Source organism: Sorex fumeus, unplaced genomic scaffold (genome assembly GCF_029834395.1).
Source record: "Sorex fumeus unplaced genomic scaffold, SorFum_2.1 ptg000122l, whole genome shotgun sequence".
Classification (NCBI taxonomy): domain Eukaryota; kingdom Metazoa; phylum Chordata; class Mammalia; order Eulipotyphla; family Soricidae; genus Sorex; species Sorex fumeus.
Genome location: NW_026606179.1, coordinates 5,193,284 through 5,337,462, shown reverse-complemented (window position 1 = coordinate 5,337,462; position 144,179 = coordinate 5,193,284). Strand labels below are relative to the sequence as shown.

At 44.9% G+C, this 144,179-nt stretch overlaps 3 protein-coding genes across 4 annotated transcripts; 1 reads left to right on the top strand and 2 right to left on the bottom strand.

Moving 5' to 3' along the window:
* Window positions 1–36,205: 36,205 nt before the first annotated feature.
* On the bottom strand, window positions 36,206–93,800 carry LOC130044432 (multidrug and toxin extrusion protein 2-like). Its single transcript, XM_056137161.1, has 17 exons — window positions 93,651–93,800; window positions 93,277–93,378; window positions 83,674–83,742; window positions 78,480–78,628; window positions 76,708–76,750; window positions 76,051–76,095; window positions 75,318–75,415; window positions 73,262–73,359; window positions 65,620–65,733; window positions 63,989–64,056; window positions 48,761–48,869; window positions 46,638–46,713; window positions 43,162–43,231; window positions 40,567–40,699; window positions 39,762–39,856; window positions 36,828–36,882; window positions 36,206–36,550 (listed from the first exon to the last, which is right to left on the bottom strand). The coding sequence occupies exons 1-17, from the start codon at window positions 93,798–93,800 to the stop codon at window positions 36,312–36,314; spliced, it is 1,713 nt and encodes a 570-aa protein (XP_055993136.1). The 3' UTR covers window positions 36,206–36,311.
* LOC130044226 (60S ribosomal protein L17-like) lies at window positions 66,524–67,093 on the top strand. Its single transcript, XM_056136883.1, has one exon. It carries the CDS (start codon window positions 66,524–66,526, stop codon window positions 67,076–67,078), a length of 555 nt encoding a protein of 184 aa, XP_055992858.1. The 3' UTR covers window positions 67,079–67,093.
* A 6,394-nt stretch (window positions 93,801–100,194) lies between the features above and the next one.
* Window positions 100,195–140,863, bottom strand: LOC130044221 (multidrug and toxin extrusion protein 1-like). Of its 2 annotated transcripts, XM_056136876.1 has the most exons (17): window positions 140,680–140,862; window positions 129,915–130,016; window positions 128,158–128,226; window positions 126,241–126,389; window positions 125,344–125,386; window positions 124,196–124,240; window positions 120,533–120,630; window positions 120,150–120,247; window positions 119,937–120,050; window positions 119,799–119,866; window positions 116,296–116,404; window positions 116,134–116,209; window positions 114,388–114,457; window positions 114,006–114,138; window positions 104,333–104,427; window positions 102,600–102,675; window positions 100,195–100,696 (listed from the first exon to the last, which is right to left on the bottom strand). In XM_056136876.1, exons 1-17 carry the CDS (start codon window positions 140,812–140,814, stop codon window positions 100,476–100,478), a joined length of 1,701 nt encoding a protein of 566 aa, XP_055992851.1. In that variant the 5' UTR covers window positions 140,815–140,862; the 3' UTR covers window positions 100,195–100,475. The 2 variants fall into 2 exon arrangements, with proteins under 2 accessions (XP_055992851.1, XP_055992852.1); XM_056136877.1 differs by lacking the exon at window positions 124,196–124,240 and having other exon boundaries at window positions 140,680–140,863.
* Between the last annotated feature and the right edge of the window lie 3,316 nt (window positions 140,864–144,179).

Genomic DNA, 144,179 nt, shown 5'->3' with positions numbered 1-144,179 from the left:
GCTTGGACGTTAGCTTGCGGTTGCCTGAGGCATGCGCCAAACCACGCTGGCGAATTAGCTCAAGAGTTTTCGAAGATAGGCGACTTTTTGTGGCTATCTCTCTCTTGGCGTTCCTCGCACATTCATGGAGGTGCTGAACCAGTCGATCGTATTCCTCGTCAATGTTGTCAACAATGGCATCTTCCCATGTTGCCGCAATAGTACCAAAGAGTTCCCAGTTGGTGGTCATTTTGGGAGATCTCTTTTTGAACTTTGCAGCCCTTTCTCCCCGCTCTGTGAAGTAGAATTTTGCACGAAGGAGACGGTGGTCCGATCCCGTTCGAAATTTTGGGACAACAGCGACATCAGTCAGGCAAAACCGTCGATTGAATATGATGTGGTCTATTTCGTTGTGGAATCGTCCACCGGGAGACTCCCTTGTCCATCGTTTAGATTCTGCCTTCTGGAACTGTGAGTTACCATGAATGGTCTTGGTCGACATGATGAACTCAGACAGTCTCTCACCCTGTTCGTTCCATTCTAGGCCATGGGTCCCGATGTGAAGTTCTTCAGCTGATCTTCTCGGTCCTATCTTGGCATTAAAATCACCCACAATGATCTTGTAGAAGGTGTGGTCTTCTTTATAGAACTTCTCTAGCTCCATGTAGAACTTCTCGATTTCTCTTTCATCATAATGAGATGTTGGTGCGTAGACAACGAAGATAGAAACTGCAGGCAGTGAGCCACATCTATTCAAATGTAAACGTCCGATTCGGGTTGTTAGGCATTCGAATGAATCAATGCTCTTGGCCAAGTTTGTGTTGACAAGGACACCGACGCCTCCGACACCTCTTTTATCGCATGTTCCGAGGAACAATTCTTCTCCAGTGTCAAAAACCGGCATGGTGAGATTCGTGCCTTCTTGTCTCGGTCAGACCAATGATGTTGTACTTGATCATTCGCGCTTGTACCATCAGGTCCTCGATGGATGCATCTGATGCTAGAGTACGTGCATTGAAAGTACAGATGATCATTTTTGTCTTCCTTCGTTGTGGCAGCCTAGGTCGGCCTTGAGATTTTGTCGGCCTCTCCTTTCTCATCCTTCTCAGTGCTGCCATGTCGGTGAAGCCTCCAGGGTCAGGTGAATGAGACCAGTTGTAGTTACTGGTTTTGGCATATCGAATACACAGCGGATAGCTTGCCAGGCTCTTCCGTGCGGGTGGAATACTCTCGGTAGCTTGCCAGTCTTTCCGAGAGGTATAGAGGCTTTTGGGGTGACCTCTAATCCCCCTTGTAGGTGTTACCATATTTGAACCCTATCAAATATGGTACGACAATTCCAGAAGATGGGTATTTAGTGTCTTATGATGTGTCGTGCGGCCGCTTGCGGCCGCGCGGGTCCGGAAAGCGTCCTGGAGTGTGGCGACGGCTGGGTAGTGGAAGTAGTGTCCATACCTTTGTATGGATACAATAAGAAATATCTTAAACTTATAGAATTGCTCTCCTAGGGCCATCTCGATCTCAGACTACAGTGCTCAGGCCAGATAGTCTTTCCCACCCCTAGCAGGATCCTAGTCCCGTCGTTACCTTTGGATCATGACAGCATTTGTCTATGATCAAACTCTTAACTTATAGTTAAGAATTGTGGCACCTTGGCCTGGCCCATTTCGCTGCCAGGGTAGCTCACCACTTGCCCTGGGTCCATTCAGTCCCTCGTCGGGACCCTGCTTTTGGGGTGTTAGGAACTAAAGGCAACTGAGGCTTAAGTTGAGAAAGCAGATGTCCGGGAGTGAATAATATTCAAAGCCAATCAAATCCTAAGTTACAAAGCATAATGTTAACGGTCTTTCTGTATCTATACAAAAAGGGGCATTGCTTTAAAGTAAACTGTTCATAAGGCATAAGGAGAGGAGAAAGGCAATATTTCACTCATACATATAAAATCATAGATTTCTGGGAAACTGATCTTACAAATTAACAGAGTCTGATTAAGGGGAAATCTGATTAACTGGGTGGGGAAGAGAGCATAGGGAAGACTGTTTACAGATAAACACAGTGGAGTGGAAGTGCCTCAGGAGCACTGTGATGGGTGTAACTAGATTGATGGGTGTAACCAGATAAACCTAAGCTTCTTGTGGAAGAAGGACAAAGCAATGTCACCCTACAATAAAGTGAATTTTTTATTTTCCTGTTTAGACCCTTAACAGTTTTAAGTAGTATAAGACTGATCATTTTTATAAATATTTTGCAAGCTTTCCTCTGCAAGCTACTGGGACCTATATTTTGGAAAGATTTATCCTTGTAGCTTTCACAAATTCTTCTCTGAAAATCAGTATGCTTAGATTTTCTTTTGTTGTTTCAATGTGGGAAAATTATATATTCTAAAGAAAATTATCACAATTCTAAACATATATAACTGTAAAGATAATGTATTTTGTGCCTTTTGAATAAGTAGTTGATATATACTTTGTATATAGATCCACATCTGAATTTTCTGTAGATTTCTTTGTATATGACTAAAGTATAGGGGGCTGGAGTAATAGCACAGCAGGTAGTGCGTTTGCCTTGCATGCGGCCAACCCAGGTTTGATTCCCAGCATCCCATAGAGTCCCCCAAGCACCGCCAGGAGTAATTCCTGATTACTAAAGCCAGGAACAAGCCTGGCTTTAGTGCAAAGCCAGGAATAACCCCTGTGCATTGCCGAGTGTAATTCCCCCCCAAAAAGGATAAATTATATTTTCTTTAGGAAAAAATTAATAGTCTGATTGTAGGCCTGATTGAATTCTTTATTATGTATTGAATAGCTTCTTTTTTTTTCATAGACACTGTATGCAACCAGTGTCTTCTTTACTACATGCAATTGTTTTGTGCAATTTTCTTTGTGAAAATTTTGTAGCTATCATAGATCTTTCTTGTGTCCACACAAACAGAGGCACATAATTTCTAATCTTGTCTTTTTGAAAATATTGTCATTTGGGTAACGTATTGGGTAACATGCATTAATGTTAACTCTCTTTCATATACCTGTGTAGGTTGGGGGCTTTTGAGGTGTTTGATTAGCTTTTAGGTAAACGTTGTCATTCTCTATTTGGGACACAGAACTGCTAAGTATTTATTAATTTTTTATCTCTACCAAGCTTGTGCCAAATACTGGGGGGAAATACCATTTATTGTTTTTGTTTTGGGGTCACACCCAGCAATGCATAGGGATTGCTCCTGGCTCTGCACTCAGGAATTACTCCTGGCGATGCTCAGGGGACCATATGTGATGCTGGGGATTGAACCTGGGTTGGCCACGTGCAAGGCAAATGCCCTACCCACTGTACTATTGCTCCATCCCTGGGGAAATACCATTTAATCAAAGATCAAGAGCCACTGCTCTTAATGAGCTACTGAGTTTTACAATTCATATTTACTTAAAGAGAACTCTCCATTGGGGCTCCCGCCGGCTTCTCCAGGATCGCTAGAGCGATAGCATAGCAGCAGGGCGTTTGCCTTGCACGCAGCCAACATTGGTGACCCGAGTTCGATTCCTCCGCCCCTCTCGGAGAGCCCGGCAAGCTACCGAGAGTATCTCGCCCGCACGGCAGAGCCTGGCAAGCTCCCCGTGACGTATTTGATATGCCAAACACAGTAACAACAAAGTCTCCAATGGAGACGTTACTGGGCCCGCTCGAGCAGATCGATGAACAATGGCAGGACAGTGACAGTGACAATTTACTTAAAAGAAACAAATACAAATACATGATAGAGCTCAAGTGGTAGAATACATGACTTGCATGTTCAAGGCCTTGGGACTGATCCCTGGCACCTCATGGCCCCATCACTGCTCAGCATCCCTGAGCACCACTTGGAGTGGTCCTGCCTCCTCAACACTGTGAGCTCTTTCTTTTATTTTGTTTTCAAAAAAGCAAACACAGGCCAGAGAAGATAGCTCAAAAGGCTGAGCACAGACTGGAACCCTAGTTCTGATTCTGGCATTTCTTGGTTCCCTGAAAAATGAAATGATTTGTTGTGATTGAAAGTGACCCCAGGGACTGGAGAGATAGCACAGCGGGTAGGTGTTTACCTTGCACGTGGCCAACCCGGGTTCGATTCCCAGCATCCCATATGGTCCCCTGAGCACCGCAAGGAGTAACTCCTGAGTGCAGAACCAGGAGTAACCCCTGTGCATCGCCCAAAAAGCAAAAAAAAAAAAAGTGACCCCAAGTATCTACTCCCCCTGGAAGTAGACCATGCATGATTGACACTCAGTATGGGTCTAAATATGAAACAAAACCAAATAAAGCAAACACATAAAACAACTCCCCTGTTAAACTCTAAGTTCCTTTAAAATAAGTAACATGGGTATTGGGAGACGGTTGACTCACATGTTCCTGACACAGGTTCAGTCCAGATGGGTACCACATGGTCCCCACAGCAAGTAGAGCCCTGGAGGTCTCCAAGCATCACTTGGGTAGTAAGGGTAATCCTGGGCACCACAAAGCCAGGAGCAACACGTCATCCTCAGGATTTTGCTTTGAACTATAGGTAGGCCAAGCTGACCGAGAATTGCTGGTGGGCCCCCTGGGCCTTGTGAGCATCATTTTGGAGGCACCCCAAAGAGAAGCAAAAACAAAACAAATGAGTGAGTTCTTTCAAACTTTTAAAGCTTACTGCCAATCCTTTTCAGGCTCTTTCAGAAAGTCAAAAGAAACAGAACCCCTCACTCCCACCTCAACAGTTTCTATGAGGCAAACATTGCCATGACACCAAAAGAAGACAAAGACTAAAAAAGAAAAGAACCAATAGACTTATATTTCTGATAAACGTAGATACAAAGATCCTCAACAAAATATTAGCAAGTAGAATATAACAGCACATCAAAAAGATCACATACTAATCACCAAGTAGGATTCATCCTTGGGATACAAGAATGGTTTAAAATACATAAGTCAATCAACATAATAAACTATATCAATGCAAGAAAAATAAAAACAATATGGTCTTATCAATAGATGCAGAGAAAGCATTTGACAAGATCCATCATCCATTCATGATAAAAAAAAAAAACTCTTAATAAAATGGGAGTTGAAGGAACATAGCTAAAGTCACCTAGTCACTACAGCCACAGCAAATATTGTACTCAGTGGTGAAAAATTGAGAGCTTTCCTTCTAAGATCAGGCACAAAGCAAAGTTATCCACTCTTACCCTACAATTCAATATGTATTGGAAGTCTTTGCCATAGCAATTAGAAAGAGAGACGAAGGACATCCAGTTAGGAAAAGAAATCAAATTCTCATATTTTACAGTGGCATGATAACTACATTTAAAAAAACCCTAAAGACTCTACACACACACACACACACATACACACACACACACACACACACACCTTCTAGAAACAATAGGCTTGTACAGTAAAGCGGCAGGTGACAAAAATCAACATTCAGAAATCCATAGCTTTGTAATAATCATACAATGAAGGAGAAGAGAGAAATTTAGATTATCAATGCCATTCACATTACACACAATGCACCCCAGAACATCAAGTACCTAGGAATAAGTTAACAAAAGAGGTGAAACTCTATACAAAGAAACCTATAAAACTCTACTAAGAGAAATAAAAGAGGACCGTGATGAGGAAATGGAAACACATCTGTCCATGGATTGGGAGGATTAACATTGTCAAACTGGAAATATTGTCCAAAGCATTATATAGATTCAGTATGATTTCTATAAAATAACTATTATATCTTTCAAATAAACACATCAAATGCTGTTGAAATTTCTTTTTCTTTTTGGGTCACACCCGGCAATGCTCAGGGGTTACTCCTGGCTCTGCACTCAGGAATTACTCCTGGCGGTGCTTGGGGGACCATAAGAGATGCTGGGGGTTGAACCCAGGTTGGCCGTGTGGAAGGCAAACGCCCTACCCACTGTATTATCTCTCCAATCCCAAATGCTGTTGAAATTTGTATGGAGTAATAACACATCCAACCCCTACCCCATCTACATATAGCCAAAGCAATCCCAGGAAAAAAGATGGGAGACTTCACTTTCCCCAACTTCAAACTTTACTATAAAGCTGTAGTAATTAAAACAGTGTGGTACTGGAACAAGGAGAGACTCTCAGATCAATGGAATAGATGAATATAAACTTCCTCAAAAATTATATAAATATGGCCAAGAGGTATATGAAAAAAAATGCTCTGAATCACAAATCATCAGTGATTAGCAAATCAAAGTAAGAAGATATCACCTCACATCAGTGAGTTACTGGCACACATCACAAAGACTGATAACAATCAGCGTTGGTTATGGATGTAAGAAAAAGGAACTCCCATCCACTGCTGGTGGGATTGTTGACTGGTTCAACCTTTTTGGGGAAAATATGAACTTTTTTAAAAAAAAAAGAAAGAATTGAACTTCAATATGACCCAGAAATCCTACACCCACCCTTTAGGCCCTTATGCCCACAACCCAAATGTTCTATTCTGTAAAGACATTTTCACTTTTATGTTCTTTGGGGTGAATATAGCCAAATCTGGAAAAAACCATGTGTCCAACAACATATGACTGAATAAAAAATCATGATATATATACACAATTGATACTACTCAGCTACAAGAAATGTGCAGTTTACCACTACAAGGATGGAATTGGAGGATATCATGCTGAGTGAAGTTAGTTGTAAAGAGAGACAAAGACTAAATGACTCCTTTTGTAGGTGTGATACAAAGAATCACAGTGACTTGCTCCTCAAGCCCAAGTTTCCCCTTGAAAAAGTATCTCACTTGCTTGTCTGTATATTTCTTTGCTGGATTGCTTACTTGCTCTTTCAAGCTCATGTTCTCTTGTGAACACAAATTCCTTTCCCTGCCCCCATCTTTCTAAATAAGCTTCATTGAATAAAAATCATACTGTTTCACTTGGAAAACAAAAGAATCATGAAATACAAATGGTCAAAAGGCACATGAAAAAAAATGCTCCACATCGCTAGTCATCAGGGAGATGCAAATCAAAATAACAATGAGATATCATTTCACACCACAGAGACTGGCACACATTCAAAAGAACAAAAGCAACTGTACTGGCATGGATGTGGAGAAAAAGGGACGCTCTTTCACTGTTGGTGGGAATGCTGCCTGGTCCAGCCTTTTTGAAAAACAATATGGACAGTTCTTCAAAAACTAAAAATTGAAGTTCCATATGACCATGCCATACCACTTCTGGGAATATATCCTGAGGCTGCAAAAAAGCACAGTAGAAATGACATCTGCACCTATATGTTCATTGCAGCACTGTTCACAATAGCCAGAATCTGGGAACAACCCAAGTGCCCAAGAACAAATGACTCGTTAAAAAACCTTTGGTACATCTACACAATGGAATACTATGCAGCTGTTAGGAGAGATGAAGTCATGAAATTTGCTTATAAGTGGATAGACATGGAGAATATCATGCTAAGTGAAATGAGTCAGAAAGAGAGGGACAGATATAGAAGGACTACACTCATTAGTGGAGTATAAAATAACATAACACAAGACTAACACCCAAGGACAGTAGATACAAGGGCCAGGAAGATTGCTCCATAGCTGGAAGCCTGCCGTGTGAGCAGGGTGGGGTGAGCGGGTGAGGGGGGCAGAAGGCAGATGGAATAGAGAAAGGATAACTAAGAAAATGATAGTTGGAGGAATCATGATAACCTCTCAGTATCTGCATTGCAAACTATATGCCCAAAAGTAGAGAGAAGAGTATGGACAATATTGTTTTTCATGCAGGCAGGGGGAGGGTGGGAAGGTGGGGGGATACTGGTGGTGGGGAATACACTGGTGAGGGATGGGCATTTGATCATTGTGTGATTGTAACTCAAACATGAAAGCTTGAAACTATATCTCACAGTGATTCAATTAAAAAAAGAAAGAATCATAGGGAACATAAAATGGTCAAATAGGCAAAAGCAATAGAATCTAAGACTTGCTCTGTGGAATGGAGTTCACCAGGACAGTGAGATGTGGAGACATGCCGGACTGTTGAGGCAGAGGAATGTGATGGGGAGGACTCTGAGACAATGATGGAGGGAAACGGACACTCTGGTGGAAAGTGTGGTGGTGGAATGTTGTAGGCAGGAAGCACATCAACAGTATTGGAAAACTGTACAACTGTAACACTTCACTGAAAAACTGTAAATCATAGTGATTAAAATAAATTGTTTAAAAATTTTAAAGGGTGAGCAAAGAGGAGAAGGCAGCTGGAATAGAGAAGGGATCACTAAGAAAAAGATGGCTGGAGGAATCAGTCGGGATGGGAGATGTGTGCAGAAAGTAGATAAGGGACCAAGCACTCAGGGTCTGTTTTGCAAACCATAATGCCCAAAAGTAGAGAGAGAGATTATGGGGAATCATGTCTGCCATGGAGGCAGAGGGAGGGTGAGGAAGGGGGGGATACTGGGGATATTGGTGGTGGGGAATGTGGTGGTGGAGGGATGGGTGTTTGATCATTGTGTGATTGTAACCAAAACATGGGGCTGGAGCGATAGCACAGCAGATAGGGCATTTGCCTTGCAAGCGGCCAACATGGCCGACCGGAGTTCGATTCCTCCGCCCCTCTCGGAGAGCCCGACAAGCTACCAAGAGTATCTCGCCCGCACGGCAAAGCCTGGCAAGCTCCCCGTGGTGTAATCGATATGCCAAACACAGTAACAAGTGTCACACTGGAGACGTTACTGGACCCACTCGAGCAAATCGATGAACCAAAACAGGAAAGCTTGAAACTGTCTCTCAGTGATTCAATGCTGGAGCGATAGCACAGCGGGTAGGGCGTTCGCCTTACAAGCGGCCAACATGGCCGACCCGAGTTCGATTCCTCCGCCCCTCTCGGAGAGCCCGGCAAGCTACCGAGAGTATTCGATATGCCAGACACAGTAACAACAAAGTCTCCAATGGAGACGTTACTGGGCCCGCTCGAGCAAATCGACGATCAACGGGAGGGCCTTTACCTTTACCTTTAAAAATTTTAAAGGAAAGAATTGGGCTGGAATGATGGTATAATTGGTAGGGCACTTGCCCTGCAGGCAGCTGACTCAGGTGTGATACCTAGCACCCCATATGATTTCCTGAGCCCCACCAGTAGTTCTCCTTATGTTCAGAGCCTGGAATAAGCCCCAAGGACCTCCAGGTGCTTCACACCCAGAAAAAAGGAAAAAAAGGAAAAGGAAAGGACTTTCTCTTCCTGGCTGACTGAAAAACATCTGCTAATCCATCCTATCTGTGAACAACTTTACTCTAAACAATAGCTTTGTGTAACAATAATAATGCTAACTCTGAGGGAATGTCAAGTGTTGACTGTTTATAGTTTAATAAATAGATGTATGTCTCGGTAATAATTACAAGACACGATTTCATTCTTAGAATAGGTTTACCATCAATCAGAGGCCTATCACAGTGTTCTCAAGAGAAAAAATAGAGTCATTGCAGTGTCACTGGAGACATTATTCCAGTTTTCCTTAGTTGTCAGGTGTCTGTGTGTAAGATAATCCTCAGTGTGGGGCCCAGGCATGTATCAATAATCAGGGAATTTATTCCAATTTATACTCACTCCAACTTTAGTTTAAGCAGCTTGCTTTGTAGTGACAAGTGGATATTTTATAACAATTATTGGTAGATCATTAACACGAAAGTGGTTTACATAATTCCTCCCATAAGTACACAGGCATTGTTAAATATATATTTTATGGGAAATTTTGTATTCTCAATAATCTTTCCAGGGACCAAGAGATAGTAAGGTGCTTGCCTTGCATGCGGCTGACCTGGGTTCCATTCCTGGCACCCCATATGATCCCCAGTATACCACAAGGAGTGGTCCTTGAGCACAGAGCCAGGAGTAATCCATGAGCACTGGCAAGTATGATCTCCAAACCAAAATCATCATCATCATCATCATCATCATCATCATCATCATCTTTCCACACAACAGGCAGAAATGATCTTCTGTGTGGGCTTTTGGAAGGATCAAGCACGCACCAACACATCACTGAAAACCCTTCCGTGGATTCCCTCCCACCTAAAATCAGTCCAGATCCTTCAGAATTTCCTGTCCAGCTCCTGTGTTCTTCACCCTGACCTTCTCAGCCTTTGCTGTCTGCCTTTCAGCTGCTGTGACTTGCAGGCAGGTTCCTCTGTGTTTGTTTGTCCCCTGCCTGCAGAGTCTCTGTAGGAGCTGCTCACAGCTGGAGCTCCTCACTGTTCTTCACTTTCTGACCTGGGTATTGTACAAGACTCTGCCCTTGTCTCTCATGGCTCCAACACTCTTACATAATGGTGTTGTTGCTTCCTTATTGTTTGTCTCTCCCTAGAAGAATATAAGCCCTGTGAGGGAAATGACCTTGGTCTGTCAAACTTTGGAGTATTTTTTCTATTTTCAGAGCCACGTCCAACAGTGCTTGGGGACCTACTCCCAGATCTGTGCTTGTGAGTCACTCTCAGTGGGGTCCAGGGGCCAGTGTTGTGAGGGGCACAGAATCTGGGGCTCTTGTATGCAACACACATGCTTAGCCCTTGAGCTAACTCTGGGCCCAATACTGTGTTCTGACACTTAGAGCCATACATGGAACAAATGGGGGAAATAAGGCAGTAAATATTTGTTAAGCCTTTATGAAAAAAAAGCAAACATGTTGGATATGCTTGCACTGGTTACTTAATGAATTGATGACAAACATAAATAAATCTCTAATACATATTTATCAAAAATGTTAGGGTTTTAATTTATTGAAGTTTATTCTATAGCTACTATAGTTGTGGAAACACTTTAATTAGGATAGGAACAGAACTGAGAAAAGTCTGAATTATAATATCCATTTCACACCCAAGTCTCTGATCTGGACTGATAGCTGTGTCTTCCTTTAAGACCTTTTCTATTTGATCTACAACTGCAGCATAAGCTGGATTGAAGGTACCAACCAGGTAACAAATATGATAACAATAATTATCTTACAAATATAATTAGTATTTAATGTATTTAATAATACTATTTACTGTTTTTGGCATATTGAATATGCCACGGATAGCTTGCCAGGCTCTGCCATGCTGGCAGGATACTCTTGGTAGCTTGCCAGGCTCTCCGAGAGGGATAGAGGCTTTTAGGGCGGCCTCTATTCACCCTTGCAGGTGTTCCCATGATTCAACCCATCAAATATGGTGTGGTAATAATAAAAAATGGGTATTAAGTGTCTTATGATGTGTCCTGGAGTGGCCTGGAAAGCGGCCTGGAGTGTGGCGGCGGCTGAGTAGTGGAGGTAGTGGAGGTCGGCTGATGAGGTATTTATCTGGCTCGAACAGGGTAAGTCTTATGGGTGTGATCCCTGGGTCACTGGAGATTGGTGAAAGCAGGCAGAGGATCTTTGTTTCCAGGTCCTGTTGAGTCTGGAGTCCAAGGTCACAAAGTTCTGCTTTACCTGGTTCTGTGGGGATTCATTCATTCACTCTCAATGGAACAAACATCTCCGAATGCAGCAGTTACGTGTACCTAGGTCGGGAACTCAACATGACAAATGACCTGGCACCTGAGTTGTGCAGGAGGAAGAGAGCAGCATGGAACACCTTCAAGAATGTCAAAGAAATAGCTGAGAGAATGAAGAACCTCAGGCTCTGGGCACATCTCTTTGACTCCACCATTCTTCCTGCATTAACATGTGCCTCAGAAACCTGGGCCCTACGAAAACAGGATGAGAACACTATTTGGGTCTCCCAAAAAGGAATCGAAAGAGCTATGCTTGGAGTATCACGCTTCACTCAAGTGAGAGAAGGAATCCGGAGTTCCCACCTCTGTCGATGATCTCAATGATTGAGAATCAGGGACACTGCCCCGTTTGCCAAGGCGTCAAAAATCAGATGGGTCAGACATGTAATGCGAATTGGAGATGACTGCTGGACTAGAGTCATTACCAACTGAATTCCATGGGATATCAAAAGAATGCCTGGCCGCCCACCTATGAGATGGTCGGACTTCTTCATCAAGACCCTGAATGAACGGTTTGATGCTCTTCATGTTCCTGGAACAAGCAGATGCCATTGGGCTACACTAGCATGCAACAGGGATGAATGGAGATGTTACTGGCACCCGCTTGAGCAAATTGATGAGCAATGGATGACAAGTTATACAAGTGATCACAGCCATTTTTTTTTTTTTTTGGTGAAGTTTCTCCTCTCCTGTAGGGATTCATTTATCTCTGGTGCCTCAGTTCCTGTGTCATGACTTTTTGGACTATTTTAGAGCAAGTGACAAATAACTTGTTTGGATCACATCTTGGTTTTGTTGTTTCCTAAGACCTCATTGCCAGGGATTCTCTATATACCTGCTTGCCTCAGAGGGTCGTCAAAACTAATCTCCCAGTTGGTGGTCATTCTGGGAGTTCTCTTCGTAAACTTTGCAGCCCTTTCTCCCTACTCCGTGAAGTAGAATTTCGCACAAAGGAGATGATGGTTTGATCCTATTTGAAATTTTGGGACAACAGCGACATGGGTTAGGCAAAACTGTCGATTGAATATGATGTGGTCAATTTCGTTATGGAGCTGTCCACCAGGAGACTCCCATATTTATTTTTTCTTTTTTGTGTCATACCCGGCATTGCACAGGGGTTACTCCTGGCTCATGCACTCAGGAATTACTTCTGGTGGTGCTTGGGAGACTATATGGGATGCTAAGAATCGAACCTGGGTCAGCTGCGTGCAAGACAAACACCCTACCTGCTGTGCTATTGCTCTAGCCTACCCATGTCCAACATTTACATTTGGCCTTCTGGAACTGCGAATTGCCATGGACGGTCTTGGTTGACATGATGAACTCAAGACAGTCTCTCATCCTGTTCGTTCTGTTCTAGGCCATGGATCCTGATGTGCAGTTCTTCAGGTGGCTTTCTCAGTCCTATCTTGGCATTAAAATCACCAACAATGACATTGTAGAAGGTGTGGTCTTCTTTACAGAACTTTTCCAGCTCCATGTAGAACTTCTCAATTTCTTCTTCGTCGTAGTTGGATGTTGGTGCGTAGATGACGAAGATAGAAACTGCCAGCAATGAGCCCATCTTTTCAAACATAAGCGTCCGATTCGGGTTGTTAGGCATTCAAACAAATCAATGCTCATGGCCAAGTTCACGCTGATGAGGACACTGACACCACCAATGCCTTTACTGTTGCATGTTCTGAGGAATAGTTCTTCTCCAGTGTCGAAAATGCCGTAATGTGATGGATGCCTTTTCCTCTCGATCAGCCCAGTGACATCATACTTGATCTTCCACGCTTGCATCATCAGATCCTCGATGGATGCTTCCGATGCCAGTGTACGTGTATTGAAAGTACAGACAGTCATTTTAGTCCTTCTTCAATTTGGCAGCCTAGTTTGGCCCTGAGATTTTATCAACCTCTCCTTGCTCATACTTCCTAATGCTGCCATACTGGGGGCTCTTTCAGGGTCAGGGAAATGAGGCCCTTTATTGTTACTGTTTTTGGTATATCGGGTAGCTTGCCAGGCTCTGCCGTGTGGGCGGGATACCTTTGGTAGCTTGCCGGGCTCTCCTAGAGGGACAGAGGGAGGCTTGGGCTGCCCTAAAAGCCTACATCCTTCCCTAAATGGTTCATTACCTCATCATGGAGAGGGATGGCAATGGTGCCAACTGGTCAAGAGTGAACCAACTGGTACTGCCCAGAAACAGAGGTAGGTGCGTGTTTGTCAGCGTGCAGATGGTTACAACATGCCAGTCGACCAAAAGCTTGCATTTGGTAGACTGGGAATGGCTGTGATGAGAATGAAAATTCAAAGCTCTTCCTCCAAGACAATACCCCGTTTAACTCTTATGTCTTCAGAAAATTGCAGGCCAAGATAATTTTGAGACTATCCACAAATAACTCAGTTAAAAAATTAAAAAAAAAAAACACCATTCAGGACTCTCTCTCCTCCAAAGAATTCTTTCTTGAATGTGTTACTCTCTTTCTTTCGCTCTTTATAATATCTATAGCAAATTGTTCTGCTTCACTGTTGTTTCCTCCTGAAATTCTTTTCTGTGAGGGAAGGCAAAAGACTGGAAAGAACCTGGGTTGAGATTAGGGCTGATTTTCCTTTTCATGTAAATAGCAATTTGTGGCCCCAGCCAGTGTTCCATAGCTCCCTGAGAAGTCGGGTAGTGGGATTAATTCCCATGCTTTGCAGATCAGTGAAACTTAGGTGCATTCTAACATCATCTGCCTAATGGAACTAGCAAGAGGCAAGTGTCCATGCCATGTCAGTGCTTGTGACAGATTATCAGTCCTGGTCCTCCTGAGCCCTTCTCTGGGTAACTGAGGTGAATAAAGAGGAAGGCTCTAAACTCCCCCTCTCAAGGCTACTCTCTCGCATCTCCCCACTTACACAAGTCACTTACAGTACCTCTAGGTTTCAAATCCCATTTGATTTTCCTAATTGTAATCTATACATGTTATATATGTTTATATATTACACATATGTAATACTTTTCTATATTCAGTTTGATTTATTGGGGGAATAAAATGTACAATTAAGTTGGACCTTACACTACTGATTAGATGATGACACCATTTATCTTTAGACTTTATTCCCTCTATCAGTGCTTTGGAACACTAAAATGCACAAGTGCAAAATAGATGTTAAATTTGAAAATGTAGCAACAAGAAGTTTTCTGCTGTGGAATGACTTTCTGTTGCTACATAATCATAAATTTGATTAAGAGTTTTTCAAAGAGCTTAACTAAAATAAGACCTTAACCACTTTACTGGGACCAGAAGGATAGCACAGCAGGGAAGACATTCTTCTTGCATGTGGTCAGCCTAGGTTTGATCCTTGGCACCCCATATGGTACCCTGAGCCCTGCAAGGAGTGATTCTGAACTCAAAGCCAGGACTAATCCCTGATCACCATCAGGTATGTCCTCTCCCCAAAATTACCACTTACCCAATTGTAAATGTTAATGATATGCCTTAGGAAGCATGGCAATGAGCTGATGATGGTGTCCTCTGAACTGTGGCTAGATTGATTATCAGATTACCAATAATGATCGATTTTTGTAGAGAATCTGCACAACCCTAGTGGAGGTCAAGAAAAGAGCTACAGTTTTAGGGAAACCTTTCTCCTAATTGATAGCTCTATCATAGACTTTAAACTTAATTTCCCCTTTTGTAAGTAAGTTTTCCTTCTTACAGTGAACAAATTTTTCATTCCTCAATGCAGTTGATTTTCTTATGAAAATATTAATTGCTGATCTTGTTCTGTTTGTGTTTTCTGCTAATTAATGTATTTCAGCCTATTGAAGTGCTGTTTAAGCCCTATCTCAGGTAATGCCTCAACTTTTCACTTAAAAATTTGTTGTTTAAATATTTTTTAAAAATTTTAATTTTATTTAAACACCATGGTTTACAAAGTAGTTTGTGATACAACTGTTTCAGGTTTTTAATGTTGTAACACCAACCCCACCACCATTGTAATAGTGCGATCTTTCATCTACCAGTGTCCCCAGTTTCCCTCCTATTCCTCAAACCTGCCCCCTTAGCAGGCACAAAATAATTTACTTTATATTGCTTGTTACAATAAAATGTCAAATGAAATTATCAAAAATAGTGCTGTCACTGTCACTGTCCTCCGTTGTTCATCGATTTGCTCAAGCGAGCCCAGTAACGTCTCCATTGAGACACTTGTTACTGTGTTTGGCATATCGAATACGTCACGGGTAGTTTGCCAGGTTTTGTTGTGTGGGCGAGATACTCTCGGTAGCTTGCCAGGCTCTCCGAGAGGGGCGGAGGAATCGAACCTGGGTCAGTCGGGTAGGCCGAATGAATGTAAGGCAAATGCCCTAACCGCTATGCATAAAAGAAAATTTGTGAAAATTGTTGTATCTAACAATGGGGTTATTAAAGCATTGTCTGCGGATTTATTCAGCTGTTCTATGCCAGTTGAGCCTTCTGTGTTATTGTTTTTGCTTATTGAATTTAGTGGGCTTCTATGCAACTAACTTTCCCATCTAATTTACTGTGCTCCTGCTGAGCTATCAGTATTGTGAAATTTGAAGGTGTTCATACTACAGGGGTTATAGAACTAGGATGATTCAGCAACACCATATCAGACAGACAACTGCAGCTGTGAATGCTGGGCCAGAGGCCAGCCAGCTAGTAGCTAGTTCTTAGTACTAAAGCAGCTACAGGGAATGGGTAGTAAAACTCCCTTTGCCAACCAGGTGCACATAAATCAGATTGATCTTGTAAACATTTAAGAAAGCCCAAAAGGCATTTGCAGCTGCCAGAAAACAGTAGGATCAGTAGCCTGATACTGCAAACGGAATTGCTACTCAGAACACCTGAAATTCAGAATTCCACCCTTAGTTTCTAGGAAGCACAAATTAAAAATAAAGGATAAAGAAGAAGGAGGTAGCTTATTAATAGGTGGGGACAGAAGCCAGAGAAATCCTCAAATACTCCAGAACTTTGAATGCTAATTGAGGATGACAATGCAATACTGTGTTCGATGTTCAGGAAATCATTGGAGAGAGATTCAAGAAACTTGAAGAAAAACAGAAAAAATTAAGGAATCCATTTGAAATAGAAATAGAACTGAAGGAGCTAAAAAATATAGTAGCAGCGCTCAGCAGCAGAGTCAAATAAGCTGAGCATTGAACTTAGTGATCTTGGAACAAAGTTCAGAACATCATTAATAAAGAGGTAGAGAACGGACCAGAAAAGAATGGAGAAAATGTAAAAAAATTAATGGATAGGGGCTGGAGAAATAGCACAGCGGGTAGGGTGTTTGCCTTGCACGCAGCCGACCCAGGTTCGATTCCCAGTATCCCATATGGTCCCCTGAGCACCGCCAGGAGTAACTCCTGAGTGTAGAGAGAGCCAGGAGTAACCCCTGTGCATCGCCAGGTGTGACCCAGAAAGAAAAAAAAATTAATGGATAATAGTAAGAGGATCTGTTTCTGAATCATAAGAATTCATGAAGGAGAGGAAACAGAAAAGGAGGAAGAATGATTGGTGGAAGAGATAACAACTGAAAACTTCCCATCTGAGTAGGAAGACATTTGTGTAGTGGTCCAGGAAACCCGAAGAGTGCTAAGCAAAGCACGCCCAAACCGAACAACACTAAGACACTTATAACAAAATGGCAAGAAACAGAAAGACTACTTAAAGAGGCAAGAGAGAAAAAAGGGGAAATTGAAGCAGTAGTTTAAAATCTCCCAGGAATGAGGGGCTGGAGCGACAGTACAGTGGGTAGGACATTTGCCTTGCACGTGGCCAACCTGGGTTCGATTCCCAGCATCCCATATGGTCCCCTGAGCACTGCCAGGACTAATTCCTGTGCATTGCCGGATGTGACCCAAAAAAGTAAATAAATAAATAAATAAAATCTCCCACGAATGAAAGCCCTGGTCCAGATGAATTCCTGGAGCATTCTACCAAACCTCCAAAGAAGACTTAATAACCATCTTCCTCAAGCTGTTTAAAAATGTTGAATAACTAAGACTCCTTCCTGATAGCCATGAAGGCAACATTACCCCAATCCCAAAAGCAGACAGAGATAAAACTTCCAAAAGCAGACCTCAACATCAGACCAGAATCCATAAGGTACACTGAAGAATAGGTCAGCAAAACTCTCCACGACGTTGAAGCTAAAGGTATCTTCAAAGACAAAACACCACTGTGGAAACAAATGGGACTATCTTAAACTAAGAAGCTCCTGCACCTCAAAAGAAACAGGGCCAGAATACAAAGACAGTCTACAGAATGGGAAAGGATATTCACCCAATACCCTTCTGATAACGGGTTAATATCAAAGATATACAAGGCACTGTTGAATTCTACAAAAAGAAAACATCACTGGTTGAATTCTACAAGAAGAAAACACCCCATCAGAAAATGGGGTGATGAAATGAACAGAAACTTTCTCAAAGAAGAAATCCGGGGGCTGGAACAATAGCACAGCGGGTAGGGCGTTTGCTTTGCACACAGTCGATCTAGGCTCGATTCCCAGCATCCCATATGGTCGCCCGAGCACTGCCAGGAGTAATTCCTGAGTGCATGAACAGGAGTAACTCCTGTGCATCGCTGGGTGTGACCCAAAAAGAAAAAAAAAAAGAAATCCGAATGGCCAAAAGGTACATGAAAAAATGCTCTTCATCACTAATCATCAGGAAGATGCAGATCAAAACAACAATGAGATATCATTTCACACCACAGAGACTGGCACAATCCAAAAGAACAAAAGCAACCAGTGCTGGTGTGGATGTGGGGAGAAAGGGACTCTCCTTCACGGCTAGTGGGAATGCCGACTGGCTCAGCCTTTTTGGAAAACAATGTGGACGTTTCTCAAAAAACTAGAAACTGAGCTCCCATTTGACGCAGCAATACCATTTCTGGGAATATATCCAGGAGATGCAAGAAAAAAAATACAATAGACGTGACATCTGCACTTGTATGTTTACTGCAGCACTATTTACAATAGCCAGAATTTGGAAAAAACCCGAGTACCTGAAAACAGATGACTGGTTAAAGAAACTTTGGGGGGGGGGGGGGTATGGTGCCACCAGCAGGTCAATCTGTACCTGTGATGCAAGTGCATCAGCAGTCTGATGGCGCCTTCAGACTTCCAGATACCCCCAAATTGCTGCTGTGCCTTTGGCCAGACCCAAAAAACTTGGGGCAAAGCTTCCAAGAAAGTAAACGGCCATAAGTTAGGTATGTGGGAGACACACCCACAAACCACCTTTGGCTTAGCTATATAATTGGAGGCATGGCCTCTCTGGTTCCTGATTGAACTGCTTAATGGCCATGATCCCAGAGACTCAGAAACAAATCTTGAAACCCAAAGACTTTTGGTAGAAATGCGTCTGATCCCTGCAGTAGGTTACTGGTGCTGGGCCACCCCAGATGGGAATAGGTTTTGTGCCTTGGCCTGTTACCCCAGTGGCCCAGTGGCCACTATCCTCCAGAGGCCACTGAACAGTCAGTTTTGGGCCCACAGTGACGAGACACATGGGGCCTCATGGGATGGGGGTGGAGCCGGCCTTTTTCTCCCCACCCCTATGAGACCCTGGGTTGCTGCCCACTAATGGCCTCTATAGCTCATGATCAAGTCTTTTAATGCCCACGATCCCAGAGGTTCAGAAACAAATTGCGGAACCCAGCGGCTTTTGGCAGAAATGAGTCCTGACCCCTCAGTACTGTCGCCGGGCCATCCCAGGGGGTAAAGGGTGCTGTCCCTCCGCCTGTTCCCCCTTGGTGGCTTGGTGGCCGCTACCTTCCAGAGGCCATTGGACAGTCAGGTTTGGGCCTTCAGTGATGAGACAAGCAGGGCCTCACAGGATGGGGGTGGAGCCGGCCCTTTCCTCCTCACCCCAACGAGACCCAGAGTCACAGCCCACGAACGGCCTTTCTGGCTCCTGTTCAAGCTGCTTAATGACCATGATCCAAGGGACTCAGGAACAAATCTCAGAACCCAGCAGGTTTTAGCAGAAATCCCTCCAGATTTAAGTGTTAAAATTTCAGAATTTCAAAATTGCACAGCCACTGCTGCAGCCACATGACATCATATGTTATTAATAACCAGCAATAGAAAACAAATTGTCTATTATTGCCTTTTCAGCAGATCTGAGTGTTGGGGTAAAATCCCAAATAATAATGGTGGATCTGGTGTCAAAATATTGAATGTAATCAAATTAGAGAGAGAGTAATGTGGAAATCATCTGCCCCACAGGTATGGGGAGGGTGTGAGTTGAGGGTATACTGGGGTTTTGGGGGATGGAGAATGGGCACTGGTGAAGGTATGGGTGTTTCATTGTATGACCAAGACTTAAAACCTAAAGCTTTGTAACTGCTCTCATGGTGATTCAATTAATAAATTATAAAAAATGAAAAAAATAAAAAGTAAGGTGGAGTTCATGCCCAATTCAATAAGCTAATCAGTGGCTGAATAAATAGCAATACTCCTACATTAAAAAGATATTTGGTACATATACACAATGGAATATTATGCAGCAATTAGAAAAGATGAAATTTGCGTAGAAGTGAATCAACATGGAGAGTATCATGCTAAGTGAAATAAGTCAGAGAGTGAGGGACAGATGCAGAATGACTCACTCATTTATGGAATATAAAGTAACAGAATTGGAGACTAACACCCAAGGATAACAGAGATAAGGGCCAAGGAGATCGCTCCATGGCTTGGAATTCGACCTCACATGCTGGGGACAAAAGGCAGCTGGAATAGAGAAGAGACCACTAAATGAATAATGCTTGGAGGGCTCACTCGGAATGAGAGATGCGTGCTGAAAGTAAATTATAGACCAAACATGATGGCCACTTACTATCTGTATTGCAAACCATAACACCCAGAAGGAGAGAGAGAGTAAAAGGGAATGTGCCTGCCACAGAGGCGAGAGTGGGCGGGGGGAAGCGATGGGGTGGGGATGGTGGCAGGGATACTGGGAACACTGATGGTGGAGAATGGGCACTGGTGGAGGGACGGGTACTCGATCATTGTATGACTGAAATGTAGACACGAAACCTTGTAAGTCTGTAACTGTATCTTATGGTGATTCATTCATATAAATGTATATGTATATATATATATATATATATATATATATATATATATATATATATCTCAGAGAGCCTGGCGAGCTACCGTGAGTATCCCAGCTGCACGGCAGAGCCTGGCAAGCTCCCCGTGGCATATTTGATATGCCAAAAACAGTAACAACAAGTCTCACAATGGAGATGTTACTGGTGTCTGCTCGAGCAAATTGATGAACAATGGGAGAACAGTGCTGCAGTGCTATATATATATATATATATATATATATATAGAGAGAGAGAGAGAGAGAGAGAGACAATATATATAGACAGAGATAAAACAAAAATTACAGAGAGATATCCATAAGAAACACTGATGAAAAGGCTCTCAACAAAATCTTAGCAAACTGAACCAACAATATAGAAAAAAGGATTATAGACCATAACCAAGTGTTTTATTTATTTATTTATAATAAATAAGTATTTATTTATTTATTCCAACACTGTAAGGGTTTTGTAACATAGACAAAACAATGTAACACAAAATATCAATAAGAGGATAAAAATCATATAATCATATCAAGATGCAGAGAAATATTTTGAGAAGATTCAATATTCGTTCATGATATTGAAGTATTAAGAATTCCAACAAAATAGGAACAGAGAGAATCTTCCTCAAGAAAAGTATGGTCATTTACAGTAACCCACAGCCAACATCATACTAAATGGTAAAAAGCTGAAAGTTTTCCCACTGAAATCAGGCACAAAGGCAAGGATATCCACTCTGTCCACTATTACTCAATAAAGTATTGGAAATTCTCAATTTCTCCTCAACTATAGTATTCAGGTAAATACCCTTCCCACTGTACTATCACTCTAGTCCATGTAAAACCTTTTAAATTTGATGTAGTCCCATTTTCGTTCTGTTAATATTTGCCAATGGAATCAATCACTGAAAACACCTTTGAGATCCATATTCTGGAGATTTATGCCTGCATTTCATCAATGTATATTATAGATTTTGGTCTTACACAAGTATGACTATCCCTGCTCTTTTTAATTTACCATTAGTTTGTATGACTGTTTTCTATCCTTTCACTCTAAGACTGTTTATCCTGTGGCTTCAGGTATGTATCTTATAAGCAGCCAAGTTTGGATTTTGTTTTTTTTGTCCATTCAACCAGGTTTTTGATAGGAAATTTCAGTTCACTGACACTTGTTGGCATTTTTTAATATGAGGATTTAGGTCATTTTTTTCTGCTCAACATTTTTTTTTTTGTTTTCTAGGAGACCATTCAGTGTTTCTTGTAGAGTTGGTTTTGATGCAACAAATATCTTCAGATACTGCTTATCTGAGACTTTTCTTGTCATTCCCTCAAATCTAAACAACAACCTTGCGGAGTAGTGAATTTCATTCAGTACTTTTTTAATCATAATACATTTTATTTTTTTATCAGTATAGCAGATTTTTAATTATTTTTTTCTCTTTTAAAAAAAAATTTTTTTATTAGTGAAACACCATGAGGTACAGTTGTAGACTTTCATTCAGTACTTTGACTATATCACCTTATTCTCTTCTTGCTTGCAGAGTTTCAATTGTGAGATCTGAGGTAGTTTTTATCTTGTTTCCCTTATATTTAAGGTTTTGTTTCTCCCTTGCCACTTTAAGAAGTCTGTCTCTCTCTTTGGTTCTTGCCATTTTGATTACAATATGCCTCGTTGTTTTTATGTTTGGATTTATTTTGCTTTGCACTCTTTGGGTCTCCTGGATCAATGCACTAGTTTTTCTCCTAAGATGAAACATTCTCAGCTATTATCTCTTCCACCAGCCATTAACCCTTTTATATTTTCCCTGTATTGAAATTTCTGTAATTTGGAGACTGTTAAATATTTTAAATTTTCTTCATTTCTTTAAAACTCTCTTTTCTATTACCTCTTCTTTTATGATGATGTCTGCTGCTTTATCCTCAAAACCACCAATCTGATTTTCAGCTCATCCCATTTGATTGCTGAGTCATGCTACTGAGTTCTTTTGAATTCTTTAATTTTTTTCATCAACTTTTCTTTGATTTTCTTTGTTATCATCTAACAGTATCAAACAGCATCAAAAGTTTTGATATACCTAAGATTTCCCTGAACTTCCATCCCTTTTGTTGAAATGGCTGAATTCCTTTTTCTTCCTATTTTTTTCTTGGTGTTTTGTGGGTGCTGAAGGTGAAGCTTGCACCTTCCAGGTGGTCAGCAGTTATCCGGGCTCTTGTTCATAGCATGAGGCTAGTACTTATATCTCTGCTGGTCTCTGGCAGTCACTGCTGCCTTGAGAGGATTTCTTGGCAGGACTGTTGGGGGTAGAGATAGGACCCAAACTCTGCTTGCACAGGAGTGGAACTGGCATGGCCACGGCAAGAATTTGCAAGTAAAAGGAGTGAGGAGTAAAGCAGGCATGGGAAAGCAAGGAAATCGACGAAGAATGTTCTGGTGGTTCCCGGGGATGAGGCAGGGCATGGGGAGGCCTAGTTACAGGGTTTACAGAGATGATCTCCATTAGTTTAGGAAGTTACCTCTATTTTTAATTTCCTGGGTTTTAAAAAATAGCAGTAAAATCTGTATAATATATTCCCACGTTTTCAGTGTTCTTGTTGATGTATTTTTTGTTTGTTTTTGTTTTGGAGCTACACCTGGTAGTGCTCAGAGCTTAGTTCTGGTGCTGCACTCAGGAATCACTCCTATCAAGGCTTGGGGGGCCATATGGGGTGCTGGAGATCAAACCCAGGTTAGCCGTTTTCAAGGCAAATGCCCTACCAGATTGTACTATTGCTCTAGTCCCTGATTCTATTATGAATAAATCTCTTTGATCAATTTTATTTTGATATGTTTGTATGTATATTTTTTAATCACTTACTAAGGTGTAAGGAGGAGGACTGAGGAGTTAGTCTGTTTTGTCTTGTTCTGTGACTACAGGGATTGAAGACAGACTGCATTCTGAGCTACATCACTGATGTCTCCTTGTCCGTTTTTGGGGAGATGGAGGTTGGGCCATACCTAGTAGCGCTTGGGGTCTAATCCTGCACTATGCTCAGGGAACACTTCTGGAAGCGATTGGGGGAATAGATGGTGCTGGGGATTGAATCAAGGATGGCCACAAGTAAGCAAGAAACGTATACCTGTACTATATAGACCTTCCTTTGCCCATTTTGAAATTGAACTGTTCGAATTTATATTAAGCAGTAAAAGTCTTCATACTTTCTGGACACTATTAATTTCTTATCACTTATAAGTGATTTACAATATTTTATCCCACTCCATAGTTTGTGTTTTCACATTCTTGATATTATTCATCGATGAACAAAAACTGTTATTTTTTTTTTATGTAGGAGTACTGCTATTTATTCAGCCACTGATTAGCTGATTGAATTGGGCATGAACTCCACCTTACTTTTTTTTCATTTTTTATAATTTTATTTATTGAATCACCATGAGAGCAATTACAAAGCTTTCGGGTTTAAGTCTCGGTCATACAATGAAACACCCGTACCTTCACCAGTGCCCATTCTCCACCCTCCATAACCCCAGTATATCCCCATTCCACACCCTCTCCCTACCTGTGGGGCAGATGATTTCCACATTACTCTCTCTCTACTTTGATTACATTCAATATTTTGACACCAGACCTGCCATTATTATTTGGGATTTTACCCCAACACTCAGATCTGCTGGAAAGGCAATAGTAGACAATTTGTTTTCTATTACTGGTTATGAATAACATATGATATCACGTGACTGCAGTAGTGGCCACGTATTTTGAAATTCTGAAATTTTAACAATTAAATCTGGAGATTTCTGCCAAAATCTGCTGGGTTCTGAGATTTGTTCCTGAGTCTCTGAGATCATGGCTGTTAAGCAGCTTGATCTTAAAGGCTGTTCATGGGTGGCGACTCAGGGTCTCGTTGGGATGAGGAGGAAAGAACCGGCTCCACCCCCATCCCCTGAGGCCCCGCATGTCTCGTCACTGTGAGCCCAAACCTGACTGTCCAGTGACCTCTGGAGGATGGCAGCCTTCGAGCTACCTAGGGGGAGCAGGCGGAGGGACAGCACCCTTTCCCACCTGAGGTGGCCCCGGTGACAGTAACCTACTGTGGATTCAGATGCACTTCTGCCAAAAGTCACTGGGTTCCGAGATTTGTTTCTGAGTCTCTTGGATCATGGCCGTTAAGCAGCTTGATCATGAGCTATAGAGGCTGTTTGTGGGCAGCGACTTGTGGGGTCCTGTTGGGGTGGGAGGAAAGGGCCGGCTCCCCCCCCCCCCCCATCCCATGAGGCTCCGCGTGTCTCGTCACTGTGAGCCCAAACCTGACTGTCCAATGGCCTCTGGAGGATGGCATCCACTGAGTCGCCAAGTTGGAGCAGGCAGAGGGACAACACCCTTTCCCCCTTGGGGTGGCCTGGCGACAGTAACCTACTATGGAGTCTGGATGCATTTCTGCCAAAAGCCATTGAATTTCTAGATTTGTTTCTGAGTCTCTGGGATCATGGCCATTAAGCAGCTTGATCAGGAGCCAGAGAGGCTGTTTGTGGGTGGCAACTCAGGGTCTCGTTGGGGTGGAAAGGAAAGGGCCGGCTCCACCCCCATCCCGTGAGGTCCCGTATGTCTCATGCTGAGGGCCCAAACCTGATTATCCAGTGTCCTCTGAGGATAGCGGCCACCGGTCTGCTAGTGGAAACAGGTCAAGGCACAAAACCTATTCCCACCTGGGTTGGCCCAGCGCTGGTAACTTACTGCAGGAACCGGATGCATTTCTGCCAAAAGCCATTGGGTTTCGAGATTTGTTTCTGAATCTCTAGGATCATGGCTGTTAAGCAGTTCAATCAGGAACCAGAGAGGCTATGCCTCCAATTATATAGCTAAGCCGAAGGTGGTTTGTGGGTGTGTCTCCCACATACATAACTTTTTCTTTTCCTTAAATTTTTATTAGTGAAACACCATGAGGTACAGTTGTAGACTTACAAATTTTTGTGCTTGGGTTTCAGTTATACAATGATTGAATACCCATCCCTCCACCAGTGCCCATTCTCCACTACCACCAGTCCCAGTATCCCTCCCACCCCCCATCCCACCCTACCTCTGTGACAGGGCATTCCCTTTTGTTATCTCTCCTTTTGAATGCTGTGGTTTGCAAAAGAGACATTGAGTGACAATCTTGTTCGGTCTATAGTCTACTCTCATCATGCATTTCCCATCCTGAGAGGAACCTCCCAACACCCTTTATTTGGTGCTCCCTTCTCTGAGCTGCCTTTTCCTCTAGCATGTGTGGCTGTCTTCAAAGACAGAGTAATCCTCCTGGTACTTACCTCAGCTATTCTTGGGTGTTAGTCTCCTATTTTGTTACTTTATGTTCCCCAGATGAATGCAATCTTTCTATGTCCATCCCTTTCTTTCTGACTCATTTCGCTTAGCATGATACTTTCCCACATGCCTAACTTTTGGCCATTTACTTTCTTGGTAAGCTTTCCCCCAAGTCTTTGGGGTCTGGTCAAAGGTACAGCAGCAATTTTGGGGTATCTGAAAGTCTGAAGGCGCCATCAGCTTCTGATGTATTCGCCTCACAGGTATAGATTGACCTGCTGGCAGCACCATACCCCCCAAACTGTTAATTTTTGAAGTACAATTTATTTTTTCTTTGTGCTGCTTCCTCATTTGATATAATTTCCAAGAATTTGCAAAATTCTTGCCAAATCAATCACTTTTATCACTTGTCATCCCATTGCTCATCGATTTGCTCAAGCGGGTGCCAGTAAGGTCTCCATTTGTCCCTGTTGTGTGCTAGTGTAGCCCACTGGCATCTGCTTGCTCCAGAAACTCGAAGAGCATCAAATCGTTTGTTCAGGGTCTTGACAAAGAAGTCTGACCATCTCAAAGATTCTTTTGACATTCGTGGAATCCAGTCAGTAATAGCTCTAGTCCAGCGGTCATCTCCAAATCACATTATGTGTGTGGCCCATCTGATTTTCGATGCCCTGGCAAACAAGGCAGCGTTCCTGATCCTCGATTGTCAATGGAGGTTGGAACTCCAGATTCCTTCTCTCACTTGAGTGAAGCATGATACTCTAAGCATAGGTCTTTCGATTTTTCTTTGGGAGACCAGAATATAAGTTCTCATCCTGTTTTTGTAGGGCCCAGGTCACTGAGGTGTGTTAGTGCAGGAAGAATGGTGGAGTCGAAGAGATGTGCCCAGAGCCGGAGGTTCTTCGTCCTTTTAGTCCTTTTAACCATTTCTTCGATGCTCTTGAAGGCATTACATGCTGCTCTCTTCCTCTGCGCAGCTCAGGTGCCAGGTCGTTTGTCATGTTCTCAACCTAGGTACACATAACTGCTGCATTCAGAGCTGTTCGTTTCGTTGAGAGCAAATAGAATGTTAGGACTAGTCCTTTTCTCATGAACATTGTCTTTGTGAGATTCAGCTGCAGCCTGACCTTTCCATACTCACGGTTGAAGTCAGCCAGCATTCATGCCGCTTGGCTAATGTTTGGTGTTACTAGAACGATGTCATCAGCAAAGCGGAGGTGGTGTAGTTGCTGACCATCTATCTTCACTCCCATTCCTTCTCATTCCAGGTGTCACATGACGTTCTCGAGTGTGGCATTAAAGAGTTTCAGTGAAATGGTATCACCCTGCCAAATCCCTCTCTTTACATCGATGATCACTTCCTTGTAGAATGGTGAGATCCTGGTGGTGAATCTGTAATACAGCTCATGGAGCATCCTGATGTACTGAGTTTGAACGCTCTGTTTGGCTAGGGCTTTGATGACCACTTCAGTCTCAACAGAATTAAAGGTCTTCTTTAAATCAATGAACGTTAGACAGAGTGGCATCTTGAACTCTTACAAAACCTCAATGAGCTTGATCACCGTGTGGATATGGTCGATGGTGCTGAATTCTTTTCAGAACCTGGCTTGCTCGCATGGTTGTCTTTCGTCTAGTACTCTGCCAATCCTATTCAGGATGACTCGACTGAACAACTTGTAGATGACGGACAACAGGCAGATTGGGCGATAGTTGCTGATGTCGTGAATGTCTCCCTTCATGTACAACAGAATCGTCCTGCTGGTTTTCCATTGGGATGGAACCTTGCATTATGACAGGTAGCATGTGAAGAGCTGAGCCAGTGTATTGAGAAGTCTGGCAGCAGATTCTTTTTTGTTGTTGTTGTTGTTGTTCTTAACATTTTTATTATTATTGAAGACAAGCAGCCAAAGTCTGAGCACCCCCAGAAGAAGATCCACAAAAAGCAAGCCCCCGAGTCCCCATGCCGTGTGTCCCTGCCATGCCGTAGCTCCGTATTGGCTCCGTATATTGGCTGGAGCGATAGCACAGTAGTAGGGCATTTGCATTGTGTGCAGCTAACCTGGCCGAGCCAGGTTCAATTCCTCCACCCCTCTCGGAGAGCATAGAAAGCTACCGAGAGTATCTCACCTGCATGGCAAAGCCTTGCAAGTTACCTGTGACATTCAATATGCCAAACACAGTAACAAGTGCCAAAATGGAGACATTACTGGGCCCACTAGAGCAAATCAGTGAACAATGGGAGGACTGTGATTGTGATTATTATTATTTAAAAAATTTTTTCTTAGTGAAACACCATGAGGTATAGTTGTAGACTTAGAAATTTTTGTGCTTGGGTTTCAGTTATACAATGATTGAGCACCCATTCCTCCACCAGTGCCCATTCTCCACCACCACTGATCCCAGTATCCCTCCCACTCCCCCATTCCCCTCCATCCCACCCCGCCTCTGTGGCAGGGCATTCCCTTTTGTTCTCTCCTTTTGGGTGCTGTGGTTTGCAAAAGAGGCATTGAGTGGCAATCATGTTCCATCTATAGTCTACTTTCAGCATGCATCTCCCATCCTGGGAGAATCCTCCCAACACCTTTTTTTTGGTGCTTCCTTCTCTATCTGAGCTCTGGCAGCAGATTCTTCAGGTGTTCGGGTCTGACCTTGTCTGACCAGGTGCTTTATGCTTCTTTACCAACGAAATGGTGTGCCAGATTCTGAAAGGGAAAACGCTGGGAATATCATATCCATCCTGCAGAATTTGGTATGTGTGGAGGTGAAAATGGCTATCGAAGAAATCTGAGTAGAAGTCACGGATAACCTCCACTGCCCTTCTGGGAGATGTGATAGATCCATCAGGATGTTGGAGGGAAGTCATCTTGGTGTTATAGTTAGCTAAAGACAGCAGGCGTTGCAAATACTTTTCCCAGCTTCTGCCACATTGACCAACACTGCTCCTCTTCTCTCTTTGAGGTCTTCCTTTATCACTTCTCTGCATAGCTTTGCAAGCTCAGACATTAGCTTGGGATTGCCTAAGGCTCGCACCAAATGACGTTGACAAATGAGGTTGAGAGTTTTCTCACTCTCTGCATTCCTTGCAGTCACAGAGGGGCTGAACCAGTCGATTGTATTCCTCGTTGGTGTTGTCAATGATAGCATCTTCCCATGTTGCCGCAATCATGCCAAAGAGCTCCCAGTTGGTGGTCATTCTGGGAGTTCTCTTCTTAAACTTTGCAGCCCTTTCTCCCTGGTCTGTGAAATAGAATTACCCATGAAGAAGACAGTAGTCTGATCCCGTTTGGAATTTTGGGACAACAGCAACATGGGTCAGGCAAAACCGTCGATTGAATATTATGTAGTCAATTTCATTGTGGAACTGTCCACTGGGAGACTCCCATGTCCAACATTTAGATTTGGTCTTCTGGAACTGAGAGTTACCATGGATAATCTTGGTTGACATGATGAACTCATACAGTCTCTCATTCTGTTCGTTCCATTCTAGGCCATGGGTCCCGATGTGGAGTTCTTTGGACGATCTTCTCAGTCCAATCTTGGCATTAAAATCACTGACAATGACCTCATACAAGGCCAAAAAAATCAATACCATGAAGATTTCCCCCTTTTCTGAAAACTTTTAGTTTTTAGTCATTTTGCGTTAATATGTGTACCTGGTGCCATGTAACTTCATTATAATATATATGTGTGTGTGTGTATATATATATATATATATATATATATATATATATATATGAGACCCATCATTGTTACTGCTATTTGGCATACTGGGTACGCCACGGGGAGTTTGCCAGACTCTGCCGTGGGGGCAGGTTACATTCGGTAGCCTGCCAGGTTGTCCAAAGTAGAATGAGATAATAATAGATAATAAGAAAAAGCAAAAGGTGTCTATTGCTTTGGCCCTCCTGAATCTCAAGGAAAAGGGGGAAAGCACTGTTTTTGTATTTAACTTAGATTTCTATTTGTTTCATGCCATAAGTTTACACCCAGGCAGCACTGGGAATAGCCCAGATGGCCAGGCCCACCCTCCCCATCCCCCTCCAACAAGAATAACAACAACAAAACTTTTTTTTGTGGTTAGGAATATAGGTCCATGGTAGAGCACTTGAATGGGTGAGGCCATGATTAATCCAGCCTGAGCACTGTAGTCTTAGTCTGTGTTGAGATGTCGCCAGGAGAGCCACCCTATAAGCTCAATGTATCTCTTACAGTGTCTATACAAAAAGGACATTGCTCTGAAATTAACTATGCAAAGGATTTAAGGAGAAGAGAAACGAAGTATTTATAATTTAACAGAGCACAAAGAAAGAGGTTACAAATAAGCAGAGGAATGGGAGCACTGTGATGCACCAATAAACCTAAACTCCCTGTGGCAAGGCAGAAAGGACAGACCAATGTTATCCTACATGTGATGGAGAATGGAGCTCTCAATCCAGGAGGCTAGAACAACCTGACCCCATGCTTTCTCTTATGTCTGTCTTGTTTTCTTTGCTTTCCTTTTCTTTTCTTCGCTTTTCTTATCTTTTTGGGCCATCTGGCGATGCTCAGGGGTTACTCCTGGCATTGCTTGAGGGACCATATGAGGTCCAGGGATCCAACCCTGGTCGGCCTCATGCAAGGCAAATACCCTACTATTGTTCCGGCTCCTTCCTGTGCTGTTTTCTTAATCCTTGTGGCACCCCTGTTCTATTGATCCACTGACGTGGGGCTGGTTCCTGGCAAGTTTGAAATGCAAGACCTGAGCTTTTTGGAGATGGAGAAACTGAGGCACCACCTAGATGCAGAAATCCAATTCCATGGTGATTCATTAAAAAAATAATAATAATAAATTTCAAGCCCAGTAGCTAGAGCTATAGTACAGTGTGCAGTAGCCAGAGCTATAGTACAGTGTGTAGGGCACCCTGCTTGTGACAGTCCAAGCCTGATTCAATTCCTGGCAGGCATATGGGTCTCCTAAGTCTCTCAGGAGTGATCCCAGAGAACAGAACTGGACACTGGACACTGCTGGGTGTGGGGTTCAAGCCACACCCTTAATCAAAGTCTGATTTTTTGAGGGTGAGGGGTTTTTTTTTGATCACACCCAGCGATGCTCAGGGGTTACTCCTGGCAGTGCTGGGGGGACATATGGGATGACAGGGATCAATCCAAGGTTGGTGGCGCACAAAGCAAGTGCTTTCCCAGCTGTACTATAGCTCTGGCCCCCAAAGCCTGATTTTTATTTTTTTTTTAACTTTTAGAGTTCAGTCTGCAACTGCCCTCACTTCAAAAGGCTTGCTAAATCCCATGTTCCAGGGTACTGTACTTGTGCAAAACTTAGTGGAGTTCCTATGAGGGCTTCCTCAGGTTAATTTACTCTGATAACAGAAAACTTAGATTTACTGAATATAAATATACAACTGAAGAGCTGAATAAGACAAATTTATGTCGTGGAGTACAGGGGCAAAGTGACTGCTTCCATGCCCTCTGGAGACTGGCCCAGAATTCCAATCACTTCAATATGTCATCAACTCCGAATTTCCTCATTTAAGTTTATAGTAAACCACAGCGGGTAGGGCGTTTGCCTTGCACGCAGCCAACATGGCCGACCTGAATTCGATTCCTCCGCCCCTCTTGGAGAGCCCAGCAAGCTACCGAGAGAATCTCACCCACACGGCAAAGCCTGGCGAGCTCCCCGTGACGTATTCAATATGCCAAACACAGTAACAACCAAGTCTCACAACGGAGACGTTACTGGGCCCGCTTGAGAAAAATCGATGAACAACGGGAGGACAGTGACAGTGATATGTGTGTGTGTATATATCTATATATATATATGATAATAAGCTTGGATACAGTAAAGACTTAGAGAAGAAATAAGGCAAAAACAATTTTGGCTGGGGTGGGGGGTGGGTAGGACTTTAGCAGTTCTTGGGGACGAGATGCAGTGCCAGGGAATAAACTGGGTTCTTTTTTTTCTTTTTGAGTCATACCCGGAGATGCTCAGGGGTTACTCCTGGCTCATGCACTCAGGAGTTACTCCTGGTGGTGCTCTGGGAACCATAATGGATGCTGGGAATCGAACCAGGGTCGGCCATGCTGGCTGCGTGCAAGGCAAATGCCCTACCCGCTGTGCTATCGCTCCAGCCCCTAAACTGGGGTTTTTATAAGTAAAAACAAATTTGTGTGTGCAATATTTCAAAAAAAAAGGATTAAACTGCAATTTCTGCCCTGCTCTTCATGAATTTCAATTAATAAATGCTTCATCTTGGTGCATTGTTTTAGTATTGGCAAAATTAAAAACATAAGCAGGAGTATAAACAAGTTGCTAAGCAGGTAACTAAGAGGTAGGACCTCTGAGTGACCCATTCTGGGGATTAGGCAAAGATTAATGGGCTACAAATCATGCTATGATTCAAAACAGAACAAGCAGGAAGGGACAATGGGCTACTAAGACAATTAGTAATTAAAATATCCAAATGGAACTTACAACACAATGCGCTAAACACAAAAATTCCTAGCAATAGGGCCTCATTGCTCTATCTTCTAGGTACCCTTCCTGCAAAGGGAAATTGTGGTCAAGTGACCAATTGTATGCCCTTCTTGTCTCACCATTTTCCATGAGATAGAATAGCTTCTATAAAAGGGGGAAGGTACTTGTCTTGCAAGCTAACGGCCCTGGTTTGATCCCTGGCGCCATATAAGTTCTCTTGGATCCTGCCAGAAGTGATCCCTGAGCACAGTCAGGAGTAAGTCCTGAACACTGCTGGGTGTGGCCCCCAACTCCACAAAGTATTCTGAAACCCTGTTCATGGCGCAATTTTAGGTGTTTGCTTAGCTGTGGTCTGTCTTGACATTAAAGATGGTTTTGGTGTGATTGATTAAGCAAATTCTGATACAGCATTTTAATTCTGTTGGTTGAAAGGGGGTCAGAAATAGTACATGGGTTAGGGTACTTGCCTAGCATGTGACTAACCCAATTCCAATCCCCTCGTACCATGCATGGTGCTCTGAGCACTGCCAGGAGTCACTTGGGAGCAGAGAACTAGGAATCAGCCACAGTAATTCGAGAAGGTGGCTTCTCACAGGGGAAGGTCCCACGCCCTCTAGGCTACAGGGTTCAGGTCAGTCTATCTTAACTTTCCTTGCTAAGTTTTTGGTGGGAGAAGAGGAGCAAAGTTGTAAGGAACTTTAATTATTTGATAACAAAAACATGTGCCCCCACCACTCCAGCCTTTTCCTCACTTGAATGTTTCATTTCAAAACTTGTCCCTGTTATTTCTCCAACAATAAACTGACAAATAGTGTGTGATTTTATTCTGGTAATGGCTCCAGCTGCTTCTGCTCTGGTAAGCTCTATCTGCCTACTTAACTCTACAGTTGGGGAGGCAGGATTTATCTTTAAAAAAAAAAAGAATCACAGTGATAAACACATTTACAAAATTGTTAGTTCATGATTGTATTTCAGTCATATAATGTTCCAACACCTGTCCCTTCATCAGTGTACTTTTCACCAATGGTCCCCATTTGCCTCCTACCCTCTGGCCCCTGTCTGCCACTGTATAAGGCCTCTCTCTCTCTCTCTCTCTCTCTCTCTCTCCCTTCCTTCCCCCTTCCCCCTTTTGAGCCTTACGGTTTGCAATATAGATAATGATTATGAGGCATATCCCTTTACCTACTTTCAACATTCAGTAGCAGGAATTATCCTTATGACCTCAGTTCTTTAGTAGATTTAATAATGATTATTTGTATTTCATTTGTTCATATTTTCTTTGTGATACTATGATAGGCACAGTCACAATTCCTGACAGAAAACCTTCTAATCCCTTGACTTCTACTGAATTGCATATTACCTAATATAACATCACTTAATATTCTATCTGATTTCTTTCCCTTGTCATGATGTTTTTGATCCATCCATGCATCAAGATTTAATTCCTTCACATTGCTTCCTGGTTTGCTCTACCATGGTTCCAAGGCACTCATCAGCTGATGGACATTGGCACTGTCTCTCCTCCGGCTACTGGGAGTAGGGCTACTATGAACATTCATGGATAAGTTTTTGTTTGAATAGCTATCAGAACTGCTGGAGCATATAATAAATCTGTTTTCTTTTTTTTTTTTTTAGTTTGTTGTTTTAATTTGGGATGTGTTTGATGCTGGTGGTGCTCCCCTGGCTTGGTGTTGGAGGTGAGGTCACTCCAGAAAAGCTTAAGAGGATACCATGTGATACTGGGAAGAAAACATGATTCTGTGCATGCAAAGCCTGTGCATGAGCCCTTTGATCCCAGGTTCAAAAGCTCTTTATGTTTGTTTTTGAAGAACTGCTACACATTTCTTTTGGCTATACCATTTTACATTATAGTGTATAGGATATTTCCAATTTCTCGACCACATTGCCAACAAAGAATAAGAAACTTAGCAGAAGAAGAAAACACTCTCAAGGGAATTGTATTAAATCATACAAACCTCTGGCAGCCGAAAACTTCCAGAACCCATCCGCAGCCATACTCAAGGCCACTCTCCATGACTGGATGAGCCTCATGCTCATTGAAGGTGGAAGGAACCGGCAGAGGAACTCAGGTATGTGGGACCAGTGGCTGAGATCTCTAAGCCTGCTCTGATCGGGACTGGGTCTCCTCCATCCAGATCCCCAGTTTTCCAGTAGGTTGGGAGTCACACCCACAAATTGCCCCTAGTGCCATGTAATCTCATCAATGGCCAAGAACCAGAAACTATAAAATAAAACTCCAGCAGAGAGCAATTCAGTATTTCCTGGTGGCATTTGTGGCCGCACGACATCTTATACTCTAGCCCACTGACGTGCCTAAAGTAGCACATATTTGTTTGTTTTTAACATACTTGCTTGGATTCTCTTATATAAGGGCTTAATTTGCTCCAGAATGAAATACAACAACCTTCATACACTTCCCTCTTATTGTGGTGGGAAGATGCTAGCTGGTTGGGTTGGTGTTTAAATATTATCTGTAATGAACTATTGTGAACTACTTTATAAAAATAAAATTGAAAAAAAATCTTACAAACCTGACACAGATGGGGTGCTATAGAATAAAGCCTTTATATTGTTTTTATTACATCATCTTAGTACATGCAAAGCATTCTCATTATGGGTTTCATCTGCATTTCTCATGTAAGTGACTGATACTATCAATATATTAATTTCCTTAAGTTTATTGGCAAAATTTTTTTTGGGGGGGGGAAAATATCTATTCAAGTCCTTTGCCTATTTTTTTAAAAAAAGATGTGATGCCCAGGAATGTTCCTATTTCAGAGCAGGAGATGATAGCTAAAGGAAACAACTGGCTGCTGACTAGCTTTTTTTTTTTTTTTTTTTTTGCTTTTTGGGTCACACCCAGCGATGCACAGGAGTCACTCCTGGTTCATGCACTCGGGAATTACTCCTGGCAGTGCTTTACGGTGCTCGGAATTTTTCGGTGCTCGGGGAACATATGTGATGCTGGAAATCGAACCCAGGTCGGCCTCGTGCCAAGGCAAACGCCCTACCCGCAGTGCTATTGCTCCAGCCCCTGCTGACTGGCTTTGAACCAGAAACCACCTTACTCATTTGACGAGCTTTGTTTTGAAGACTCCCGAGTATTACTAATTTTAATTTTAGAAAAGTTGGAACTGGTAAAATTCCCTCTAAAGGGTTCTAAAAGTCTTGCTGGATGAGGTAAGCCACCCTGCCATCATTCTGGAAGATGAGCAGCAGAATAGAACACAGATTTATTTTCTGCTTAGTATACAAGTTGTTACTAAATGTTTTAAAAAAGGGTGAACACCTAAAAGCACCCATATGGACTGGTTTTAGACCCACAAAGATTATCAGCATACATGTTAAGTGTTAAGATGTTTAATTTATAAAAGTGTATACAGCAATACTTGGGGTAGGACTTGAAACGATATTTAATTTCTACTTACTGACAAGATTAAGTATATTAACCGAGAAATACAAACAAAACTACATCAGAAACTGCTTTTGTTTGCTTTGGGGCCATACTGCAGAGCTCAGGGCTTATCCCGGCTCTATGCGCAGAGATCACTTCTGCATCGTGAGGACCACAAGGTGCTGGGGACAGAACTTGGGTCAACCCCAGCAACAGTTTTTGTAGAACACTGAACCTCTTTTCAGGCCTAAAAAAAGTATTAAATATACAAAAGAGTAAAGAACTGCTGAGATACTCAAAATTATGGCTGGATTTTGTTTTTACAAGTTTTAAAACCATGATATAGTTAAGCTTTGTACGGAAGTTTACTTGAAATGATAACTCCTCCTTTTTTAATCCTGAACATGATGGTGCAGGGTCTCAGGATGGCCAAGAAGATATCACTGAGGCTTCCTCTCACTGCTGAGAGCAAAACCGCTCTCAGTGGTTTCACTGACTAGCCACTTCCCATACTTCATATATTTCTAGCTTGTGGGCTGGTGAGAATTCTTCTCATTTAGCCACGGTCATTTAAAACTCTTATTAAAATACCTGCTAAGAGAATACCAACAGCAGCAGTGAAAGCTAGCCCGCGGTAGAAGATGAGCTGACGCACGGTCAGAACATTCCCGATGGTGGACAAGTCAGACTGGCTGCTTTCCTCTGCCAACACCAGCTGGACGTTTTGGCTCTCTGGCTGAATGACGTCAGGTAAAATCACTCCATCAATTACTTCTTTGTCCATCATAGGGAGATCTAGTTGTAGAGACCAGATTTACTTATGTGTGGGTTGCAGAGTACATTGCAAGGTTACAGAATACATTGCTAACGATTACTATCATTCATTGGCTTATGAGGACACCTACTGAAAACCTTCCAGGGAGGAACCCAGGGCTACCCTCCCAAACATCTGGACAAAGACAGGCTTATCAAGTGAAATCAGAGTCTCATACATGAAGCAACTTTAGCTATGCTATATGTTACAACGCTAAAGTCTTAGGTTAAAAAGTAAACAGAGAAAGTAATCTATTACCTGTTGGGGTAGGCATTGTCTCTTTCATCCTTTTCAGCCCAGCTCGGACCTGCGCCTAAAAGTATGTATCACATAAGCAGAGACTGTAATTCAAGTTGGGACAATATTTTTTTAGCTTCACTTAAGCTACTGCTGAAATGATTGCTGAAATTACAGAAGGAGAGTTTTTTTCTTTTTCATCAGTCTCAATGATAATTAAACACTTGAATATCACAACTTTTCTCAACTTGCAACAATACAAAAGACTTAAAAATTTTTTTTGCTTTAACTGCAAATTTCAATATTTTGCATTTGTGTCTTTAAGTATTCCTACACACAGGAATAAAGTATGAAGAAAAATGGTGTTCCTTTTCCAGCTTAATGTCCCCTATACTTAGTTTCCTCAGCAGGTCCAAGAGAAGACAGGAAAAAAACATATTACACTTTAGAAAATAAACTGGGAATTGAAACCTAAAGGGTGGTCAAGATTAGGTGACAAGATTATATAACTAAACTCACACTCATGTCTCCTATCAATACTGTCTCAAGATAACTTCTCCTCTTTCATTATTTGTAAAGCTTCAGCACAATAAAAAGGGTTCATAATTCAGCTAAAGGCATCTTTAAGGATGAAACGCCACTGACCAAGCAAGTGGAAACAAGCATAAACAAATGGGACTACATTAAACTAAGAAGCTTCTGCACCTCAAAAGAAACAGTGACCAAACTACAGAGAGAGCCCATGAAATGGGAAAGAATATTTACCCAATACCTACCTATAAGGGGCGAATATCCAGGATATACAAGACATTAATAGACCTGTACAAGATAAAATCTCCAACCCAATCAAAAAATGGAGAGAAAAAAAGAATAAACTTCCTCAAAAAAGAAATACAAATGGCCAAAAGGCACAAATGAAAAAATGAATTACACAAATACAAATGAAAAAAATGCTCTACATCACTAATCATCAGGGAGATGCAAATCTAAACAAAGAGAGGGATACTTGGGATGTTGGTGGTGGAAAATGTGCACTGGTAAAGGGATGGGTGTTCAATCATTGTATTACTGAAACTCAAACATGAAAGCTTTGGAACAGTATCTCACAGTGAATCAATTAAGAAAAAAAGGGCTCATAATTCAAGAGAGATCCATATGGTCAGGTTTCTGACCCTCTCTCCAGGGTTCTGTTTCCACATCATAGTGCTTTTAAGAAACTGAGGCTTCAGCATTTTTTTCAAAAAGAGGCCTGAAAACTGATAACAAGTTAGGATAAGCAGAAGACAAGCTATTGTTTTTCTAAGACTATTACACCAAAATATTTTCTAAGCTAATATTATTTTTCAGGCTGAGTGGATACTAAATTTACCTGATATTCATTTATTATTAATTTCTAGATAAGTTTTTTAAATTTTGGTTTGAGGGCCTTATCTGTCAATAGTTAGAGACAACTCCTGGCACAGTGCCCAAGAGTTCCTTCTGGCAGACCTTGGTAGATCATTTGGTGCTGGGATCAAACCCTGGCATTCTTCATGCAAAGAATGCACTCAACCCTCTGAGGTATATTGTAGGATAACAGTTGGTTTGTCCTTTTCCCCTTGCTACAGGGAGCTTAGGTTTATTGGGTTACAACCATCACAGTGTTCCCGAATCATTCCCATTCCTCTGTGCTTATCTGTAACTTCTCCATAAAGATATGCTTTCTTCCCCAACCAGTTAATCAGCTTTTCCCCCTAATCAGAATCTGTTAATTTGTAAGGTCAGATCCTTCTAGGACAATGAACTTATATTGTAAGTTAATATTGCCTTTCTCCTCTCCTTAGTCTTATGAATAGTTTACTTTAAAACAATGTCCTTTTTGTGTAGACACAGGAAGACAGTTAATATTACGCTTTTGTAACTTGTGATTTAGTTGGCTCCGAATATTACTCACTCCTGGGCATCTGCTTTCTCGACTTAAGTCTCAGTTGCCCTTAGTTCCTAGCACCCCCAAAGCAGGGTCCCAACGAAAGACTGAATGGACCCAGGGAAAACTGTAAGTTACCCTGGCATCGAAATGGGCCAGGTCAAAGTGCCACAATTCTTATAACTATAAGAGCTTGATCATGGACAAATGCTATCATGATCCAAAAGTAACGACAATGAGACTAGGACCCTGCTAGGGATAGGAAAGACTAAACTCTCCTGACCACTGTAGTGTGAGATCGAGATGACCCCAGGAAAACAGTTCTATAAGCTTAATGTATATCTTACCGTGTCCATACAAAATGATTAATATTATAAATACTTATATGTTTGTTGGACAAGGAGAGGAGAAACACACCCATGGGATTCCACCCTTGGTGGGTAATCCTGCTGAAAGAGTATCTGTCCTAGAAACAAAACATCCCCTGAGGGAAAGAATTTTACCCCTATTGATTGTGACCACACCTATGTGTAAACCCCAACCCCTCATGCTTTGGGATTTAACTAGGCACAAGAGTGGGCTGGGGGTTCCAACTTCCAGAGCCAGAAGGAGAAAGGGGATTCCAGAGTGAGGAGAATGAAGGGGGATCGAGAAGGAGAATGAGGTAGCATGGGGGAGGAAGAAGCAGGAGAGTCAGAGGAGAACGGAGATGGGAATGAAATAAACTGCAGCTGACACCAACCAGCCTGGCCCTCATTTCCTTCCTTCGCCTGCCCATCACTATTGACCTCCCTGAGGTGGGGGAAGCGACCGGAGACTACTGAAGGCTATGGGAGAGATAGAGCGCGCTGCCCTCCTTCTGTGATTACACAGTATATCCCTAACCCCTCAGGGGATATGTGCTGAACTGGGATTCTTTCTGCCCCTACATCCCATGTTAAATGCATAACATGGTTCTGAGTGAGTCAAGCTTCAAATGTGTTTTCTTATGGTGACCTGTTACCATGTCCTGGGATAACTTAGCAACATCTCCAACAGACACTTGTTACCTTCTCTGCAGCTTCAATCCAGTTTATCCTGCAGATGTAGACCAAATAGAAAAGGGCTTGAAGGAAGACACAAACTATCAGTCCAGACCAGAGACCTGGGTGTGAAACAGATATCACAGTTCAGACTTTCCTCAGTTTTCTTTTTTTTTGGGGGGGGGGGTCTCACCCAGAGGTGCTCAGAGCTTGCTCCTGGCTCTGTGCTTAGGGATCACCCTGGTGGGCTCAGTGGACCATATGGGTGCTGGGGATCAACCCTGGGCCAGCCAAATGCAACGCAAATGCTGTACCTGCTGTACTATTGCTCCGTCCCAAGACTTCCCTCTGTTCCCATCCTCATTAAAATTCTACCCTAATTACTGTAGTTAAAAAGTAAACTTCAACTAAACTTACACCCCTAACATTTTAAATAAATAGGACTGGGGATTTACTCAGATTTGCCATGGATTAATCAATTACTCCTAGCAGAAGAGGGGGAACCGTATGGGATGCCAGGGATTGAACTTGGGTCAGTTGCATGCAAGACAAGCTCCCTTCCCACTGTACTATCACTCCAGCCCCATGATTTGTTTTTGTTTTTGTGTCATACCTGGCTGTATTCATAAATCACTCTTGGCAAGGCTCAAGGGACCATATGGGGTACTGGGGATCAGCCCCTGATAGTCCACATGCTAGGCAAGTGCTTTCCCTGCTCTTCTCTCTCTCTCTCTCTCTCTCTCTCTCTCTCTCTCTCTCCACACCCCCTCAAGCAATTTGATATAAAGGGGAGCTAAGGTGAGTCCCAGTGCAGGAGGGATCAGACACATACCTATTATACCAAGTTTGGCAGCAAACATCAGTGATACTCCAATGGGAAAGCCAAAAGCGTAGTAGCCAATGGCATTCAACACAGCCCCAATCTTCTGTTTTCCTACGCCTCTCAGGACTCCACCGCAGGTGCCCTAAAAATCCCAGACCAGGTCAATTAGTGAGCAAGGCCAGAATGCAAGTCTGGATGGAGTCCAACAGCTCTGCCTCAAACAAGCCTTGAACTTTAGGGAGGAGATAAAAGGAATCATTTTGTTTCAAAGGTTATGTTGACAACAACAATAAAAGCAATAAGCCACAGTAATTTTCATCAGAAAACCCCCAGGGATTCCATATATCTCTATTTACAACATACTTTGTAAGAGTATTAAAAAAAACAGAGCAGTTCCAGGAACAGAAACCTCAGTCACGACTCAGAAACAAATCTCGGAACCCAGTGCATTTTGGCAGAAATGCGTCCGGACCCGCAATAGGTTACTGTTGCCAGGCCATCCCAGGGGGTAAAGGTTGCTGTCCCTCTGCCTGCTCCCCCTAGGCGGCTCGGTGACTGCCATCCTCCAGAGGCCATTGGACAGTCAGGTTTGGACCCTCAATGAAGAGACACGAAGGGCCTCACAGGATGGGGGTGGAGCAGGCCCTTTCCTCCTTATCCCAATGAGACCCCAAGTCGCTGCCCATGAATGGCCTTTCTGGCTCTTGATCAAACTGCTCAACAGCCATGATCCCAGAGACTCAGGAACAAATGTTGGTTCTCAGCAGGTTTGGGCAGAAATCCCTCCAGATTTAAGTGTTAAAATTTCGGAATTTCAAAACCGCGTGGCCACTACTGCAGCCACGCAACATCATATGTTATTCATAACCAGCAAAAGAAAACAAATTGTCTACTGTTGCCTTTTCAGCAGATCTGAGTGTTGGGGTAAAATCCCAAATAATAATGGTGGGTCTGGTGTAAAAATATTGAATGTAATCAAAGTAGGGGCTGGAGCGATAGCACAGTGGGTAGGTCGTCTGCCTTGCACGCAGCCAACATGACTGACCCAAGTTCGATTCCTCCGCCCCTCTCGGACAGCCTGGCAAGCTACTGAGAGTATCTTGCCAGCACGGCAAAGCCTGGCAAGCTCCCTGTGATGTATTCGATATGCCAAACACAGTAACAAGTCTCACAATGTTACTGGGCCCACTTGAGCAAATCGATGAACAACTTGACAGTGACAGTGACAGTGAATCAAAAGAGAGAGAGAGTAATGTGGAAATCATCTGTCCCACTGGTAGGGGGAGGGCGGGGTATAGGGGTATACTGGGGTTTTTGGTGGTGGAGAATGGGCACTGGTGAAGGTATGGGTGTTGCATTGTATGACCGAAACTTAAACCCAAAAGCTTTGTAACTGCTCTCACGGTGATTCAATAAATAAAATTATAAAAAAAAAAAAAAGAAACCTCAGTCACAGCTGACTTCCAATCATGGCTAGAAAGTAAACTCTAGGCTCTGAACACTCAGGTGCAAAGCAGTAGCAAGTGTCATGCTATCTTCCGTTTTCTTTTTTCAGACATGGGGACCCAAGCGTGCAAGGTATGCATCCTACCACTTTGAGCTATCTCCCTGACCCTTTCAGTCTACACGTTTTTGAAGGGGCAGGGGTTGGGGCCACACCTGGCTATGCTGAGGGGTTATTCTTGGTTCTGCATTCAGGAATTAGTCCTGGTGGTGCTTGGGGGACCATATGGGATGTGGGATGCTGGGGATGGAACCCAATTTGGCAACATGCAAGACAGATGCTCTCTACCCACTATACCATCGCCCACTATACCAGCTTTCACACTATTCTTATCATGGCCAGTATTTAGTGATGGGTTCCACATCTTCAGAGTAACTATAATAAAGTAGAAGACATTCCACCCCCAACCCCCGTGTGTGTGTGTGTGTGTGTGTGTGTGTGTGTGTGTGTGTGTGTTTAGGGGAGCTGGTGGGGCAGGGAATTAAGATGGCAAATAAACCTAGCAATCTTGTCATGAGAATTGCTGGAACTGGGACTATGCCTCAAGGAACAATTTCAGGATCAGCAGGAGCCTGCAGCAGGCCAGTCTAGCTGGAGAGATAACGGAAAGGCGAGAGCACAGACTGGCTCGTGGGAGACCCACATTGACTCTTGATGCTTCCGTAGTATTATCTAGTATCATCTCCCAAGCACTAGCAAGAGTGACTTTCAAGAACCAAGCAGGGGATAGCTCCTAAGCACTGCTGCTGTGGTCCCCTGTCTCAATGTCCCCACAAAAGAAGAGCTGACAAGTGTACAGACAGTACACTCAGAGAAGGGCTTTTTTTTTTTTTTTTGGCCAGAATAAACTCAAAAATTCTGCTTGGAGGATTCAAGTCAAGATGCCTTCATCACCTGGCTGACTGTCATGATGGGCACTCGAGCTCCAGAGGCTGGAGAAGGGGGGTCTCTCTTACCCTGGAAGGCTATACGATTGGCTCACATTGCTCTTGAGTGCTCTCTTTTCAAAGATGAAATCACAGACATTTAGTTCAAAAGCTGGAAACAACACATTTTGCTTTGTATACTAGACAGAGGGAAAAATCCCTCAAAATACTCACAGCAAGTGCATCAAATAGGTGAAAGGGAACATAGATTGGCATCACAAGGCTCACGAGGGAAATGATGTCTCTGTTGGAGAAACAGACAATCATCAGTGGTCCAAACCCCACATGGAGAACTGCTGACCAGCTGATCTAATGGTCCGGTCCACTGGCAGTTCCACCAGAATAAACACTCTTCCTGGCCAAAGGGAGGGCATGCTAAAGCTGACTTACATTTTACTGGTTAAAGGTGATGAGATTTGGTCAGTTATTTTGGGACCTAGGAATAGTGTTGCCATGAATTCATATGAAATGCTTTCTCGCATTCTCATTCCCAACCCCCCAAATAACCTGCCAAACCATACCAAGTGGGAACATACTACTTTGAGGTAGGAGGTGACACCTCTATTGAACCAGTAAGAAATGCCAGTCAACTTTTTCAGAATGTGGGGGTCAGGCTGAACCTGCAGCCACAGGAAAGCTGCATGATGGAGAGACTGATGATAGCCGAGGATTCTGCTAATTCCTGGAGCTGTTTCACACATTTCCCATCCCCCAGACCTGCGGCAGGACGCTTCAGGGACACTGCTGCCAGCATTCCTGAGGTGACCCACGGGCAACCAGCTAAACAGTTAGGAATACCACCTGCTTCTCCCCACATCAGGGCTGTGTATTTACTTTGTTTTGCTTGTTTTGTTTTGGGGCCACACCTGGCTGTTCTCAGGCTTACTCCTGGTCCTGCACTCAGGGGTCACTCCTGGTGGGCTCAGAAACATATGGGGTGGGCCGCATGCAAGGCAAATATCTTAGGTGCTATACTTCCGCTAGGACTTTGTGACTGACCTGGCATTCACTAAGGGACTGGCTTAGAGGCTGCCCTCAATTCCAGTGGGAGCCTGAGAGGCCTCCCACCTAAGGCCTAGCAGAGAAGAGCAGGAGTAGAGGCTTTTCAGGAACCAAAACAAAACTCATTTCTTATTGAATCAAGTCACAGAAGGAAATCAGTCTGTCAGGATTAGCTGTCTGTGGAGACCATAGACCTCCCGCCTGAGAAGGAAGGCAGTCTTGGTGAAAACTGGCTTGGAAAGTCATTAGATGAGGGGGACTCAAGGGCCAGGTGAGCCACACCCAAGGGGGACTCTGGTTCCTGGAGGTGCCATTAGTGAGGTTTGGTTCTCTACAGAGTGATCCAGCATACAGAGAATCAGGGAAGATTAGTGCATTCACATTTTCTTTTTTTAAAGGGGGATGCCATCAAAAGTTGGTGTCAGAAGTTAGGGGCCAGAGTTACAGAGGTCAGGTCAGAGTGATAGTACACGGCTGATCCAGTTCAACCCCCAGCATCCCATATGGTCCTCCAAGTCTACAGAAGTGAAATCTGAGCACAGAGCCAGGAGTGAGTCCTGAACAACACTAAGTGTGCACCCCCGCTTAAAAAAAGAAGTCGACAAATATCAAAATCTCTTTTTTAAAAAAAATTCTGGCAGTTAAGGCTAAGAGAAGTAACTAAATCTTGGTAGTGAAAGGCTTGGAGTGTTTTAACTAACCCTGTATGAGCATCCCCTTTCTTTCTCAGCAGCAATCTTTATTTTTATAAATGAATTAATGTGTTTATTTAGTGGCACCAGGACTTGAATTCAGCACTCAGCTACATTGTCAGGGCTCTGGGCTCAGGGATCACGCTGCAGGCCCAAGCCACCCGCAGCCTCAGGTTCTCACACTGAGCTGCCAAGTCTGGCTGGCCAAGGACAGCTGGCGTGCCTCACCCCGCAGGTCTCCTGAGCACTGCTTGGGATGGCCCCCTCCAAAAATGAGTAACAACCCACAGTCCAAGACTAGAAAAGGAAGAATAGGTTGAACTTGAAGCTTCATTCATAGAGAAAAGTTATTATCAGGGCCCAGAGGAATAGTTCAGTAGCTTACAGCCAGGTATTCTTACTATAGTTAAAAAACTGAATTTATGCATGGCCCAAACCTAGTTGGGAAAAAGCAATCAACAAGATTTTTTTTTTTGAGTGGGACTAGGGAGATGGTTCAAAGGACTGGTGCACATCAGGCATGAGGGTCCTAACTTGACCCCCAGATGTGCCTACAGAGGGGGGTCCATATTCTCTGCTTACAGCGGAGGCATTGGTGAGTGTGCTCAGGCCAAACAGTGGGGCTGGAGGCCCAAGGAATGTGGAGTTATTGCACCAACTTAAAAATGGAACTTTAGGATTTAGAGATAGATTCTCTGGTCATTGACTAAACGCAGGTCATATTCTCTGGTCATTGAACAATGGCCCCAAGACGTGCCCTAGAACTTACATAGCTCATGCTCAGATTAAGGCCTACTTGAGCACTCCCTGCCACATGAAACTGACTCTTACTGAAAACGAGCAGAAAGTTCCTAAGCTGGAAAAAGATGTTCAGGAGTAGAATAGGATAACTCAAAAGAAAGTGGAAAAAAAATTTGTTTTTAAATGTATACAAACAAAACAAACATGGTCCTCCCGATTTTGCTCAAGCGGGCCCAGTAACGTCTCCATTTTGAGACTTGTTGTTACTGTGTTAGGTTGTTTGGTATAACAAATACGTCACGGGGAGCTTGCCAGGCTTTGCTGTGCGGGCGAGATACTCTCGGTAGCTTGCCGGGCTCCGAGAGGGGTGGAGGCTCGGCCGGGCTGGCTGCATGCAAGGCAAACACCCTATTGTTTTGTCATCTTTTTTATTTCTGAGTAAATGTCAACTGGTGTTACTTCGATGACTTAAGTTTCTTGATTCTTTGTATACCTGGAAAAATTGTAAGTGCATGCAAATTGTTAGTTTTACTTCTTTGGCTTTGCTAATTCTTGTAATATTTTAAGTACTCTCAGCTATTAAATTCTATGATGCAGCTAAGCTTGGAGACAATTTGATCCTCTTGAGGTTTATTAAGCTTTATTTGGTGGGATCAGAGGAGCATTCATTCTAGGGATAAATTTTCTTTCAGTAATAAGGCAGAATTTTTTTGAGAACTCTGAGACCAGCAAGCTACCAAGAGTATATCGTCTACATGGCAAAGCCTGGCAAGCTACCCATGACGTATTTGATATGCCAAACACAGTAACAACAAGTCTCGTAATGGAGACATTACTGGGCCCGCTTGAGCAAATCGATGAACAACAGGAGGACAGTGACAGTGACAGTGACTAGCATATGAAGCGTGATTCATCCCAGCCAGTGCAGCCCTGCAGATTCCTAAATCCCACTGGGGTAAGCCCAGGTAACACTGGCACTGCAGAACCCTCACAGCACTTCATCCTTGGGCCTTCACTTAAAGCTCTAGCTGGGAATGCCAGGAGAGCACACCATTCCCTGCCTCTGCCCCAACCCTCTCAAAAGGCAAAATGTTACGTGCCTTTCGGGATCAGAAAAGTATAGTGAAGAATAGAGAGCATGACTCATGTACTTTGATCTTTGTCACAGAAAAAGAGCAAAACAAACAAAAACACCTTTTTCTCTATGATACATACTTGTCACTGGTGAATATATAGCCAACCACATCCTTCAGTATTGCAAACAAAACACCCACTACAAGTCCACACAAAGCTGGAAAAGATAAAGAAACAACCAGAAGTGAAATTTCTTCAATGTGATTAATCTTAGTATTGACTTCCCATAATACATTTGTGCCAATGATTTAAGAAACATAATTGGGGCCAGAAAGATAGTATAGTAGTTAGTGTGCTTGTCTTGCATGCAGCAGACCCTTCTTCCATCTCCAGCACCCCCTTTGGTCCCTGGAACCCTACTAGGTATGATCCCTGAGTACAGAGCAAGGAGTAAATCTTGAGCACTGCTCAAGGTATGGCCCAAAGATATGAAAAAAAAATCTAATAAAAAAGAAATTAATTTTAATAGTCTTTCTTCCTTTTGCCTATGAAAAAAAGGATGACTAAGACCCGATGATTCTGACTCCTTTAGAAAAGATGCTCATTGAGTCAACACAATCAGGAACCAACAAGAGTCCAGCAGCTTGCACTGAAGAACATGAAAACTGGACACACAAACGAATCTCAGAACTGAGTGGCTCTTGACAGAAATGCCTCCGGACTTTGCATTAGGCCACCTTCACTGGGCCACTCCAGATGGGAGCGGGTGCTGCCCCTCCACCTGTTCCCTTCCAAAACTCATTGGAAAATCCAGGTACAGGGCCAGCAGTGACAATACACGCCAGGCCTCATGGGGTAGGGGAGGAGTCGGTCCTTCTCCTCCCCCACCTTGATGGGACCCTGAGATGCTGCCCATGAATGGTCCCTGGTTACATATTAAGCTCCTTAATGGTCACAATCCCAGAGACACACAAACGAATCTTGGAACCGAGTGGCTCTTGTAGAAATCTCTCCAGACCTAATTATTAAAATTTTAGAATTCCAAGATCGCACGGCTGCGTGTAGCCATGTAACATTATATGCTATTCATAACCAGCAATACAAAACAAATTGTCTAATGTTGCCTCTTCAGCAGGTCTGAGTGTTGGGGGAAAATCCAAATAATAATGTTGGGACTGGTGTTGAAATATTGAATGCAATCAAAGTAGAGAGAGAGTAATGTGGAAATTATTTGTCACACAGGCGGGGGAGGGGTGAGATGGGGTACACTAGGGTTGTTGGTGGTGGAAAATGTGCACCGGCGAAGGGATGGGTGTTCGATCATTGTATGACTGAGACTCAAACATGAAAACTTTGTAACTATTCTCATGCTGATTCAATAAATTAAAAAAAAAAAAGAAAAAAGAACATGAAAACTGCCAAACCGAGCTATGGTCCAGGAACACAGGAACATGGGGAACCAGTCAAAAGTCTTTGGTCAGGAGCTGAGGCAACAGTACAGTGGGTAGGGTGTTTGGCTTGCATGAGACCTGGGTTCAATCCCCAGCACCCCATATGGCCTGAGCAACACCAGGAGTAATTCCTGAGCACAGAGCCATGAATAAGCCCTGAGCACCATCGGGTGTGTCCATTCCTCACCCCCTTTTCCCCAAAGAAGTCTTTGGTCAAAAAAGTAAGGCAGTAATGACTAGAAGGATAGTACAGTTGGTAGGGAGCTTGCCTTGCATGTGGTCAACCTGAGTTCGACTCCCATATGGTCCCCTGAGCACTGCCAGGAATAATTCCTAAGTGCAAAGTCAGGAATAACTTCTGAACATTGCTGGTTGTGACCCAAAAACCAAAACCAAAACCAAACCAAACAAAAACAAAAAGTAAGAAAGCATATGAAGACAAATGGCTTTGGAATGATTTCAACAGTCCCAAGTGAAATATGATGCATTGCTTTATATTACTAAATAGACTGGGGAATAAAAGAAGCCTAAAAAATAAGCATTTCAGTTGAGTTTATATATGTCAGTTGCTAAGAAATTCTGATATGTACATTTTTAGTTTTCTTGTTCGTTTTTTGGGAAGGTCTCACCCTCTGGTGTTTGCAGGTTACTCCTGGCTTGGTGCTTGGGGACCATGTGGAAACCCAGGATGCTCACATGCAAAGCATGTGCCACAGTCCCTTGGGCCATCTCCTGACCCTAAAAGCATAAAGTATTAGATGGTACTAAACAAGACAGCATCAGCATCAGCATCAGCTGAAGTGTTTCACTCACCAGCACACAGCAGGACAGTGACGCAGGAGTGACGGGCCTGCTCAGCATCTCCTGCCCCCAGGGCATTGCCCACTCGGACACTGGCTGCCACACCAAGGCCAAAAGGCACCTAAGAAGAAACAATCACAAATCCCAAGAAATAAGAATGACCATGCCCGAGGGTGCCTGAGAGTCAGATATGAGGGTTCTAGATGTGGGTCTATCACACACGAGCTGTGTGACAGAGTAAACTGCTCAGCTTTGCTGGCGTGAAATGCAACTTCTTTACTACTAAGAAATATAAACGGCTTCCAAAATTACTACCTGTACCATGGGTCAGAACAGAACTTCTTAATGATGATTTGAGGGCAAGGCATCTCTTTAACTGGCTAAACATACATAATCAAGACTCAGTTCAACCTAACTACATTTGACACATTAACACTGTGACGGTATGTAATTTGAAAAACTTAAGTGAACTGTGAAGAAGCACTTAGAACAAAGCCTGGCACGACATAGAAACTCAATAAACATGAATGGAATTCAACATTCCATATATAAAATTACCCAATACACTAAAATATATTCCTTTAACTGCCAAACCAAACATTCTAACCATCAATTACAAAACCTTAATAAACATTGATGAAATTCCAACATCCCACATATTTAATTACCGATATTTTGACATATATCTCTTCAAATGCCAATTTGAACATTTTAACCATCAGATATAGAAGTCAGAAACTATAATCATCAATAGATCATTATTCAAACCCTGGGCCATCCTTATAACCCTTTATTATTCTGTGAGACAGTGTTGGCCTCAGGGATTATTTGGGTAACATAAATTGTATAAAACTGTGGTTTTTCGCTCTCATATCTCATATCTTTTGAGGGGGATGTCTCCTAAAAATGCTCAGGAGCCTCTGAGGCATCTCCTGGCAATTCGTGGCTAAATAGGCATGTATTCAATGCAAGGATACAAGAACGTGGTGCCTTCTGGGCACTGCAGGTCACCCCAACATTGTTCAAAGGCTCCAGGCTACCCTCACCGATATTCCAGAGACCATATGGTGAGGAGGAGCCAACCAGGGCAGGCCTCATGCAAGGTAAGTGCCTTACCCCGGTACTGTATCTGCGACTCTCCTCATATATGCATTAAATAACTCTCACGTCTCCTTTAGCTTCTCATTCTCATTCCCACTCTAAGCAATAAGAGCCTTCTGGTTTCTTGTTGTTTTCAGAACTACACTAAGTTGAGTTAGCAAAACAATGTATGCCTTGCACCTGGTCAATTCCAGTTTGATCCCAGCACTGCATTATGATTCTCCGAACACTGCCAGGAGTGTTCTCTGAGCACAGAGCCAGGAGTTAAGCCTAAGCACAGTTGGGAGTGACCTGAACCCCCTCATTTCAAACATGTGTACATATTTGACAATGACTTGACAATATAAAAAAAGGTAAGTCTTGTGTGCCCAAATGCATAGAATTCAGGGTTCAGTTCAACCTGTCTCAGATACTGAACACCCTTCCCTGTCCAAATGCCTGTCAAGTTCCAATCCTGATGATAACAGAGAAGCAACTGTGAGCACTGGCAGTAAGAGAGAGACTGGCTCCAGAGAGAGGAGCAAGAGTCCTGGCCGGAGGCTGAGCCACCAGGAGGCGCAGTCCAGACCAGCTCTGATCCACGAGACCCCAGCAGCCCGGAGAGGCCAGAGGCCCCAGTGACTCAGTGAGCAGAACTGGGAGGCCCACTGTAGAGCCATAAGCAGCATGGTCTCAGCCCAGTCCTGGAAAATTCCTCTTGCATTGCTGAACACAGAAAGACGGGGCTACATTACAGAAGTAAAGTGAGAGACCCTTGCAGGGTGAGCACCTCAGGATGACCACTTCTTATATCTTGGGGGAGTGAGTGGGACACAGGAGGTGAGTACTGGCTGACAGGTCACAGGGATTGATTGCAAAGCAGGTAGTTTTTGCCACTGAGCAATCACCAGAATGTGGGTCTCTGCAGCCAGGTGTGTGTGACCCAGTCACTGAGACAGCAACAAAGAGAGGGAAGAGGGAGAAACCAGCACGCTCCTTCACAGGTCGCACCTTTGCACTCAGTCCCTGCTGCTCCTTCCCCTTTGAGGGGATGAAGTCTGCTGGGGAAATAAAAATCTCTCATTATAAAGAAAGGAAAGCCATGCCAGAAACTCATGTGGGAAACCAGCGTGCTCATTCCTGAGTGCAAATGGGCTGCTATGGACCACCTGATTTGGAGGGAACATCAAAGAGCTCATCCCCACAAATGATCAAGAAAAACAAATCAAAAATAACCACCAATCTCAGAGGAAACAGATGCTCTGAGGAAGAGGGGGGGAGGGGGAATTATTTGAATGTTCAACTTAGTATCTTCAGAGCTATTTAAAAGGTAATCCAAGGGCTGGATCGTTAGCACAGCAGGTAGGGCATTTGCCTTGCACGCGGCCAACCTGGGTTCAATCCCTGGCATCCCATATGGCCCCCCCTGAGAACCACCAGGAGTAACCCCTGTGTATCGCCAAGTGTGACCCAAAAAGATAAATAAATAAATAAATGGTAATCCAGTATAAATCCAGATTCCTATAAAGAGGTAGGCACCTGCCTTGGCTGTGGCTAACCCAGGTTCGTTCCTGACACCCATATGGTCCCCCAAGCCCAGGTATGATCTGAGTGCAGAGCCTGGAGTAAGCCCTGTGAATAATCAACTGTAACCGCCTCCCCCGCCAAACACACAACCAAGAAACCAAGACCAATCAGGGAGATGAGCACATGCTTAGCACATGTGAGGCTTTGTTACCACACATGTGCCCAGCACTGCTGGGTGGAGCGCTGATGGCCCCCTGAGCACTGCTGGAGTGACTCCCATAGGAAAGCCCAAAAACAAAACTAATAAGATTTAATAACAAAAAAACACGTTGATTTGAGAGTTCATTTTGGAGTCACACTTCGAGGTGTTCCCAGCAACTCCCAGCCTGGAGCTTGAGGGTGACTGCCAGAAGTGCTCAGGGGACCATGTGGTGCTGAGGACTGAACCTGGGTCTCCAGTAAGCAACATCTGTGCTTATGGCTTTGAGCTATGCCCCTGTGCCCACAAACAGGTGTTTTTAATTTTAATGAAAAGAGGTTAAAAAGCAAGATCAATCTAGGAGGACAGCTTCTACTTACAGGAAATTTAGTATACAGGGGAAAAAAGTATATAGGGTACCCCCCACCCCTGAGTTGGGAAAAATAAAACTCTTAGAGTAAATCAAATGCTAGTCATAGGAGTAAAACAGCACCCCAGAAATACACACCCTTGTGAAATTTTATGAAAAAATAAATCTTTGTCATTTCACTGTTACTGGGTAATTTTTTTTAACAATGCCAAAAGTCAATTCCAGGAGATCTGAGCTCTGCTACTGAGCCATATATCCCAGGCAGAGAAAGAAGAGAGAGCGAGAGAGAGAGAGAGAGAGCGAGAGAGAGAGAGAGAGAGAGAGAGAGAGAGAGAGAGAGAGAGAGAGAGAAAGAGAGAAACAGGTTTCTATAAAGGGAAAAGAACCAGATTAAGATCAGAGTCACACTGGGCCAGAGATGTAATACAGCGGATAAGTCATTACTTTGCTTGCACATACTTGGCACCCCATATGGTCCCCCAAGCCCTGCCAGAAGTGAGCCCTGAAATGTAGTCCCGAACAAAATAAAACAAAACAGATTATATGGAAGTAAACCATGAGGTATGCACATTCAAAAGTCTCTATTTTTCCCTTGCCTATTTTTAATTTGGCTGACTATAGAAATCTAGGCTCAAAGCAATTATTTTATATATGTACAAATAAATTTTTTATTGAACGACTGTGAGATCCAGTTATAAAGCTTTCATGTTTCAGTCATACAAAGATTGAACACCCATCCCTTCACCAGTGCACATTTTCCATCACCAATGTCCCCTGTATCCCTACAAGCCCCCTTCCCCCACCATCACAACCCACTCCCTGCCTCAATTTCCCCTATACTTTCTCTCTACTTTTGGCCATTATGGTTTGCAATATTTAGATACTGAGAGGCTATCATGTTTGGTCCTTTATCTACCCAAAGCAATTATTTTTGAAGGTGTTGCTTAATGCTCTCCTGGCATTCAGAATGACTAATGTGAGCCTAATCTTGTTTTATTTGCTTTCTGGGTCACATCTGGCAGTTGCTCAAGGATGACTTCTGGCTCTGTGCTCAGGTATCACTTCTGGCAGGGCTCGGAAGACGAAATGTGGTGCCAGGGATTGAACCCAAATTTGGCCACGTGCAAGGCACGCACCCTACCTCCTCTGCATACTATCACTCCAGCCCCATGCCTCCATATAACCATAGGGAGCAAAATCTTTGACTCAATACTTCAAAATTTCTTTCTTAGGGACTGGAGCAATAGTACAGTGGATAGGACATTTGCCTTGCATGCAGCCAATCTGGGTTTGATTCCCAGCATCCCATATGGTCCCCCGAGCACCGCCAGGAGTAATTATTGATTGCAAAGCCAGGAGTAACCCCTGTGCATCACTGGGTGTCACCCAAAAAGCAAATAAAGAAATAAATTTCTTTTTTTAAAAAAATCTAAGAAGAAATGGATGAGAGAATCTATTGGCTTTATTCCTGGGGACAATTTGGACATACGGAAAAAAAAATTAAATCAGAAGAAACAATGTAAGGATCAAAGAGCCCTGAGGCATTTGAGAGGAAGATGGATTCAGACCAAGGTCTTGCTCTCTGGGTGACTCAGTTGCAGTGAGGGTATATGCCACTTCCATCAAAAGGCAAAAGGACAAAGAGAAGGAAGCTGTGCCACCTCGGTCATGTCCTGAACAGAAGCAGAATAATGCTGACCACCATGAAAGCCAGAGAAACATGATTCACCTTTTATGCATAAAGGTCTTGGCAGGGAGTAGGGTGAGGGTCAGTAGAGACTGGAGTGGCATTTCCTTCCACACTGACGCAAGACCATCACTAAATTTGCAAACAATACTCACCAGCGTTTGCAATATCACATTAGGGGCCAGAGGGCTTGGCCGAAGGGCAGCAAGCATGTACACCAGAGGCCTTGAGTTGCATCCCCAGCACTGCCCGCCATGGCTAAGTGCTGTGACATGGTGCTCAGAGCCACAAGTGTGACATCCCCCAATCTCACCCCCCACAGTATACTACAACCAAGTGTTCAACACCCAGACAGCAAAACAACTGCAAAATGGAGGGAGGGGGGCAAAGGGAGAGAAAAGTCATATTGATGATGGTAACTAGTTTCTAGACTTTTCAGACAAGTTCTATATAAAACACAATTCAAATGGTTTTTTTACCCTTCACAAACTGAAAACAGTGATGTAACTGAAACCAAATCCTAGTCAGTCACTTCCTTGATTTGGACAAATGATCTCTTTGGACCCTGTTTCTTTGTGTATAAAGATGTGGGAAATAGCAGTTAATACCTTCCATGGGGTTTCAATGAAGATTCTGTCACTCTCTCTAAAAGGTCTTCAGTGATGCCTGCCTGAAGCATAAGTGAGACTCAAATGTTTCACCACATCTGCAGGCAAATGAGATGAGCACAGACTCATACCAGGTTCTATCTCTGGCACCACATGGTCCCCAGGGCACTGAAGGGTGCAGCCCTGCACAGCAGGGCCTGAAAACATCTAGACTTCTGAGTTATCCCCTTCATACCTCAGTTTTTCCCTGTACTCGGAGGAAAGTGCTGTCTGCTCCTGGGCTCCACCGTCCTGTCCTGACTCCATGCTCAGAACTATGTCAAGCTGCAGAGCATCCTCGGGCCCTTGCAGTGAACTGGCAGCCCAGTGGAGACCCCAGGCCTCCTGAACAGCGACTGGAGGAAAGCCAAGCAAGGAGAGTGGGGCTGGACAGACAATTTGCAGGTAAGGCGCCTGCCCTGGATTCAATCCCCAGCACCATTAGGAGTAATTCCTGAGCGCAAAGTCAGGAGTAAGCCTTGATCACAGCTGTCTGTGGCCCAAAAAACAAGAGGAAAGAAAGCAAGTTGGGAGTTGGGGTGGAGCGGGAATATGGGAACATTGGTGGAAGGAAGCTGATTGATTTAGGGATTGGTGCTGCAACATTATATGCCTAAAGCTCAAGAAATAACTTTGTAAATAACAGTTCTTTAATAAAAAAAAAAGGAAGGAAGGAAGCATGCAAGCAAGCAAGCAAGAAGTCAGTTATAATAAGTACTGACTATACACAAGTGTATTAGGTTTCCTTCAGGAGGGCCACCCCAGCGATTCTCAGGGCTTACTCCTGGCAGGCACGGAGCTCCATATGGGTGCCGGTATTGAACCTGGGTTAGACACATCTCCAGTCCAGTTATCAGGTTTTTTTAAGGAAGGGCCTTTAACAAATGGAAAAAATGCTGTGATAATATTAAGTGAAAGAAAAACAACTGACAAATGTGACAAAGTAAGGTGAATAAAAAGACTTGATACAGTTTTGTATAACTTGGGTGAAATGGAGGGCACCAAATTAAGTGACATAAGGCAGAGGGAGAAGAACAGATACTAGGTGATCTCAGTCGGCTGTAAAGTAGAGAATGGAACTGGGAACTAGGTTTTATTCAAGAACGACAAACTCTGGCTATGAGCACAACTCAGGTCACCAAGCAGGGGAGGAGTTGGTGGAGGGGGCAGAAGGGCAGGGGGGCCCTTGGACAGTTGGTGGTGGTGAAGGTGCAGTGACTGTACATCAGAACCATAAAGTTTAAAACTTACTAAAATCTGATTAAACTATAATAAAAAATTTTTTTAAAGATGGGAAAGGATGAGTCCAATATAATTCGAGTATACTTTTGTTATTTTTTTTAAGCCACATGCAGATGTGTTCAGGGCTTACTCTTAACTCTGCACTCAGAGATCCTTGTGGGCTAGGAGATCCATACGGGGGACAAGGGGTTGAACCCGGGCTGGCTGCACGCAGGGTAAGCACCTACTTGCTGTACTATTGCTCTGACCCCTTTATTTATTTACTGGTTTGTTTTGTTTTGGCCACACTCAGCAGTGCTCAGGGCTTACTCCTGGTTCTGTGCTTGGGGAAACATATGTGGTGCCGGGGATCAGAACTGTGTTGGATGCCTGCAAGGCAAGCATCTTACCCACTCTACTCTCTGTCCACCCCTAATTCGAGATATTTTGTTGTTGTTCTCTTGGAGGTGTTTTGTTCTATTTTGTTTTAGAATCACACCTGGCAGTGCTTAGGGCTTATTCCTGCTCTGCACTCCAGGATCACCTCTGGATGGGTTCTGGGGAACATATGTGTACCAGGGATCGAACCTGGTTTGGCCGCATGCGATGCTAGTGCCCACTCACTGTCCCATATTTCTGGCATCTGATGGTGTTTTATAAATTTCCTTTTTGTCCATGCTACTGGATTGGAAAGATATTCTATTTCTATTTTTGGTTATTCACCCTAAAATGTCAGAATTCAGGGCTCGGGGAGAACTCAGTGGCTAATGCACCTGCCTAGCAAGTGTGAGGTCGTGAGTGCCTGACACATGGGCAGAACATGGTCCCAGGGGCTCTAGCTGTTGTAGAACCTGTGGTGGACAAAAGTCAAATCAAAATAGATTAAAGACTTTAATATCATGGGGGTATGATGCCGCCAGCAGGTCAATCTGTACCTGTGAGGCGAGTGCATCAGCAGCCTGATGGTGCCTTCAGACTTTCAGATACCCCAAAATTGCTGCTGTGCCTATGGCCAGACACCAAAATCTTGGGGCAAAGTTTACCAAGAAAGTAAACAGTCAAAGGTTAGGTATGTGGGAGATACTACACTTTTAAAAACAGCACAGCGGGTAGGGCGTTCGCCTTACAAGTGGCCAACATGGCCGACCCGAGTTCGATTCCTCCGCCCCTCTCGGAGAGCCCGGCAAGCTACCGAGAGTATTCGGTACGCCAGACACAGTAACAACAAAGTCTCCAATGGAGACGTTACTGGGCCCGCTCGAGCAAATCGACGATCAACGGGAGGGCCTTTAGCTTTACCTTTACACCTACAAACCACCTCCGGCTCAGCTATATAATTGAAGGCATGGCCTCTCTGATCAAACTGCTTAATGGCCCTGATCCCAGAGACTCAGAAACAAATCTCAAAACTCAAAGGCTTTTGGCAGAAATGCGTCCAGTCCCTGCAGTAGGATGCTGGTGCTGGGCCACCCCATATGGGAATAGGTTTCGTGCCTTGGCCTGTTCCCCCTGGTGGCCCGGTGGCCATCAACCTCCAGAGGCCACTGGACAGTCAGTTTTGGGCCCACAGTGACGAGACACATGGTGCCTTATGGGATGGGGTGGAGCCAGCCCTTTACTCCCCACCCCAATGAGACCCTGAATCGCTGCCCACGAATGGCCTCTCTGGCTCCTGATCAAGCTGCTTAATGGCCATAATCCCTGAGACTCAGAAACAAATCTAGAAACCCAACAGCTTTTGGCAGAAATGCGTCCAGACCCCGCAGTAGGTTACTGTTGCCAGGCCACCCTAGGGGGAAAAGGGTGCTGTCCCTCCGTCTGCTCCTCCTAGGCGGCTCGGTGACTGCCATCCTCCAGAGGCCACTGGGCAGTCAGGTTTGGGCCCTCAGTGACGAGACACTTGGGGCCTCATGGGATGATGGTGGAGCTGGCCTTTTCCTCCCTGCCCCAATGAGACCCCGAGTTGCCACCCATGAACGGTCTTTCTGGCTCCTAATCAAGCTGCTTAATGGCCGTGATCCCAGAGACCCAGGAACAAATCTTGGAACCCAGCAAGTTTTGGCAGAAATCCCTCCAGATTTAAGTGTTAAAATTTCAGAATTTCAAAATTGTATGTCCACTACTGCAGCCACGCGACATCATGTTATTCATAACCAGCAAAAGAAAACAAATTGTCTACTGTTGCCTTTTCAGCAGATCTGAGTGTTGGGGTCACTGTCACTGTCACTGTCCTCCTGTTGTTCATCGATTTGCTCTAGCGGGCCCAGAAACATTGTGAGACTTGTTACTGTGTTTGGCATATTGGATACGCCACAGGGAGCTTGCCAGGCTTTGCCGTGCCGGTGAGATACTCTCAGTAGCTTGCCGGGCTCTCCGAGAGGGGTGGAGGAATCAAACTCAGGTCGGCCATGTTGGCTGCATGCAAGTCAAATGGCCTACCTGCTGTGCCACTGCTCCAGCCCAAGTGTTGGGGTAAAATCCCAAATAATAATGGTGGGTCTGGTATTGAAATATTGAATGTAATCAAAGTAGAGAGAGAGTAATGTGGAAATCATCTACCCCACAGGTAGAGGAGGGTGTGAAATGGGGGTATACTGGGGGTTTTGGTGGTGGAGAATGAGCACTGGTGAAGGTACGGGTGTTTCATTGTATGACCAAGACTTAAACCTGAAAGGTTTGTAACTGCTCTCATTATGATTCAATAAATAAAAGTATAAAAAATGAAAAAAAAATTAAGGTGGAGTTCATGCCCAATTTAATCAGCTAATCAGTGGCTGAATAAATAGCAGTACACCTACATAAAAAAATACTTTAATATCAGACCAAATCTGATTCCATAAGGTGCACAGAGGAAAATGTAGGCAGAACCTTCCATGACATTAAAGGTAAAGTCATCTTCAGGATGGAACACCACTGACCATGCAAGTAGAAGCAGAAATAAACAAATGGGACTACAGTAAACTAAGAAGCTTATGCATCTCAAAAGAAACAATGAGTGGGATACAAAGACAGCCCATAGAATATGAAAAAATATTTATCTACACCTATCTGATAAGGAGTTAATATCAAAGATATATATAAGGTCAAACTTTACAATAAAAAGACATCCAATCCCATCAAAAAAAGGGGGGGAGGGGATGAAGAAAAACTTCCTCAAAGAAGAAATATAAATGGCCAAAAAGCATATGAAAAAATATTCTACATCACTAATCATCAGGGAGCTGCAATCAAAACAACAATGAGGTATTATCTCACACCACAGAGACTGGCACACATCAAAAAGAACAAGAGTGGGGCTGGAGTGGCAGCACAGTGGATAGGGCATTTTGCATGAGGCCAACCTGGGTTCAATTACCAGAATCCCATATGGTCCACTGAGCACTGCTAGGAGTAATTCCTGAGTGAATGAGCCAGGAGTATCCCCTGTGATACTCCTGTGGGGGGGAAAAAAAAAACAAGAGCAACCAGTGAACCAGGGATAGTGAATATTTGGGGAGAAAGGGACTCTCATTCATTGCTGGTGGGAAATGCTGACTGGTCTAGTCTTTTTCGAAAACAATATGGACATTTCTCAAAAAAACTATGTGGCAATACCACTTCTGGGAACATACCCTTAGGGTCCAAAAAGCATCTGAACTTCTATGTTCATTGCAAACCTATTTACAATAGCCAGAATCTGGAACCAGCCTGAGAACAGAGATTAGCTAAAGAAACTATGGTACATCTACATAATGGAATACTATGCAGCTGTCAGGAAAAATGAAGTCAGGAAATTTGCTTATACATGGAGGGACATGGAAGCATCAAGCTGAGCAAAATGAGTCAGAGGGATAGAGACAGACATAGAATAATCACACTCAACTGCAGGATATAAAAAAACAGTGGTAAAGAAATTGATGTTGGAACATTATATGCCAATCATGAATAATTAAAAAATATTTTTTAAAAAAAACATAGAAGAAGGGGGTATGGTGCCGCCAGCAGGTCAGTCTGTACCTGTGAGGTGAGTGCATCATCAGCCTGATGGCAATGTCAGACTTTTAGATACCCCAAAATTGCTGCTGTGCCTTTGGCCAGACCCCAAAAACTTGGGGCGAAGTTTACGAAGAAAGTAAACAGCCAAAAGTTAGGTATGTGGGAGACACATCCACAAACTACCTCCGGCTCAGCTATATAATTGGAGGCATGGCCCTCTGGTTTCTGATCGAACTGCTTGATGGCCATGATCCCACAGTCTCAGAAACGAATCTCGGAACCCAAAGGCTTTTGGCAGAAATGTGTCCTCTTCCTGCAGTATGTTGCTGGCGCTGGGCCATTCCAGGAGGGAATAGGTTTCGTGCCTTGGCCTGTTTCCCCGGTGGCCTGGTGACCACCATCCTCCAGAGGCCACTAGATAGTCAAGTTTGGGCCTAAGTGACGAGACACACTGGGCCTCACCACATGGGGGTGGATCCGACTCTTTCTCCCCATCCCAACAAGACCCCCAGTCGCCACCTACAAACGGCCTCTCTGGCTCCTGATGAAGCTGATTAATAGCCATGATACCGGAGACTCAGAAACAAATCTTGAAACCCAGCGGCTTTTGGCAGAAATGCATCTGGACTGCATACAAGGTGGTCGCCGGCTCAGAGCTTATTGGAGAGCCAGGTATGAGCTGGTGGTGACGGGGCAACTGCAGTCTCATGAGAAGAAGGGCAGTACCAGCTCATCCTTCACGCCTTACCGAGGTCATGAGTTGACCCCCCACAAGCGGCTCTCTGGCATGGCCATGGCTCCAGAGGCAAAAGGACTTAATCCAGAACCTGGCAGCTCGTGGCAGAAAAGTGAATGGACCATGCATTAAACTACGGCGCCATGCCTCCCCAGGAGGGAAAGGGTGTTGCTCCCTTCCGCCTTGTTCCCCCCTGACAGCAAGGTAGCCACCACCTCAGGGCTTATTGGAAAGCCAGGTATGAACCGGCGGTGAAGGGGCAACTGCAGTCTCATGGGAAGGGGGACAGTACCGGCTCGTCCTTCACGCCTTACCAAGGTCATGAGTTGACCCCCCACAAGCGGCTCTCTGGCATGGCCATGGCTCCAGAGGGAAAAGGACTTAGTCTAGAGCCCAGCAGCTTTCAGAAGAAAAGTGAATGAACCATGCATTAAACTACGGCGCCATGCGTCCCCAGGAGGGAAAGGGTGTTGCTCCCTTCTGCCTTTTTCTCCCTGGCAGCAAGGTGGCCGCCGCCTCAGAGCTTACAGGAAAGCCAGGTATGAGCCGGCGGTGAAGGAGCAACTGCAGTCTCATGGGAAGGGGGCGGTACCGGCACGTCCTTCACGCCCTACCAAGGTCACGAGTTACCCCCATGAGCGGCTCTCCGGCACTGCCATAACACCAGACACACAGAAACCAATCTTGTAATTATTTCGCTCTTTGCAGAAATCCAAAATCGTGGCTGCGTGACATTATATGATTCTCATAACCAGCTATAGAAAACAAAACATTTCATAATGCCCTTTCAGCAATTCTGATTGTTTAGGGGGAAATTCTAAACAATAATGGTGCATCTCTTGTCGAAATAATGAATGTAATCAATGTAGAGAAGAGTTAAGTAGAAATCATCTGCCTCACAGACATTCGGAGGGGTGGGAGGGGGGGGTATACTGGGGTTCTTGGTGGTGAAAAATGAGTACTGGTGAAAGGAAAGGTGTTTGATCATTGTATGACCAAGACTTAAACCTGAAAGCCTAGTAACTTTTCCCACAGTGATTCAATAAATAAATATAAAAAGAAAAAAATTAAAAAAATTAAGGTGGAGTTCATGCCCAATTCAATCAGCTAATCTGGCTGAATAAATAGCAGTACTCCTACAAAAAAAATAGAAGAATAATACCCAAAGACATTAGAAATGAAGACTAGGAGGACTAGTCCACGGGGGGAAACTTGCCACAAGTGCATGTGTGTTGGGGGGAGGATCAGTTAAGACAGAGAAGGGTCCACTGATAATTAGAAATGATCACTGTGGATCATCAAAAGACTGAGTGCTGTGAGGAAGCAAATTTATAAGCACGATAGCCTTTCAGTAATAGTATTGCAAACCACAGTGCCTAAAAGGAAAAAGAGAGAGGAGAAGAAAAGTATCTGTCATAGAGGTGTCTGCTAGAGTGGGGGATGAAGGGAAACTGAGGACACTGGTGGCAGAAAATGTACACGGGTGAAAGGATGGGAATTGGAAAATAGTATGGCTTAAACCCAATGATGAACAACTTTGTAATTAAAAAAATTTATTAAGGTAGTAAAAGAAAAGGTATAAAAAATGATCTGAAGAAAAGGTAGAATCACTTAATCCCTCATATCACAGTCACCCCTCATCGCAGTCACCCCTGAGAACCAGGAGTAGTCCCCTATTAATTCTATGCTCGGTGTGGTTCAAAAACAAAAGAAGAGTTTCTGGGCAGATGCTGTTTGCCACAAGCCTCTCAAAAGCTCAAGCAAGAAGCGGGAAAAAAAAAAAACGCAACTCCTCGCTGGAGTATATCCTCATCACCAACAGCCCACTCTGGACAGAAGCACAGCCTGCCTCAAGCATCAACACCTCTGAAATCTGTCACTGCTCACCACTTCATGAAGTCCCTAGTCCCAGACCCACTTTGCCACCCATCTGCATCCCCCAGCACCAAACTCCCTCTGCAAATCACTCTTCAGAGCAGCTTCCACCATACTTTTCTTGATTTTTTTTTGTTTCTACATGAGCCTTAATTTCTTCCATTCCTGACTTCTAAATGGGGTTTGAGAATAAAAATATTTCCTTTTTTTCCCATGACTACATCAATTGCAGTAAAAATATTCTTTTCTTTTTCCACACACATGAACGGCAGGCTGGAGAGAATAGATGAAAGGATGGAGTGAAAGCCTGGCTTGTGGAGGCATTGGGTTTGATTCCCGGAACTGCATGTATCCTGAGCATCAGTGGGTGGCCCTACGGCCCCCAATACTGCAGTGCCCAGCCCCCAAACTGCAATGCCTGAGCAGCTCTGAACTAAGTGTCTGCAGGAGTGGCTGCAGCGCTCCCTGGGCCCATGCTGCACACACTCTCCCTGCAGAAACAATCCCACATGGAAACAAAACAGCCTATGGTGCCGTGGACTAGAGGAGCACTGGGATCTGGTCATTTTAAAAAGAAGCAGGCAGAGAGACAGTACAGTGGGCAAGGCACTTTCCCTGTGCATGGCCACCCTGTTAGATCCTCAGCACCCCACAGGGTCCTCCCAGCCCCACCAGGCATGACCCCTGAGCACAGAGTCACAGCGAAGACCTGACTAGGTGTGGTCCCCAAACACAAGAATAAGCTAAAACAAATAAAAGTGAAATAGAAAAAAACAAAACAAGAGAACTATTTTCATAGTTTGAATATTCAAAAAGCATTACAAGAAGTCCCAACACACAGACAGACAGACAGACACACACACACACGCGCGCGCGCGCACACACACACACACACACATACTTACACAGACTACGAGAGAGAGAGCACTCACCCTGCACAGTTGTTGAAGCTGGAAACTCTGGGGTAATTTTGTGCTCTTCCCATTCCCTGCCTTGTTTTCACATCCGAGCACTGAGTATGTCTTGTTGTCTGTCCCCACAGCACGGGACTCTGCCCCAGAAGCCTCTGAGTTGCCTGGCAAGGCGATTCCCACAGATCCTCCCAGTACCCCTCCCCTGCCTCCTCACCCCAGCCTGCTCTCTGAGCTGTGTCTGCAATGCCAGCAGCAAGTCCTTCTCCTCTTTCCTCACAAACCCTCAGCAGGGACCCAGTCGGGCTGACACACCAAGAGATCTTCTCTCTCCTGAAGCCTGGGCTCCAGCTCCTGTGCTAGGTCTCCTCTCCTTTCACCTCTCAGCACATGGCCAGTCCAGACATATTCCTGATTATCATTCCTGACAATCTCTATAAAAAGTGTCAGTTTCTGTTTTAAATCATATCAGACTTTTTTTTTACTCTTTTGGTGCATGCCACCTCTACCTGTAATAACTGAATTCATATATTTACTTGTTTATCTCTGTCCCCACTGAACCAAAAGGCACAAGAAGGCAACAGTATCCCCACCTTAGTCTCAATGGACCCAAGCTGCAACTCCTCTCTGCTCAACTTATATGCTAGCCACTGTTCTAAGTGTCTGACAGACATTAGCATATTCACTCTTCACCTGCTAGGGAAGTATTTGTTTTTCTCATTTTTTATGAGGAAATCAAAGCTCAGAAAAGTTAAGTAACAAGCCCATGGTCACAAAGTAGGATAACAGCATAGCCAGGACTTCAGTCTAGTATGTCCGACTCCCAAACCGGGAAAATGTTCTAGTATGTTCTCTGTTGTATATGTGCTCACTCACTCTCATGTCATCTGGTCCTTTCTTTTCTGGAACACAACATGGTGGGTACTCAACCCTGGCCAAGTGAATGCAATGACTATGACTCAACCGCATTTGTTCAAGGAAAGGGGTTGAGTCTTACCTTGAAAGATCTTACCATATAAGCTGCAGAGGCAAGTTCATAAACGATGGCCTGGGCTCCAAGTTCTGTGACATTAATCAGTCCTGAAATGACACACACGTACACATACTCAATACACATACATTTTAGAAAGTGAGTTTAAGCAAACATTTCTCTTACGGAACAAGAACACATCTAAATGTCAGAGAAGCCAAGCTTGCTACCAGCAGTGTAACCACACATCAGCAGAATTCACTATCTTCACTGAGAACCGCAGACAGCTTATCCCGGGAGCTGCTAAGGACTCAGGCAGCAAAGTATGAGACAGAGTCATTACAAGCCCCTACTCCCCCAGAATACAGAACACTAGGCTGTAAGTAGAAAATAATGAGTTTCCTAGAATTGCAGGTCATTCTCGAGGAGATTTGGGTCAAGCATGAAATGAAAGGAAAGAAAGCGACGGGAATTCCTACAGGACTGATGGAATTCAAGTTTCCACAGACATAGGAATTTGAGTGTCAATTGTTATCGCCCTTGGCCTATAGTCTTTTCTCCTCCTTCACTAGCAATATAACTAAGTGAACACTTTTGATCGACTATTATAGTTTTGATAGAAATAAAGATTGTATTTAAATCCAGAACCAAATTATTCATGTTGTAAATGTCTTAAAAACTTGGTATGATCTCAGGCTGGAGAGATAGCACAGCGGGTAGGGCGTTTGCCTTGCACGCGACTGACCCAAGTTCGATTCCCAGCATCCCATATGGTCCCCTGAGCACCGCCGGGAGTAACTGCTGAGTGCAGAGCCAGGAGTAACCCCTGTGCATCACCAGGTGTGACCCAAAAAAAGCAAAAAAAAACCAAAAAAAAACAAAAAGAACTTGGTATGATCTAGCAAATATCAGCTGGAGCTGAACGTGGACCAAGAGTCTGTGACCTAAATGTGGGTTTTCATTCTCCTACTTTGGTTTTTGTGGCCTTCCTCCCTCCCTCCCTCCCTCCCTCCCTCCCTCCCTCCCTCCCTTCCTCCCCTCCTCTCCCCTCCCCTCCCCTCTCCTCTCCTCCCTTCCTTCTTCTTTGGGTCACCTAATGGTGCTCAGGGCTGGCTCCTGGCTCTGCACTCAGGGTTCATTCCTGGCGAAGCTCGGGGAATCATTCAGGGTACCAAGGATGGAACCTGGGTCAGCCATGTGCAAGGCAACCACCATACCTGCTGTAGTATTGTTCCAGCACCATCCTACTCCACTTTGGCAAATCTGAAAGTGTCCTCCCTTTCTAAATCCATGAATGAAAGACTGGCAGTAGACCTAAAGCCCCCACCCCACTTGAATATGCTTAGAGTGCATTGAGAATTTAAACCAATATTGAAAACTTCCATGAGAACCTGCCGAAATGAAGCAGAAGCCAGACTGATAGTACAGAAGGTAGGGCACTTGCTATACATGCTGCTGACCTGGGTTCAATCCCTGGCACCCCATATGATCTCTCAAGCATCATCAGGAGTGAACCCTAAGTGTTGTTGGGTATGGCTCCCAAACTAAAAGATAAATAAATTAATTAATTGAATAAAATGAGGAGGAAGGAGAAGACCTTAAGTTTCTAGGAAAGCTCTGGTGGGCCACGATGAGTAGGCTGTCATGAGTTTCCCACTGAACTGTTGACAAACCTGCAAGTAGGGTTCCGATCTCAAAGGTCCACCACTCGATGCACACCATGAACATACTGGGAATTGCCAGCTGTATAAAGCAGCCCCACTCCTGGAAACATTCCTTTGACCAGCCTGGAGAATGGGAAGGAAATAAGCATTTCTTTTCCAGCTATTTCACATGCTCTCCCTCACCAAATGGTCAGAAAGCAGGAGTTCATCTGCTGTATTCATTACGATGTATTCAGCTGTAAGTTAAAAATACAACCATTCAATCTAGTTAAGCATTAAAAGCTTACATAACTGCTCCTGTAACTTAAGTCCAAGGGTAGAGGTTCAGTACTCAAGTGCAAAGAACTATGGCTTCCTGAATGACAATGAGGAGCTTCCAAGAGAAGGCTGATCAGGCAACCACAATGCTCACAATCCTTTTCTGCACAAACACTTTTTCTCATCTTTGACCTCTTCCGCATGAGATAGCACACTTTAAATCCCTCTTCCCAGTCTTGGCTATCATATCATTGATAACTGTAAGTTCAGTTTGTTTGTTTTTAAATTCATTTTCTTCTTCCCCTTGTTGTAGTCAGGATTGTGACAGAAAGGGTCATACAGATTACAGTGTTCCCATTTAGCTGTGGGACCATATGGATACTGAGGATTGAACCTGGGCTGGTTACCTTATCTACTATACTATCGCCCTAGCCCCTTTCATTTTTAAAATTCAATTATTATTGTTATTGGTTTGGAAGCCATACATGGTGGTACTTTGGGGCTACTCTCAGCTCTATGTTTAGGACTCACTTGAAACTGGGTTCAGGGGAGGCTCAGGGGACCATACTGTACTGGATCTATTTTATTTGTTTCTGAGCCAAAATCCAAAAATACCCAGCACTCTCTCCCATAAGTGGCAGTCAGAGGTCCCGAGATGGTGCGTAACTCTTTGGTCCCCAAGAACCCGATGAAATTATGCAAGTTCCAGGGCTCAAACTTTTGTGTGCACTTCAAGAACACTGGGGAAACGGCTCACACCATCAAGGGCATGCATATCAGAAAGGCCACTAAGTACTTGAAGGACGTCACTCTGCAGAAACAGTGTGTGCCCTTCCTGTGTTACAACAGTGGCATTGGCAGGTGCGCCCAAGCCAAACAGTGGGGCTGGACACAGGGTCGTTGTCCCAAAAAGAGTGCTGAGTTTTTACTGCACATGCTTAAAAATGCAGAAAGTAATACTGAACTCAAGGGTTTAGATGTGGATTCTCTGGTCATTGAGCATATCCAGGTGAATAAAGCACCCAACATGTGCTGCAGAACTTATAGGGCTCATGGGCGAATTAACCCCTATATGAGCTCTCCCTGCCACACTGAGATGATTCTTACTGGAAAAGAACAGATTGTTCCTAAACCTGAAGAGGAAGTTGCACTGAAGAAAAAGATATCACAGAAAAAACTGAAGAAGCAAAAACTTATGGCCTGGGAATAAGCTCAGCCTAAAATAAAAATCAAAGTAAACTAAAAAAAAAAAAAAACCCAGCACTGCTCAGAGCTTACTGCTGGCAGGTTTGAGAGACCATATGGGATGTAGGGATCAAACCTGTGCAAGGCAAACTTCCTCCCCCTGGACCATACTGTACTGGATATTGGACCCGGGCAAACCATATTCAAGCATGCACTCAACCCCACCTAAGGGGGGCAGGGGAATAGGGGTGCCAGAGCTAAACCCAGGCCCCATGCAGGTCAAGCATTAAGCCCATGTGGCACGGGCTCCACGTAAACAATTTATCTCCTAGGCATTTGGTAAACTTGCTTAGCCCCAAGGAAGACTCATATTCAATGGTGCAGCTATAGCCCTTTCTTCTGCTGCTTATGCCCCAGTTCAAGCTGCTCTTCTCTCTGTGCTCTGATCTTCTCTTTCTCATTTCTCTGCCCTGCAGTCCTCACTGCAGCTCTCTGCAATGTTCTTAGACTTTCTCTTTTCTGTTTCCCCACTATCCCTTAAGCTGTGTCTTATCTTATTCTCATTCACTTACTGCTTCAAATTTCAGCAATTATAGTTTCTACTTCTAAGTATTTACTTGGTTCTTTTATATCTGAAATGAGAAACAAGACAACTATACTACCTTTCAGTACATCTAGACAACACTGTATTTAAAGTACTAGCTAAAGTAATCAAAAAGGAAGAAACGGTCATCAACATTAGAGAAGGGGTAAAAGTCTATGTGTTGATTCATGACATCCAAGATCGAGAAAAAAAAAGAATTCACAAGAAAATTAATAGAGTAAGTAAAAGAGGTCAGAGGAGTTTCAGAGGACAGACAGAACACAAAGAGACAGAAAGCTGATGAGAGGGTAGGGGGAAGGAAATAGGAAGATAGTGCCCAGCAGGCATGCTCTCAGGAGTGCGATGGAAAGGTTTGGAATAGTTGGTGGTGATGGTTTGCACAACACTGCAAATATATTTAATATTTTCATTCATTCATTCATTCATTCATCATCCTGTTATTCGTCAATTGCCTCGAGCAGGCCCCAGTAACGTCTCTTTCATCCTAGCCCTGAGATTATATTCAAGGCTCTTTAGGAGAATGAGACCCATCATTGTTACTGGTATTTGGCATATTTGGTACACCACGGGGAGTTTGCCAGACTCTGCCCTGTGGGCAGGCTACATTCGATAGCCTGCAAGTTAGTCCATTTAATATTTTATTAAGTACTTAATATTATTTTGACCTTCACATTCAAAAATGGTTAAAATGGCAAGCTTTTTGTAATTTATAGTAAGCTTATGAATACATGGACAGTATATTTTATTTCAATTTATTTTCTTAAATTTTTATTAGTGAAACATCATGAGGTACAGTTGTAGACTTACAAATTTTTGCGCTTGGGTTTCAGTTATACAATGATCGAGTACCCATCCCTCCACCAGTGCCCCTTTTCCACCACCACCAGTCCCAGTATCCCTCCCCCCCCCCCCCCCAATCCTCTCATCCCACCCTACCCTGTGGCAGGGCATTCCCTTTTGTTATCTCTCTCCTTTTGAGTGCTGTGGTTTGCAAAAGAGACACTGAGTGGCAATCTTGTTCAGTCTATAGTCTACTCTCATCACGAATTTCCCATCCTGAGAGGAACCTCCCAACACCCTTTATTTGGTGCTCCCTTCTCTATCTGAGCTGTCTTTTCCCCTAGCATGTGCGGCTGTCCTCAAAGCCATAGAGTAATTCTCCTGGTACTTATCTCGGCTATTCTTGGGTGTAGTCTCCTATTTTGTTACTTTATGTTCCCCAGATGAATGCAATCTTTCTATGTCTGTCCCTTTCTTTCTGACTCATTTCGCTTAGCATGATACTTTCCATGTAGTACCATTTGTATGTGAATTTCATGACTTCATCTTTTCTAACAGCTGCCACAGTACTCCACTGTGTAGATGTACCAAAGTTTCTTTAACCAGTCATCTGTTCTCGGGCACTCAGGTTTTTTCCAGATTCTAGCTATTGTAAAGAGTGCTGCAATGAACAAACAAGTGCAGATGTCACTTCGACTATACTTTTTTGCCTCTCTGGGATGTATTCCCAGGAGTGGTATTGCTGGGTCAAATGGGAGCTCAATTTCTAATTTTTTGAGGATCGCATGGATAGTATATTTTAGATATTTAGGTTACTTGTAGCGATAGTTTAAGATAGTTAGATATCTGGTCACTGGAGTGATAAGGCTTTTGTTTGCTTGATTGTTTGCAACAGCTGCTGCTGCCAGCAATGATCTGACCCAGAAGTACTTGGGGTCACCATGATCAGGTAACAATGCCCAGGTACCAATGCCTGATAAGGATCAAACTCCAGGTCTTACATATGCTAAGCTCCTGCTCCACCAGTTGAAATATCTCCAGTCCTCAAACTGCACTTTATTTAGGTATTGAGTTGTAGAATGAGAGATCTGACCCAAACACATGAGGATAGGATTATGAGAGGTTCAACATAATCCCCCAGATAACAAAAAAAAAATCATATTTTGAAAACACTAAGTTAAAAACACAAAAACACAGGTCCAAAACCAGATTTTTTAAAAAATATGATTCAATAACTTAACTTTATAGAATACTGCGGAATTTCAACTGTACCTCATGGTGTTTCATTAATAAAAATTAAAAAAAAGAACTAGTATATGCAAATATAAAAAAAAAGAAACTACAACAACAAAATGGTTGGAGTTAATCAACCAGTGGATTTAGTATCTTAGTTAAACACAGCCACAAATATCGCTGATATTACATTCCACATTATTTTTTTCTCAGTTGATATCTTTTCTGTCAAACTTCACTCTTAAAGTGAAGGACACAGGGTGATTTGTAAGGAACAAGGAAAATTTTATTTGTTTGTTTGGAGGCCACACCCAGTGGTGCACAGGGCTTACCCTAGCTCAGGGCTCAGGGATCACTCCTGGTGGAACTCAGGGAACCATATGTGGTGCTGGGAATCGAACCTGGGTTGGTAGGGTGCATATGAAGCAAGAATTCCGTCCACAGTACTAGTGCTCAGGCCCCAAGCAGAATTTTTTTACTTGCATTTTCATTCACTAGTCTTAAAACCAGGAGCTGTGAGCAGTTTTCTCTAAACAAAAGCTTCCTTCCTGAGGAGGGAGGGAGGGAGGAAGAGAATGAGAGAAAGAAAGAGAGAAAGAGAGAAAGAGAGGAAGGGAGAAAGAAAGAAAGAAAGAAAGAAAGAAAGAAAGAAAGAAAGGAAGGAAGGAAGGAAGGAAAGAAGGAAGGAAGGGAGGGAGGGAGAGAGAGAGGGAGGGAGGGAGGGAGGGAGGGAGGAAGGAAGGAAGGAAGGGAGAGAAAGAGAGAAAGAAAGAAAGAAAGAAAGAAAGAAAGAAAGAAAGGAAGGAAGGAAGGGAGGGAGGGAGGGAGAGAGAAAAGGAGGGAGGGAGGGAGGGAGGAAGGAAGGAAGGAAGGAAGGAAGGGAGAGAAAGAGAGAAAGAAAGAAAGAAAGAAAGAAAGAAAGAAAGAAAGAAAGAAAGAAAGAAGGAAGGAAGGAAGGAAGGAAGAGGGAGGTGTAGGGTAACAATTGATTTGTCCTTTCTCCCTTGCCACAAGGAGCTTAAGTTTATCAGTTACACCCATCACAGTGCTCTTTGTCACTCCCATTCCTTTATCTGTAACCTCTTCTCTATGCTCTCTTCCTCAACCAGTTAATCAGCTTTTCCCCCTAATCAGAATCTGTTAATTTGTAAGGTCAGATCCTTCTAGGACTCTGAACTTGTATTGTAAGTTATTATTGCCTTTCTCCTCTCCTTATGTCTTATAGTTTACTTTAAAGCAATGTCCTTTTAGTATAAATACAAATATTATGTTATAGTTAATATTATCTCCTCTGCCCCTCTCAGAGAGCCCTGCAAGCTATGGAGAGCATCTTGCCCGCACAGCAGAGCCTGGCATTTTAGATATGCCAAACACAGTAACAACAAGTCTCAAAATGGAGACGTTACTGGGCCCGCTCGAGCAAATCGATGAACAACGGGAGGACTATGACTGAGTTAATATTATATAGTTAATATTACGCACAATATATAGTTAATATTATGCTTTTGTAATTTAGGATTTAATTGGCTTTGAATATTATTCACTCCCGGGCATCTGCTTTCTCGACTTAAGCCTCAGTTGCCCTTAGTTCCTAGCACCCCAAAAGCAGGGTCCCGACAAGAGACTGAATGGACCCAGGGCAAGCTGTGAGCTACCCTGGCATCGAAATGGGCCAGGCCAATGTGCCACGATTCTTTTTTTTTTTTTAATTTTTGTTAGTGAAACACCATAAGGTACAGTTGTAGACTTACAAATTTTTGTGCTTGGGTTTCTGTTATACAACGATTGAGTACCCATCCCTCCACCAGTGCCCATTTTCCACCACTACTGATCCCAGTATCCTTCCCACCCCCCATCCCCCCATCCCACCCTGCCTCTGTGGCAGGGCATTCCCTTTTGTTCAGTGCCATGATTCTTAACTATAAGTTAAGAGCTTGATCATGGACAAATGCTGTCATGATCCAAAAAGTAACAACGAGACTAGGACCCTGCTAGGGATAAGAAAGACTAATCTAGCCTGAGCACTGTAGCCTGTGATCGAGATGGCCCTAGGAGAGCAATTCTATAAGCTTAATGTATCTCTTACTGTGTCCATACAAAATGATTAATATTATGAATGTTCATATGTTTGTTGGACAAGGAGAGGAGAAACACACCCATGGGATTCCGCGCTTGGATAGTTGTCCTGCTAAATGGGTATCTGTCCTAGAAGAAGTACCTCCTGAGGGAAAGAACTTTACCCCTATTGATCGTGACCACAGCTATGTGTAAGCACCAATCCTTCATAAGGTAAGGCCCTCCCGTTGATCATCGATTTGCTCGAGCGGGCCCAGTAACGTCTCCATTGGAGACTTTGTTGTTACTGTGTCTGGCATATCGAATACTCTCGGTAGCTTGCCGGGCTCTCCGAGAGGGGCGGAGGAATCGAACTCGGGTCGGCCATGTTGGCCGCTTGTAAGGTGAACGCCCTACCCGCTGTGCTATCGCTCCTTTAACTAGGCTGTAAGAGTGCGCTGGGGAATCAAGAGGCAGACTCCAGAAGAAGGAGAAAGGGGATCAGAATCCAGATTCCAGATTCCAGAGCCAGAAGGAGAATGAAGGGGGATTGAGGAGGAGAATGAAGTAGCATGGGGGAGGAAGAAGCAGGAGGAGAATCAGAGAGGAATAAAGATGGGAATGGAATAAACTGCGACTGACACCAACCAGCCTGGCCCTCCTTTCCTTCCTTCGCCTGTCCACCGCCATCCACCTTCCCCAGATGGGCGAAAGTGGTGTGAGACTACCTAACGCGGGCAGTGGGAAAACAGACCGCAGCAGTCTTTTTGTGTTTATACATCTGGCGTCCCTGGGTGCTGCCCTTTTTGAGTTTACATAGGGAGGGAGGAAGGAAGGAGTGAGAAAGGAAGAAAGAAAAAGAAAGAGGAAAAAATCTCATAGACACTGTACATGGAGCGATAGCACAGCGGTAGGGCATTTGCCTTGCACGCAGCCAACATGGCCGACCCAAGTTCGATTCTTCCGCCCCTCTCAGAGAGCCCGGCAAGCTGCCGAGAGTATCTCGCCCGCATGGCAGAGCCTGGCAAGCTCCCCGTGACGTATTCGATATGCCAGACACAGTAACAACAAAGTCTGCAATGGAGACGTTACTGGGCCCACTCGAGAAAATCGATGAACAACGGGAGGGCCTTTACCTTTACCTTTTAAGTAGCACTGTAGCACAGTTCTCCCATTGTTCACTGATTTGCTCGAGCAGGCACCAGTAACGTCTCCACTGTGAGACTTGTTGTTACTGTTTTTGGCATATTGAATACGTCTCGGGGAGCTTGCCAGGCTTTGCTGTGCGGGCAAGATACTCTCGGTAGCTTGCCGGGCTCTTCAAGCCAGATGGAGGAATCAAACCCAGGTTGGCCATGTGCAAGGCAAACACACTACCCGCTGTGCTATCCACTCCAGCCCTTAACTTAAGTATTTTCTATAATATTATAATTTCCCCAAATGAAAAATCAAAAATTCTCTGGGGAAAAAAGTTTAGAAACCAGAATGATATCCTCCCAATAACAAAATAAATCTAGGGCATCAGTTTCCTCATACCTCCCCAGGTGCTGGTATAGATTTTCTTCCACCGAATGTACAGGAATAGAAGAGCACACAAGAAGAACTGGGAAGTCGTGTTTGCCCAGGCAGATCCTCTGAAGAAGAAAAGGTTGTCATTACCTATGCGAGTATCATAACTATTAAGCTCCTGAAATCTCATTCTCTGGATATTTTAAACCCCTTCTTCATTGCTAACAGACTTGGGTTTTTTTTCCCACCAAGACTGAAAGTTGGAAGAACAAATGTTACCATTCATCAGTGAAAGAACAAAGGGACATAAAAATGTACCCCAAGCCTTGTCCTAGCCTTAAAGAACCCATCAAATCAAGTTTTAAGCACAAAAAGTTCAAAATGACCTACCAAATAGCTACTGTGTTCACAATGTTAATCTAGGTCATAGCAGTTTTATTTCTCAGATTATAATAAACACGTTTTCATTTATAAAATAACTACAAAGTATCTTCGATAAATGACCTGAGACGACCACACATTCAACCAAGCCCAGTTCGTCAGAGTTGGGAACTTTGTCTTCTCTTCCATTTTTCTAGTTCACGCTCCTGACCAATCCTCACATTATTAATCCATTCTTATATTTTCTTCTCTTACCCATCTATTGCCAAACTGGTTCTGAGATTCTCTGTAACAGGAGAAGCTGGATGCTGCTCAGTGCTTACTGGATCACCAGCCCCTGCCCAAGCCTGCCCATAGATCCTCAGCCCTAAAAAAGTCTCATTCCATTTTCTGGCATAAACAAATGCTGCACATGTTTTATTATTATTATTATTATCATTATTATTATTATTATCATTATTATTATAATTATTGATTAGTCTTATGTTCCAACTTGTCAGTACCCTTTAGTTCACTGCTTTCATCTTTTTTTCTTAGTGTAATTAATTATAAATACCCAGTATTAACATTAATATGTATAAACAGCCTCCATACAAACAAAAGTCTTGGGGCCAGAGAGATAGTACAGTGGGTAGTGCACTTGCCATACCTGTAACCTACCTGGGTTCAATCCCCAGCACTCTATATGGTTTCCTGACCATCTTCGGGAGTGACCCCTGAGCTCAGAGCCAGGATTAAGCTCTGAACAACTCAGAGTGTGGCCAAAAAATTTAAGAAAAAAAACTTTTTTAAAGGAACAAAAATCTTATGAAAATTATCCTGTATCACCTTGTAGTTCTTACTTGACTGCATTTTATTCAACACATATTTCTTGCTGGGGGGCGGGGGTTGGGGGATGGGGTGCAGGGACATCCCTTGCAGGGCTCAGAGGGCTGGGAGGCCATTCTTGACATTGGTGAAAGCAAGGGCCCAAGGATGTGCTGCTTGGCCATGAGATACTGCTTGGGCCCCATGGTGCTAGTGATAACCTGTTACTCTGATGAGGATCTCCAGGGCCACACAAAGCATGAACCTTAACCACTGTACTGGCATTCTGGGTCCTGTATTTCATTTTTTAAGTGATTCACTATACCAGTTTTCTTTTAGAAAGAAACAGACTGCTCTAAAGTGCCTATAAACCATTAGGCTCACAGGACTGCTGGCAGGACCCACCAGCCCAAAGGGCCAGAGCGTGAGACAGCTGTCAAGCACCTGAGGGACCAACAGATGGGACAGTGCCACAACCTGAGTCGAGCTTCTCAAACTCTCAATTCTCAATCTTCATAAAGATGGAACTTGATTCCATTCTGTGTGATTCAGAGACACTGGGAGAATCCCTAGAAACATCTATCTTCCCTTGCCTTTGTCGGGTCAATCCTCAAGGCTTCACAGTGCTCTTCAGTCTAACTCCACTTCAACATGGGGGTGTCAGTTTTCACGTGGTCTCCCAGGACACTCTCCCTATTCCTCGTAGACTCACCCCCACTGCCCTCCCAGCAGCCTGGGCCAGTGTCCCAGGGCCCGACTGCCTCCCAGTCTCTCAGAGCAGGGGCACCTCCGGGTACTCCTACCAGCTGTGTCACTTTCAGTGACCCTGCCCTAGGTAGAGACCCAACACCCAGAAGACTAGTCAGATCTGCTGAGCAAATGGGCCACTACTCACAGCACTCCAAGGTCCAGGACGTAGAGCAGCAGGATGTTCATGCCCACGTTGATGATATTCGCTACAATCCCAGTAATTACCTGAGGCATGATGATGCCCTAAAATCTCCCAAATAGAAACGCATAAGCATTTTTCAAAAGCAAATCAGCTCCACAGTGTGAAAAAATATAGATTGGAATGAATATAGGGACCACATCCTATAGTTCAGCAGGGAGCATTTGCCTTGCACGTGGCTAACCCAGGTTCTACCCTTGCCACCCCATATGGTGCCCTGAGCCCGCCAGGAGTGAGCCCTGAGCAAAGAGCCGTGAGTCAGCCCTAAGCACAGACCTAGGAGTCAGCTCTGAGCACTCCCCAAACAAACAAACAAACAAACAAAAAGCATATTCTCTGTGTTTGCCACAAGACCAAAATGGAGGTGCCCAGTGGAGGTGGGCCAGGCCATCACCTGGGTTAAAAGCCAGAGGAGATGCAGAAACAAGAGGTGGCCTGGAGGAGTGTGACAGATTGACAACATCACCATCATCATCATCATCATCATCATCACCATCATCATCATTATCACCATCATCTCTCCTTGCCTGACAAAATGCACCCCCACCCCCAGCCAATCTCCCAGAAAAGAGCGTGGGTGGCAGGGAAAATTGTGGGTTGCTTTTATGGCTAATTCATGAAAAATAGAGAGTATCAATTTCCAGTATTAGGGAATAAAAACATAAAAAAGAATCTGTACCTGACTTTGTAAATATCTTGTTTGCAGCTGGAATAGAAATGCGGCCTAGAAAATGAAATAGAAAAACAAGCATTAATACAAAAGTGTAATTCCAACCATTTCCTTCAGTTCTGTAGTTTCATAAAGGATATCCTTTTGATATGTGGCCTACTTAGAGAATCAGAGCCACACTGCACAAACACTAGGCACTTTCCAGAGTGGCCCCCCAAGAGACAGTACAAAAGTTACAGTTTGAGTAGTTACAAGGGTACTGCTATTATGGTACCTAAATATGAGATTTGGGTACCAATAAAAGGCCATTACTTCTCACCTGCTCCTCCCCCCCCCCCCGCCACACACACACACACACACACACACACACACACACACACACATACACACCATACACATGTCATTCCCCCCCAAATCCCAGAGGAGCCTCAAGGAACATTCAGATTAATTTGCATTCAAAAGTAACTAAAGAGGAAGGAAAGTTTCTTCCCCTCACCTCAGTCTTTGCATTTAATTTAAGCTGCTGGACATCAGAATGGTACAAACTCTGAGAATTAGGTAGGGAAGACCAATAAGCACTCTGATAAACAAAGGAGGGAGAAGGGCATGCACACAAAACACGAGCTGCTTCATGTATCAAAATGCGAGAGTATCTGCAACACTTACAGGAAGAGCAGGAATAAAAATCATCACATAAATTTGGGCTAGTCTGAAATAAACAACAAAAACCCAGCAGTTAATAGTAAACCAATTACAGGTCTTACTGTCTTCAAACTGAATCCACAGCGTTATTTTTTGTTCCTTTTTTTGTTTTGTTTTTATTTAAATTTATTTATTTATTTATTTATTTATTTATTTTCAGAGCATTACAAAGCTGTTCATGATTGAATTTTAGTCACAGAGTATTCCAACATCCATCCCTCTTCCAGTTACATTTTTGGGCACCAGTATCCCCAGGTTCCCTGCCAACACCCCTTGACCCCCATCCCTTGCCTGTCTCTTGGGCAGGCTCTTTTATTCTCTCCTCCCCCCCACCTTTGGGCATTGTAGTTTGCATTATTGATACTGAAATGTTATCAAAAATATCCTTTTACCTACTTTTAACCTCCAGATCTTGTCTAGCGTTATCATTCCGAGCTACTATTGGCATTGCGGTCTCTTCTCTATCTTATCTACCCTCAGTCCCACAAACACTTGTGGTTAGTTCCAACCACTGACCAGTCCTCCTAACCCCTGTTTACCCTGGCCATGGATATTAACCTTCTACTATACATATATATATTTTATATACCACAAATGAATGCAGTCATTCTCTATCTGTCTCTTTCCTTCTGACTCATTTCATTCAGCATGATACTCTCCCTGCCCATCCATTTATAGGCAAATTTTATGGCTTTATTTTTCCTGACAGCTATATAGTACTCCATTGTGTAGATGTGCATAGTTTCTTTATCCATTTGTCTGTTCTTAGGCACTTGGATTCACGGTTTTTTAGAAATTAAAACTAATTGACATAATACAAATTTAATAACAACTTTAAGTAATTTTTCTATAATCAGAGGTTCTAACCAGAGACTCCTAAACTTTCTTGACCTGATGCCCCCTTTTTAAGAAAAAAAGGAACAAACAGCGACTCCCTGAAAATGTACCTTCTTTATGCCAACAAACAGGAAGTGTTCCCAAAATTGTAGTACTGGTCCGCCAACCTTTATTTCATCAACCCTGCTCTGGAGCAGGTAAGGCTCAGGGAAGTGGTAAAATCACTCACTTTGGGAAATGCTGTTCTAACCACTGCATTAGGCCTTCTAAGGGCAGGACTTACTGGAGAAATTGGGCAACCTGTTATTTTCAGCTCATTCATGGAATATACATGCAAAATGAACCAGATTCAGATTCAGCAAAATCCAGAACCCTTTCATAGTCATGACTGTGGCTATTATGGTGAAGCCAGACCAGTTTTCTGGAAAGGAAAGATGCTTCTGTGGCCACGTCTCCCAGAGAGCTTGCTGGAGTTACAGGTTAAAAACAACAGTTTTGAACATAAAAGCAAAGGCAGTTGTGTTTGACCCTCCTTTTGCCAAGAACATTCTCTGCAGGGCCGAAGCAGGTAAGGCGCTAACCAAGCACCCAACACAGGTTCAGTCCCTGGCACTCCATATGGTTCCCTGGTCTCCGCCAGGAGAGATCCCTGAGTACAGAGCAGGAGTGAGCCCTGAGTACTGCCCAAACAAACAAAAGAAAAGCGCCTTCCCTGTGTTTGCCACACCACCAAAACGGAGGTGCCCAGAGGAGGCAGCCAGGCCATCTTGGTCTTTGCAGGCAACTGCTCTCTCAAGTCTGACCATACTCCCGGCCCCCAGGCTCCTTCTGCCATGCCCAGGCAGCTGGACACAGAGGTAAGCGCAGGAGTGGTGGTTTTGACCCCAGGGGCAGCTGACCTGGAGACCTCAGGGTCCTGCCTGAGGAGCAGGAGGATGTTCTCAGTGTTGAGGAAGAGTGCCCAGCACGGGAAGCAGCACAGCAGCAGGATGAGCGTCCCCCTCTGCAGCAGGACCCCAACACGCTTCAGGTTCCTGCCTCCGAAGGACTGGAGAGAACAAACAGGGAGAGTCACTATGGACATCCCCAGGAGCCCACCTGCTTCTCCCGTCACAGTACCCAGCCCAGCCCAGCCCAGGGCTGCATCAGCCAGGAGCTCTTTCAAATACACTTGCGGCCGTTGGGGCCGTTTCTGGAACTGCGCCACTGGTCAAAGTGGGCACCGGCGGGGCCAGTGCAAGGGGCCAACAGTCAGCAAGGTTCCTTGGTCTCCCACTCCAGAAGGGCCTGTTCCCAGGGACCTGCCCAGCAGAAACATGGAACAGGCAACAAAGGGAGACAGCCAAGCTTCACACTGGAAGGTGGGTGCTAATGTTAAAGTAAACCAGGAAGGAGAGGTTTGGGAGGGAAAACGACTTTTAAACTTGGGATCGGGAGGCCTCACTGCCAAGGGCACAGCCACACCTGCAGGCAGAGGGGGCACCCAAGCTCCTGGGGGCCGAAGCCACTGCTGGGGAACAGTGGGCTCAGTGACCCCACAGTGCGAGGGCTCAGGGTTGTGGCTGGGCTGGACCAAGGCGTGTCAGAGCCAAGGAGAGCGGACACGCAGGTGAGCAATGGTGGGAGGGAACAGAAGGGCAGGTGGACTGCAGGGGTCACCCAACACCCTCACCTCATTTCCTGTTTAGTTAGGCTTGGGGCTACACCTGACAATGCCCAGGGGACCAGGCACAAGCCAGCTGTGGGCATGGCGAACCCCACTACTGTACCAGCTCCCTGGCCTGCGTGGCCTCTTCTCTTAACACGCTCCTTTCCCTCAAGGGAGACATTTTGTTACTTATGGTTGTCTCCTTAAAAACCATAAAAGTGCTCTCTGGAAAGAAAGATGGCGGCCGCACGGGAGCCTTGTGGACAGCAGGTTTGAGCCGGGGGTGGTGGGAGCGGCAGGGACCTCATGGGAAGGGGGGCGTTCTGGGCCGTCCTCCATGCCCGACCGAGGTCGCCAGCTGCCCCCCACGAGCGGCTCTCCGGCACGGCCACGACTCCAGGGCACAAAAACCAATCTCTTAACTATCTAACTTTTAATAGAAATTCTTCCAGGGTCAATAAGTAAAATAGCAGAAATCCAAAACCGCGCGGCCGCAATAGCGGCTGCGCAACATCATTTTATTCTTAAACCAAGTTGTAGAAAGCAAATCATTTCACAACGCTGTTTCAGCATGTCTGATTGGGGGGGGGGGGGTCGTAAACTCTAAACAATAATTGTGCATCTTCTATCGAAACAATGTATCTAGCCAAAGTAGATAGAGTATTAACTAGAACTAATCTGCCTCACAGGAATTGGGAGGGGTGGGAGGTGGGGTTCTATTGGGGTTCGCGGTTAAAAATAAGTATTGGTAAAGGGAAATGTGTTTGATATTTACATGACTGAGACCTAAACCCGAAAGCTCTGTAACTTTTCCCACAGTGATTCAATAAAGAAATAAATTATAAAAAAAAAACCCATAAAAGTTAAGCCTAATTTAAGCATTGTAAGAGATAAATTAATAACAAAATGGACATATAAATGATATATTATAGAATATTACATAAATATAAAAAGGAAAATCTACACCTCTTTCACTGAAATAGTGTTCTCCAGAACACATTGCGAGTGCTGCTGGTGGCCCAGTAAAGTGGGGAACAAGGGAAGGAGCTCAGAGAAAAGGAAGCTTCCACCTCTCTGCTAGACCCTCTTAGCCACCCCAGGAAATGCCCAGCTTGGGGCAGGGCCAGTAGGGCTGCCCAGAGCACCTATGCTTGGAGGCTGGAGTCCCACCACGCCATGAGGCAACTGCGCCCTGCGCCTGGAGCCTGCCTGTTCTGCACAGCAGGGAAATGGTCCCCGCTGCCTGATTTATCGGGGAGCACGGGACCCCCTGGAGCCAGGGGCCGCTCTCTGCAGAAGAAGGACATCAGTCCTGGCGTGGGCACGACACTCTGGGTCAGAAGCTTTTCGTTGCAGAAAAAAAATTCAGGAGGAGGCGAAGTGGTGAACTAAAATGATTTTAATGAATTAATTTTACTTAGGGATGAGAAGAGAGAGGAATGCATGTGCAAGGAGAACACTCCTCCTCCAGAATGGAAAAAGCAAGCAGGCTGAAACCCAAGCACAAAAATTTGTAAGTCTATAACTGTACCTCATGGTGTTTCAAAAATAAATAAATAAATAAAAGAATTCATGGGAGAACACAGGCTTGAGAGAACTAGCAAGTAAGATAGGTGTTCAAGAGAGAACATGGGCATGAGAGCAACCCGCTTTCTCAGGGGGTGGGTGGAAGGGGGTGGGGGGGGGGGCGTCATATACCATTTCTCCTAATGGTTCTTTCCTGGAGTTCTCCATACACACAGAAGCTAAACTGAACACTGCCACAGGAAAAGTCTTGCACTGCTGATGGTCCCCTCATAATCTCATCAGGATTTTTAGATTCTTCCATAAACTTCTACACTTCTCTGGGTGGGCCTAGGATCTGAGTGGTGCCTTGGTTAGCTCAGGATCTGAATCTCAAAGGGATGAGTTCCTCATGCTTTTGTGGTACTTCAGGGCTGGGTGATTTCTTTCTAAGATTTATTATTTCCCTGTATACATTACCAGGGCCCCCCTACCTACCTACCTGCAAAGAAAACCTAATGAAGCCATGTGTAGACTCCAGAATTGTGTGGGCATGGAAATGTATATAAATGGAAATATTTGAAAAACACTCACCAAAAAGTTAATATAGGTAAATTTTAGATGTGAGGATAAATGGTAGTGATTTTTTTCACTTTTGATGATTACTTCTCTAAACAAACTGAAGTTTCTATACATGTGTGAACTTTATAATCTTTTAAAACTTTTTTACAATTTTGGAAACAATGTGCTACTCTGGAAATATATTCAGTAATATAAAAGATGTCCGTGATATATTGATAGTTGGGAAAATAGCTAGATATCACCCACCCACCCACCCAGCCATTCATCTACCCATCCAGCCATCCACCCACCATTCACCCAGCCAATCAATCATCCGTCTGTCCAGTCATCCTAGCCTTCTGTTGCTCCTTCTTACTCATTCAAAAAACTTCAGGGCTGGAGCGATAGCACAGCAGGTAGGGCATTTGCCTTGCATGCGGCCAACCCAGGTTTGATTCCCAGCATCCCATATGGTCCCCTGAGCATCACCAGGAGTAATTCCTGAGTGCATGAGCCAGAAGTAAGCCCATGAAACCCCTATGTTTCACTAATAAATAAATAAATGAAAAGAGTTCATGGGAGAACACAGGTTTGAGAGAACTAGCAAGCAAGATAGGTATTCAAGAGAGAACATGGGCATGAGAGCAACCCGCTTTCTCAGGGGGTGGGGAAAGGGGGTCAGGGGGGTGTCATATACCATTGTCATATACCCTCCAAAAAAAAAAACTTCTAGCTCAGAGTCTAGTAGGGAGACGATTATGGTTCTGGATCAGACAGGCAGGACAGCTGACAGTGCCAGGAGTAAATGCCCTGATCAGAATCTGTCTTTCTTCTGATCCTCTGGAGATGTTAGCATGCCAGCCCAGTACTTCCAACCTCCGTGACAGGCAAAAAAAGGGTGGGGGGGGCAGGGAGAGAGCAAATTCAAGGAACATTTGGGTATCCGACATCACTAGGAGTAAATAATTTTGCTATCCTACGGAGACGGAAAATGAGGGTTCTTTCTCCAGTACAGTGTGGTATTCCTGAGAGAGGAATTCTCAAAGAAGAAACAGATCAAGAATGGAAAAGATAGATAAACTTAATTCTGAGTAAGCTGAGTATCTGAGATGACAGAACACAATCAGTTTTTGAATGTTCCCTCAGAAGAGAGACACAGGCAGGAGATAGAGAAAAGTTGAGTTGCTGACAATGAGTGAAGACAGACTACGGAAGAGGAAGCACAGAGTAAGGTGGGGTACAGGAGCCTCTCGGGGGAGGAAAATCTCAGGGGCAGGCAGAAGAATAGGGGCCTGAGAAGGAAAAGCCAGAGTTGGTGAGAGTACTGGGACACGTGACACTGGAAGAGGACCAGGTGCTATGGAGAGTGTCCATGTGGGGTAAGAACAGTTGCATGGTGGCAAGAGCAATAGCACAGCGGGTAGGGCATTTGCCTTTCATGTAGCTGACCCGGGCCAAGCTGGGCCAACCCAGGTCTACTGAGGTTTGATTTCTCCACCCCTCTCGGAGAGCCCTGCAAACTACTGAGAGTATCACGCCTGCACAGCAAAGCCTGGCAAGCTCCCTGTGATGTATTCGATATGCCAAAAACAGTAACAACAAGTCCCACAATGGAGTCGTTACTGGTGCCCGCTCGAGCAAAGAGATGAACGGATGGACAGTGACACAGTGCTACTTGGATCTCATTATGGTAATAATCATGTCTTAATTGTCATTAATAAAACTTTATTAAGGGGCTGCAGTGACAGTACAGGACAGCCTTGCACTCAGCCAACCCGGGTTCGATTCCCAGCATCCCATATGGTCCCCCAAGCACCGCAAGGAGGAATTCCTGAGTACAGAGCCAGGAGTAACCCCTGCGCATTGCCCGTTGTGACCCAAAAAGAAAAAAAAGTTCCATGCTAATATAATTTGGAATTATTTATATAATATATTATAAAATAGGGAGCGATAGCACAGTGGTAGGGCGTTTGCCTTACAAGCGGCCAACATGGCCGACCCGAGTTCGATTCCTCCGCCCCTCTTGGAGAGCCCGGCAAGCTACCGAGAGTATTCGATATGCCACACACAGTAACAACAAAGTCTCCAATGGAGACGTTACTGGGCCCGCTCGAGCAAATCGACGATCAACGGGAGGGCCTTTACCTTTACCTTATAAAATGGGTAAGGCCTACATATGTACAAGTTTTCCCTGCACACTTTATTTAAATACTGTGATTTACAAAGTTGCTCATGATGATTTGTTATAGGTATTCAGCAGGGTATGTGACAAATCAAGGCAAAACAATGCAAGAGCAGAGGAGAGGGCGTCTCCCAATCTTTTCCAATATGAAAGGCGACCAACAACAAAAAAATGGTTTGTAGCAAGGGATGATTCTTACCTGCGACATTAGCGTGTCACAAGCAGAGGCCAAGCCGGTTCCAACTGAAATTCCAGTAACATTCACAACCTGCAAGGAACAACAGGCAGCACCTAGCATGGAACTGGGGGGCTTCCAAGTGAGACAGTGACAGACAAGCTTCTTTCAGCCGAGGACCTATGACAATTCATCTCCAAGAAATATCATTTTCTACAAAGGCTGTCCGCCTGCAACCCCCCCCTCCCCCCCCCGCAGTTCTGATGTCTTTTGGACAATTGTTTTTTTTTAATTAAAATATATTAATTATTAAAATTGAATCAGTGAGTTACAGTTGCAAAGTTATTCATGACTGGGTTGGGCCTCAGACATATAATGTTCCGACACCCATTCACTCACCAGTGTAAATTTCCCATCACCACTATCCCCAACAGTTTCCCTCCCACCCCACCCTCACCCATATGCCTCTATGGCAGGCACTTTTCCTCACTCCCTCTCCCTCCCTCTCTCTCTCCCCATCCCCAAAATTTCTTATCTCTGATAGAATAGTTTTCTAGTATCCTTGTCAATTATCAAATTATATCTGCAACTATCCTTGTCAATTATTAACTTAAGGACAAAACCATCTGGATGGGGTATGGTGCCACCAGCAGGTCAATCTGTACCTGTGAGGCGAGTGCATCAGCAACTTGATGGCGCCTTCAGACTTCCAGATGCCCCCAAATTGTTGCTGTGCCTTTGGCCAGACCCCAAAAATTTGGGGCAAAGTTTACCAAGAAAGTAAACAGCCAAAAGTTAGGTATGTGGGAGACACACCCACAAACCACCTCCGGCTCAGCTATATAATTGGAGGCATGGCCTCTCTGGTTCCTGATTGAACTGCTTAATGGCCATGATCCCAGAGACTCAGAAACAAATCTCGAAACACAGGGCTTTTGGCAGAAATGCATCCGGTCCCTGCAGTAGGTTACCAGTGCTGGGCCAACCCAGATGAGAATAGGTTTCGTGCTCTGGCCATGATCCCAGAGACTCAGAAACAGATCTCGAAACCCAGAGGCTTTTGGCAGAAATGCGTCCGGACCATGCAGTAGGTTACTGTCGCCAGGCCAACCCAGGGGGGAAAGGGTGTTGTCCCTCCGCCTGCTTCCCCCTGGTGGCTCGGTGGCCGTCATCCTCCAGAGGCCATTGGACAGTCAGGTTTGGGCCTTCAGTGACGAGACATTTTGGGCCTCACGGGATGGGGGTGGAGCCGGGCCTGTCCTCCCCACCCCAACGAGACCCCAAGTCATCGCCCACGAACGGCCTCTCTCTGACTCCTGATCAAGCTGCGTAACGGCCATGATCCCAGAGATTCAGAAACAAATCTCAAAACCCAGAGGTTTTTGGCAGAAATGCATCCAGACCATGCAGTAGGTTACTGTCGCTGGGCCACCCCAGGGGGGAAAGGGCCGGTCCTGTCCTTCCCACCCCAACGAGACCCCAAGTCATCACCCACAAATGGCCTTTCTGGCTCCTGATCAAGCTGCTTAACAGCCATGATCCCAGAGACTCAGGAGCAAATATCAGAACCCAGCAGGTTTTGGCAGAAATCCCTCCAGATTTAAGTGTTAAAATTTCAGATTTTCAAAATCATATGGCCCTACTGCAGCCACGTGACATCATGTTATTCATAACCAGCAATAGAACACAAATTGTCTACTGTTGCCTTTTCAGCAGGTCTGAGTGTTGCGTAAAATCCCAAATGATAATGGTGGGTCTGGTGTCAAAATATTGAATGTGATCAAAGTAGAGAGAGAGAGTAATGTGGAAATCATCTGCCCCAAAGGTGGGGGGAGGGTGTAAGATGGGGATATACTGGGGTTGTTGGGGGTGGAGAATGGGCACTGGTGAACATAAGGGTGCTTCATTGTATGACCGAGACTTAGACCCGAAAGCTTTGTAACTGCTCTCATGGTGATTCAATAAATAAAATTATAAAAAATGAAAAAAAAGGTAATTATCTCATTCTTGCTTTGGATAACCTGGCAGGCTACCGAATGTAACCTGCCACACGACAGAGTCTGGCAAACTCCCCGTGGCATACCCAATATACCACATACCAGTAACAATGATGGGTCTCATTCTCCTAACCCTGAAAGAGCCTTGAATGTGACACTTTTTAGAATCTCAGGGCTAGACCGAAGGAGACGTTACTGGTGCCTACTCGAGGCAATCGACGAACAACGGGATGATCATGATAGCATGACTAAGAGTCCAAGGTTTGGGGGGCTCGAGAGATAGTACTGATGTAGGCAGGTACACAGGGAAAGGCCATAGGCAATGAAACTCAGGTCAACAAAAATTCTAAGGCTGATGCACCCGGTGGATACAGGAAAACAGACCTGATAAAATCTCCAGCAGGGACCCTGAGGAGATTGGACCCCTCCCCATGAAGTTCCTCAAATCCTGGGACCTCTCCCTTAATCCGCTTAACTTTAGTGAGTCAGCCCCAAGAAGACTTCAGAAAGTTCCGGATCAAGACAACCAAGAAGAGCCTATAAAAGCCACCTTTGAACAAAGCAAGGGTGCTCATATGCTGCCCAAGCCATGTGCTGCTTGCGTCCACATGTGTCGCCCGCATCTCCCCTCTTGACATGTGTACTTTCATGCTTTCTGGGATGTGTCTAGAAGCTCTCTCCACTCTTGGAGAAGCCCACGTTCTCTCTTGAGTCTCTTTGAGTCTCTCTCTCTCTTGCTCCTCCCCCCCCAAAAAACCCTTCAAATAAAATCTACTTATTTCACTGCTTGTCTACTCCTGAAATTCCTTTCTGCAAGACAAGAACCCAGAAACCCTGGTCCCCGATGGCAGAGGTGATGGGGAGAAACTTACCGTCCTTCTCGCTTCACATAAGTCACCCATGGGCCCACCAACATCAGTACTCTTGGGTAGGGCACTTGCCTTGCATGTGGCCAAGCCAGGTTCAATCTCCAGTATCCCATATGGTTCCCTGACACAGCCAGGAGTGATTCCTAAGTGCAGAGCCAGGAGTAATCCTTCAGCATTGTCGGGTGTGGCCCCAAAGTCAAACAGTCCAAGGTTGTTTCCCCTTATAGCAAGACTGAGTTAAAGATTAACTTTAATGTATGCAGAGGACTCCAGACCAAGGTAGTTCGAAGAAACTATTTATGAGCTTTTCCCAAAAACCGGTCTAGGTTGGCTTTTCCCCCTTTGGAGAAGTCGTGTTCTCTAGAACACGCACCTTTCTCTCCCCTTGCATTTCTCTAAGTAAAAATCTTTAAACAAAACTATTTTGCTCCACTCTTTTGCCTCCTCCTGATGTAGGCATGTCAACAGGAAAAGGCCCTCAGCAATAAAACTTAGGTCAGTAGTAGAACTTCTGGGAGGAAAATCCTGACTGATATACCCTGTGGATACAGAAAACAGACCTGATAAGACCTTGGCGGACCCTGAGGAGGTTAGACCCCTCCTCAAACCCTCAAGACCTCTCCCTTAAACTGATTAAAATGGGATCCAGCCTCGAGAGAAGACTCGAGAATTTCCAGACCAAGATAACCCGAGAAGAGCCTATAAAAGACACCTTGAACAAAGGAAGGGTGTGCATATGCTGCCCGAGCCCATGTGCTGCTGTACCCACACGGCCGAATAAATGTGGCGCCGGAGCACCCGTGTCACCCGCATCTCCCCTCTTGAGATGTGTACTTTCATGCTCTCTCTCTCCCCCTCAAAAGCTCTCCAAATAAAATCTATTTATTTCACTGTTTGTCTACTCCTGAAATTTCTCTCTGCAAGTGAGACAAGAACCCAGAAACCCTGGGTCCTGTGTGGCAGAGGTGGATCGGGAGAAAGTAACCGTCTTCTCCTCCACCATCATATGAGCAACCCATGGAGCCCACCAACATCACTCCTGAAATACTTTTCTTCAAGGGAAAGCAGTATTCCTGGAATGCTTGTGCGGAGATCAGGGCTGACTCTCCCTTTCTGCAAAGAGCAAATCCTCACCCCAGTCTGAGTCCACGGCTGCCTGAGAAATCGGCTGGCAGGAATCATCTCCCAGGTCGCACAGAACAAGTATGCCTAAGGTACCTGGGCTGCTTCATAGGGCTGGTGGGACGCTCAGGTCCGTGCTGGGTAGGTGCTAGTAGCAGCTTTACCAGTCCTGACCCAAGCCAGGAATTTCCCCAGGTGAAGGTGTGTCCAGCAGAGAAATGGAAGCACTCTTTTCTCTCTTGCTTTCTCTCTTGCTTCCTGCATCACCCATTATCCACAATAAAATGAACAAAACACAAAAACAATTCATAGATTCTAAAAATATGGTGGCTACCAAAATGGAAGGGGAAAGAAGTGGGAGAAGAGGGCTGAGGGGATCGATGTGACTGTGTGAATGGCACTAGGACTTTGGTGCTAGGTTGGTGAGGCACACACAGAGAGCAGTGTGATGCTCTACTCTTGAAACCCCATAGTCCTGTAAACCAGTGGGAACTCAATAAAAATCTCCAGCCTAGCAAAAGAAATTACCAATAAAATGAAGAGCAGCCTACCAAGTGAGACATGATCTACGAATCACATTTGACAAGGGGCTACTATCCAAAATACATAAAGAACTCAACAACGAAATAACAAATAATCCCATTTTTAAATGGCAGAAAAGGGGCTGGAGCAATAGCACAGCAGGTAGGGCGTTTGCCTTGCACGCGGCTGACCCGGGTTCAATTCCCAGCATCCCATATGGTCCCCTGAGTACCGCCAGGGGTAATTCCTGAGCGCAGAGCCAGGAGTAACCCCTGTGCAATGCCGGGTGTGATCCAACAAGAAAAAATAAATAAATAAATAAATAAATGGCAGAAAAACCTGGACACATGCCAATACCAAGATATTCAGCCTTTCTAATCATCATGAAATGTAAATCAAAACCATGCTGTATAGGAGCTCCTCAAAACATTAAAAATAGAAGGAGACAGCTAAAAGGCTGGAGCACATGCTGTGACTGTGGGAGGCCCAGATTTGACCTGATCATATGGCTTTATGAGCACTACTAAGGAGTCCCAACCACTGCACTTAGTAGACTTTGTAAGTTTACAAAATAAACACGTGAGCAGTGGCAGGGGCAGCATGCACTCTCTCACCCACCACGTGCATTCAGTGGCCATGAGTCACTTCTCTACCCCGGCCTGCCACAGCCGCCAACAGACGCATGAAGGAGCAAAAAGGGCCACCAGGCTGGTTGGTATCAGTTGCAGTTTATTCCATTCTCCCCACGTGCCTGGTTTCAGTCTCACTAAGTGCTCCATTACACTCTCACACTGCCCCTCATTCCTGTCTCCTCCTGTCCCCCATGCTAGTCTCTCTGCACTGTCTCGCAGCCTTGGTCTCCAGCCCAACCTCTCAAGGCTAGGGGAGCAACTAGGCCTAGGTCAGGTAGCATAGTCAACATATGAGAGCCCTTCCTTCCCAGGGAAGCTCTTCTAAGAAAAGACAAAGATCTCCCGCAGCTAGGAGATCCGCTCAAGGGCAAAACATCTAGGGGTGTGTTTCTCCTTTCCTTAGTCCAACAACCATTCAAACATTTATCTTAATTCTACTTCTTAATAATATCAGTCATTTTGTATGGACACTGTAAGATACACTAAGCTTATAGGGTGGCTCTTCCTGGGGACATCTTGCTATAGATCCCAGACTATAGTGCTCAGGCCAGATTAGTCTTTCCTAACCCTAGCAGGATCCTAATCCAGTTGTTAGTCTATGGATCATAATAGAATGTGTCCATGATCGTGCTTTTAACCTATAGTTAAGTATTATACACTTGTCCTGGCCATTTCGATGCCAGGGTAGCTCACAACTTGGCCTGGGTCCATCCAGTTCCTTCGTCGGGACCCTGCTTTTGGAGTGCTAGGAACTAAGTCGGGAGGCTTAAGTTGGGAAAACAGATGCCCCAGAGTGAATATTAGCTGAGTCAATTAGCTCCGAAGTTACAAAAGCATAGCATTAACTGTCTCCCTGTGTCTATACAAAAAATGACATTGCTCTGAAGTAAACTATGCAAAAGGACATAAGGGAAGGAGAAAATCAGTATTCCACTTACAAATACAAATCCAGAGATTAACGAGGATTTTGACTTTACATGTTGTAGGTACTGCTTTGGGGATAAAGGTGATTAACCGGTTGGGGAAGCAGAGCACAGAGAGGAGGTTAAAGATAAACAGAGGAATGGAAATGCCTTGGGAGCACTATTATGGGTGTAACCCAATAAACCTAAGCTCCCTGCAGCCAGGGAGAAAGGACAAACCAATGTTATCCTACAGTAGACTATGAGCAAAGCCAGGTGTGACCCAACCTCTCACCACAAAAGAAAAAAATTTAATTACAGTATATCAATACAATAAATAAAATGTCTGAGCCCACAACAAAATACTTAAAACACCTGAAGGAAGAGATATTGATAGCAGCACAATAATAGTTGGAGACTTCAACACCACTCTATTATCTCTTGATAGATCAACTGGAGTGAAACTCAGTAAGGAAATAATGTTTCTGAAGGAAGAAATGGAAGTGAGGGGCTTTAGCATATCTATCTATCTATTTATAGATATATATCTATAGATAGATATATATGAATATGTATATGCATTCTCCAAGATAAAACACATATGGGGCAATAAAACATCATTTCATAAAGTCAGAAGAATGAAAATCATATCTATCTTCTCAGACCATGATGCACAGAAGATAAAAGTTAATAAAAAATAGAAATGAAAAATAACTCATATACCTGGTAATTAAACAGCGTATCACTGAACAACCAGTGGGTAAAAGAAAATCAGAGAGGAAATCAAAAGATTTCTGGAAATGAATGAGAATGAGGACACAGCTACCAGAACTTATGGGACACAGGAAAAGTGGCAAGCATTTATCAGGAAGAAAGGATCCACACAAATAACCTAACAGCACAACTTAAGAAAGTGGAAAAAGGTCAACAAAGGGAGTCCAAAGCAGGTAGGTGCAAAGAAATAATAAAACGAGGAGAAATAAGTGAATTTGAATCTCTAAAATTCCAAAAGCTCATTGAAACCAAGATCATTCTTTGAAAAAAATAAACAAGCTAGAAAAACCACTAGCAAGACTCAAAAAAATGCAAGAGAGAACCATAATAAGCTGAACCAGAAATGAAAAGGGTGGTGTGATAACAGATATCACAAAAATTATTATTATTATTTTTGCTTTTGCTCTTTGGGTCACACCCAGTGATGCTCAGGAGTTACTCCTGGCTTTGCACTCAGGAATTACTCCTGGTGGTGCATGGGGAACCATATGGAATGCTGAGGATTGAACCCAGGTCGGGCATGTGCAAGGCAAACGCCCTACGTACTGTACTATCGCTCTGGCCCTATCACAGAAATTTAAAAAATTATCCGGAATTATTTTTAAAAATCAACAGATATGCAATGAAATGAGAGAACCTAAAAGAAATAAATTCTTACAATCTCATAATCTCCCACGGCTGAATCAAGAAGATATGGAACACCAATTACTACTGAAGAAATTGAAATGGTAATCAAAAGTCTCCCTAAAAACAAAATCCCAGGATCAGACAAGGTTCACTAGTGAGTTCTTCCAAACTTCCAAATGTTTTTTAAAGAGATATTGCCAATCTCTTTGAAGCTCTTTCAAGAAATTGAAGAAACAGAAACACTCCCAATTCCTGAGACAAACATTATCCTGATACCAAAAGCAGAGAGAGATAGCAGGAAAAGTACAGACCAATATTCCTGATGAACAGATACAAAATCCTCAACAAAATACTTGCAAATCAAATAAAAAAGATCATATACCAGGGAAACGAAAGTCAAAACAACGAGATGGAACCAGAGTGACAGTACAGTGGGTAAGACATTTGCTCTGCATGTGACCAACTTAGGTTCGATTCCCATATGATTCCCTGAGCACTGCCAGGAGTGAATACTGAGTGCAGAACCAAGAGTGACCACTGAACATCACCGGTGTGGCCAAAAAAAAAAAAAAGCAACAAAATAAACCCTCAAAACAATGAGATATCACCTTACACCAGAAAGACTGGCACACATCAAAAAAAATTTTTTTTTAATTAAAAAAGACAACAACCAGTGTTGGTGTGGATGCAGGCAGGATGGGGGATGGGGCTGGGGCTCTTATTCACTGCTTGTGGGTCAGCTGGTCCAGCCTTTTGGAAAACAATATGGATATTCCTCAACAAACTAGGAACTGAACTTCCAGAAGATCTAGCAATTCCACTCCTTGGAATATACCCCCAAAACACAATAAGAAAATATATCTGCAATTCATATATTCATTACAGAACTATTCACAATAGCCAAAATCTAGAAACAACCCAAGTGCCCAAGAACAGATGACTGGGGGCTGGAGTGATAGCACAGCGGGTAGGGCGTTTGCCTTGCACACGGCTGACCCCGGTTTGATTCCCAGCATCCCATATGGTCCCCTGAGCTACCGCCAGGAGTAATTCCTGAGTGCAGAGCCAGGAGTAACCCCCGTACATTGCCAGGTATGACCCCAAAAGGCCCCCGCAAAAAAAAAAAAAAAGAACAGATGACTGGATAAAGAAACTATGGTACATCTACACAGTGGAATATCACTCAGCCATAAGAAAACATGAAGTCATACAATTTTTTGCTATGTAGATGGTTCTAGAAAGTATCATGCTGAGTGAAATCAGTCTGAGAGAGAGGTACAGGCAAGAGAGGTACAGGCACCGAAATTCCACGTTATGTGAGATCTATAAAGAAACGCAGTAGAGGAATAACATGCCCAAAGGCAACAGTCAGGGGAAGGTACAAATAAGACTTTGGTAGAGGAAAGTGGCCCCTCTGGAGGAGTGCTGAAAGGAGGTATTAAGTGCAGACCACAGAGACAGTCCAGGGAATGGGAGGGTAACTGGGGTCATTCATTGGTGGTGGGAAATGGACTCTGGTGAAGAGATTATTGGAACATTGTGTCTGAACCTCAAGTATGATAAACTGTAACTTTGTAACAATGGAAAAATGTCCAAGCCCACATATCTAGGTCATCGCCACTTAAGAGAAACTTGGTGCCCTTGCACCCCACTCCACCCGCAATACTCCTGTTCTCCTGGGTTAGTAAAAGAGGAGACGCTTGCTGAGAGAAAAAAAAAAAGATCACCTGCCCTCCCCAGCAGTATTTTTCAATTTCTTTGAAAACCTGGATGAAATGCAGAGAGGGAACTTTCCACTCCGTGGATAATAAATCTCAAGTGTGCCCTTCTTTTGACTTCCAAAGCGGATGTATTTACTCATTGACCAAGATAAGCACTTTATTACATGAGTGAAATAGCGTCACCTTAACGAGCCGCGCACGTCTGGCTGATAGCAGATCACCGAGACTTCCTAACAATTCTTGGGTTTAATTTCATACTAGGAAAATCATGCAGCTCTTCTTTCAACCCGCACAATCGACCCAGTCGCTTCAGGATCCTTGAGATACCTGCTCCCCCCTGTAATTGCAGCTCACCACGAACGCTTCCATAAACGGATGGTTAGGAGTGCCCAAAACTTTCTTTTCTCTCAACAGTCGCCATGATTTCCCTTCAAATCTAAAGGCACAGACTGTATACCTACCGATACAGCGAGGGACACCGCATCCAGCTGGACCTTCCCCAGATGTCCGCAGAATATGGAGCTGACGACGCTGATGAGAAAGATCATCAACTGCGCGAAGAACTGGGAGGGGAGGAAAGAGCGTCGGGCCGCGCTGCCCACCACGCCCCCAGCCCGCTCCTCCGGCCGTCGTGCGCGTGGACTCACCCTGGGGACTGTGCCCGCCGCCCCCCGCGCCGCCCCCCGCATCCCCCGCGGCTCCGTGCCGGCTCCGACCGCCGCCCCCCCACCCCGCCCCACACCCGCGGACTCACCTCGGGGACCGCGCCCGCCACCCCCGCGCCCCCCGCCCGCGCCCCTGCCCGCGGTTCCGGCCGTCGGGCGCGCGGACTCACCACGGGGACCGCGATCGCCGCCAGCCGCGCCGCCTCCCGACGTCTCTCGGGCCCCAGCAAGCCCCGCAGGCTGCACAGGCGGGCGCGCGGGCGGGGGGCGGCCCGGGAGACGGCAGGGGTCCCGGCGTCGGCGGCCACCGGGGGCTCCATGCCGCGCGGCCGGAGTTCTGGAGGTAGCAGCGGCCGGGAAGGAGCCACCGCGGTGGGAGGGGCCTGCCGCGGCCCCGCCCCGGCCGGCCGCGCAGCCAACGGTCGCACCCGCTCGCCCACCGGCTGGGAAGCCCTCGAGGGCTGCGGAAGGAAAGGTCCCGGGTCCGAGTCCTTGCGAAGTGGGAGGCCACGTGAGGGGCGTTTTGTGATGACCAGGAAGCAGCAAGATGGGCATTTCGCAGGCGCTCCCTTTGGCGCTCCTCTCTCTGCCTCAGTTTCTGGCTGTCTTCGAGGCTGCGTTCCGTGCCAGCAGCAGGTTTGGGCAAGTCTTGGTCGGTCCCAGCTCCACCCGGGCTAGGGGAAAGCTCAGGGAATGCAGGCAACTGAAAGCCACCCAGAGACATTGGGAACAGCCACTTCTTCTCTCTGCTCCACCAAAAGAAAACAATGTTCCTCATTTTGTCCTTACTCTGAGACAAAGTGTAGAAGAGATGAGGTGTGCCTCAGGGGGCCAGCCCTGGAAGGAGATCCCAGCCTGATTGATCTAAACCCGCAGATACAGGCTTTCTTCCCTGCTCTCTGTCCCTCTAGAAACTTCTGCCTTGCACCTTGCAGGAGATTGCCCTGAGCACGAGCCCACCATCTTCCAAACTGCTGGCCTGCTGGTGAATGAAACTCTCAGCCTTTCACTGTGTCTCTCCTCTGGCTCTCAAGCAGCAAACCTGCCAGGATACTCCTGAAAAGTTAGGGGTGGTCAGGAGGAGCATCGCTGACGCCTCAGGCTGCCAGGCCCAGGCCCTCAATCATGAGGGTCACTATTAATACAAGTTTTACTTTTGATTCTTGGAAAATCACTCCACTCACCCCAAAAGAATTTCAGTGAGGGTAAAGATGCCTTAAGGTGGCCCTGGAAAAAACGGGCTGATGGGTATTTCGTTGCTCACAATTGTTGATTTTTTTCTGTTTGTTTATGATCTTTTTTTTTTTTCAGGACAGAGAATAAGCCTAGATCTCTTTTTGACCGTCCCAGACTTTATATGCTAGACTTCATATGCCCGGGCCTGTGTGGGTTTGGGAAGGCTGAATTCAACTACCGTAACTAATCCCAGGCTGCTGTTGAGACATTAGCCGCTCCTACTATCTTCCCAAGCCCAGAAATTTTCTGTGGTTGTATGAATTTTCACTACTCCCCCAATTATTTTCTAAGGCCAGGAGAAAGGAAACATTCATTAAGACCTCAGCCATCCCTAGGGGCTCCAGAATAGTATAAAACACTTACCTCTCATGTAGCCAGCCTGGCTTCCATCCCCCAGCAATCCATATGGTCCCCACCAGGAGTGATCCCTGAGTACCACTGAGTGTGGCCCCAAAACCCAACAAACAAAAAGGGCTTTTCCCCTTGGAGCTGGAGAGATAGCACTTGCTATGCACACAGCCAATCAAGGTTCAATCCCCAGCATCCCAGTTGGTCCTGCATAGCAAGTCGGGGGCTGGAGAAATAGTACAATGGGTAGGGTACTTCTTGTACATGACTGACACAGGTTTAATCCTCAGCCTCCACAAATGGTCCCCTGAACCCCGACAGTAGTGATTCCTGAGCTCAGAGTCAGGAATAAGCCCTGATCACCCCAGGTGTGACCTAACAACAACAACTCTTCTCATCCGTGTGTGTGTGTGTGTGTGTGTGTGTGTGTGTGTGTGTGGTGCCTGTGATGGAACTGAGGGCCTGACACATGCAAGGTAACTGCTTTAACCCCTGAGCTACATTCCCAGCCCAAACCACATCCTTTTGATTTTTTAATTTTTTTTTGGGGGGGGGGGAGAGACAGGGGAAATGCACACCCAGCAGTGCTCTGAATTTACTCCTGGCTCCGCACTCAGTGATCCCTCCTGTAGGGTTTAGGAGATCACATAGGGTGCTGGGAATCAAACCCAAGTCTACTGCATGCAAGGCAAGTGCTCTACTGCTCTTCTATGACTCAGTCCCGATAATCATAACACCCTTATGAGATAGGACCTTCTGGATATACCATGTCTGGCACCCAAAAAAACAAAAACAAAAAACAAAAAAAAGACCTGTGCCTTTCGAAAGACATAAACAGAACAGACAGAAGATGAACAGGAGCTACCTAGGACCCTACCTCCTCTTTCGGGAACCTCTTCATTTGAGTTGCTTTCCAACCCTACAAGCTAATTGGAAAGGGAGCCAGAGAGATAACAGAACATAAAGCACTTGCCTTCTTGCCACTGACCCCAGTTCCATCCCCAGCACTGTGTGTGTTCCTTTGAGCACCACCGGTGGGTCACTCCTGAGTATAGTGCCAGAAATGGCTCCTGAGTGCCACTGAGTGTGGCCCAATGCCCTGCCCCTGCCACTACAAAAAGGAAAAGGTCAGACTTCTTCATAGGTCTGATTGCCCCTCAAACCCTCCATTTCTTTCTGCAAGTTTCCCACCATTCCATAAAAAAAAAAGTACCTGTTCCCAGGGGCCCTTAAGCAATAGTTTCATTTCTCATTGTGCTAGTCCCTGAGTCCCAGGAGATTTTATGACCAGTGTTAAGTGGTAAGGAAACAGGCTAACTAATGTCATCTGGCTCCTTTTTTCATAATAATCTGTTTTCTTTACCTCTCTAGAATTTTTTTTTTTTTGAGGAGCGGCCATATCTGGTGGTGTCATGGATCACTCTTGGCAGGGCTTGGGGGAAATATGTGGTGCTGGGGATAAAACCAGCATGCAAAGTTTCCTACTCATTGTACCAGAACCTACACCTCTATCTTTTAGTTTTTAAAATATCCCCATGCCCACAGTCCCTGAGATCTGAGATCTGGACCCCCAGATGATCACTTGATCACTTGACTTCCCGTTAATCGTCGATTTGCTCGAGCAGGCGCCAGTAACGTTTCCATTTGTCCCTGTCGCGTGCTAGTGTAGCCCAATGGTGTCTGTTCCCTCTAGGAACACAAAGAGTCTCAAACCGATCGTTTATGATTTTTTTTTTTTATCCTTGATTGAGTTTTATTTTTTTAATTTTTTTTTTTATTAGTGAAGCCCTCATCGATTTGCTCAAGCGGGCCCAGTAACGTCTCCATTGGAGACTTTGTTGTTACTGTGTCTGGCATATCGAATACTCTCGGTACCTTGCCGGGCTCTCCGAGAGGGGCGGAGGAATCGAACTCGGGTCGGCTATGTTGGTGAAGCACCATGAGGTACAGTTGTAGATTTACAAATCTTTGTGCTTGGGTTTCGGTCATACAATGATCAAATACCCATCCCTCCACCAGTGCCCATTTCCCCCCACCCCCCCATCGTTCATGATCTTGATGAAGAAGTCTGACCATCTGGTAGGTGGGCGGCCACGCGGTCTTTTGACATCCTGTGGAATTCAGTCAGTAACAGCTCTAGTCCAGCGGTTGTCTTTAAATCTCATTACATGACCAGCCCATCTGATTTTCGACACCTTGGCAAACGAGACAGCGTCCCTGATTCTTGATCGTCGACAGAGGTCAGAACTCCAGATTCTTTCTCTCTTTTGAGTGAAACGTGATATTCCAAGCATAGTTCTTTCAATTCCTCTTTGGGAGACCCGAATAGCATTCTCATCCTGTTTGCGTAGGACCCAGGTCTCTGAGGCATATGTTAATGCAGGAAGAACAGTGGAATCAAAGAGATGTGCCTGGAGCCAGAGGTTTTTTGTCCTCTTAGCTATTTCTTCGATGCTCTTGAAGGCGTTCCAAGCCACTCTCTTCCTCCTGCGCAGCTAGGGGTGCCAGATAATTTGTCATGTTGACTTCTTGACCTAGGTACACATAGCTGTTGCATTTGGAGATGGACCTTCCATTGAGAGCAAATGGGGCATCAGGAATGAGGCTGTTTCTCATAAACATTGCCTTCGTAAGATTCAGCTGTAGTCTGACCTTTCCACACTCACAGTCAAAGTCTGCCAGCATTTGTGCTGCTTGGCTAATGTTTGGTGTTATTAAAACAATGTCATCAGCAAAGCGGAGGTGGTATAGTTGCCGACCATCTATCTTCACTCCTATTCCTTCCCATTCTAGTCGTCGCATGATGTTCTCGAGGGTGGCACTAAAGAGTTTCAGTGAAATGGTATCCCCCTGCCGAACCCCTCTCTTGACATCAATGATTACTTCTTTGTAGAATGGTGAGATCCTGGTAGTGAATCCGCAATACAGCTCACGGAGGATCTTGATGTATTGAGTTTGAATGCCCTGATTGGCTAGTGCTTCAATGACCACTTCCATCTCAACAGAATCAAAGGCCTTCTTTAAATCAATGAACATTAGACAGAGCGGCATCTTGAACTCCCGAGAAACCTCAATGAGCTTGGTTATTGTGTGGATATGATCGATGGTGCTGAATCCTTTGCGGAACCCGGCTTGCTCGCATAGTTTTCCTTCATCTAGTGTTCTGCCAATCCTATTCAGGATGACTCGAGTGAACAACTTGTAGATGACAGACAATAGGCAGATGGGGCGATAGTTGCCAATGTCATGGATGTCTCCCTTCTTGAACAGTAGTACGGTCCTGCTGGTTTTCCATTGGGACGGAACCTTGCATTCAGACAGGTAGCATGTGAAGAGCCGAGCCAGTGTATTGATGAGTACTGATGACAGGTTCTTCAGGTGTTCAGGTCTGACCTTGTCTGGGCCGGGTGCTGTTTGCTTCTTTACTGACGAAATGGCGTGTCAGATTTTGGAAGGGAGAACATTGGGAACGACATATCCATTCTGTGGAATTTGGTATGTCGGCAGGTGGACATGGCTATCAAAGAGATTTGAGTAGAAGTCATGGATAATCTTCTCCATTGCCGTTCTGGAAGATGTAATAGATCCATCAGGACGTCGGAGGGCAGTCATCTTGGTCTTGTAGTTGGCGAAGGACAGGTGGGCGTTATGAATACTTTTCCCGGCTTCTGCCGCATCTACCAGCACTTCTGCTCTTCTCTCTTTGAGGTCTTCCTTGATCACATCTCTGCACTGCTTTGCAAGCTCAGACGTTCGCTTGCGATTGCCTTATGCATGCGCCAAACCACGTTGGTGAATAAGCTCAAGAGTTTTCGAAGACAGGTATGTTTTTTTTTTTTGTGGCTATCTCTCTCTTAGCTTTTCTCGCACAATCATGGAGGTGCTGAACCAGTCAATCATATTCCTCGTCAATGTTGTCAACAATGGCATCTTCCCATGTTGCCGCAGTAGTGCCAAAGAGCTCCCAGTTGGTGGTCGTTTTGGGAGTTCTCTTTTTAAACTTTGCAGCCCTTTCTCCCCGCTCTGTGAAGTAGAATTTTGCACGAAGGAGACTGTGGTCTGATCCCATTTGGAATTTTGGGACAACAGCAACATCGGTCAGGCAAAACCGTTGATTGAATATGATGCAGTCTATTTCGTTGTGGAGTCGTCCACCGGGAGACTCCCATGTCCAACGTTTAGATTCGGCCTTCTGGAATCTTGAGTTACCATGGATGATCTTGCTCGACATGATGAACTCACACAGTCTCTAACCCTGTTCGTTCCATTCTAGGCCGTGAGTCCCAATGTGAAGTTCTTCGGCTGATCTTCTCGGTCCTATCTTGGCATTAAAATCACCCACAATGATCTTGTAGAAGGTGTGGTCTTTATAGAACTTCTCCAGCTCCATGTAGAACTTTTCAATTTCTCCTTCATCATAACTGGATGTTGGCGCATAGACAACGAAGATAGAAACTGCCAGCAGTGAGCCACATCTATTCAAATGTAAATGTTCGATTCAGGTTGTTAGGCATTCAAATGAATCAATGCTCATGGCCAAGTTTGTGTTGACAAGGACACCAACGCCTCCGACACCTCTTTTATCGTATGTTCCGAGGAACAATTCTTCTCCAGTTTCGAAAACGGCATGATGAGATTGGTGCCTTCTTGTCTCGGTCAGACCAATGATGTCGTACTTGATCTTTCGCACTTGTATCATCAGGTCCTCGATGGATGCATACGTGCATTGAAAGTACAGACGATCATTTTTGTCTTTCTTCGTTGTGGCAGCCTAGTTTGGCCTTGAGATTTTATTGGCCTCTCCTGTCTCATCCTTCTCAATGCTGCCATATCAGTGACGCCTTCAGGGTCAGGGGAATGAGACCAATAGTAATTACTGATTTTGGCATATTGAATACACAACGGATAGCTTGCGAGGCTCTGCTGTGCGGGTGGAATACTCTCAGTAGCTTACCAGGCTTTCCGAGAGGGAAAGAGGCTTTTGGGGTGACCTCTAATCGCCCTTGTATGTGTTACCATATTTGAACCCTATCAAATATGGTATGGCAATATGGTATGGACCCCCAGATGAGCATTACTTAATATCAGTTTCCCGCTGAATAATAATTTAAGGCACAGGGAAGATGTATTGTAAAATATATTTTAAATATTTCAAACAGTAAGAATTCAAAAGAAGTATATGCATTTGTATCTAAAAAACAAACCAGTAAATAGAAGAAATATCAAAGCCATCAACTGATGCAATCTGATGCTTGAAACAGAGGTGGATCAGTTAATACTCGAATGTAATACTTCACACTGTCAGTTCTTGAAATCCATGGGCACAGTTGAATCCATTGACTGAAACTGATCTCCTACCTTTGGCCTATGAATTATTTGTAAGTTCACTTAATCACTATGCCCTGACCTCATCATTCAGTTCTGACATATACTCTCACTAAAATTCCCACTAGTAAGATTGAAATGACCCCCAGGAACAGAAGCCCTCGCCGCAGTATCAGCTGTCGCCTGGACAACTTAGATGTGTTCTCTGGTTGAATATGTTCTTCTTGAAGCATCTGTTGATTCCACTGTGTCTCCTCTTTTTTTTCAACATCTCTCATTAAAATTTCTTCATGGTTTTCAGGACTCACTGGAAAGTAAAAATGGACATGGTCGGTTAAAACAATTTTTAAAAATTTATATCAAAGGCAATGATTACATGTGCCACTATCAGGAGAAAGCAATTGTTACAGAGTCAATAAAAGAATTGCTATGTCAGGGTGCATCTCTATTGCACTTGCTCACAGACGCTGACCCAGACTCCACATCACCTTGGGGGCATCCAGGGAGTTCTCCCTTCCATAAGAACTAGAGAACAGAATTAATCTCAAGATTCACACAGAGAGCCAGGTCTGGAGTGATAGTAACAACAGGGATGGTGGTCACCTTGCACACAGTCAACCTGGACTCAGTCTCTGCAACCACATAATGGTCCACCAAGCACTGCCAGGAGAGACCTTTGAGCACAGAGCCAGGAGTAAGTCCTGAGCACTGCTTGACATGGCTCCCAAAACAAAAACAAAATGAGTGTCATAGGGGAAATTTTCAAGGGGTCAACACCTGCCTATCATTTTAGAAAAACAAGACCAATGAAGGAAAAAATCTTTCTAAGAGGAAAAACAAACACACGAGAAAAGCAGAGGACCTAAAAGATCCTTGCATCAGGGCACTAGAGAGGTAGTACAGTAAGTAGAACACTTGCTTTGCATGCAGTTGACCCAGGTTCAATCCCCAGCTTCCCATATGGTCCCCCAGACTTGTGTGCAGAGCCAAAAGTAATGGCCCAAGCACTGCCAAGTATGTAGCTCAAAAACAAAAACAAAAACAAAAAAAACCCTAATAACACCAGAATCCAATTTAATATTAAACATAAGCAAATATTTGAAACACAATGCTGCCATTGGAGCTGTGAGGAAAAAATAATTTTGAGCAGAATAGACCTGCCTGCATGAGCTTTACCGAAGGCTTATTCCACAGCAGGCAACTCAGAATTCACTTAACTCACAGTCATAGGAGGTCTTACCATTATTTTGGTTTTGCAAAAGAAGGATGGTGAGAAACACAGACCAATTCTTTGTCGGAAGATAGTTAGAGCAGGTGGATGAAACAAATGAGCAATATTATCTAATAGGGGCCAAAATACTAACAAGTAATGGAAAATCATCAGGGCAAGACTGAAGGAAGCAGTAATCTTAGAGGAGTGCTCTGACCTCTGGCTGCTTGGGTTAAGGGTTCTCTTCCTGAACAGAGCAGAGCTTTGAAGAGTTTAGTACCTTCCAAAAGTGGGGCCCTGATTAAACCCCTCAGTACTTTAATATCCTTCAATTTAGAATACAACAAAGAACTGCATCTAAGAATTAAGAATAAACCAGAAGTAAATCAGCCTTCACGGTGGTCCAGAAACCCTGAAATCTGAAATTTCCCAGACAGCTGTTAAGTACTAGAGAGAAACATAGGAAAACCTTTCTGAAGATAAATAACATTTTAATGGGCCTCAATTTCTATAACTAATATCACTTCTACAAAATAAATTTGTGTGTGGAGGGGGGGAGGCACACTGGTGGTTCTTAGGAGCTATTCCTGACCCTACACTCAGGAGTGAACCCCGGTTGTGTTAAGGACTACATGCAGTGTCAAGGATGGAACCAGGATTGCCCCAAACAAGGCAAATGCCTTGTATCCTCTCATCCCATATGAACCCTGAGCCCCCCTGGATCCCAGAGCACAGAGCCAGGAGTAAGCCTTGAACAACGCGGAATGTGATCCCAAAACAAAAACAACAAAACAATATGCTAATGTTTAAAATTAAAAGCAAAAGCTAACTTCAAGTCTATTTACCTCAAATAGATATTTGACTTTGTCTTTTATTTCTGAAAGAATGTTGTCCTATTTAAAACTAGGAGCTATCAGCAGAAAATCTAGTTGCATTCTGCAGTACTTAATCCAGGACCACCTAGACAGGCCTGTTTTGAGAGCTACTGCATCATACATACCTGGGTAAATGGAGTCCTGAGAGAGAGAAGTTCCTTCCGGGGCCATGTTGCCTTTCAAATTAGCATGTACCTGAGCCTAGAAAATAAAACTCACAATAAATCCACAAGGCTTTCCCACAGTGTCATTAAAGCACCTGATTTGGCTCTCCTGTTGCAGCAGGTAGTGACTTGCTCTGGGTTATCTTTTACAGACAATGTGTAAGATTAACATGCCAACCCCCACAGTCTTCTTTGTCACAACTCTTTTATTTAACAGCTCATACAGATCTCTCTGCAGGCCGCTGAAACAGAAACCACAGCATCCTAGACAGCAACCGTGATTGCAGTCTCTCTCTCTCCTCCGCACCCCGCTCGCACACACTGCTCTCCTTTGCCCCTGTAGTTCCCTGCCTTTTTTTTCGTGGGGGGGGGGGGGGGCGGCGTATTTTTTTTCTCTACAGAAGTAGTAGCAGTAGCAGCAGGGCCCCTTCCTTACGGTGAGATCACGGTCACGGTCCTCCCGTTGTTCATCGTTTTGCTCGAGCGGGCCCAGTAACGTCTCTATCATGAGACTTATTGTTACTGTGTTTGGCATATCAGATACGTCACGGGTAGCTTGCCAGGCTCTGTCGTGCGAGCGAGATACTCTCGGTAGCTTGAATCGAACTCGGGTCGGCCATGTTGGCTGCTTGTAAGGCAAACGCCCTACCACTGTGCCCTATTGCTCCAGCCCATACGGTGAGATGGTTTACATAAACTACGTAGCTCCACCCCTTAATTGTTGCTATTATTTGATTGGTTACATCCTTGGGTCATCTAATTGGAACAACCAATTAGCGTTGTGTATGCAAACGAGGGTGAATGACTGTGGAATGACCAATTAGATTGTACATGCCCTTATGCGGATTTGTGAGATGATCTCATATGCCCTTATGTGAATAAGGTCTGGAGGATCACAGATGCAAATCAGATCACAGATGCAAATTATGCCAATTATCCATTAAAGGTCTGGCCCCTCCCTCCTCTTTCTGGGCCCCTTCCTGATCATTTCCTCTCTAACCCCACCTAGTGTTAAGTCAGGCTATTTTCTTTAATTCATATGCAAACTAGGTCAGAGGGTGGGAGGGCAGTAGGTTGGATGTAATAGCACAAGATAAGGAGAAGACAAGAACTAAAATAATTTAGAATCTTCCTTCTTCCTTCACTCCTTCATTTACCCCCATTTTCAAACCTCACTCTAGAAAATTTGAGACAAAGATATACATAGGCAATTTAAAGAAATATTTGGAAATTATAAAAAGTAGAATGAATTTCAGGACATTCCAACTCACCCTCTGGATTCCAAATCTTACTCTGAAGTTGACTTTTGAGGCACATAGGTGGTAGTGTATGGGATACCAAAAAAAAAAACAACTCCCTATTTTTCTATTCAATGAAGAAACAAAGGGAGATGATATAGCCCATTGTCTGGCCATCTCCATCCAAGTTAAATCTAGTTAAAACAACAATGGGCTGAAGATATACTACAGAAGGTAAGGCAGTTGACCCTGGTTAAAATCCCTAGTACCTTGTACACCTCCGGGAGTGATCCCCAAGCACAGAGCCAGGAGTAAACCCAGGGCTTCACCAGATGTGGCCCCCAATTAACTGATAAAGTAGCATGTTCAACAAAAGAGCAAAGAAACTTCCAAAATGAGAGTCAACACTAACTCTAGAAAAGAGACCGTAACAGGGATAGCAGTGAGCATAGTTACCTGTTGGCAGACTTTTTCCCAATTTAGCCGAGCAATAAAGCCTAGAAAACACACAGCTTGGAAGATGACACAGATGATGATTCCTGCCCACAGACCTATCAGTGGAAACACAACAGAGGGGTTAATTCATGATTCAACTAGCCACCCCCAGAGAATATGTCAGTTATATCTCACTCCGAATCTCCCATAATTGAGATGGAGCCCCAGTGACCAGAGACCTTTACCCTGCACTCTCATTTGGCTTCCAGAAGGTTCTGGGTGCCCAGTGCTTCTGGCAGCCACCTTTCAGGATCCAGATGTCAGAGCAGCCAGTGGTTATTTCTGGCCTTTGAAATAATAATGCTTTTAATGTTATTAGCCTTTTTGGCTTTTAATGTTATTGGCCTGAGTGAAATCATCATGGCTACTAAGATAACAAAATACTGTTATAACATTATTTTAATTTCAAACTACTGTGCTTTATTTTTCTTCCCAAAAGGGAACTAACATGTTTAGAATGCTTCTTGTTCAATCTCACTTGCATTGTCCACAGATAGTGCTTAAAGCTCCCAGGGCAGTTATTCTTCAGCAGTGATTAAAGGATAAGAAAGGAGTGATTGTGTGGAATAGAGATGAGGAAAGTCTCATAGACCCCAAAATACCATACAAATTCTGTCTAAGAAACTCATGTGGGACCCACAAGGAGACCCCAAATTACAGGGATTTCTTGAGGGGGCGGGGGTCAATAATAAACAGATAGCGGAATCAGAAATTCTAATGAGATCCCAGAGAGGCTGTCTATACAAACGAACAATGGTGAGATCACAGAAATACAATTTTGTTGTTCTTAAGAACCCATACAGGACCCACCTAAAGCAATCTGCCCAGAAGACCAAACCCTTATCTACAACAAGCCACCCAAAAGCCAGCCTGCCTTATGTCAGACTTGAAGAAGCCAGATTGAGATCTCAATGGATATAATTCTAGGAAACTAAAAAAAAATTACAGCAATTAATCCCAAAAGGCCAGGACTTGATGAAGAAATAGCAGTTTCCCAAATGTTCTACCATTTTTTTTAACTTAGGGCCAGGCAGAGGAAACTAAATATCTCACACAGGTCCTGCCACTAGCTCTCCCAGATCAACAGCCTCCATTCAGGGCAACACTGAATATCTTCCTCTGTTCCACTCCTCCATGGACAATGTTTATCCCTGTTTGTACAGCAAGACCATAAGGGTCTTGGCTTTTCTCAGTCAGCTGGTTTTTGTTCATTTTTATAGTTTGCTGGATAACATTGGGTTATCTTTGCTTCTTCCCCAGGAAGTTTAGGTTTATTGAGTTACTCCCACAACAGTGCCCCTGAAGCACACCCAATTCCATCAAGCACTAATAATACTATATTGCCTTTCTTTTTCCTTTATGTCATATGCATGGTTTATTTAGCAATGTCCTTTTTGTATAGACACAGGAAGATAGTTGATGCTATATTTTGTAACATGGGAATTAATTGACTCAAATAATATTTACTCCTGAGAATCTCCTGCTCCTGCGACTGGCTGTCTTACCAGGGCCTCTCGGAGGCAGGCGGGTTGAGTTTCCCTCCCTGCCCTGAGCAGAGCCCTGGCAGCCAAAGACCTCCGGAACCCAGCCACAGCTGTGCTCAAGGCCACTCTCCACACGCTTGGACAAGCCTCATGCATGAAGGAACCGGCAGAGGAACCCAGGTGGGCAGGACCCAGGGCTGAGATCTCCAAGCCTGCTCAGATCAGGACTGGGCCTCCTCCACCCAGATCCCCCATTTTCTAGTAGCTAGGCAGATACACACACAAACTGCCCCCAGTGCTATGTAATCCCATCAACGGCCAAGATCCAGAGACTATAAAACAAAGCTCCCAGAAGTGTGCAGCATGACCTCTAATAGTCTAGTTCTCCCTCTCGGAGAACCCAGCAAGCTACCCAGAGTATCCTGCCCTCATGGCAGAGCCTGGCAGGCTCCCTGTAGGGTATTTGATATGCCAAAAACAGTAACAATAGTAGGCCTCATTCCCCTGACCCTGATAGAGCCTCTAATGCGGCACCACTGGGAAGGACAAGTAAAGAGAGACTGCAAATGGAGATGTTATTGGTGCCCACTTGAGCAAACTGATGAACAACGGGATGACAGTGATACAGTGATACAGTGATTTAGCAATGTTCTTTTTTGTATAGACACCGGAAGACAGTGATTATGCTTTGTAACATGGGAGCTAATCGACTCCAATAATATTTACTTCTGAGCATTCATCATATTTACCTGACTTAAGCCTCAGTTTCCTTTACTTCCTAACACCCCCAAAAGGAAGGTCCCGATGAAGGGACTGGATGGACCCAGGGCAAGCGGTAAGCTACCCCTGGCATCAAAAGGGGACAAGCTAAGCATCATAAGTATAATAAGTTAAAAGCATGGTCATAAAAAAAAATCATGGTCATGGAACGAACTCTGTCATGACCCAAAAAGAAGTAACTGAATAAGGACCCCACTGGGGTTAAGGAAGACTAACCTGGCCTGAGGACTGTAGTCTGGGATATATAGTGAAATGTCCCCAGGAAGAGCAACCATTAAGCTTAATATATCTCTTACTGTGTTCATACAAAATGACTAGAAATATTATAAGAAGTAAATTTACTATGGGCCAGAGTGATAGCATAGCCAGAGCGATAGCATAGTTTGCCTTACATGAGGCAGACCTGGGTTCGATTCCTCTGCCCCTCTCGGAGAGCCTGGCAAGCTACCGAGAGTATTCTGCCCTCACAACAAAGCCTAGCAAGCTCCCCGTGACATATTCGATATGCCAAAAACAGTATCAGCTCTCACAATGGAGACGATATTGGTGCCCGCTCGAGAAAATCCATGAACAATGGGAGGACAGTGCTACAGTGCTAAATTTACTATGATTGTTTAAACTAGCTGAGGAAAGGATAGAGCAATTCATCCTGGATGGAATGCTGCCCTTGAGCAGATCTCCTAGTAATCTGGAGTGCTGAACCCTCAGATGAGATTTTGTCCTTGAGTTAATCCCCAAAAACTTCCCCTGAAGGAGTGGTTTTACCTCTGTTTGTTATGGCAATATTCAACCCCACCAACGTGCGCCCCCACCCTTCATGATTTCTATGTAACTATGCTGTAAGGGATAAGAGGGGTAGAGGACTTTGAGGTTTATAAGGAGACTAGGATGATGGAACTACAGTGACTGGAACTATGACCAAAATTTTTACAACAATTGTGCTGTAAGGGAGAGATTGAACTACACTGTGGAGGAGAGAGAAATAAACTACTGACGAGCCTGGAGCCCTGTTTCTCTGTTCCCCCATCCTTTGTCCGTCCATCACCATGGGCAGCCAGGGGAATGGTTCTCAGCCACCAAATCCTCTTGTCCTGAATGCCACTGTGCTTTTTTTTCCCTGAAACTCACAATAGTTAATCATAGAGGCCATATAAGACTATCACCATGGACCCTAGCCTTGGACCAGATGGAGACCCATTGCAGTCCCTTGGTCTTTCTGCATGAGCCTTGTCAGGACTGATCTAACTCCACCCTTCACTGAGCTCCTGGGCTACCTCTTTGGTTTGGTACATGGGTTTTGCCAGTGGTTCCCATCTGTTTGGCACCCTTAGCAGAATCAGAATGTTCCTTTCTTCCCGTGATGCTCTCCTGGGGCTTACTGTCTTGTATTATGCAATGTAAAAGTGTTGTTTGTCACAGGAGATGCTCAAGGAACAAGACAGGTTTGATCTCTGCAAGCCTGTTGTGCAAGCTGGTCCCCCAGAACTGCAAGGTTTGTTTCTCCTCGGACCAACATCCACTTGCACCAACCCTTACTGAGAGTTACTATTTATGCAGCCTGAGGTACAACTTCTGGCTCAATTTTGTGTTCTAAGAACTTGGCTTTGTTTCACAGAAGGCATTCTCTTAGGATTTCCATTGCCAGGGGTGCAAATTTATTACTTTTTATGGTTGTTTGGTTTGGACCCACACCACATCTGGCAACACTGAGGGCTTACTCCTGGCTCTGTACTAAGGGATCACTCCTGGTTGGCTCAGAGAAACAAATGAGATTTTAGGTATCAAACCTGGATTGGTTGCACCAAGGCAAATGCCCTGCCCTCTGTACCATCTCTCCGGCCCCTGGTTAGCCCCTTTTATTCAGCAAACCCAGGGACTCTCCTGTTCTCCACCCTTGGACCTAAATCATTTTGTCCTATAATTCCTCTTCTGTTCTGTGAGACCCCTATGAACATAATGGAAGACACCAATTGCAGACAAAGTGTGGTAGGAAATGCACAGAAATGGCTACTTCCTCAGGTTGCAGAGTGTCCCTGCATCACATTGGGTATATTCTTCACAGATCAAGCCTCCGTCATTCCATTTGATGCAGAGCCCAGGACAAGCTCTTGGTACTGAAACTGATACTCCATCAGTGAAACAGTCTATTGCTGTAACTGTACAACTAGAGCGGGACTCATTAAAGCACAGATATCTCCCACCAGACATGGTCTTAACTGTCCCAGCACCTGCGGAAGGTGAAAACAAAGCTAGGCTCAAACCTAGAGTTGAAAGACGTATCCAGAAGCCTTCTCTAGCCTCCTGTAGCCCACTCTCGCCCTTCTATGTGCCAGTTCTACCAGTGAGGAAATCAAATGGATGAGGATATTGACTGGTTTTAGGAGTTCAAGAAAATTGAGACCTGCCACACCCTGATGACCCCCAATTCAAATAAATACTACCATCTATTACTCTGGAAGCCTCTTGTTTTACAGCTTTGATTAATTTTTCTTTTCTTTTTCTTTTTTCCTTTCTTTTTTCTCTCTTTCTTTCTTTCTTTCTTTCTTTCTTTCTTTCTTTCTATCTTTCTTTTTTTTTTGCCACACCCAGCAGTGCTCAGGGACTACTCCTCACTCTGCACTTAGGGATCACTCCTGGCAGGCTTGGAGGAACACATGGGATGCCAGGGATCAAATCTAGGTCAGCAACTTGCAAGATAAGAGCCCTGCCCTCTATAGCATTACTCTAGCCCCTGCAGTTGATCACTGTTCTGCCTTTTTCAGGGTACCCCAGGACAGTGGAGATGTCTGCCTTCCATTGTGGTGGACCAAGTCCATCTGCACAGATGTGGCCCAGGGGCTCACTGAGGTTCTCCCCACCCCCCAATCTTAATTTTCTCAGTTGCTCAATTAAGACTTCAAAGATAGAAATTTCCTTTCTGGTTCAGTTGTAGACAAACTTTCTACTACAGAACAAAAGAACTGATTCAGTTTTTGGCTTAGAGGAAAAGCAGAGGCTTAGAATGGCTGCCTTGTGAAGGCCCGATCACAAGTTCAAATCTCTGAATTTGCCACACATGCTGAGTGCGATTCTAGTAACTCAACCTGCAGCTGATTTCTGGCTGTATGTAGCCAGGTGAGTGTAAACACCAAAATGGGGCAATGCAGTGCAAATCCCTGGTAAGCACCTATATATATCCATCTACCTATACACACATACATGTCACTGTCACTGTCCTCCCGTTGTTCATCGATTTTCTCAAGCGGGCCCAGTAACATCTGCATCATGAGGCTTTGTTGTTACTGTGTTTGACATATCGAATACATTACGGGTATCTTGCCAGGCTTTGCCGTGTGGGCGAGATACTCTCGGTAGCTTGCCCGGCTCTCTGAGAGGGGTGGAGGAATCGAACTCTGGTCGGCCATGTTGGCTGCATGCAAGGCAAACGCCCTATCTGCTGTGCTATTGCTCCAGCCCACACACATACATGTACATATATATGGTCACGGTCACAGTCACAGTCCTCCCGTTGTTCATCGATTTGCTCGAGCGGGCCCTGTAACGTCTCCATCATGAGACTTGTTGTTACTGTGTTTGGCATATCGAATACATCATGGGGAGCTTGCCAGGCTCTGCCGTGCGGGCAAGATACTCTCAGTAGCTTGCCGGGCTCTCCGAGAGGGGCGGAGGAATCGAACTTGGATCGGCCTGTTGGCCGCTTGTAAGGCAAACCCCTACCGCTGTGCTATCACTCCATATGGATATATATTTAATTTTTGGTTTGGGAGCCACACCTGTCTATGCTCAGGGCTTACTCCTGCTCTGTGCTTAGGAATCATTCCTGGTGGGCTATGGGGGACCATATGTGGGTGTTGGGCCTCAAATTCAGGTTGGCCGTGTACAAAACAAGCTCCCTACCTGTTGTACTTTCACCAACTCATAAAAAATATATTTCATTAATAATGTAATTAAATTTTGGTTCTTAATTTATTATTTAATTGTGATTCTTAAGAAAAAGAGCAAGAAAACTAAGAAAAATAGTTATCTAATTCAATTAAACATATTTGCTTCTTTTGCTCAAGGCCTGGAATATATGTTAAATAAATAAACGAATGAGTCAAAAAATACATACATTTCAATGTGCTGAGTGAATTCTTTACCTACAGGAAGCACTGATTCAATTCTTGGCATCACATGGTCCCCCAGCAAGAGTAAGATGGCAAGACTGAGTTTATAGGTTTAGATGGCCTAGAAACTTGGTGTGATTTTTACCATTCCTTGGTACAAATTATTCTCATATCACTTTTTCCAGGTGTGATCAGACCATATTTTGGACAATAAAGTTGATGAGTACCTGCCATTTGTGCATTAGTGAACAAAGATCCTTGTCTTTTTTTTTATATAGATATATATGTATGTGTATATATACATGTATATAGTTTCGGGGCCACACCCAGTGATGCCCAGGGCTGTCTCCTGGCTCTGCACTCAGGAATAACTCCTGATGATGCTCAGGGGACCATATGGGATGCCAGGGATGGAACCCTGATTAGTTGTGTGCAAGACAAGTGCCCTCCCCGCTATAGTGTCTCTCTGGCCCCTTAATTTTGTTTTTGTTTTAGTTTTTTCAGTTCATACTTGATGGTGCTCAGGGATTACTCTTGGCTCTGTGCTCAGGAATCACTCACTCCTGGTAGGCTTGGAGGATAATATGAGATACCCAGAATCAAACCTGGATTGGCCACGTACAAGGCAAGGGTGCTAACCACTATACCATCTCTCCAATCCTGGATCTATAGTTTTAAGTATACATTCTGCTAATGTAGGTTCAGTGGAGAAGTTAGCCAGAATAACAGCTGCTCCAGGACCAGGGCATGGCCCTCTTATGGAGGAGGACAGTGGGGAGGCCACTGGGGAAGGCACTGGCCTTGAGCTCAGCTGAAGGGGGTTTGATCCTGGGCATCCCATATGGCTCCCCCCGCCCCACCAGGAGTGATGCCTGAGCACAGAGCCAGGAGTAAGTCCTGAGCACCATCAGGCATGGCCCAAGAAACAACAAGAGAGGAGCAAAAGTTTCCCAACTCATTTTCTGAAGCCAACATTGCCTGATAGATACCTGAGCTAGATCAAAACTGTAATAAAACCCTTCATAGGGGCTGGAGCAATAGCACAGCATGTAGGGTGTTTGCCTTCATGTGGCCAACCTGGGTTTGATTCCCAGCATCCATATGGTCCCCCAAGCACCGCCAGGAGTAATTCCTGAGTGCAGAGCCAGGAGTAACTCCTGAGCATTGCCGGGTGTGACCCAAAAAGAAAACAAAAAGTATTATTTCCCAAAGAGGTGGTATAGCAAGCAGGGACCTTGCTTCACATACTAAACTGGGTTCAATCCCTGCCACCACATATATTACTGGGCTGGAGCAATAGCACAGCCATACGGCATTTGCCTTGTGTGCAGTCAGCCCGGCCGAGACGGGTTCAATTCCTCTGCCCTTCTCAAAGAGCCCGGCAAGCTACCAAGAGTATCTCACCCGCACGGCAAAGCCTGGCTAGCTACCAGTGATGTATTCAGTAGGCCAAACACAGTAACAAGAAGTCTCAAAATGGAGACATTACTGGACCTGTTCGAGCAAATTGATGAACAACGGGAGGACAGTGCTTCTAATATTGCTCTTTGGTATAAACTTAAAGCTATTACAATCTAGGCCTATATGTTTATAAGTTCAAATATGAATAATATCCAGAAACTCAGCTGACTCATTTTTTGTACCCTGACACAAGTCTGGTGAACTTTGCCTTGGCAGTTCCATTGTCTTTGAATACCGTCCATGTTTTTCATTAAAATATTATTGAGTTTGAGAAAAAAATGTGCAATATAATGGAATGCAACAGTCAGGAAGTTCAAGCCAGGTATCACATGGCTTCTCACCTCCCCTCAGCCTGCCAAGGTTCCATGGATAGAAATACAAACCCATCCTCAAGTCAGTCACAGCTTTGCCCAAAGATAACATGTTTTGGTTTCATTGATGGACTGCAGACATATTCCAAATTATTATTTTAGAAATCAAACCTTGGTTCCTCCCCTCCCCCCCCCCCCATTTTTTCAAGATTAGTTCTGGCCATTCATTTCAAATGCTGTGGATTAAATTCCTTCTTACTAGCACAGAAAGGGAATGAAGAAGGCCATGAACAAACCCACCTTCCTCTGAGATCACACATATCACCTATGCCCTGTGTGGAGACCCAGAAGACACACACTTGAACACATTATGCCTTTCATCATGCTAAGCGAAATGAGTCAGAAAGAGAGGGATAGATATAGAAAGATTGCATTCATCTGGGGAACATAAAGTAACAAAATAGGAGACTAACACCCAAGAATAGCTAAGTACCAGGAGGTTTACTCCATGGTTTTGAGGCCAGTCACATATGCTAGGGGAAAAGGCAGCTCAGATAGAGAAGGGAGCACCAAATAAAGGGTATTGGGAGGATCTTCCCAGGATGGGAGAAGCATGCTGAAAGTAGACTAAAGACCGAACATGATTGCCACTCAATGCCTCTTTTGCAAACCACAGCACCCAAAAGGAGAGAGAGAACAAAAGGGAATGCCCTGCCACAGAGGCAGGGTGGGATGGGAAGGATGGGGGGTGGGAGGGATACTGGGATCCATGGTGGTGGAAAATGGGCACTGGTGGAGGGATGGGTACTTAGTCATTGTATAATTGAAACCCAAGCACAAAAATTTGTAAGTCTACAACTGTACCTCTTGGTTTGTCACTAATAAAAATTAAAAACAAACAAACAAACAAAAAAACATTATGCCTTTCAGGGTGGGAGGTGAGGAGGGCAGGGAAGATGATGACAGAGGTGCCCCCTAGCTGTTCCCTTGGTGATCCCTCTCTTGCTGGACAGTTAAGACACAGAGATTCTGCTCTGGGGTCACTCGGCCACTTTGGCTATCGCCAAAAGCTGTGTAAGAACTTCAGTCAAGCTGTCTGGTGATTGCTGCTGCCAGACCTCAACCCTCTCCGTATGGCTGTGGCTGGATAGTTTATGAGGGCCGTGGGCAAATCCCTGAAGAAAAAAATCAGGGCCACAAAAGCTGGCATCCCTGATGCTACTTACTTTGCAGAAGTGAGAAGCTGATGTGACAGGAAAGAGAGGAATAGGCAGAGCACTGTAAGGGCCCCTGCCTATGCGTGTATGAGGGGAATGAGCAGGGACCTTGGGGACCCTGCTCCCCAGTCCTTTTGGTGCCCTCTTGAACAGGGTCTGAGGGAACCTGGGAAAGTTTCTAATTCAGGGTTGAGTCTCAGGAAAAGCCTTTGAGCCCTGACAGTCCGGTTGGGGACTGCTGGGTATTCTGCAGCCCTCCCGTGGTTGAAGCTTACCGATCACCCCCAGTTTGGCTGCAAACATCAGTGAAATTCCAATAGGGAGACCAATGACATAATACCCAATGGCATTAACGATGGCTCCAACCTTCTGATTTCCACTTCCCCTCAGAATGCCGCCGCTTGTGCACTGCAGGCAGATAAGATTTGATCAGTGTGAGCCATGCAGATGGCTTATCTGGATGATTCCCATCCCAACCGTGACCCTTTCTACCGTGCTCAGACTTAGAAAGCAGTGATGCAATTCTCTTGTAAAGTGAATCTGGTAAGAGCGTTCGGGGTTACCTCCCTTCCCCAATGCCCCTTCTCTGTCTTAGCGTATCATCAAAGAAGAAACACAGAGATGGCAAACATCTAGGGAACACAGCATGTTACTCACGGCAAGACCATCGAAGAGGTGGGAAACAGCATAAATCGGAACCACCTGGGCCACTAGAGCAATGATTTCTCTGTTTGAAAGATAAAGCACATGGTTCTGGGGACAAACATGTGGGAAGAGTAGAACCATGCAGGTCCTGAATGCAGACATGCAGCTTCTCTACTTAACCAAAGAGACTCACAAGTGCCTGCCAATGCTCTACTCATGGAAAATCCTACTGTATCTTGGTCTGTATCGGAAACCAACTCCATGTTTCGTTATCAATTTTGGAGAAAACAGATAGTCTATTTAATTAGTATAGACAACAAAATTAAATGATCTGGTGACCGCCCCCCCAATAAAACTGGATTATAGTGTCATCCAGTTTTTGCTTGTTTGTTAGCACCAGCAGTACTTGGTGCTAACACTTGGCTCTGTGCTCAGGGATCACTCCTGGTAGGGCTTGAGGGCCCATATGGAATGCTGGGGATCCAACCCAGGTTGACCAAGTGCAAAGCAAATGCCTTACCCTGGACAATATCTTTGGCCCTAGCACCATCCATTTAAACATTATTTCACAAGTCTCTAATACGTTTGAAATAAAGTTAAGGTTCCCTTTATGGGTCTAGGTTAGCATATTACCAAGGCCATGGATAAAGTTTGCAGAATTTTTCTTGACTCTGAGAAATGGGACTTAACTATCAAAACTAAAGACTTGGCTTTTAATGCCCACACTTAAAGAAAACTAAAATTCATACTACTATATGTGCAGTCCCTAGCAAGCAGCACAGACAAGTGTGCAAGTACCACAACCAAGTGTGCACAGCCTCCGGTCACCAAGGAAACAACAGCAAAAGCAACAAAGGGGAAATAAAAATAAAACTGAGATACTCTCGCTGCTGGCCTAGGAAAGCAAGAAATCCCTGAGTGAGTTTGGTCGCAGATAAATCTACAACATTTCTGATAAATAACTCCTGGATAAACTAATACATATAAAATCCTTCACCAAATAAGATGCTTTCCTCCAATAAAAAGGACAGAAAAATAATTATGTTATCCCAATAACATTTTTTGAATGGTAACATTGCAGGTTGTTTAAAATAAATCAAATCCAAAATATTGATTTGAAAGAATATATGCGCACCTCTGTTCATTGCTGCACTTAATACAATGGTCAATATATGGAAACTACCCAAATGTCCAGCTAGTGATGAATGGATCAAAGACCTGTTAGGAGGCAAGAGTCATAACACAGTGGGCATGTTGCTTCCCTTGCAAGCAGCTGGGTTCAACCCCCAGCACCGCGTATGGTTCCCTGAGTACCACCAGAAGTGATCCCTGAGCACTGCCGGGTGTGGCCCCCCCCAAATTGTGGTATATATAATATACACACACATATACACACACACACCAGAATACTATGTGGCACTAAGGAAGAACAAAATCATACACTTTGTTGCAACATGGATAGAACCAGATATGATACGGAGTGAAGCAAGTTACACGGAAGACCAGGAAAAATGATACAAGAGCATCTTGATGCCTAGGTGTACATTATTCTCCCAAAAACTATTAACCTGGCATTCTAGATTATAAATTAGTTCCCCTTTACAATCACTTCTTCCCAAATAACATCAAACTTGCAAATGACTCAGACATCCCCCCACCCTGCCCTAAGATGCAACAACCACAGCAGTACCAGACCCAACATCTACGCAACCATTTCTTACCTACATAGTCACCTTTCAAGAATAACCCAATACTCACCGGTCAGTTGTGAAAATGTACCCCACAAGGTCCTTACAGCTTAACATCAGGACACATAAGGTTACAGCTAAGAGTTCTGGAGGCAAAATTGCAAATAAACAGCAGAGTAAAAAGAGGGGGATTGTCAGGTACCAGACATAGGTTATAGGGGTGTCTAAGCACCTGTGATGATCAGGGCAACTGCCGAGGACCTCTTGGCCTGCTCAATGTTCCCTGCACCTAATGCGTTCCCCACACGGACGCTGGCAGCCACGCTGAAGCCTGTCGGGATCTAAGGGGGAAAGGAAACCTGCAATGAAACAGAGTGACACTGGCTCCAAGGGCAGCCCTGCTTCGGGATCTCCCCACAGCTTCCCCAGGTCACAAAACAGTAAAAGTTTGAAAAGATTTACTTGCAACAATCCTTTTGACTAACTGCCTCCTTACAGTTCCACATCCTCCTCTCCCTGTGCACGTGCACGCACACACACACACACACACACACACACACACACACACACACACACGTGAACCCTGGCACCCCAGGCTGTGACCTCATCACACCCAGTTTCCAACTTGTGTCTCTGAGTGTGGAGGCCTTACACAACCACATTCCCCTCTGGGTACAAAAGGATGGACTCAGGGGAACAGTGAGTGCACCAAGTCCACAGCCGCCCCTCTGTGAGAGGGGTGGAAGACGATAATATTGTTAAGAAATGGGACTCTGAGTTGGCTTGGGTATTTTGTTTTTTGTTTTTGTTTAGTTTTGGCCACACCTGAAAATAATCAGGGCAATCCTAGTCCTATCTAGTGGGAGCAGAACAGAGATCTCCTGGAGGACTGCTGGTTAACTGCAAAGCAGAAAAGAGACTCGATGGTGGGGAAACTTGGCAGACACTGCCTTAACCCAGCAGTGGGTACCAAAGATGTAGATCCTCCACCTAATGCCTACTACAATGCTTGAGAGTGACACTGTGTCATTTCTAGAATTCCCACAAATGAAGATGGCTCTATATGTGAGAAAATACACAATACACAAAGTGGTATACCTGACTTAATTCTCTTAACATTATACATTCCAGTTACATAGAAAAATAAAAGGCAAGGTCAAGAAAGACAAGGAAAGGATGAGGATCTGTTCTAGGTTAGAGGACATTAATAAGGCACGGTACCATATTTCCAGGAAAAAAATAATTACAAAGGCCATTATTTGAACAATTGCTTGTATTTGACTATGGAGAAGAAGGAAGGAAAAGGAAGGAAGGAAGGAAGGAAGGAAGGAAGGAAGGAAGGAAGGAAGGAAGGAGAGAGAGAGAAGGAAAGAGGGGAATAGAAGGGGAGGGAGGAAAGCAAGATTGGGGAATAAGGTTGGCAAAATGTTAAAACAAGGTGGATAAATAGCACTGCACTGCACTGTCCTCCCATTGTTCATTGATTTGCTCGAGCGGGCCCAGTAACATCTCCATTGTGAAACTTATTGTTACTGTGTTTGGCATATGGAATACATCACAGGTAGCTTGCCAGGCTTTGCCGTGCAGGCAAGATACTCTCGATAGCTTGCCAGGCTCTCCGATATGAATAGAGGAAATAAATCTATTTGATTAGGGAGAAACATAAATGTAAGTAATTATAAATCTAAAGCAAGTATTATTATAATATATGTGAAAAGCAAAGCTCAAAACTTCTAAGAATTTTTCTTAAATAGACAAGTACACAATGATAATTGTCCTAAGATGTTCAGTGATCTGCTAGACTGAAACATAGTGAATAACCTAAATATTTGACACTGGGAAAGTATTTTTATTTAGTTATACTACATGCAATGGAATATTACATAGTACTAAAGATCTAGATTTAGTACTGATGGGGATAGAGAGATAATACAGCAGACAGGATAATTGTCCTACATGTGGCTGACCTGGGATCTATCCCCAGCATCTCACATGGTTCCCCAAGCACTGCCAGCAGAGATTCCTGAAGCATGGCACCAGGAGTGTGCCCTGAATGCCATCAGGTGTAGCCCCAAACAACAACAACAACAAATTATTTGATTTAGCTACTGAGCTTATAGAAATAGAAAAAGTATATCAAATATAGGGGCTAGATAGATAGTACAGCAGGTAGGGCACTTGACTTGCACACGTTTGACCCAGGTTCAATCCCAGGCACCTCATAGCGCCCCCAAGCCTGCCAGGAGTGATCCTTGATCCTTGAGCGCAGAGTCAGGAATAAGCTCTGAGCACAGCTGGATGTGACCCAAAAAATACAAAATACAAATGATAAATATATATGTAAATAAATGTATAATATATATATATAGTGTTGAAGTGACAGATAAAAAAATCCTGTTGAGGATAGGAAAATGGAAAAAAGATACACAGGATAATCCCCATCATTAAAGGCATTTTTCTGACCTGTTTCAATGAAACAAGTTTTCAGTAGATTAATTCTTTGGGAAAATAGTAAATCTATACTATTTTTACTTTTAAAATATAAGCAATCTGGCCAGACAGATAGTACAAGGGTGAAGACACTTTCGATGTATCCACATTATCCCCCAAGTCCTTCCAGGGAGTGACCTTTGAGCACAGAGTCAGGAATAGACCCTGGGTACCACGAGGTGTGACCCAGCCATCTTCCCCCAACCCAACTCTATATGAGCAATCTGAGATGGGGGAGATCTTAGCATTAATGCTATAAACAGCATCAAGTTCCACATGATAACTTTAGTTTCCACCTTATAAAAGTCTTCTGCTCCCACCTGACTTTTTTAACTGAAAAGTGATAATTACTAGAGAGAAAGCCCTTCAGCATGATATTTTCACAAAAATAAGGACAGAGAAAAGCTTCTAATGACTAGGGTTCTCCCGTGTACCTCCACTTTTTCCATTCCAACATGAAATGATATTTTATTGCAAGGACAGACCATGTTTTGAAAATTTTTGGGTCACACCCAGCAATGCACAGGGGTTACTCCTGGCTTTGCACTCAGGAATTAATCCTGGCGGTGCTCAGGGGACCATATGGGATGCTAGAAATCAAACCCGGGTTGGCCGCGTGCAAGGCTAACGCCCTATCCACTGTACTATCGCTCCAGCCTGACAGACCACATCTGATCTATTAGGACATTTGGATTCCTTCTGCCTTTTGGCTCTTGCCAGTGTCCAGCATCATCCTCTGCTTATGCTCCAACCTGGCCCCAGATGCTATAACCAGAAAATATTCTTCATATTTGGCAGGCAAATAGAATCTTTCTGATTTGCATTGTCTGTGTGTGTGTGTGTGTGTGTGTGTGTGTGTGTGTGTGTGAGAGAGAGAGAGAGAGAGAGAGAGAGAGGCATCTGGCAATGAATCATTGTAATTTGATTTTGTTTGGGGGTCACACCTGATAGTGCTCTTACTCCTGACTCTGCATTCAGGGATCACTCCTGGTACTGCTGAGGGACCATATGTGATGCCGGGGATTGAGCCCAGGTTGGCCACATGGAAGACAAGCATCCTACCCAATGTACTATTGCTCTAGCCACTCAATTGTGGTTTTTATAGCCCAGAGCTTCTAACTATCCCTAAAGGACCCAGCCCCTCAGATTCTCAAATAAAAATCATACTTTCAGGAATTCATCTAGAGGTCAGTGACATCCTGAGAATCATCTAGCACTTGCACATAGTGGCTCTCCAACACTCACCATGTACACAATGACGGCCAGCTCATATACAACTGACTGGGCTCCGAGCTCCACCATGCCAAGGACACCTGGTAGAGAGCAGCAGTTGACATGCGTCGTCCCGTCTCCAGTCACCACACCCTCTCTCCCCACACTCACCACTCAGGAAGCTCCCGATTTCGTAGGCCCACCACTCGATGCACAGCATGAGCATGCTGGGGATGGCCAGGTGGAGGAAGGAGGCCCAGTCCTGCAGACACTCGAGGGACCATCCTGCAGGACACAGGCATTGGCAACACATCTGGCCACCAGGCTGGAGCTCAACCCAGGACAAAACCCACATCCAAGCTGGGAAATTGAAAGCACCTTTACCTCCCCAGGTAGCTTGATACAGTTTTTTCCCAAGGATGTAGAAGAAGAGGAACAAGGACAGGATGAACTGGGAAATGGTATTTGCCAGCGCAGAACCCCTGGGGAGAAAGAAGCCAGTAAACGGCAGTGTCTTCCTCTACCTGCCCCCCCATCCTACTGGGTGCAGGGGTGAGACATCCTCACTGGATGTACTATGTCATCTTTTCAGAGCAGCGCTACACTCCATCCCTTGGTGCTTCTCCAGTGTGTCTTGAGAAGATGGGCATGGACACAATGACCAGCTAAAAGTTTCAAGTTTTCCCATCCTTCACCACCCCCTCAGAAAGACCATCTGCAAGTCAAGTCAAAGCCCTCTCCCCATCCTGGGAATTAGCAGAACTCACATCACGCCGAGGTGCATTTGGTGGAGAAACAGATAGTTGGTGAGAGCGTTGACAAGGTTGGCTGCAACTCCAGTGACGATCTGGGGGAATATGATTCCCTGAAAGAAGCCAGGACCACGCACCATACATGAGAACCCTGGAACTGTCTTCTTGACCCAAACAGGGCTGCGTGGCCAGAAGTTCCTGCCTGTGAGGGCCTCGAATTTGCTGCTCCTCCCTTCCCACCTGCATCCCCCCCCATCCTCCTCTCCAAGGTATGAAAGGCATATGCAGAGGTAAATAGAGAAGTGGCTCATCTACAGGAATGCAAAGAGCATCAGGGATTTAAAAGTAGACAATAAGTTACTTCCACTGGTCTAGAAAGTGCCTACTATCCAACTGGTACTCGGAACTAAAATGTAGAAAGGCTCCATTCATTCTCTTTGTCTTCTCCAAAGAAGATGTAAAGGTACAAGAGTTAAATACCACTGGACTGAGGAGGTAAAGATCTGAGGAGGTAAAGATCTGCCAGGAAGCAGGAAGGAATAGTAGACATGGATCAAGTCATCTGTAAGGCTAACAGAAAACTGGAATGTGTAACCTCATTCCTTTTCTTTGTTTTGCCTTTTGTTTCTATTGTTTGGTTTTGAGCTACATTCAGTGATGCTCAGGGATCAAAACCGGCCCTCTGACATGCAAAAGCACAACTCTAGTCCTTCAAGTCATCTTCCTATCCCCACATGCTCCCCCTGCGCTTGAAAGATGACAGATTTCTTGTTCTTTGGAAGTTTAAGGTAAAGGTAAAGGCCCTCCCGTTGATCGTTGATTTGCTCGAGCGGGCCCAGTAACGTCTCCATTGGAGACTTTGTTGTTACTGTGTTTGGCATATCGAATACTCTCGGTAGCTTGCCGGGCTCTCCGAGAGGGGCGGAGGAATCGAACTCGGGTCGGCCATGTTGGCCGCTTGTAAGGCGAACGCCCTACCCGCTGTGCTATCACTTTAGTTTTCTAAAATTATAGACTGTAAATAATTTGGCTGTTTGTAAAGGAATCCTCGATTCCATCCCAGTGCCACACAGTCCCTCAAGCACCACGAGGAGTGCTTCTTGAACTCTAAAAGAGGGGAGTAGCTCTTGAACATTGCGGGGTGTAGCCCCAAAATAAAGCAAAAAAGAATTTGGCTGTTTGAAATAATGTCAATAAAAACAAAACATTTAACATTAAAAATCAACCCCACCCAAATCTCCCACCTTAGTAGCCTACATCTAACACCTTCAACATCAATATTAACTTTGCACTTTCTGAGGAGTAAAGACACAGAACCACACAACAGTTCAAGCCCTCCAGGGGACACTGAACCAGGGCCTACCCTGCCTGGGCCAGGCTTCCTCTGACTTTGCCTGAATCTATCCTTCAGGATCTTCTGATGATTCCTCCCCCTTTCCTTGATGAGAACCTAGTTTCCTCTGAGTTCTCAAGGCTACAGGCTGAGAATCTTGACTGTGTTAGACTGCAGGCTTGTCTCTCATGTCTTGGTGGTCAAGACCTAAGGGGTCAGGAGAAGTTTCTTCAACAACCATTTCCAAGGGTCATGGATTTTTGTCAAGAGACTTCAGTTAGATTTTAGTGAACAAGTCAGGTAGTTAAATTTACATTTCAGGTATAAGGACATATAGATTAAATGACTCAGGAAAGCACTGGCAATAAGAGGGTGAATTAAGACTCACTGAAGGAGGTGGATACACAGTACAGGGTTAAGTGGCTTGTAATGCAGGTTGACCCCAGATGGATTACTGGCACCACATGGACCCCTGAGCATCACTGGGTACCATGCCAGAGGCCCCCAAGCACTACTGGAATGGCCCCAGAGGTCCCTAAGCACCAGTGAGATGACTGAAACCATTAACCCAGTTGGCTGAGAATCTCTTGGAAGGGATCCTTGGCCTCCAGAACATCACTTGGGAACCCCCCAAACAATAACAATAACAATAACAAAAGCACCTACTGGAGTAATATGGGGAAGAGAAGGATCCAAGATGACTAAAGGCAGAGGCAACGAGCATGAAAAGGAGCAAGTGAGACCTATAGGGCCCTGAGACAGACGTGTGTGTGTGTGTATGTGTGTGTGTGTGTAGGGGGAGGTGGATAAGGTGGTGGAGGGAATAGAATGATGTATGATGGGATACAGGAAGAACAGTTGGGCCAGGGATGAAGCTCAAGTGGTAGAGGACATGTCCCACACATAAGAGGATCTGGGTTCAATCTGCAAGCACTGCTGAGTTTGAACCCCCCAGCAATAGCTAAAACAAAATATGAATGAATAAGGGAGAAGATAATGGACAATGCCATAACTGAGAAAGAATTCAGGAAAGCAGAGGGCCGGGCTTACAGAGCACCAGGGAAAGGTCAAATGTGTCACAAGTCTGGGGCGCCCTAGAGCAAGAGGAAGAATGTTTGGGCAGGAGGTCAGAGACATAAATGTGGGTGCAGTAGGCTCACAGACGGAGAGAAACGTGCACAGAGATGTCTTTCCCTGAGCAGAGTAAGGTAAGACGAGATCCTTAAAACCCTCTGCCACCAACTCCTCTCATTTCCTCACACACTAAAAAATATGAGTGTTCTCCTACCTTTCCTCACTTCTCTTCCTACCAGATACCCTTGCTACTTTCTCAACAATCCCAATTGCTTCTTTTTGTCTTATACACATAGGTAGGTCAGGCCCCCAGATGGAAACTGGGTTCAAAGCAATTCCTTGCTTTCCTGTGGCCCCTCCAGCTAAGCCATAATGTCACTCTCCAGAGTCTGCCCCAGTACTTTGTCGCCCATTATCCCACAGGGATGCCTTTTCTTCATCATAGACCTTCATCATTTCTGTTTGGATCATGGCAGTACTCTCATCACTTCCCCTGGAAATTAGTATGTTTCCTACAAACTAAAATTCTCATCAGAGAAGACACAGTGGCCTTAGCAATGCCCTTCTCCCAGACAGTCCAGCATCAACTGGAGTCAGGATGCCAGGCACTAGTGTTTGGCATATGGTCATTGCTTATCCCATGAAGATTCTGAGGCAATATTACAACGTGTGCTTTTAGGACCCCATGGAGACAGACAGACAAGTGCGGAATTGGATACCTGGATTGTGATGGGTATACTGCAATTAGGGAACAGACACATGCCCTTACTTCCAGGGATCTGAGTTATTTTGAGGGCAGGGAGAGGAGAGGGTCTGGGTCATACCAACAGGGCTTAGCTTGGATCACTTCTGGAAGGTCTCAGGAGACTATACGTGTGTGGTGCTGTGGACTGAACACAGCTCAGCCATGTGTAAGGCAAGCCACATGCAAGGCAAGCATACTATCTCTCTGGTCCTGGGTCTGGGTTACAATACTGAGCCAAAGAACACTGCAGCTATAACCTTAAGCCTTCCAATGGCAATATTTATAAATGGGAATCAGATGTGAATTTTCCAGAATATAAAATAATCTGTCCTTTTCTTGATATCATTTAACAAAACACTCACTGCCAAAGTCCTAAGTGCATAAATGGGGAAATGTTTTTCAGTGACTCCACAGGCAAGCTCCACCCTGGTCTTTCTTATCCCTCAGTGTTTTCAGGGCCCCATAGTGCCAGAAAGAAAGGTACAAGCTTTTGTGAGCCCCCACACCAAAGGAAAGTCCGCATTACCTGATTGAGCAAATACTTAACTTGCAGTGTATAAAGAAAGGTTGCCTGTAAGAGAAAAAGACAGACAAACGTCAGCATTTTCACCTTCCGTGAAGCAGAGAGCTGGAGTCACAGTTTGGCAGGCTCTGGTCTTGCTGAGAGTCAGCCTAGGATGGGGCTAGAGCAGAGGGGGAGCCAGACTGCCTGGGGACTTTTACAGATGGACCTACTTCAAGCAACCTTGATCTCCCTTAAAGGATCACTAATAGGCCCTTTTCATGGAATAATTAAAAAATAATAAAAGTGAAAGTCTTCAGGATGAATTAATGAGTACAATAACAATCCTGAAAGTAGAGGGCTATTGCTAATAATTGAGCTGCGACCCCTAAAAACTCATATGTTAAAGTTCTAACTCCCAAGGTAACTATTTGGTGATAAGATTTTTGGAGAGCTAAGTTACAATAAGGGAATTAGAGTGGACCCTGTTCTAATAGGATATATACTTATCAGAAAACACAGGAACCCAGGGATATATAAAGAGGCAAGAGCCTGGTATCTGTAAGCCAAGAAGAGAGGAAAACCTCTTATCAAAGGAAACCTTTCCTACAACACCTCCATCCCAAGTTATCAGCCTCCAAATGGTGAGAAAATAGACGTCCATTGTTTTTTCCCTGATCTGTACCCCCCTGTCATGGCCCTGGCAAACTAACTGGCTACACTAGTAATGAATTCCAATTGAGTTCTTATTATTCACTGGGCAGATATGACTGTGTCAGTACTAACATACACTTAAGGCTCTGTGTGACCACACTTCACAAGCAAAATCAAAACCAAAACAAAACTAAAAAGAGTAAACATGCAGAGGAAGGCCCAGTGTGGAAGACTTTACCCCTCACACACACAAAATGATTTATGAACTTCTGCATGGATGCTCCCCAAGCCCACTCCAGCACTGCTCAGGACTGTAGCCCACTAGAATAACTCTAACTCTGTTTTTTTTTCTTGAGGGGCAAATGTTTGTATCTTTTATGATAAATATTAGAGCCACCAATACCACATGTGGGGATCATATCAGACTGAGTCAGTTCATCCAGACAGAGCTCTGCTCTCCCTCATCAGTGGATCTCAAGAAGAAACACTCACAAGCCCCTTAACACAAGCAAACTTACTGGAAGAGCTGGAATAAAGATCATGACATAGGTCTGGGTAAGCCTATAAAACAAAAAGAAAAGAAAGTCCGTAAGGTCGTCATTTTAAGGGAAAAGAAAGGCAGAATAAACTAATTCAAACTTCTTTTTTTCATTCTCGCCTCTTTCTAAGTAAATGGGCTTAGACTGCAAATGGAGCAAATGTGAACTTTTATACTGAGAGCTTTCTTATAATCAGATTAACCCCTCTTGGTCCTTCCAAGTCTTTAGGCTTAAGGCAGGATTTTTCAGTTCCAGTTCTGTAACTGGGTTGTTGCCTACACTGAGGAGCTGTTCTGTACACTATAAGATGTTTTTCAGATGTAACTATGCCCACTTACAGCTTTGATAATAAAAAATCTTGACCAACATTGTCAAAACCCCTAGGGTTCAGAATCATACTGGTCCAGGACAGAGACTTTTATATAGTTTTTGTTTTTTTTTCAGAAAACAATGGGTCTCAAACTTGGTGGCATATTGGAATCATGTATGGGAGCTTTGAGAGAAACAGAAGCTAAAGCATACATTGAATAAATGAAAACAAAGGGGGGGGCAGGCATGGGTGATTTTTTAAAGCATCCAGGGGATAGATATCAACCGTGGTCAAGAATCACAAAACCATGAATAAACATTGCAAGCTATCTTCTTGCAATGATATGAAAGATGGAGGATGTTCACAAGATTCATCATCCTGATGAGGTTGAGTCTAGATCTTAAGGAATAAGTATGGAAAGCCCTAAGGTCTTGCTGAAGTCAGCTGAAGAAACTTCTGCCCCACCTTGGCCTGGTTCCTGGTATTGCTGGTTCTCAGAAGGGAAATACCTTCTACCAAGATAGCCTCAGTCCCACCCAATATCACTGTGGAAGGTGCCATTTCACCTTGATACATCCGGGTCCTGCCTGAAGAGGAGCAGGATGTGCTCGGTGTTGATGAAGAGCGCCCAGCAGGGGAAGCAGCAGAGTAGCAGCATGATCACCCCCCTCTGCAGGATGACCCCCACGTACTTCAAGTTCCGGCTTCCATAGGTCTGGGTAGACACAGCCAAAATGAACAATCAACACAGTCTAGTACCTGTACCACTCCAATTTAAAGACCTCAGTCATGTCTCCTAGACACACATCACCCCAGACATTTTGCCACATTCCATATGTGTTCATGGTCCCAAATTTTTCTGCCCTTTAGACTCACCAGAAGGAATTTCTTTGTTTGTTTGGGGGCTACATCCAGTGGTGCTCAGGGGTTAGTCCTGGCTCTACACGCAGGAATCACTCCTGGAAGTGCTCAGGGGACCATATGGAATGCTGGGGATTGAACCTGGGTCAGCCACATGCAAGAAAAATGCCATATTGGCTGTAAAATTGATTGGCCCCATGACTTGGAGGATCTCTCAGTAGTGCTTGGGGAATTACGCAGTGCTAGAGATAGAAGTTGGGGATCCCCCATACAAAGCACATACTCCAGTCCTTTGAGACATCTCCCTGGACTGGAATGCTGACGCCAGACTGCTGGATCCAAATCTTCTCTTAGCCACCCATAGGCTATGTGACCCCAGGCCAGAGCCCTACCTGCTGTGCTATAGTTCCAGCCCAAGAGGAATATTTTTAAGACACGGATCCAGGTTCCCACTGGGAAACTGAATTTAACTGGCACAGATATGAAGAAAAAAGAAGAAAGTTCCCACATGATTCTAGTTGAGATTTAATCACCTGGGAACTTGTAAGAAATGCAGAGTCGAGGTCAGAGAGATAATATAGCAAGTAATACACTTGCTTTTCACAAGTTCTACCTGAGTTATCTCTGGCACTCCATATGTTCCCCCAAACCTGAAAGTAATAATCTCTGCGCATAGAGCCAGGAGTAATCCCTGAGCACAGCCCGGTGTGCATCCCCAAAACCAAAACCAAAACAAATAAACAAACAAAAAACCCACAAAGATATACAAAGTCTCGGGCCCTACTCCAGGCATAAACTTGGAGGGCAGGGATGACAATATATTGCTGCCAGCACCCATATTGGAATATTGGAATCATGTATGGAAGCTTTGAGAGAAACAGAAGCTAAAGCATAGGCTTGCAAAAGTCAAATTGTACACATCTCACAGGTTCTGTTTAGACATCTCCATGGTCACTCTGTGTACTCCATAGCTTGAGATTAACTTGAAATACAATGAGTTGCTCACACCACTGGTCCATGGCCCGTGGTCTGATGGGCAATGATGGCCCATGGACTGATGCTAGTCTGCAAGTGTAGAAAAGTTGAAAAAACAATGGCCTAGGCTTTGGTTATAATGGCTGCTCTGTGTGCTGGTATCCAGAACAGGGACCAGTCTTTGGGTGTAGAAAGGTTGAAGGATGCTTATTCCACTAGAATTGGGAAACCCTACTTGATAGAGCGTTTCCTTTCTGCACCTCAGGGCCATGTCCTTAAATATTTATCAGCTGACCACTGACTGAGGGCCACTAACCTGTGTTCTAGTCTCATAGACACTGAAGCTTGAGAGATCCGGATACAGAAACATGAAAAGAAATAGGAGGTGCTTTGGTAAAACTTCCCCCTCTAGGCAAGGCAGCTGTGCAGATGCGCACTGCTCAGCTACCATGAATGACATTCAACCACATGTCAAAGAGAGCAGGCAAGATCTGAAATAAGTGGCTGACAAAACACCAGCGCAGAGTTTGCCGGGGCCTTCCTCCCACTGGACATACACTTGCCATTTGGGCTGCTGGAAAGTTGAGATTTTTGAGAGAAGACACACACTGACACTGTGAGAGACAATGAGAGAGGTTCCTGCTTACCTGGGAGATGAGAGTGTCGCAAGCAGAGGATAAACCGAACCCAACAGAGATTCCAGTGACGTTAATAACCTGGATATAAGCACAATGAGAAAGTCATGCACTTAAAAGAGAAAAAACGGGTAAATTCTGTCTGCTCTGATCCCAGTCTGCAGTGTCTCCATCAATCCTAAATCAACTCCAAGTTATCTACCTGGGATCCACTGGGTCGACTTCATTTAAAAGGCAACAATTTTAAAGTTGGAAGAAAAACCTAAGTCTTGCCCATCCTCTCTCCATTTTAAGTCTTAGGCATTTCACTTCTCAATTTCACAGAGAATTTCATACCGTTTCTTTCTTTCTTTTTTTTTTTTATGTAGGTAAAAAGGTAAAGGTACTGCTATTTATTCAGCCACTGATTAGGCTGATTTAATTGTGCATAAACTCCACTCATACCGTTTCTAAGGGGAAATGCATCAGGGAGTAACAGCAGTTCTGATGAATCCACTCGTTCAAGGTCAAGCAAGGCCTGTTACAATCCCCAAAAGGAGTCCGGGAGCACAGGAGTAATCCTGAAGTAAATGCTAGTGTCCCAGAGCTGGAGTGGTAGTACAGTGAGTAAGGTGCTTGCCTTGGATGTAAATGGTTATAGATTGATCCCCAGCACTACCTGGTCCCCTGAGAGTTGCCAGAGATCACTCCCAAGCACAGAGCCAGGAATAGGCCCTGAGCACACTTGTGTGTGGACCAACACCCTTCCCCTGCAAAAAAGGCTAGTGTGCCAGACCTTCCAGGAACTTGTCTTGACAAAGATCAACAACAAAATCGGGGGTTCCAGAGCAGTGCCCCCTAAATCAGGGAGTGGAATTGTAGGACACCTGGTGTTCTTGCTGTCTAAAATCACTATCTCCTCCTGAGACTGCCAGGAACTGATTGACAGCAAAATAACCTCTGTGTGCCTAGGGGCTGGATAAGAGTGGCACCGCAGTTCAGAAGGAACAAATTCAGCTTCCAGGAGGGATTGCGGGAAGATTCCTGGGGTCCTCAGGAGCAAAAGGGGAAGTGTGTGGGCTGAGGAGAACAGGGGACACATTCTGCTACAAACCACTGAGTCCATTTTTCTGGAAAAAATGCGCTGGCCCTTTGACACAACCAGCTAATCCAGAGACTGAGGACAGCCCTTTGGTTTGGGGTTAGCATTCAGTATGCAGAAATATGGATCCCATCCAACTTTAGGTTGAACACTCGACCCTGAGTTTTCTCTTTCTAGTTTCTGTCTCTGATCAGGATTCTCGGGGAGACAGACAAGTAGTAGCGGGGAGGAGAAACGGAGCAAGATTCCTCTTGATGAAGTTTCGGAGTCATACTTCAAGCTCTTTATTATGATTCCCTTCTCTTAGCTGTGGGAACAAGAGCAGGAACCCAGGCTCCATGGACTTTAAGTCAGCTCAGATGGTGGGCCCACCCCCTACACACACACACACACACACACACACACACACACACACACACGGTGTTCCCAGTCTAACTCCCATAACTGGAAATATTTGAAGCTACATGGCCTAGGAGAATTAAAATTATAGATGATAATATGATTGCAGCCCTGATAACACCTAGATTTAAGCCCAGTGAACCCCATGTTGAACTTCCAACCTCCAACACACTAAGATAATAAACTTGTGCTGTTTTAAGTCAACACATTGTGGGAATTTGTAACCACAGCAAGAAGAAACCAGGACAGATCAGTTTCGTCAATCCATGTCAGAAAGTCCCATACGTACAGCAATGGCAAGCGTGACGGCGTCCAGCTCCAGCTTCCCCAGGTGGCCGCAAAACACAGAGCTTATGAAACTGATCAGAAATACCATCAGCTGGGCCAAGAACTGGAAAAGATAAAAAGCAAGGGGTTGTAGGCTGGCCAAGCTGCCCAGAGGAAGGAGCAGTTCTGCCCTTGAGAGTCCCCTCTCAGCAGCTGGGGCCTCACTCAGTCAGAGGGGAACGAGCCGCTTCTGGTGGGCTTCTGGAAACATTTAAAACAATTAATCTGAAAAAGCAATCAGAATCATATTTTTGAGAACCTTTTCATCTTTTTTTCTATCTGCTCTTTTATTTCAGATGCTCATGCTGTATTTTGTCCAAATTTTTCAGAAACTGCTTCTGAGATAACTCTCTTTTTTCCTTTTTCATATTCGGACCACATTCAGTAGTGCTCAGGGCTTAATCCTGGCTCTATGCTCAGAGATAACTCCTACCGGACTTGGGGAACCATATGAGGTGCCAGGGATAGAACTATGACTTGCCGCGTGCAAGACAAGTGCCCTATTCACTGTACTATCACTTTGGCCCCTCGGGATAACTCTTTTTCTTATTCCAGGTTCCTAGGTGAGGACTGTGGGTAATGGAGCCACTGATAGCAAGAATGTTGGCCAGTAAGAGTGTTCTATAGACAAGAGCTTCAGTCAGGAGTAAGATCACCAAGTGGAAAGGACCACAGCTCTGTACCCTCAGGGTGACACTTGAGGGCTTAGTTTCTTTTTTAAATGTTTTTTATTTTCAGGTCTTATTTCTAAGTTCAAATTGACCCTTAGAAATCTCTTTCCAAAACATAGCCTATAATAGAGAACCAGGAAATAAATTATCCATTTTCAAAGAAAATCAGGGTAGGTTTAGAAATTATCAGGACAATATCTGTTTGATATCTACCGTTTTGAGTGGTGACTGAGAAAACTGTAGAGTCTATAGCACTTCTACCAAAAGAAAATGCTTGTGTTTTGTCCTCCGTTGTTCATGGATTTGCTTGAGTGGGCACTAGTAACGTCTCCGTTGTGAGACTTGTTGTTACTGTTTTTGGCATATTGAATACAGCACAGGGAGCCTACCAGGCTCTGCTGTGTGGGCGGGATACTCTCGGTAGCTTGCCAGGCTCTCAAAGAGGGACAGAGGAATCGAACCCAGGTCGGCCACATGCAAGGCAAATATCCTACTTGCTGTGCTATTGCTCCAGCCCAAATTTATATTTATTATTTATAAATAAATGAAAAAGTCCACAGGATGAAAAAGTTCAGATACACAAAGCTCTCTAGACACAGAAAAGTTCCTGGGGCTGCCTACAGGTTAACCCAAGTTTGGCAAAACCCACACTCAACCCACATATCAGATATCTGAGCACTGTGCCATACCACACATGGCTCTAGAAGTGATGGACTATCCCGACATTCCCTCCAGAGAGACATCCTGCAAGAATTCTGCTCCTCTGTCCACTGCAGAGCGCACTCTGGGAGCACCTCCTCTTCTCTGCCTATTCACAGGAGTCCAGGGGGCTCAAGGTTAAATGGCAGCGAGCGATCTGTCACCACACAGCAAACCAATGGCACTCATCCATTTAAGGAAAGGGGTCGTGCAGGAGACAGCAGAGGGGCCAGCGTTGTGAGTTGTCAGCTGTCAGGTCCGGTCTGGGCTGGAGGTGGCCCCTCCCTGCCTGTTGTCCTGATTCTTCTGAACTTTATGGCGCTGGAGTGAGGATTTCCGCGTGCATAGCAGAAGCAGGGGAACTCAGAACTGCCAGGAATCTTTTGTTTTAGTCCTTCTGGGCCCGTCAATGCAATGTCTACTTTGTACTACTTCTCTTTAAAAAACTTCTGAACAAATAGAGTATGAGAAGAGCGTGAAATCACAATGTAACTGATCATAAAAACTGGAGAAACCAGAACTCAGAAAAAATAAAGTTCAAATGAAGTCCTATAGCAAGTTTCATTTTTAATCCCTTTAACATTGTTTTAATATGTATACAACAAATAAAAAAAACAGGCTTTTCCCCTGTCCTTCCCAGAAAAGAAGTTAAAGAATAGAAAAGGGGGGCCAGAGAGATATTATGGTGATTCAGGGGCTGGCCTTGCAGAGATCTGACCCAGGTTCGATCCCCAGCATCCCGTATGGTCCTCTGAACATGGCCAAGGGTTATTTCTGAACACAGAGCCAAAGAGTATGCCCTGAACTTGATGGGCATGGCCCAAAACAAAATAAAAATAGAAAGAAATTTTTAAAATATAATCGAATAAGAAAGTAATTTCACAGAGTTTTACCACTTTTCTTTGAAAACAGGAAGGTGTAAGATGTCTCACTAATAAAAATTTAAAAAAATAAAAAATATTATATTTAAGAAACTAAAAAAAAAAAGATGTATAGAGAAGCAAAACCAAGTGAATCAAACCACACACAGACACACACTGGCCTTTGCCAGTGGGTCTGAAGGCAGGTCCCTTTCTCCTTAAAGCAACCCCTGCCCTCTCAGGCTTCATTCCCCAAGTCAGGGTCTAAGATCAGAAGACCAAACTGCATGATGCCTTTGTGCCTTTTGGAGAACTGAGGCAGGGGAGGTCAGGTGGGGAGGGGTGGTGGTGGCGGTTTCACACTCAGCAGTGCTCATGGAAGCACTATTTATCTATTTATTTCTGGTTTGGAGGACCACATCCTCCAATTCTCTGGAATTACTCCTGGCTCTGCAGTGCTCAGGATGGGGACCTTATGGGAATACCAGGGATTGAAAGTGGGTCGGCAGGGTGCAAGGCAACCCTACCCACTGTACTATCTCTCCAGCCAGCCTGGGAACACTAATTTATCTGATATTCCTGCTGAGAGGAATAGAGTCAGGTACCCTCCCCCCTCGCCCCCTCCCCCGCCCACCAACTGCTCCATCTCCACCCTGGCAGAGAGCAGGAGATAATCAGTCTTGTCCACTAATGGTCCTTCTGCTAGTGCAGTCACCAACTCTTTTTCACTTTTGGTTCTTTCTCCTTTGGAACTAGGGAAGAAACGAGATCAACATAATGGGGGGAGCGGGATGAAGAGACTCTGGATTTAGGGGGTTAAAGTGATATTACCATGAAAGTCCCTTTTGAGATTTGACATAACAGGCAGTGCTGGGCTGGCGAGATAGTACAGTGGGTTGGGAACTTGCCTTGTACAGGGCCAACCGGGATTCAGTCCCTGGCTCCCTACGCGCTACCCCCCCCCCCCCCCAACACCTCCACAGGTGAACCCTGAGTTCAGAGCCACGAGTAAGCCCTGAACTGAGGTGCAGACTTCCCCCCCAAAAAAACCCTCAAAACCAAAAACAGAGACATTGCTTGCCTAAAAGCTCAACAACAAACACTGTTATCATGCATTTCTTTTACTTTTATCCAATACTGCCTGTGCCCTCACACACTAACCAAGCAGTACTGCAGTTGCTAGTTGCCACCTGGGATGGAGACTAACTGCCAGGAGAGGTGAACTCCCCCTACCTAAACAAGGGGTGTGTGTTTGTGTATGCGCGCGCGCGTGTGTGTGTGTGGGGGGGGGGCATATGAAAGCGAGGAAAGAATGAGGAAAACAGCTTTCCTGGAATCCTGGATCTGCCTTCCCTGGGAGCTGCCTCTGCACTGCCTGCGGATTGCAGAGGCCTCCCCCTCCCCGCTGGGCGCTGGGCGACCTGCTCCAGACTTAACAGCCCTCCCAGGTTCAGGGTCAAGCCTCCACCCCTCCTGCATCAGGCCAGGCTAGGTCAACAGAGGGAGCCTGGTGGGGTGGGACTCGACCAGGCTTCGGACCCCGGTCCTCTGAGCACGACCAGGACACCCGGGCACCTTCCAGATGGCATAGGGTGCATGAGGGATGGATCCTGTGTGGACACGCGGAGCAGATTTGCCCCACACTCTAGGACAGCTTCTGGAGCTGCATTATTCCCCCCACCCCCCACCCCTCAGTCTCCCGGGAGGCAGGGCCCGTGTGTCCCGGGCCCCAAGCCAGGCTGGGTCTGAAGTCTCGTTTCCAGGGAAATTCAGATACGAGGATACAAGCCCTCTTTCTTTCTTTCTTTCTTTCTTTCTTTCTTTCTTTCTTTCTTTCTTCTTCTTCTTCTTCTTCTTCTTCTTCTTCTCCTCCTCCTCCTCTTCCTCCTCCTCCTCCTTCTACTCCTCCTTCATCTTTCTTCTTCTCCTCTTCTTCTTCCTCCTTTTCCTCCTCCTCCTTGTTTCTTCTTCTCCTTCTCCTTCCTCCTCCTCCTCTTCCTCCTCCTCCTCCTCCTCCTCCTCTTCTTCTTCTTCTTCTTCTTCTTCTTCTTCTTCTTCTTCTTCTTCTTCTTCTTCTTCTTCTTCTTCTTCTTCTTCTTCTTCTCCTCCTCCTCCTCCTCCTCCTCCTTCTCCTCCTCCTTCATCTTTCTTCTTCTCCTCTTCTCCTTCTTCCTCCTTTTCCTCCTTCTTTCTTCTTCTCCTCCTTCCTCCTCCTCCTCCTCCTCCTCCTCCTCTTCCTCTTCCTCTTTCTCCTCTTCTTCTTCTTCTTCTTCTTCTTCTTCTTCTTCTTCTTCTTCTTCTTCTTCTTCTTCTTCTTCTTCTTCTTCTTCTTCTTCTTCTTCTTCCCTTTTTTGGGGGGGCAGGGGGCCACACCGGGCAATGCTCAGTCAGGGGTTACTCCTGGCTCTGCACTCAGGAAATGCTCCTGGAGATGCTTGGGGGGACCATAAGAGGGTGCTACGTGCAAGGCAAACTCCCTCCCCACAGTGCACCCTGGCCCCTGAGTTCTCACAATTCTCGGAACCACCTTGACAGACCTCACCACCAGGCTGTAGCTGTTCCTTGGACAGGATCTTACTTATTTAGACTGATGTAAAACTACTTCCCATATCCAGCAATGACCAGGCTCAGGTAATGGGAAACTTCCTAGCAAAGTCCTGAAGTCTGGGGAGGCTTTGGGGGGTGGGGGTAGAGGGATTCATTCCCCAGGAAAGAACAACTTAAGGATTCACTGGTTCGAGACTGCTGCCCCTCCCACCTCAGCTCAGCAGTCCCTCCCAAAGCCAAGGTCCTGAAGAAAAAGAGAGCAGGTGAAGCTGTTGGTCCAGGGGCAATGCTGCTCCTCGGAGTCCTTCCGGGGCACTGAAAAACAGTCAGGGGTTATTCCTCCCTTCCGTGGCCCAGAGAGGCTCTTCTTTCTGCCCTGCAGTTACCAAAAAATTGCTAAGTCGGGGTCCTGCCCACGAGGGATCAGATAACCATGAGTTTAATGCCCCTGAATCCGCCACTGGGGAGAGTTTTCTACCCTGACAGTCCCACATTGTTGCAACTTGAAAGCCCTGTTCCTACCTTGTGTGCATGCACGTGTGTATGTGCGACTGTATGTGTGTATCTGTGCGCACGTGTGCATGCATGTGTGTGTGAGAGAGATGAAGGGCATACTTTTCCTGCGCCACCTCCCATGCCATGGCACATGGCTTCCACTGTCGCACGTAAAAGATGTGACTTCACTGTCCCACACAGCCTCCTGATACTCATCTGAAAGGGAAATTTTCAGCACGGACTAACAGAATAATCCTCAGCAAGACAGGAAACAGGAGACAAGAAAAAGCAAATTAGAGAGTTGTAAACTCAGAATATGTGAAAATAAACAAGTTCCCAGGAACCTGAAGTTAGATGGTGCACCAAGCACCTGTGGCAGGTAGGCGCTGTCCCCACCCACAGGTATTCCCGGGATTTCATTCCAAGAAATTTATTATCTCTTGGCTGTGAAGTTACATAATGCAAAGGTCATGGGAGCCATTTATTTTTATGCTGTCAGCATCGCTCTGAAATCGTGCTAGCCACTGTCATCAGGCTATCGCTGCATTGGTATTTTCGGGGTACAGGTGGATCTGCCCGCCCTGTCTCCTTGTAGGCCCCTAAACTGGTTGTCGTGACTTTGCAAGAAAAGTTATTAAGTCTCCTCTATTGTCATCTCCTGAACCTTTTCCCAGATTTTCTATTACAAATTGAACTGCTTGGAAAATCAGTTTCCCATGGGGCGGACAGGCATTTTCTCCGGGCAAGAGCCAGTCCAAGGGAGGGAATGGCTTAAATGTCTTAGATAAAGCAAGAAAGTCTAGCTGGATGAAGCTGATCCATGTGAGATGCATCTACTACAGCTGTCACAAGCTAAAATTCCTTTTACTTGGGGGCCATTGCAGTTTTGCTCAGGTGATAGGAGTTACGCAGGCTCCTTCCTGAACCTCCATCCCAAGATTTTTCTGGGTCCAGAATTCATATTTATTAACCATGCACCGTGTACTTAATCTCAGGTTCTGAGTTCTGGCCCTTCAGGTGCGCTCTTAGCCACAGCCTGTGACTCCTGCAAAGAAGGATCCACAAGGTGGTGTTCAATGGGCCTCTGCCAATCTCAAGAGTCTCATGGGCCACGGGATTTTCAACACATCCCACTTCCACCTTATCTACATCCTTTCAAGATGCAGTCAACTAGGGCCAGTCCCTGTCATACTGTGCTATCACAGGGCATGGTGCTGTGTGCAGGAAATGAACCAAGTCTAGGCAAAGGCTCCATCCCCCAGATGTCTCAATGACGGTCTCAACAACAAACTCAACTCAAAGTAGCTCAGATGTATCAACAGAAATAACCACCCTGTACTTCTGTCCTTTCTTGTCCCAGAGATCCTTTGGGTCAGGTAGCAATTAATAAAACTTCTACCACTTGGCAGCTTCCAAAGAATGCTCCCAGGGCAGATGCCAAGAGAGGTTATGAATATAAATCTGTCCCCCTGTGCCACATCAACAGGTAACTAGCCCAAAGTCATGAGGCTACTCAGTGTGAAGGAACAACTAGGACCCAAGTCCCCTGACTCCCAGCTAGTTTGGCCCAGTGTCCTGGGAGTACGCCAGTAGTAAAGGTCCAAGTAAGGAAAACCTGACTCCATCCCTACTCCATGGAAACTGTATTGCTCCAAAAGCATCCTCATGTGCAATAGAGCTGACACGGATGAGAAGCCCAGCAAAGAACAAAGGTGCACTGTGAGGACAGCACAGGAACCAGAGACGGTTCCTGAAGGAAATGCACTTAGCTGAAACCCAGATGATGAACTGCAGGTAAAGGTGGCCTCTGCCCAGAAAGAATATTCTTGACTGAGGGAAGAGAGTAACAAGAGATTGCAAGGTGGTGGACATGGTGGACATGCAAGGCTGGAGTGCCTGAGAGACAATGAAGCAAGATAAAGGTGGCCAAGTCTTAGCGTAACTTCAAGACCGAGGAAAGACAGTCACAAGCTTGATGTGCATTTGAAGAAGATTTCAGTAGCTCCAGGCAGAGCACTTTGGGCCCGTGAGCTGAAAGGGGGAGAGTTCAGCTGGAGACCACAGTGGTCCAGATTGGGATACAGAGAAGATGATCAGGCCTAGGTGAGGATAGGGAGGAGAAAGGGGTACTCCTGGAGTATGCCACTCCCCCTGACCAGCCAATCCATCATGGAATACTTCCTCAGCACTCCCAAATGGACAAGAGTTTCCTTTCAGGCGTTTATCGGTTCACCTAGAGAGTTTTCTGCCCTGAATATCTTGTTCCTGCTAGATCTTACAGTGTCATGAGGCACTTCCTCAAATTAATCCCCATCTCCAGGACATGGATATGACTTTGCAGGGCCTTCTTGTCCTCCTCTGTAGCCAACCAGTCTCTCCTTCACCACTACCCCTCATCTCCCTAATAGCAGGGCCTTCTTAGGATTTTTTCTGCCTACAAAACTCTAGGAAAACTTCCAGCTCTCTCCCAAGTCTTCTCTTTCCCAGAATTCTATTGTTTTTTATACCCTTGCCAATACTACGCAGAGCCCAGACTGGTGAGGAGCAATTAATTCTCTCCAGGATTCCTTTTCTGACATTTCAGCCTGTGGAGGAGGTGATGATGAGAGAGAAAGATTGAAGGGCCTGAGGCTAGGTAATCTCAACCTTCCCTCCCACATAAATCATTTTCCTCAAGCTCTCTGCAGGACAAATGGAAAACATCTTTGGATAGCATCTTTTCTGTTGCACGTGGTTCATCTCACACTCTTTTCTTTGTGTCCTGAGATATTCCCTCCCTCCTTAGAAGCCTCATTTAAAGGTTGGTGAGAGAGTGGTGAGTCCCAACAAGATTCAAACCTCAGCGTTAACAGGTGAAGCCTGGAGTGGAGAACGTGAGTGGGAGAGAGAAAAATCAGACAGGAGCTGCAGGTCAGGTTACCCCCTAACTTCTTATGGTGTCTTGAAAAGTAAAGTGCAGGACCCTGAGCAGGGAAAAGAAGTGGGTGAAATAGAAAACTTGCAGTAGAAGGGAACCGAGATGAAGACTTAAAGGAGCATAGACAATTCACAAGAAATTTATAAAGTATGAACTCTGACCTCCCTGGGGGAAGATGTTACTTACAAATGTTTTCAAACACTGGGGGAAAAAAACTTTCAAAGCATCTCAATGAGATTTTATAGGTTTTCTTTTTGTCTTCATTTTCCTACGAGGAATTTGTTCATTGGTAACAAACAGTCATATACATGCATACACATGTCTAGTGCTTATCCCAGGAACCAGAAGGACCCCTACACCAGAGTACCAAGTCACTGCAATGGCTGGTGTGTTTATTTTTTATGTTGTTAGAATGACAGTCTTGCAGAAATAATTCTTTTTGTTTAGTTTAGTTTTGTTTTGCTTTTTGGGTCACACCCGGCGATGCACAGGGGCTTCTCCTGGCTCCGCACTCAGGAATTACTCCTGGCGGTGCTCGGGGAACCATATGGGATGCTGCGGATCGAGCCTGGGTCGGCCGCTTGCAAGGCAAATGCCCTGCCCGCTGTACTATCGCTACAGCCCCAATAATTCTTACAGCAGTTCTGCAAGAGAGTGTTGGAAAAAAACAAGGATTATTATCATTTTATGAATGAATAAGCAGAGATTGGAAGAGGTTCCAAGACTACTCAAATTCACTTAGCTGTTTCGTGAATCAGCTTCTGAGATCAAAGCAGGAAATGGGTCAAAGGGAATGAGATTCCAGTCTAGGTATTCTTCCAATATATTTTGCAAGAGAACCTCAGCAATTCTTCCTGCTTCATGGGCTTACATGCATGGCTTTGTCCCTGACATTACTCGGGCCGCAAGTGCCTCACAGGATCCTGCAGAATGGAATGTCCGCATGCCAGGAGATCACAATTGTCCACCTTAGCATTTGCAGGTGCGGAAAATCTACCCTGTGTCAATAGTTTATTCTCACTTTAAAAAACATACCAGGCCCTTTCTGCCCAATGAAATGACTCTCTTCCCCTGCCCACTGGACACCACCCCCTGGCAGGAACACTTGATTGGATTATATTTCTTGTGGCCCTTGTGGTTTAAAAAACCCACATTGCTTTTAAAAGAGAAAGATGGATGCCCAACCCAAAATCAAAACAGGAAATTAGAAACTCTCCCTCTCTCCCTTTCTCTCTCTCTCTGTGTGTGTATAAGAGAGAGAGAGAGAGAGAGAGAGAGAGAGAGAGAGAGAGAGAGAGAGAGAGAGAATGTGAAGATGTGAAGTTGGGGATCAAACCCAGGGCCTCATACATGCAAAGCATGGGCTCTATTTCACCCAAAAGGGCTTTAAAAATTATTAAAATAACTTGGAGGAAGAATTGTGAGAGAGGATCCTCCTGCTTTCCCCAGACAGAAACTGATTCTATCAGTAATTCCAAAGAAATTATTTTGGAGATCTAAATCTGTGACAATTTACCTTCCTTGTCCACAACTCGAAAACAATGTTTACATACCTGAGCTCCAAGACTCAACAGCTAGTTTTTAAACCATCAGGTTCCTGCATGATCTTATTTTATTTCTAAGTTCAATATTTATGTACTTTAATATTTATGTTTAACTTATAGTTTAGGAGAGCCCAGCAAGCTACCAAGAGTATCTCGCCAGCACAGCAAAGCCTGGCAAGCTCCCTGTGAGGTATTCGATATGCCAAACGCAGTCACAAGTCTCACAATGGAGAGGTTACTGGGCCCCTTGAGCAACTTGATGAACAACGGGAGGACGGTGCTACAGTACTACAGTGCTATAGTTTAGGTCACACGGTTGCTGTTTTTGGTGTTGATGTACAGTTACTGTACATCCCAAGACCAAAAGTGTCCAAGACCCCTCACCATTGTCCCAATGTCACCTCTAGTCCACCTTGTCATTACGATGCTGTTTTGTCTATATACCACCGATGAGTGAAATCATAATGTATTTGTTATTTCACTGATCACGACACCCTTCCAGTTCCTTCCACAAGGCAGAAAACTCCAAGATCTCATTTCTCCTTAAAGCGGAGTGGTATTCCGTTATATATATATATATATATATATATATATATATATATATATATCACTATGGAAAACAGTACGGAGATTCTTCAAAAAGTAACACTTCCAAATGACCCAGCGATTCCACTTCTTGGTATCTACCCCGCACCCCTCCTAACAAAACCGCTAGTTCAAGTCGAGCTATGTGCACCAAACGTTCAGGCAGCGCGGGGTGCAGCAGCCGCTACCGGGAAGCAGCGGACGGCCCGCGCGCCCGCGGAATCCGGGCAAGTCTGGACGGGCGCTCCGGGGGGCACGGTGGCCGCCGCAGCGCTGGCCGCGCCCCCCGAGGGCCACAGTCGCCTCGCACCGGCCGGCCCCGGGCCGCTCGCCACGGCTCGCTCGGCGCCACACGGGTCCCAGGTCCCCACGCTGCCGCGACCGGCGTGCCCCGGAGTCCCCAACTCACCGCGGGGCCCGCCAGGACCAGGAGTTCCCAGAGCTCCTCTCGGAAGCCGGTCAGCGGCGGGCAGCGGGGCCCGCAGCGCGGGCGAGGAGCCCCCCGGGCAGGGCGGCGCGGCCCGGGCTCCTGCGGGGTCTCCATGTGCCGGCGGGGGGCGCGGGGCCAGCGGAGCCTGCAGGGGCGCGCGACCTGGGCCGCCGGCGGGCCGCGGGGAGCCGCGGAGCGTGCGCGTGGCCCGAGCTCGGGCTCTGCGGCGGGGCGGAGGGACAGGGAGCCGCGGGCCGACCCGCGGGCCCGCCGCCAGCCGCGGTCCGGGGCCAGCCCAGCGCGGCGCTCCCAGCTAGAGCTGCTGAGTGTCGCAAGAAGGGTGCGTCCGCTGATGAGTGTGGAGCCCTGGGAAAGACTTCGCGGGGACCCCAAAGCAGAGCAAGACCAGCCTTTATTAGAAAGTGAAATGCAAAGCCCGCCCCCGCCCCCCCTCCCATACACACACCGGGCGGAGCTGGGAGGGGGCGGTGTTTGAGGGGAGCGCCGCGGAGATCTGTTTCCCCTCTGTACATTCTACCTAGTTCCTGCTTCGGGAGTCCCTTCGTATCACTGCCTCTTAAGTTTATTTCTCTTGGGAAAGGGGCAGTTTAGAACTTAGAACCCAGCAACTTGCTAGACCAGCTCTTTTGGGGACGGCAAAGAGGACTTTGAAACCACAGGCAGCGCTAACTTGGTTGTAGCGTGTAGTTCCGTGCCCGTTCTCTCCTTGGGTACCTGTTAAAAGTCTTTTTCTGTCTGCCCCAGGTGTGAAAGGTGTCAGTGAGAACTCAGCTTCTGCCCTGGAGTCTAACAAGTTCCCCCTTTGCTCCCTCCTTCCTGCCCGTCCCTGTGAAAACCCATCTCGCCTGCCTAATACTCTCCCACGGACCGACAGCCAGGATCTGCCATGGACGATCTAGTGGTCTGTGACCAAAGTCTGGCTGTCCAGAGGGGAGTGGGTGGTGTTCCAGCAGAAAGAGCAGGATCCTTTGAAGTTTGGAAGTTCTAAAGTACACAAATAGGATTTACTAAGAGGAAACTTAGGTCTTAAGGGCAGCAGCTTGCTGGTTTATGGTGTAGCCATTTGAAGAAATGTACGAAAAGAAGTGATCATCAGAAGGGACAAATTAGCAAATTAGATATACTGACTTGAAGATTCTGAAGGGAAGTTTAGGGGCTCCAGATATTGGGACTGATATCTCTCATCTTTTCAGTCTCTGTTGGTGATGAGACACGAGTCAGTCCTCCACCTCCATGAGTGAAGGACCAACACACCTTTCCATCTGAGAGTGAAGAACTCAGCTCTGCATCCCAGGAGTCTTGCTGCATGTGAGTGGAGAGAAGAGCCAGAAAAGGCCTTTCCGGAGAGAGTTTGTAATTCTGGTGAGTGTTGGTAAAACTTACTTAGAAATATGTGAGGGAGGAGAAAGGAAGAAGTGTGTGTTCAAGAGAGAATACAGGCTACTTCAGAATGGAAATCTACCATAAGAAAAGAAATATATGTGCAAGCAAGTAAAATACGTGTTCGACGGAGAGCATGTTCTTGAAGCCAACTTTGGTGAACTTTGACTAGTACCAAGTACCTAGGGAATAAAGAGATTCCTAAGAGGACATTTGGGGCTCAGGGAGTATTTGTTGATCAAACGTTAGGAGTGTGTGTTCGGGGAAAAATGAAGAAAAGTGTATGCCTCTGAAATAAAAATATTCAAAATATTGCCGAATCAAGCAATAAGTGAGCGCATATAGGGTTTTGAAGGAGTGAAGTCCCAAATCAGTGGATGAGGGAGTGCACATTTGAAACAAAGCCAGAGGGATAACCTGCTCCAATTTTGACAAGTTTTCTGACTTAGCTTTCTGGTTTGTATCTTTAAGGTCTGATTTTCGTTTTTCACTTTTCCTTATGATTGAGGTCTCCAGTCAGAATGTAAATAATACCGAATCTCCACACCATTGGCCATCTGTTGGGTTATCTCTGCAGTGAATAAAGAACCATTATCACTTTGCTAGCTTCAGGATAGCTTGGATATGGGGATTATTTCTGGGGTAAGTGCCTTAGTTACTTCCTGTGCTCTCTCAGTCCTGGTAGGGAATGCTTCTATTCATCCATTAGAGATGTCCACCAAGATTAGCAAGACTTTGAACCGACACAATGAGGACAACTGAGCACAGTCCAATTGCCTGCCTCTCCAGGTATACGCCCGGCCTTTGAGTGTGGCTAACCAATGTGGGTGGCTGAGACCTTGTGGATTGTCACTTGCACAGATTTCTGACAAACTCGGTCCAAAGTACTAGCTAGTCTTTTCCCAGTAAGGACAGAGTGACAGATGAAGTTTGTTTCCACGCAAGTCACAGGTGTCATGTAGAAAACTTTGAAAGTTAAGGCTGGAGTGATAGCACAACGGATAGGGCGTTTGCCTTGTACACAGCTGACCCGGGTTCTATTCCCAGCATCCCACATGGTCCCCTGAGCACGCCAGGAGTGACTCCTGAATGCAGAGTCAGGAGTAACCCCTGTGCATCACCAGGTGTGACCCAAAAAGCAAAAAAAAAAAACCCAAACAAACAAACAAACAAACAAAAATAACTTTGAGAGCCTTCCACAAGAAAGGCTGGGGCAAAAAATAGTCCCTTTCTAAAGTCATACTCATACCTATACTCTTATCCTCTTGTCAACAGTCTGTGTTCTATAGGATGCTCCTTTAACTTCTGATCTGCCCTTTTGTTCTTGCTTTTGTCTTCAGTGACCTCAGCCAAAAGCGACCACCTCCCTTGTAGGCATATGAGCAGCTTCCAAAGAGGATTTGAGAGTTGTCCTTAATGAGACTTCCTTTCCTTCCAAATGATCGCATGTGCACAAAAGGCCAAGAAGGCATATTTAGAGCCCATGTTGGTCTCTGCAGACCTCTTCTAGCTTAGGGCCAGGACTCTAGCCAGGGCTCTGAATTCTCCAAGCAGGGAAACATCCCACTGGCAGAGCTCCATCTCCACCACTGCAGCGGAGTGATGACCACAGACACAGACTCAGGGGCATGGTTCTATAAAAGAGCTGCCACCGGTGAACAAAATCTGGTCTAGGTTTTCCAGAGAGCTACCAGACAGAGCTCATTCTGGGTACAATAAAACTGTATTGTGAGGAGGGGCCTGGCATAGGAAGTAAAGTATCTGGATTTAAAGCATTGGGCCAACAAATAGTACAGTGAGTGGGGTGCTTAAGTGACATGCTTCCAACCACTTCTGGCAGCTCATATGGTCCCCTGAGCACCACCAGGAGAGATCCCTGAGTGCAGAACCTAGGAGTCGGCCCAGAGCACAGCAAGGTATGGCCCCTCAATACTAAATAAATAAATAGAATTAAGTAGTACGTGGGCTGGAGCGATAGCACAGCGGTATGGTGTTCACCTTACAAGCGGCCAACATGGCCGACCCGAATTCGATTCCTCCACCCCTCTCGGAGAGCCCGGCAAGCTACCAAGAGTATT

Bases quoted from the DNA above. Each gene is read 5' to 3' on its own strand.
- LOC130044221 (XM_056136876.1), bottom strand. From the start codon at position 140,814: ATGGAGACCCCGCAGGAGCCCGGGCCGCGCCGCCCTGCCCGGGGGGCT. The intron at 114,458-116,133 runs GTGAGTATTGGG...TCTTTCAAACAG, and splicing joins TACATTTTCACAACTGACCG to AGAAATCATTGCTCTAGTGG. The intron at 104,428-114,005 runs GTAAGCTTCAAC...TTCCACTGATAG, and splicing joins AGCCAAACTGGGGGTGATCG to GTCTGTGGGCAGGAATCATC.
- LOC130044226 (XM_056136883.1), top strand. From the start codon at position 66,524: ATGGTGCGTAACTCTTTGGTCCCCAAGAACCCGATGAAATTATGCAAG.
- LOC130044432 (XM_056137161.1), bottom strand. From the start codon at position 93,800: ATGGAGCCCCCGGTGGCCGCCGACGCCGGGACCCCTGCCGTCTCCCGG. The intron at 76,096-76,707 runs GTAAGTGTTGCA...TTCATTTTCTAG, and splicing joins TTTTTATTCCTGCTCTTCCT to GCCGCATTTCTATTCCAGCT. The intron at 73,360-75,317 runs GTGAGTAGTGGC...TTTCTTCTTCAG, and splicing joins GTCCTGGACCTTGGAGTGCT to AGGATCTGCCTGGGCAAACA.